Source organism: Microtus pennsylvanicus, chromosome 2 (genome assembly GCF_037038515.1).
Source record: "Microtus pennsylvanicus isolate mMicPen1 chromosome 2, mMicPen1.hap1, whole genome shotgun sequence".
In the NCBI taxonomy this organism is placed as follows: domain Eukaryota; kingdom Metazoa; phylum Chordata; class Mammalia; order Rodentia; family Cricetidae; genus Microtus; species Microtus pennsylvanicus.
The window spans coordinates 114585147-114729325 of NC_134580.1; the positions used below are offsets into that span (position 1 = coordinate 114585147).

General features: G+C 40.7%; 1 protein-coding gene across 2 annotated transcripts; it reads left to right on the forward strand.

Moving 5' to 3' along the window:
- Window positions 1-24290: 24290 nt before the first annotated feature.
- Window positions 24291-99605, forward strand: Snap25 (synaptosome associated protein 25). Of its 2 annotated transcripts, none has more exons than XM_075962297.1 (8): window positions 24291-24874; window positions 71034-71169; window positions 73158-73199; window positions 79474-79522; window positions 86419-86536; window positions 90129-90254; window positions 93694-93838; window positions 98285-99605. In XM_075962297.1, exons 2-8 carry the CDS (start codon window positions 71098-71100, stop codon window positions 98351-98353), a joined length of 621 nt encoding a protein of 206 aa, XP_075818412.1. In that variant the 5' UTR covers window positions 24291-24874; window positions 71034-71097; the 3' UTR covers window positions 98354-99605. The 2 variants fall into 2 exon arrangements, with proteins under 2 accessions (XP_075818412.1, XP_075818413.1); XM_075962298.1 differs by lacking the exon at window positions 86419-86536 and adding an exon at window positions 86120-86237 and having other exon boundaries at window positions 24738-24874.
- Window positions 99606-144179: the final 44574 nt, after the last annotated feature.

Below are 144179 nucleotides of genomic sequence, written 5' to 3' on the forward strand. Positions count from 1 at the left end.
TCTCTCTCTCTCTCTCTGACTTACTAAATTGATGATATTTTCTGAGGTTTCTTATCTGTATATGTCATTATTAATGGAGGCAAAACCAAAAAACTATTTGGTATTTGCCATCTTCTTGAGCATCAGGAGGTAGACCTCCTGTGTTCTTTGCTCTAAATAGTGTCTGGGGTTATTTCTTCCTTGAAAAGAAGATTTGTCAAGATTAACCTATCTTGTCTGAAAGCTTTTGGTGCTCTAGGTCCATGCCTCAAAGAAGCTCCAGCTTCTAATTCCTGGGCCCTGAGCATTCCGGGGTTTGATTTGAAGGGATGTTGGGTGTCTGGAGAGATGGTTGGGACGTTGAGCACATAAACTGCATATGCAGAGGATTTGAGTCTATTCCCAGCATCAGGTGCCCAACATCTGCCTGTAACTCCAGGGTATCTGATGCCTCTGACCTCCAAGGGCACTGGCACTCATGGGTTCACACACATACACATGTACATAATTAAAAATAATAAAAAAATATTTTGAAAGATGTTAGGGAAATGATGTTTCCCTTTGAAAACTGACCCCCTAGTATTAGAAAAATAAAATAGAGTTGCCCACTGGAAAACAAACGTCCTTTATTTCAATGTCAGAATCATTGAATGGGGTTGTGAGCCATGGGATGAAACCATCTTCAGCCAGGAAATAAAAGTCTATTGCAAAGCCAGAAGTAGTAATATTCTGAGCCAGGGGGTGGGTCCTGGAGCCAAATGCAGCAGCCCCAAGTGATACGCATGGCAATGCTTAGTGTGACCAGTGACCTCCATCCCTGGAAAGAACACAGATTGGCAGGGAATAAAACTGTCTGTGTCTGGTCCGTATCCAGGGTGGTGCTTGGGAGCAGTGAGCTGTGCGTGTCACATTTGTTCTGTCAGGTCTCCTGAACTATTTCTGTGTCTCCGCTTTGTATTTATAGCTGCTGTGCTCTTACGTGAAAAGAACAAGCAGATGACATCTGAACAAAATTATAATCTTGGAGCTGGAAAGATAACTCACCTGTTCAAAAGCACTTGAAGCCACTGTAGAAGACAGAGTTAGTTTCCAGCACCGGGTCAGATGACTCACAATTATAGTAACTACAAGTCCAGGGACTTCAATGCCCTCTTCTGGCCTCCAGAGGCACCTGCATACATGTGCATGCAGCACACACACACAGATCCAATGATTAAATTTTATACTATGTTTCCTATATTTTGAAATTTCTCTCAAAGTACAGAGAACTTCATGCAATGACAAGGCTAACACTTATTAATTATATCCCATTAATTAAACAACTAACATATTATAGAACAGGGCTGAATCTCCATTCTGTTTCTCTCTCTCTCTCTCTCTCTCTCTCTCTCTCTCTCTCTCTCTCAGCCAAACATCCCTTAGTCAAGATGTTTATATTTTCACCACCCACATAGAAAATAGATAGAGTTGTTTTTCTATATAGATGAATATTAGCAGACTGAATATGATATTTTGTCATTTCTTTTTACCCTCTGCATTTCTTTTTATCTGTTTTGGTTTGCATGGCTTTACCCTTTCACATAGCATTCCCTCATATAAGTCTACTTATCTTTCCACATATATGGATATTTGGGTTATTTTCTGAGCTGCTGCAACATAATCAGTACTTCAGTTTGTGTGTGACTTCATTTGTATTTTAATGACCATGCCTAATGCCAGCTTTCTCTTGTTTTAATATTTGTTTCATATAACAAATTCCTTTCTAATTTTCTCATTTCTCACCATCCTTGATCTTTTTACATTAAATGCATCTATGGATAGATTTGCTTGCTTCTTGGTTTGTTTTCCGTATGGGTTTGAGCGCAGGGCCATGCCATGATGGGTACATGCTCTATGGGTCATATCCCTAATCACAATTTTAATTAATATGATTGCCCTACGACTTGTATAATGTAACTGTATTTATTGTAATTACTTTCATATTTGTATTTATCCCTGCATCTTATTATTTATATTTCTTCTGGGAAACTTTTCTTTGTTTTGCCTTTCTGCTCCTGAACACGAGATTCATTTCCTTCCGAGTTTCTCCACTGGTTCAAATGTCACATTTGTTTCCAGTATGTTGTAGTTTCTCCTTCCATTTATTTTTATGTGTTTTTTTTATGTGTATGAATATTTTTCTGTGATTCTCTGCATGTCTGTGAACCACATGGATGCAGTGCCCACAGAGACCGGAAGAGGGTGTCAGATCCCTAGGAACTGAAGTTACAGGTGGTTGTGAGATGCCATATGGGTACTGGGATCAAGTGCTCTTCATCACTGAGCCATCTCTCTGGCCGCTAGTTTTGTGCTTTCCCTTAAAGATTGAAGCATGTCATTTAGAAGGCACGTGTGTATCTGCATCTTACTCTAGTACACGACTTTGAAATATATTAACTCTGACCTTCTCTGTTCCTCATTAATATAGTCAGACATTCTCTGTGATTTCTATGCATGAGGCTGGGGAGATTGCATGAATCAATTCAGTCTCTAGTTTTAAGTCCTATAACTGAACTTCCAGGGAACAACTGAACTTCCAGGGAAAAAGTATTTGAAAATCTTTGGGTGGATATGCACCAAAATACAGGAAATACATATCTGAGATTAGTTTGATTAAAATTTATTTCTAAAGCATCTTTTTTTGCTCTATTTTTTGACATTTTTTCTCCATGATCAAACAAAGAACTATGGAAAGATAGACATTTTTTATAAGAAAAATTCAAAGTAACTCTAATTACTCTTTGGTTTTCATCTTGCTCTGTATTTTTCATTTATACTCATGACAGGGTATCATTTTAAATTCATCAATTAAAAGTTACTCAGTTGTTAACCATATATCAGTTATCAAGTAGCATAGCAATTCTACACAAGAAAGGGTCCCCAAACCCCATATAAATATATTAGTTGTTGGGTGCTTGTATATATGTTTTGGTTGATTTGGATATGTATAGTCCATGCATTGATAGCAAAGACAGAAAAATGGTCTCAAAGATATCCTTGTCCTACTCCCTGGAATCTGTGACTGTATTTCCTTGCATGGTGAGCTTTGCTTGTGTGATACATCTAAGGGTCTCTAGAGATGAAGGTACTCTTTGATTACTGAGGTTGGCCTGTTCAAATCACAAGCTTCTTTAAAAGTTTAATGAAAGATTATATGGGAAATAAAGAGGTTATGATACTGACTTTGAAGACAGGAAAAGAAGAAGTTAAAGGCCAAATAATATAAAGGCTTATAAAAGCCAGAAAATATAAAGAACCAGATTCTTCTGTTTAGCATCTAGAAGGAATGTTTAACTCTTCGGGCCCAGTTTAGACTTCTGGTTTCCACATCCATAAATATGAATTTTGCATTGTTTTAGGCACTAAGATTTTGACGATATGCTGCAGAGAGAGTTCAAATTTAATGTACTAGACATGTGCAGCTGCCCGCCGATCTAGGATGATCAAGTGGGGATGACTAGGGATTCAGCTCTCCTCCACTCTGTTCTTAAGCCTGGATGTGCTCTTGTGGCGATGGCTCACAAGGCATTGTGGGAAATACACTTAAACGTCCTCCTTTCAGTTTCATAATATTCATGGAAGCAAGTCACATGGCCAGCCCCAGATCCGAGAAGTGTGCAAGTTGATTCTGCCCTTGATTTTACCTCATTGGAAAGAGAAATTATAAGGCCACACGACAAATGGCACAGATACAGGAATGGGCAAAAATGTTAGAATTCTCCATTACAACCACCTTATTGAAGTGGTTTCTAGCAGATTGAGCTTCCTCAATCTCTTTTTGATTAACTCACTCTTACTTTTATGAATGATGAATTGTTTCTGTTTCAAATGTTATCTCAAGATTGTATCTCTTACTTTTCAGTATCTCTTATGCGTGATCTTCCCTTCTAATGTGGGATAGAGCACAGAGAGGAGTTTGCATTCTTTGCTTTGCATTTTTCTGTTAGCTCCCAATAACTTTAAGTTCAGATAGTCCTCTACACACCTGTCAAAATTTCTAACGTTCTACATTTATTACTGAATTTCTTATGCAATGCAATATATAGTCTGCTCTTGATGTCGTTCTCTCTGGAACTTAGTGGTAAATTTCTCCCTTGGGACATGGTACTGAGTCCCATTCAACCTGAATAACCCTCCTTGTACCCATCTACTACTGAATTACTACACATTTCCCATGGAGGAGTCCCTTGATAGAGTCACGAGTTGGCTTTCTCAACGTTTCTACTTGCCTTCTATTCTGGAGATCCTGGATTCTCTATAAAGCAAAGAGTAATGGAAAATATTCTTGCAGCTCAGCTACACTGTGACATGTGTCCACTTACCTTCTACTTCAGTCTCTCTTTGTTGGCATAGGACCTTTCTGATATAACCATTCTGGTGAAAGCGATAAAGTTCTAAAGAGAGACACGGGTGCTTTTCCGTTTGGCTACCAGACTGCTGAAACAAAAGACCCCAAAATATTGAAGTTTCTCCTGGAACCCCATGCTGGGGGAAGGAAAAGGCTGAAACCTGATGCCATTCGGGGAGGAACTTGTCTCCCAGAAGCGATTTCACAGAGTTCTGACGGTTTGTCAGACCATCTTTCAGGAAAGACTAGATCCTAGACAACAAGGGACAGAGGGCAGGAGGGGTCACATCTTGACCTAGGTTACTTAGTCATACATACTTCTTGCCCTCAATTTAACCAGGTCTGTCTTTGAACCCTGAAGACAGGCTTGGGGTTCATGGCACCTCTTTATTCTTCTAAAAAAAATATGGCCACATTGAATAAGTCTCCTTCCTCTGCTTTTCATTACAGCTTGTCTCTTTTTAAATTGCTATTGTAAGGACAGGTGGCTGAGCGTCACTTTTTGGAAATAAGCAAAGCCCAAGTTTGAGTCTCAAAGCTCTGATAACACTAATAACACTGAAGAGTTTCTAGTATCTACTGGTGAGAATAGGGAAGCTTATTTTCTTGCTTTGCCATTTCTCCAGAACTGTGTGATTTTTCTCCCTTTCTATTGTATTATCTTGGATGCTTTGGACTGTAGGAACAGAAACCCTGGCACAAGCAGACTAAGCAAGAAAGAGCAATATTAAATCACAAAATACAGAGGCTGGCATTGGGCCTGGCTGACTCAAGGGCTCGGCAATGTCAGGGAGAGCCATTTTTTTTTCTGTTGCTTCACTCTGAAAACCACACTGCTGGCTTCATTCCAGAGCTGGTTTCCCTCATGGTCAGAAGCCCAATGTAAATAACACTGCTTCCCCTATCATCAAGAAAGCAGATAAAGCTCTCCCCATGACCTTGTATTCCAAGGCTTTTCCTTTCATCTTAGTTGAGTCAACTGAGAACAAATAAGAGTCAACAGAGGAATCATAAGTGCTGATTGCTACCAGCTGCCGAATAGAGGGTTGAAATCATCTCACTAGTTTAGACTAAGTCCTGCCCTGTAACTAAAAGTAAGTTCCATTTCTCTACTTTCTTGGATCATGAAAGGAAGATGGATGCCTGGGAGGTACTAAGAGGTAGACAGCTAAGGAAGCTTGCTCGATGGTGTTCTCTAAGCCATGTTTCTCAAAGTTTGCTGTGTTTACCAGAGAGAACCATATCTGACCCATTCACCTTCAGTTTCCCCTCCTCCTTTCTCTTTAGGTGTAGGGAACTCAATGCTCCTTTGGCTCTTGGACTATTCTTTCTCTGGTTTGTGAATTCCTGGATTCAGAATGCATATGTTGCTTTGACTACATAAAGGAAGGCTTAACCTTTTCAAATCTGGTTTTCCTCATCAATAAAAACTTGCTTTCTAAACTTTTGTATTACTTGACTCAAACCCCTTCGTAATTGATCATCACTCTGTAGAGAAAGTTCCCAGCATCCTTTGGAAGGCACACACACTGGAATCCAATGAGTAGAGCTAGGAAGCAGTAAGGCAAACAGGTGTGTGGAGAATTCAGAGTATATTGGAAGATACAGAAAAAAAACAAACAAAGGAGCCAAATTCTGCCTGCCAGATTTTCCCTCCAGGCATAAAGAATTAGAATCAAACTTTGATAAGAACAACTCTATCCATAGGCCAAGCCAGAGGTCTCCCCTCCTTAATCTCCACCTCATCTTATTTTCCTCCTTCTTAATAATTATGATAAATTAGCACTATATATTTGTAATTATATCCATGCATCTGTTTACTACTTTTATGTTTTCTGCATTATAATTTAAGATCTATGAGAGCAGATACTTCAAATATGTGATTCATTATTTAACCCTAACATCTAGCAAAGAATTAGGCACAAATAGGCCTTAAATAGTTACTAGATGGATGAAAAAAATTAATGAATGAATTTCTCTTTTTAAACCCTTACATAGGTAGATGAACAAGTTTGGATCCATTCTATGAGGTCGTTCTCAGAACAATGCTACTTCCTCTCACCAGATGAGAATGATGATAATATTCCACTATAGATACACGGAGTGACTCTCACAAGGACACATAGCGAGTATGAAATATACAGTTCAAACTCAGGCCATCTGTCTCAAGTTCCTTGCTTTGGACATTTTAACCAATGTTTTAAAGTTCTCAAAGTTGTGAATCACTTCAATAAGCAGAGATTTGATAAAAAAGAAAACTCTCTCCAGTAAACAAAAAGAGAGCAAGCAATGTTAGAGGGTGAGAAGCAATAGGGATCATTTAGGAGACCATCCAGTGGGATGTTCTGGAAGCACTTCCAGGTACCTAGCCTTCTAAAGTGCTTAGAGATGTGAGCCTTCCCATCATGCCAGACTTTCCTGGTCTTGTTCTCCTTGCACTAATACGGGCTCTAGCAATGCCCAGACATTCTCTTTGTAAGAGAGTCTGGTTGGAGGTCACAGTACTGGAATCACAAGGTAAGGGTGATTGGATTTAGCTTCTGCATTCCTGGAATGTTCCCAGAGCCTGAGTTACGTGGGAGCAAGGCCAGCAGCAGAGCTTGGGGATTCTCCTGCTGCAGTAAAAGGAAAAATCCAAGGCCCTGCCGGCCTGCTCTGCTCTGAACTCAGGGATTGGAGAGCAGGTGCAGAAGCCTGGGGATCTGACCAAAAACTGGAGTGGGGCTGACAGGAAGACAAGTGAAGCTGGTGATTTCTTCCCTCTGAAAATCCAAACCCTCAATCTCCAGGGCCCTGAGGCAGCTGTGATACTCCTACAGCTCTACAGTCCAAGCCTGCCTGAAAACATCGCCCCATATGAAGTGGGGCCAGCATGATCTCAGAACAACCAGTTTGGGGGCTGAATGCCCCAGTCTCTGTTCTCACTCATTTCTGACAAAAGCTTTACCAGGAAAGCTGGGATCTGCATTTGTCTCCTAAGACTTCAGTAGCAAGGAACTACAGAAGAGGTGGCTTAAAGCCATGGAGGTCTCTTGTTTCAGTTCTGGAGGTTAGGAGGATGAGATGTGTATGTTGGCAGGATATGAGTCCCTCTGTCTGTGAGTGGTATTTTTCCTTGTCAGTCCCTAGTTCCTGGTGATGTCTGTCCATCCTTGACATTCATGGGATTGTGCTACCTCTTACTAACTTTTGCCTAAGTCATCACCAAGCCTTTTCCTCTTGGCCGACATGAGCATAAGGGAATTTCTCTTTTTATAAGTACACAAAGCGTTTAGGTTCCTACACTAATGACCTCATCTTAACATGATCATATCTGCAAAGATCCTATTTCCAAATGAAGACATATTTATAAGTAATGGGGGTTAGGGCTTCCATGCATCTTTAGAGGTGTATAAAGGAATACATAAGATAGCATGTCTATTGTTTGAAGGAAGAAAGTGATGTTTAGAGAAAGCAAAAGGGTACTGTAACATCAGTATGGTGGAATAGTTGTCATGGTGGCTCCCATTGTTTCATGTCTGTCCATAGCTACCCTTTGGAAGGGCCTTCTACTCTCTTCTGGTCTTTTCTCTGCATGTGCATGTTTCATTTGTGTTCATTGCACATTATTAGCCAGAATAATGATATCAACAGTCTTAGCTATCATTTTCTGACAGTTCAGAAGGCCTCTTCATCCCTGTGCTATCCTTTCTTAATCAGAAGAACACCCCACTGATAATGAGTCCCACCTGCTTCTGGTTTTGAAAGATGAAATTGGAAAGTCTAATGGAGAAATGCTAAGCAAAAATGATAATAATGTAAAACCAAGAAAAAAACTCAAGAAACACCAGTGGTTAGGGAATCAATAGATAAAAAAGAACCGGAAAGTGCTGTGAAAACTGTCTAGTCTAAAGTCTAATCCAAGGACATAATGGAAGTATTTTACATCTTGTATATGGGTGATGGGCCTAGACATTAAATTCATTCACATAAAATATGACTCTGTTTTAAAAACAGGGTGAAATAAAACAATGGTAAAATGATCCTTGTTCCTTTTAGCCTTTGTTGATAGTGTGGCAGGAGGACTTAAAACTGCATGACTAGCTCGCCTTGCATTTCTATTGAACAGTATTAGAGAACAGCAAACCATTGATTAGTCTGAGTTTTCTCCCCAGACTGACTGATGAGTTTGGCCTTGTACAGACATTTCATGAGCTAATAGCGTATTCTAAGCTAGGGATAAAGGGACAGTTGAATCAAAGGTGAGCAAATGTGTAAATGAGACAATTACAAATAGTCCTTCTGATAGAAGGAAAGAAGAAATAAATAAGAGAATAATGGTCCAGTGAAAAGTGTGACATCTTCAGGCAGAAAAGCAGGCAGAGCAGGTCTCTAAAACAAGAGGATGAACACTGACATTAAGACTAGGCTAGTATCCTGCTATATTATTGAAAGTGTTTATGAGTAGTAGAAGCTCCTTGGTCAGTAGCCTTCCTTTACACAGATGACAAATGGACTGAGAAAGAAATCAAAGAAACATCACCGATCACAATAGCCACAAAGAACAGAAAATATCTCGGAGTAACTCTAACCAAGCAAGTGGAAGACCTGTATAACAAGAACTTTAAATCTTTGAAGAAAGAAATTGAGGAGGATGCCAGAAAATAAAAATATTTCCTGTTCTCTTGGGTAGGTAAAATTAATATCGCAAAAAATGGCAATCTTATCAAAAACAATCTACAGATTCAATGCAATGCCCAGCAAAATTATTCACAGACCTCAAAAGATCAGTAGTCAACTTCATATGGAAGGGCAAAAAAAGCCAGGCTAGCCAAAACAATCCTGTATAATAAAGAAAATTCCAGAGGCATCACATTCTCTGACTTCAAACTCCTTCTTCAAGACCTAGCAATACCACTTTTGGATATATATCCAAAGGGTGCTCAATCATACCACAAGAACATATGTTCAACTATGTTCATAGCAGCATTGTTTGTCATAGCCAGAGCATGGAAACAACCTAAATGCCCCTCGACTGAAGAATGGATAAGGAAAATATGGTACATTTACACAATGGAGTACTATCCAGCAGAAAAAATAATGACATCTTGAAATTTGAGGCAAATGCATGGATCTAGAAAAACATCATATTGAGTGAGGTAACTCAGACCCAGAAAGACAAACATCATATGTACTTACTCATAAGTGGCTTTTAGACAGAAAGCAAAGAAAGCCTACAATTCACAATCCCAAGAGAACTTAGACAGTAATGAGGACACTAAGAGAGACATAGATGTACCTAATCTACATGTGAAGTAGAAAAAGACAAGATCTCCTGAGTAAATTGTGAACATGGGGACCATGGTGGAAGGTAGAAGAAAAGGGGAGAGGAAAGTAGGGGAGCAGAGAAAAAAATAGATAGTTCAATAAAATCAACTTTAAAAAGTTAAAAAAAAAGACTAGGAAAGTAGAGGTGAATTATAATAGCAAACATACAGATGAGAGGAATATTGTTAAACTGTTACAGTTAAAGACACATGTCTATGTGCTGAATTGTGCTAGGCTTATGATGTACTTAGTCTGTCCACAGAGCCTGTGATCCTGAACCTTTGTATGTGATGCTACTTTCTCTTCATAAAATATTGTTGGCAATTACTACCTCCCTCTTGACTGATAAGAGGATGTATCCCAGTACATTACTGATGAGTACATTTTCTAGTTAGACTGCTGAGGGCGGGAATCCAGGAAAAGAGCCACAGATGTCACACGTGGCATATTGGGCAGAAGATGGGAAGCATCTTCTCCCAAACTTACCATCTTGACTGCCTATAACAAAAAACAATTATGGAGGCTGGAGAGATGGCTCAATAGATGCTTCATTGTTCTAGAAGACCCAAGTTTGGTTCCCAGAATCCATATCAGATGGTTCACAACCACTTTGAATTCCAGCTCCAGGGAAATCTGACACCTTGGGCTTCTGTGGGCACCTGCCTTTGCATGCAAATAACCACAAACAGACACATACTTAAAAATAAGTTAAAAATTTCTTTAAAAATTAAAAATAATCAATTTATGAGATTATAGAGAATGATAAGTGGAGTAAGAAAACAGTTGGATATTTCCTAAAAGAGAGTTGGATAAATGCATCTATCTAAAATGATGGCTTAGTAGGGCCAGGCGAACAAGTTTGAGGAATACAAATATCTTCTTTGGAAAAGAATGGCAGTTATGAGACAGGGAGAGTGAAGAGGGGTATTCTTGAGATAACTATAGCCTGGAAAAGAGGCTATAGATCTTACCATCACCCTAAAAGAAACACAGCCATAAGCAGTACCTAGCTACTAAAGCCATACATTTTCACATACATTTGGTCTTCATATTAAATTAAGTACCTTCAAAAGATGTTCAGTCTCTTTGCCTCTCTTCATCTTTAGTTTGTTCACCCAGCCCAAGGTGCCATCATCTTCTACTAGTGTGTCCTGACTTCTGTGATTGGACCCCATGTTCCAAAACCTTTCTCAGCCATCAGTTACCAATATCCTCAATTCCAGGGAAAGGCATTAATTAGCCCACACAGTCTCAATGAATAGAGCAATGGAGTGTCCGTGGGTTGACAGCCCTTTTTAACCTGCCACAAACTTACACAAGTTAACGCTCATTGTAAATCCTTCCTTTGGTTTCCCTTTGCTTCTCAGCACTGACCTTGACCACTATGAAGACATAAGTCTCCCTCAACTTTCCCTTCTGCAAAGTCAATGTTTGCATGTCTACTTCTGTGTCTCTTTCACCTACTTTTTAGGCTGGTGGCCTTCCACAAGTTGTTCAGTCTCACTGGGACTCAGTTTCCTCATCCAAATTAAATATTTTTTAACTCATCACTGAGTGCCTTATAATCCAGCATCTCTCTGAAATGTCAGCCGTGGAACATGCTCACAGACCACAGATATGCAATCAATATGTGATCATTTTAATTGCATTTGTTATTTGAGGGCTGCTTGCATCTGAATATTTTATAGAACATAATACAAGTCTCCTGAGGATTTGAGCGATCTTGTCCTTCCTCCTCCCAAACTTCTCTAAATTATCAAAATCAACTTTAGATGCTGTGATTGTTTCATAGCCAATTTCTTTTCTGCTTTTTTTTTTTTGACCCAGCTAATTTGTCTCATTCCTGTTTCCCTGAAGTCCATTTCAGATTTGGCCCTTGCTTTATTGCTACAAGGTCTTATGTTTCCGTTCCAATTTGTTTCTTCAGTTGTACCATTCCAGTGGGGCCTCTGTAAATTTTATTTTCATAAATTTATAATAAAAACCAGTTTATCTTATTTGAACTTTTGTTTCTTTGTATTGAAATTAAAAATCATTTTGCGGTAGATAACGAAATTACTTTTTCACACTGATGATTGATTTAAGTTGGAGCATGGGACAGAGGTCAAAGGTGATGCATTCTTCCCAGCCATTAAAAGCTTTTGGTATTCATTATGATTAATTTGCTTTAAAAAGAAGAAACTTATTTCATTTATTCCCAATTCTATTTTTATAAATTTTGAACATATATATGAACTTATATATATAAACATAATAAAAGCTTATTAAAAGGCATAATATCTTTTAATAAAAAAACTATTTTTCAGTAGCCCAGCAACTTAAAGCATGTTTTTTTATTTCAACACATCATATACACAGGAGAGTCAAAAAATAATAAGATTTGATGAATTTCCACAAACTTAGACTGTGTGACCAGCTAAAGAGTTAAAATTTTCTCTTTCTGAAGACTTACTTTTTATTGTTTTTTATTATTTATATGCATGTGCCTTGTCTGCATGAATGCATGCCACATGTGTGTAGGTAGGTGTACATGGAGATTGGAAGATTCCCTAGAGTAGGAGTTATAGGCACTTGTAAACCACCTTGGTGGTGGGAACCAAACTTCAATCATACAGAAGAGCAGGAAGTTCCTTCCCTTAACCATGAGCATCCTCTCCAGCCCCTGGAATTTTATCCTCTTGTTGTTTTCATATTGGACTCTTGAGAAATATCTACATAAATATAATTATTAGATAGATAAATAGACAGATAGATAGATAGATAGATAGATAGATAGATAGATAGATAGATATAATAGATAGATATATCCTAAGGCAGAAGTCATAAGAGAGTATGCTAACAAAGGCTCTGCTGATCTACATTTGGCCCAGAAAAGGATAAACCATCATTGTGTTAAGCCATTATGAATGTGAATGTGAGGAATGGAGAAAGCCCTGAGTGGATGTGTAAGGAGTGGATGAAGTCCTGGGTGAATGTGTAATATTGACATGTATACAGCCATGTCAAAGACACCAGTCCCTCAGACTTCCAGGAATTGACAGAGCCTTCTTCCAGGTAAGTAGAAGAGTCAGTGGTCAAGCCTTCCAGTGGGCTAAGTATCAGTGTTTACTACTGATCAACTGGGACCTGTAAAAACTAGCAGCTGTACTTCCTTGTCCAGGATGGCTGAAACCCAAGACTACTACCCTACAGAGACCTCTTACTAAGACTTCTTACTTAGGGATCTCTGTTTACGGCAGCCTTTCCTAGGTGCTTTCATTATTGTATAGCAGCCTGTTTATTCTGTCGCCTCTACCAACTTATGTGGCCAATTTTATGAGGAAATTATGACTCAGACAAGGGACATAACCTTGTCACATCATCTAAAACTGGGCTTAAAAATTATAAAAGAAATAAGTGCATGCCTTCCATTCTAATATCCTTTCCCTTTCCATTGCCAACTTCCATGTTAAATTTTAATCACATTATAGGTTGGTGAAAACTATTTTCTTTAAAAATCTTCACTACACAGTAAGAAAATAGTTATATCCATACAGATTTTCAGTAGAAATTTTTGTTTTTCCTTTTGGACTTAAATTTTTACTCCTCCTCCTCCTTCTCCTGCTGTACAAAACAAACACTGAGTCGCCCAGTTGCTGCATAGTGGGTAGCGCTATGTTGCATAAGTACTGTTCCATTCGAGTGAGCACAGCCCACCGACCCCAGCTTTTCTGTTACGTGTTTGGTGAATCTGCCCTTTCTTCATTCCCTTGTCACCCCAGTTAGATTTCTACAATCAAGCCATGCAGGATGTGAAGAGCTTTGTTAGTAATTCAGATCAATATACCATCTACTTCCAGATCTTCTGGATTTCCAAGTTAAAAAAAAAAGTGGGCTCTGAAACTATCATTTCCACAAATATGAAATAAAATAAAATAAAAAATAATAATAAAATAAAATAAAAAAGTCTGTGTACTCAGGTAAAGCCGTCAAAGTGGGGAATCAGGTTTGACAAAGGGAATTCTATGCATGATTTCCTGCAGATTAAAACATAAAAAAAACAAGACAAAACAGAAAGCTACGACCTCACATTTTAGCACAAACAACATGGAGGCCATATCTAAGACCTTCTTTATGCTTCAGACATTCTCCTCCATAGTTGAACAATAAATAAATTAAAGTACAGATATACAGTCTATGTATACCTACGATGCTTTTCCAACAAGAGTCTTAAAATTGCCAAGAGAATTATTTTTCGTCAAGGACAAATAAACTACTGAGATTAACCTCAGTTTGCTGAGTTTGCTATACTTGAGTTTTAACTACAGGGGACTCAAGGCATCTGGTTCTGGGGAAAGACAGAGAAAAGAAACAAAAGAATAAAGGATGAAAAATGGGAGAGAGGAGGAAAAGACAGGCAAGAGAGCAAGAAAAAGACACACATGGGAAGATGGATTGGTTCTAGAAAAAAAAGAAATCCACAAATTTAAGTCAAAAAGGAAAAACAAAAATTTCTGCTGAAAATCTGTATGGATATAAGTGTTTTCTTATTGTGTAGTGAAGATTCTTAAAGAAAATAGTTTTCACAAATGTATAATGTGATTAAGATTTAACTTGGAAGTTAGTAATGAAAAGGGGAAGGATATTAGAATGGAAGACATGCATTTATGTCTTTTATAATTTTTAACCCCAGTTTTAGATGATGTGACAAAGTTATATCCCTTGTCTGAGTTATAATTTCCTCATCTAAATTAGAGAGTAGTAAAATTGGCCACATGAGTTGGTAGAGACGACAGAATAAACAGGTTGCTATAGAGATTTTTAAATCACCTCCAGCCAACAAATCTTCTAGCTGTATAGTGCCTTGGTAATGTAGGACTGCCAGTCAACTTAGAACTCAATAGATCACAAGCTACAGTTGGCCTGACTCAGCAACCTATGTGTGGACTGTTAGTCAAGGTGACGTGGCTTCAGCAGAGTCCACTCATGCAACTGAAGTTACCCATAAGCTCTTTATTCTATGAGCAGAGAGCAATGAGCAAGCAGCAGGAAGTGGCGTCATCTCTGCCTGCTTTAGTAAATAGAATGAGGCTTGTGAGCTGGGTATCTGACCTTACAGAACCTGATGCCAGGACATTTCTTCAGTCCAATGCCTTAAACTCTTACAGTCCTGAAGTAGCAAGGTGATTTTAGCAGAAAAGTTGCTTCCTACTGCCATACCACCAGAGAAAGGCATATAGATGCTTCTAACTTTCTACCAGTTAGTGACAAGGGAGGGCGATGAAGATGAAGCACTCATCAGAGGAAAGGACAATTTCACTAGCCACTCCAGCCCATCCTCAGATGGAGGGAAGCAAGGCCCTTGGCATCACCACCAGCATCACCTGGAGCTCTTTCAGAGGTAGGGGTTCTTGGCTTCCACCCCAAACTCACTAAATCAGGATCTGCAAAACATTCCTTCAGCAGAAATTACAAGCAAACCAGACCACTGAGGAAGCAAACACAGTCAGATTCACTGCACTGAATGAGTCAACATGACACGAGCTAATTCATCTCAGTGAAGCAATCCAGCTTTGTTTGAAGTTGAGGCCAGAAGCCAGACTTTCTAATTATATTACCTGATGTCTCCATTTTATGCCTAAGATATTATGGTCTTAATTTCTATACTTTACTAGCAAAATATTCCCTCTTGCCACAACATGTCACAAGCTTGCTGACTTCTCATAGTCCTTTGCTCAGCTGCCAGCCCCTCTTCTCTTCCCTGTCACCTAAGATATAGTAATTCTCCAGCTTTTAACTTATAATTTTACTTCACAGCATGCTCACAAACCTCATAGGCAGGAAATCTATGGATGATACCTTAACAGCCACAGTGTTATGAACATACTATGGATCTAGAGTGCTGAAATCTATCTAGAGGCTCGTTAGTCGGTTTGGACTGGAAGTATGAGCCTGTTCCAAATCCAGACTCTCCTGCCCCACCATAGCCCTTATGATTAGGCAGAAGGCGCATCTTATCAAGATCCCTAGATAACTCATGTACGCACATGGGAAATGACTCTAAAATATGTACCGTGTGTGGGGAAAACTGTTGCCTAGACTTAGAAGGATAAGCAGTAGGGTTCTTTTGCCTCTGTTCCCTAGCTTGCAAAAGACTGGCCTATTTTGGAGTTTTAATTGAGCAAAGGCTTTCTAGGACACCCAGAATTTCAGATGCCGAGTCCAAATAAACTACAACCCAAACATAAACAGATTAAGAGGGAACAAAAGTAAAAGGGTGACTCTACCAGAAAGAAATTGGGTTGACCTTGTGGGTGGAAAGGAAGATAATCTACTGACAATGCTTTGTCTCCCAAATTAAAAATAAAATGCTGTGTGTCTATCACAAAGAGCTAGGACTGCAGAGACAGGCAGTGAGCTCTAGGTACACAGAGAAACCGTCTCTAAAATATAAGGTAGTGACTGATGAAGATATCCCGTGTCAACCTCCAGCTTTCACACATGTGAGGAATGTCCCCATGCACAAGGTTTAAGGACTGGGCAAGTATGAGAAGGCCAACCTTATTCCACAGTTTTGAAAAGTACCCTAATTACACAAGAGAAGTCACTAAGTCTTTACTATAACTAACTTGATATCCTATTCTTAGTAAAGGAAACACATCAGTCTAGATCTCCAGGGCTTTAAAGGGAAACAAAGATTGTGTAGATGGAAAGTCCAAGAAAGAAGGAAGCAAGGTGACTCCTGCCCACTCTCTGCCATTTACCAAGCATCTCAAAATCATAGATATACCAGGAAATTAGCGTTTAATGGTCAGCATTCAAGACCCACTTCGTCATAACAAAATTGTGATTTCTGAAAATAGTTCCCAAACCACATGTGCCATTTAATTGTAGCAAAGTAATTTCTGAAGCCATTCTTAGTATACAAGATGGCATTAAAGCCATCCACATTCCCATGTGCCAATCAGCACATGTTTCCCTTTGTTATGCAGACACCACCATTCAATTGCTGCCCTCCAGATCCCTCAAGAGGTTGGGTCACACAGTATTTGTACTCTTGTCACTGGCTTGATACGCCTCGCAGTATATCCTCAAGCTTCTTCCTTGTCCATGTGTTAGAATATTCTTTCTTTGTAGGGCTGAAAGCCATACATTATATTTTTGGGCTACATTTTGTGTCTACACTTGTCTATCAATGGGCTCTGGGTTGTTTCTGTCTTTTGTGACTGTTGTTATGTACACAGACATCACTTCTTTATGAATTTTTGGTCTGTGTTTATACTCAAAAGTAGAATCACAGGATCTCTTGGCAATTTCTTTTCTTCTGCTTTTTTAGTTTTCTTTTCTTTTTTGAAATCCCTTTTAAAAAAATTAGTATTGCTTTCCATGGTGATATTTTCCACTATCTCCAATAGTGCACAGGGGTTCTAGTATAAGCAAATCCTTTCCAATATGTGCTGTTTTTCTTTTTTGCTTTGTTTCGTTACTATTAGCCATTCACACAGAAGTCAGTTGGTAACCCACAGTTTAGTATGAAGTACCCTTTATCTCTTCTAGACAGAAATACTCAACAAGAAGCTAGAAGGATGACTCTGAAACTCATGAGGGTAAAGGAGTGTAAGCATATGAAAATAGATGTCTATATATAAAATGATGCTTAAACGCAAGGGCATGGGATGGAATTTTGAATACAACCTTCAGTACAAAAATGGGATACTGACTCTCCATGTACCAATGGTCAGTCCAGAACTCTGGAAGATGCATCAGTATTCTGCATTATCTGATATAAGATTTACGATAGGAAGTTTTCTGTACCAGTCCGTGCTCCACTGCCAATGAGCTGTGTAGTGTAAGATCTCTATATAGAAAAGGTATTGATTACTTGGAAATGTACCTCAAAGAACTTCCATTAGAATAAAATGGAGATTGTGTGCGCGATAGTGCTTTTGCTTGAATAAAACTGTAGAAATGGGCAAGTTAGGGTTTGGGGTTTTTTTTGTTGTTTTTTTGTTTTTGGTTGTTTCATTTGCTTGTTTGTTTATATGTTTTACTCTTTGGCTTAGTCTACAAGGCTTCTACGGGGGAAACTTAAAACAGGTACAATGGACATATATGGAGCTCCAGGGGGGCTTGCGTGGAACTCAGGGCGATGTCCAGATTAAACTGCAGGGAACCACTATTTTGCCATTTCAACCCATCTGCTGTGGAAATGGAGAGGCCAACAAAGAAGGAAGAAAAAATACACCCAATAAAGAGAACTCCGAAAAATGGAGGGAGGAGTACCGCGTTAGATGAACCCATAGTCAGTAAAATGGAAAGTGTACTGGAAATGGCCCGAAGGTTGTAAATGCACGCTCTGTGACATGAGAATGGGGTGCTTAGCTAAAGCCGGCCAGCAGACAGAACATCACTGTTGGATCAGTGGAATGGAACCGATGTGCTGATTCCATTCTCAGCTGTATCCTGAATCATTCACTCCAACCTGTACACGTCTGATCTCCACCCCAATTCCTAGCACTCAACATCGATGCTTATATAAGAACTATTCTGCCCTTCCCAAAACTGCTAGTGATGTTGTTTTGCTATGAGTTCTGGATAACTTTGTTAACTTACTTTGAATACTGTTTGCTTTCATTCTTAGTAAACTCACTGGGAATCAATCTTGGAGTCTCCTCCTCCATTACGCTTTGTGTCGTTGGTAGCAGGGATGAAGGCACAGTTCCACTTGTTGCTCTCAGCAGCATGGAAATTTCCTTTAGTCTTTTAGAGTTCCCTGCTCAGATACAGCTGGATCCTTGCCTTCCACACTGAGAATTGCATCATGAGCCAGTATGAAGCAGAGCTGGTCATTCTTTAAATAGAAAGATACTCAGGGAAAGAACAAAGTCCACTAGAAAATATGGCTGTGAGGCTCTCTCTGAAGTGTAGACTTCAAGCATGTTGGTTAAGAGAAAGAGATTTTTCAGGGAAAGAATAATACATACAAAGGTGTAGGTGTGGGCTTCTTGGGGGGATTTGAAACTGTTTTAGCAGTAGACATATATGCCACTTTTGGTACCTCTCCATCTAGAGCTCAAAGGACAGCTAAGAAAACATTTTGTTCCTTTTATTTCTCTTTTTAATGGGTGAGATTATAGGGGATATCCGTAAATTCCTTTGATAGAATTATAATCTAGTTTTTTTTTTTTTAAAAAAAAAGCAAACCAGAAGCCACTAGGATTACACAGGTGGTTTAGGACATGTTCTTTACTATATATTTAGCTTTGGTGGGAGTCCAAGAAAACTGTAGATCTGTGTCTAAGAAAGGAGACTGCCTTAAGCAAATGCTGTTAATTGTGTTGGAATTCTTGATTCTAGACTAACAGAAGGTTCTAATTCAATCAGACATTGAGCAGTGGGCTTCTCTCCAATGTTCCCATAATTTCTTCCTTTCCATCCTGCCTCACTTTGGACTTTTCTTCTTTAAATATGTTCCTTCTATTTACTTGACATGAACAACCCTTCCTTTGTAAGTGCCCCAATCAAATTTGTTATTTATCCAACCAAACCAATGGGTCATAGATTCATGTCCTCTAATGTCATTCATGAAAAAAGGCATACACAAATATATTGATGCAGAGAGATCTAATGTCATTAATGAAAAAAGGCATGCACAAATATATTGGTGCAGAGAGATCAGCTGTGGGAGAAATGAGTTTAAGGGACTTGAAGAGTAGCAGCAACAGACAGTGATTATGAGCTTTGATCCTTGAGTTCAAATTCCAGCTGTGCACATATTAGCCATGCCTCTGGTCAGATTATTTACTCTGTCTAACTCTCATCTGTCTCCTTTAGTTTACCTCCGCTTCAATGTACTCCAATACCAAGCACAATGATAAGTATTAGACTTTGACTAATTGAATGGACTAATAGAGATGAATAAGCCTAGGCCTAGGGCAAATAAGTGACAAATATCTAGCTGTTATCTAATGAAGCATAAACCTCCATATTAAAGCAAGGTTTCATGTCATTTCTCAGAGACTTGAGGTTTCATTGAAATGATAGATATTTAATCAATAATTCACAAAATGAGACATGATTCTATATGCCTCATCATTCCTTTGAGACTAGTGCACCAATCAGATAACTGAGGTAGAGAGAGGGAACAGACATGATTCTTGAAAGACTTCATGAAGGGCGATGATGACAATTTTTCAATTAGTCTCTTTGAAGTGGCTACCATTTCTTCCCTCCATCCTTCATTGTCACAAAGCTCTTCTCTATCTGGCCACCACCATGCTCAGCCCTGGAGATGCTTTAGAATGTGACCAGGTATGAAAATGAATATCACAAGTTATATTGCTATCACAAGTTTTTTCTTATTTACGGAACCCTAATTTAAAAGTCTAGGGGGAATCTCAAAATGGGATCAGGAGAGAAGAGATCTTAAGGGAGATGGGGAACAGGTGATAAGGTAATGGAACACATGTAATAGGAAAGAGAAACTAACTAGGGAAAGGAAAGTAAACAGCTAGGATAAAGCGAGAGGATCCTAGAGAACACTGTGGAAGGGAAGATGGACGAATGCAAAGTATAATTGCATGTATAGATGAATGTGATCTGGTGAAACCTATTACTCTGTATACCAACTTAAAAAAAAATTAAGTCTAAGCCGGGCGCTGGTGGCGCACGCCTTTAATCCCAGCATTCAGGAGGCAGAGGCAGGCAGATCTCTGTGAGTTCGAGGCCAGCCTGGTCTACAAAGGGAATTCCAGGACAGGCTCCAAAGCTACGGAGAAACCCTGTCTCGAAAAACCAAAAAAAGAAAAAAGAAAACAAAATTAAGTCTATAATTTTGGTGTATAAAGAATAGGAGTGTGGAGGCTTCCAGCCCCCAGTTGTGGGCAATCTTCTTCCATTACGCAATTCTTAGTAAAGAAGAAAGTATTGCTAAAAATTGTAGGTGTATAATCTTATTTTTTCTTGGCATACTAAACCAGAAAGAACTAATATTCCTGGATCTCTGACAAGATAGGTCCCTGTTTCAGATGCTTTGTGGAACAAAGGTAGCTTCCGAATTTAGACTTGTAGCATTTTATTTTTTCCAAGAGCAACTGTGTATGGGAATTGAGTTTGGGGTGGGGGCAGCTACAAGAACAGGTTAGACAAGTCATGTGGAAAGAAAACCAAGGAAGCAGAAGAGCTCATCTATTAAATATGTGCTCTTTTGCCCAAGCCTTGTGTCCTTCCAAGATTTTGATGAATCATTAGGAAGTGCCAAGTTTATCCCAAAGGAAGACATTGGCAAAAAGCATTTCTAAGCTGGGTACTTCTAAAATACTTCGGAGTTGATTTTGGAAAACTCTTACAAAATGTTACAAAACTTACATAGTATCAAGCTCCCTTCTGCACATATTAAGGCAAACTCCATTGACAGCCTTGATCAGGGAAACGTCAGCTTCTAGTAAATGATGGAGATGCAGAAACTCATTACTACTCAGAATAAGTGACGGATGAGTGCTCAGATGAGAGCTAAATAAGACATTTGTACCAGCCCCTCTAAGGCTCAGGGAACATTGGGGAAATAGAGGCGGTAGAATGAGAAAAGCCAGAAGATAAGGAGAAGGATCATAAAACAGCATCTGCTGCGTAAGAAACCAGCATGAGAGTCATGAACTCAGGTATCATTTGGCACCTGCCCTAGGTCTGCGAAAGAAGGAGCCTGTCAATTGTCAGGTATGCATGGAAGAGGAACTCTGGGGCCCTATTGCTCACTTCTGAGTTTGCTTCTGCCAGTTTCAGGGAATGGAGAGATCATCGCCTTCAGCTGTATACCCGCCGATGACCTTACCAAGCTACAATGAACACTTCCAACTCAAGGGTTAAACAGATAACCCCTAGTGAAACTAAATGGGCCACAAAGCAAAACCTGTAGTTGTAAACCTAGGGAAGAGTAGGAGGCATACGGGAGAAGGAGGGATTATAAAAATGATGGGGAAAACATAAGAGAGAATAATCAGAATACGATACATGCATGTATGAAATTGTCAAACAAGAAACATAATTCATAGAAACCTTTAAAAATGAAATTGTAGTTGTTGAGCCAGCTATGGATCTTTGAAGTTTTTAGTTTGTTTTCTGTATTTATTCATTTACTTACATTTTGGAGTTTTGAAGCAAGGTCTCACTATAAAGCCCAGGCTAGCTTCAAACTTCCTGTATAGCCCAGGCTGGGCCTTGAGCTCACAGTGAAGCCCCTGCCTTAGCCTTCCACTTGGCTACAAATCTTGAACTTTCATAATATTCCAAGCGTAGTCATTGTGGATTAGAATGCTCTGGGGTATGTCTATCAGAGAGCTTTGAGAGGCTGCATTAGCATAGCATAAATGTCCCTTCCAACACAGCAGCGAGTTCCTCAAGTGTAGTCACTTACTATACATACTAGTTCTTTGTAGAGAGGACTCAGAAACAGCTGAATCATTTTGGAGCAAAATGTTCTTCACCTTACTACTCTGTATGTGTCAGACCCTTGTAAACCCGAGTCACTGTCAAGCCTCACCATGGGAGTTTTTGTTTGTGTTACTTTATTTTAATGAAACAATGGAAACAGTCCCGGGGGAAATCTCACTATGATATTCAAATTATACTAAGGACTATCTTGTCATACATGGCAAACTTTTATTTATCCAGTGTCTCTCAGATTAGACCTTTGTGCTCCCCAAGCACGGGGAAATGCTCAAACAGCATCATTTTCTAAAGAAGCATACAGATATGAGCAATGCTGTCACCTCATTCTGCAGGGCCGGAGATATTTTCTCTGATGCCCTGAGTCAGTCTGACTTTTTCCTACTCTGTACTTTTTGAAGATGTCAGTGTGAGGAATCTTCAGTTGAAAATTCAGAACACCAACCAGTTCCCTTTGGTGACTGCCACATCATTTTTGCCTGCAGAATGAGGCTCCGTCAATGACGTAGTTACTTTTTTTTTTAACTTGGAAAATCCCCCGCCTCCACTCTTACACAAACTTTCTGCCTGAATGATTTCTAGTCAGAGGGCAATACCCATATTTTTTTTCCTCTTCATTGCAAGGTGGTTTGATATTTTTCTGACATGCTGCCTTTTTTTCCAAGTCATATCCTAACTGAAAAAAAATTACATTCTTAAGCTAGCTTTATAATGAAAGTAAGAGCTGAATGGCAACTGAGTGAACACCACGCATGTTTTTTTTCTTTATCATATAGAAATTATAAATGTTGAATGAATAATTAAGTAAGCAAACTGCAGCAGCAATATTTCAGGAATCTGGACTTAATAGAAATTTAAACGCCATCATCATCGCAAACATTACCATTTCAAAATATCCTTTGGAACGGGCTATCTTTAAGAAAAGGAAAATTATGCTTCTTTTTGGCGCAATCCCTTTACAAATCTTCTCCCTCCTCCCTCAGCTCTCCCCTTTCTCAACCCGCAATCGCCTACAATTAAAAGCTTTGTTACTTAAAGCTTTAAAGCCCGCAAGCTACGGTGTGCGCGAGCGTGCGCGCGTACTCGCGCATTTGTGTGTGTACGTGTTGTGCGCGCCTGTGTCGTGTTGTCGAGAGCGGGGCGTTTGTGCGTTGTTTTTCAGACTTAGACCCAGTTTTAAACGCCACCTACCTCCGCTTCTTCCCCCCCCCCCCAACACCTCCGCCTCCCTGCTCTCCCTCCCCGCCCCCGCCCCCACCCCCGCCCGCCCCCGCCTGCCTCCGGCAAGAGACAAGGATTTTCCATCGCCCAAGAGGCCATCAAGTTTTAAGATTGCAAGGCACGACTTCTAATCTCATCCTCCGCGGAAAAGTACAAACAGTTCCTCAGCCGAGGTCCCCCACCTCCCACGCGCTCCCCAGCTCTCCCTCCCCGCCTAGAACCCCGACAGCCTCCCCAACACCTGTGAATCATCCAGAAGCTGAACCACCGAACTATTTGCATACCGCCGCCCGCCCTCCCCAGCTCCTGACGCACAGCAAGCGAAAACAGGATTATGTTGTATGGTTATTACTTCTAATCTCTCATCTGACCAGCAGAAGTAGGCATCCTTGCTCATACCCGGCCCTGAGCTTCGGAGGATAGGGTCAGCCACTGCGAGTGCCGGGGTTTGCATAATGAGTGACCCTCCCAAATTCCGTCCAGTCCTAGTCACTTTCCCTCCGGATGTCTGGACATGCATGCACAGTCCTCTGGAGGTGTTCTAAGAAACCCGAACATCACACAGGCCCTGACTGCAAATCCAACCGGAAACAGCGTCATCTATTACCCCCTGGGCAAACAACTCTCAACTCCAAGCTCTGAGCCTGGCAAACCCAAGCTGGTAGGGGTTAACTAGCTTCCCTATCCTTTTCCCAGCTCAAGTGCTACCTTGGTGATAATTGCTCTGACGCACTTTAAAACAAAGTGGGAGCCTTTCCCCAACTGACCATGATTAAAGGAGAACTCCAAACCTGCAATGCTGCTTTGCTACAATAGTCACTCATTAAAATAGCAACCCCTGTAACCGTAACCTGATCTCATTAGAAGCTGGTGACGGCCGAGGCGGTGGGGGGCGGGGGGCGGGATGAGATGCTTCTTCGGACCGACCTCTTTGGAGAAAATAGATCTTAACAGCAATCTTCCCCAACCACTAACATCAACAGCCCTCTACTCCTGCCTTCCTCTCTTCTCTCTCTCTCAACCAAGATAAGTCAGCAGAGGAACGTTTTACATGTAAATATGTATGTATTTACATTATAATTGTGTATACATCCATATATTCACATATGCATACACACATAAGCAAAGGTATATATAGGCCATCGGGAAAACAGTCAAAAGAGATATGTGTTTTCCCAAGACCGTGCTAAAATGGAGTCAAAAGAATCGGGCCATTTAGATGTTTATAAAAAATTGAAATAAAAAGGTTTACTGCAAAACGTTCAGGGAGCTGAGTCAAGCACTCTGCACCTCCCGGCTCCTCCCCTACCGCCCCCAGCCACCTTCCTCCCTCCGCCCTCCCCCAACACACTTCCTCCCCGCCCCTCGAGGAGCCGGCTATTAAAAGCTGCTGACGTCAAAGGAACGGCCATCTTTGATGAGGGCAGAGCTCACGTTGCATTGAAGACGAAACCTCGGGGAGGTCAGGAGCTGTCTTTCCTTCCCTCCCTGCCCGGTGGCTCCTTCACTCTTGTGACCTGCAGGGATCGGCGGACAGCATCTTCTGGAGAAGCCAAGGTAAAGAGCCCCCTCTCTGGATCGTGGTCCCGGCCCTGGATGGCCGCATAAACAGAAGGGACCGCAGCTGGCAGTCCAAGTGAGCCTGGACAAATACAAGTGTTGGTGCGCTTAGGGTGCGGTATTCCCTGTGTGCAAGTCTGCCTAGACTCTTGCCTGGAGCTACATAAAAGTATTTTCGAGGTTAGCTATTTGGAGAGGGAATGGATGGGGACACTGCAGATGGAGCGGTGGGAAGAAACAGCGAGGATGCGTGCAGAATAATAACTTACTCTTTTGAAACAGCCGTGGGACCCTCTTCCATCTTGCGATGCAGTTTGGGGATATGTTTAGGTTATTAGGGTTGTGGGTTTCTTTCCTTTTTTTCTGTAAAACAAAAAGCAAAAGCAAAACACGATCTTGTCGTTCGTTTTAACTGTTGTCCTTAGGGCACTGCTACCCAAGGGAGATAGAAAGCAGGGTGTGGGAGCTGAGAAGGCGAGAGGAGAAAGGGGGAGTTCCCGCCCTGGGCAAGCTGAGCTGCGGCGGCGACAGCAGCCTCCGTGCCCCGCAGACTTGATTTATGCCGCCTGCCCCATGTCAGCTACAAGCGGGCGGGTGGTGATGAGTGGGAGAGCTCCGCGGAGGGTTGGCCCGGTGGGCTCGCCTGGAGGACTGCGGTGGCCTGAGCTCAGCACCCTGGACAGGAGTGCCCAAAGCCCGCGTTGGCGCCCTGACCTTTCAGCACCGCGGACAGCGATCAGGCTGCAGCGCCGCATTACCTGCTGCAGAGATGCTTGGCCAGGGCTGGAGGCCAAATTTTCTCTTGGAGATCCTGGTCTTATAGAAACTCTTAGCAGAGCTGGCATACTAGATTAAAAGGAAGATAGAAAAATAAATCCTGTCAACAGGGATTTATTTACAGAAAATTGCCTGCCTGCTCTCCTCCTCACCTCCCACGTAGCTTCAGGAAATAATAGACTACTTGTAGAAATCTTCTGTATCTCTCCCTGTGCCTTGTTCTAGACAGAAAATAAACACAGCTCTAAAAACGGTCACTTATCCTCAATATGACATGAAAATTGTTAAATTTTTGTTTTTAACACAGGGTAGGTATGTCTGTTGATGTTAGGTAGGCTGAAGTGGTCATATATGAAAATGCTAGTACGATCTGTTTATAGGACAGTTCCCTCCCTATATTTTTGATTTTAAAAATGTGGATCATCTGAACTAAGTAGAATCAATTTTAGGGATGAATCCCTCTTATTTCTCCATTTATTCTCGAAACTAGGTATAAACATGCATACACAGCCAAAAGAAATTTTCATCTCTTTGGGCATGGTTTGGAGTTTGTATGTTTCCTATGAGTACTGGTTATGGCAGATTGATTGCTTTAGATTTTGACATTAAGTGTGGTCATCCTTGGGAAAACCCAACCATGTCCTTCAGGGTTATTCAGGTGAAAGAACCATGGTGCGAGGCTGAATCTGACCTCAAGATTCCCTGCAATTTCTATTATGGCACTGCAGGATTTTGCTGAGGTCATGATAACTATTTTCTTCTCTGAAATAAAGAGACTCTGCATGAGCAAAACATCATTATAAGGATAAATATCTATTTGATTTAGATTTTCATAATTATCATGAAAGTGTCAGGACTAAAATTATAAGCTTTCTGCAGTTAGTAAACAAGAGTGATAGCTTCATCTGTAAGGATATATAGATACAGATATATATATATGTATGTATGTATGTGTATATATATATATATATATATATATATATATATATATATGATCCAATGCATTAAAGAAATGCTGGTACAAACCCTTTTTAAGACCCGTCTCCCAAAGGTTTTGAATTATGTTTATTTAGTCATAACTCCCATCATCTGTGTTAGAGATACTAAAATCCCTTGTTTATGTAAAAGGTTCACTTTATCCCCAGCTGGTTATTTCTGGGTTACTTTTCCTTTTCATGAAAAGCCGTGTGCTTCCATGTATGTATATGCTGATTATATTACTGTATGTAGATGTAAATTGCTTCAGTGGAAATTTATTCAAGATTATGGAGCTGCATGGGAGTTTATAACTCGGAAATCTTCAGATATAATAAAAAAAAAACTATGTTTTATTGGTGGAAGGTGGAAGCAAAAATACCGACAAGAGTCTATTTAAATGCTCTAACATTATAGCGCACATCCAGACAGTCCTGCGTAGCTGCGTCAAATGAAAAGCCTAATGTTTCCTGAATTGTGTGCTTGAACATTAGTAATCACTGCTTGGTTTATTTGCTAGGGGGAGATGAGGAAAGGGGTACAGGACTGCGGTAAAGCTGCCAAAGGGTGCAGAGCTGGGAGAAGGAGGTAATGTGGACGATTGCACAGCTAAATATAGACCAGCTAGCTGAGAAAATAAAGGAAAATGTAACTGGGACAAAGATTTAATGTTTATTTCATTGTCAATCTTCAGCAGGAAAATAATAAGTTTTTTTCCCTCATTTTAAGTTTGAATTTTGAAAATCCAAGACAATGTGGTGAAAGAGGCAGGAGCAGAGGGGTGTGAGGACGAGCCAGGAGACAATCACGCAACCCTGTGATGGTACCTGCTTGTTTGTTTATTGTTTTCTACATTTAGGCATTCCCAACACAAAATAATTTACAACTTCTGTAATCCCTTCATGGTAAAAGCTCCCAGGAACTGACAATTTTACTTTTTAAAATATGGACAGTTTCAAGGCAGACTGCCCTTTAATTTGTTAAACGATGTTCCTAAACTCTGAATGTTAACCCTAGAGTCAAGGTTATCACTTAACAATTGATTGATCCTCTGGTGACTCCTAGCAACCTTGTAGCAGATGGCCTTCAGGAGAGCATGTTGGCTTTGACCATTAGTAGAAATAAAAACAATTTAATCAAGAAATTGAAAGAGGAAGCAAAAGAATATTGTGATTTTTTTAAATGATGCACTATCAATACACAATGCTTCTTATACTATGAGATTGCTTTACAGCTTTAGAAAGGTAGGAAAATTCATGGGTTTTGGCCTCAGCACTAGATACATTTCTGCAATGTCATCCCTTGCCAGCAGGCATCAACCAAATAGGAAGATATTGATCAATCAGGAAGCAGCAGATACATAAATGAACCCCATGTGGGGTATAAAATTTCATGGTTATATGGTTTTTGACCTCAGTAAGTTTAGCATCTAACCATCTTAATAGAAATAGAAAGTAATAAAACATCACATAATACCAGAATGAAAAAGCAGTAAAACATCAGGGAAAATTATGAGACTGTAAGTAATTCATTTCTCAGTAAATAAGACCAATAGTAAGGAATACAGTTTCAGAGGAAGGCAAAATGAAAGCGGACATAGGACTTGAGCTGGCTTTGAAAGGTTAAATAGAAATTAGAACGATCGGCTAAGTAAACAACTTCAAGTTATGTAAGCGAAGCTATCTTTGCTCAGGGAACCCTGAAAATGTCTGTCCAGTTGAACGTAGCAGAAAGCTTCTGCAGAAGAATTTTCTAGAATAGAATTAGAGCCTTCCATGGAAGGCTTAGAATGCCAAGTTTAGGATTAGATATTATACTCTAAAGTTGATTTCTGAGCAGAAACTGATATAAATAACAAAGCAACCAGGTCTTCGCTAACATCCAGGGACTGCTGTTGACAGAGTGGTTTAATCCATACAAGTAAAGGGAAATGTTAGTTCATCAAGGGCAATTCATTTAAAAAAAAATACAACTTCATTTCCCATCACTCTTTAGGATATGTATACCTACATGGACATGTAGCCCCTCGCCAGAAGGAAATTGTAGTTTCCATTTTTCTAGAGCAAATTATTTGAGATGAGCTCATGCCAAGGAAATTAAAAGGTCAGGAACCAGGTGATCCGAGGTCCTAGAATGCATATTTGAATAATAAACACGGTATAGAAACCTCTCTCCCTTCCTCTGAGTTTTCCAAATTGGCAGATGCACTGAATGAGGGGCAGGGAGGGGAAAATTCTTTACATGTTTCATGCTGCGTGACAAATAGGACCAGTGTCAAAACCTAGGGTCCAGGGGAGCTGGGATGAGCTGCAGTGGAGGACAGAACAGGTTTCTTTTCCTGCTAAGCTGCTGATTCTTGTTGGCTCCCGATATCCCAGAGCTAGGTTGAAGTCTGAACTACATGCATTCCCTTTTTTAACCTTGTAGTTACCACTCTCAAGATGGAACCTCAAAATTCCAGATACTGACAGAAACAGTAAACCAAAAAAGCCAATACGTCATCACTGCAGAGGAAGAAACGGCAGTTAAAGATTTTGTTACTTTCCTTCTGACTATGAAGCGTGAGGAAATTTCCCTTTTTTTGCTATTTACAAAAACATTAGTAGGAAAAAATGTGATGTTTTGACCTTTAGGATCACTACCCAGGGGAAATTGGGGCCGTGGTGGCATTTAAGCTTTAGGAGGAAGTTGTCAACCTGGTTCCAGAGAACCTTTCTCAGGTAAGAGGAAAGGAAGAATGAATCACAGTGTCAAGGAAGCAGGTGAGTGGAGAAACTGGCTCAAGGAAATTAATCTTATGAAGGAAAAGAGGTTTCCGAATTGCCGTTGTTGGTATTGCTGTGTTTTCTAATTATCTTTAGTGAGATTGCCGCATTTCTAACTGTGAACAAGTTCAAGTGGATTCTCATTTTAAATGAAGTATGCAAACTACAGTCAGATGTGTCAGATGTAACACTAAATAGCATTTATTGAGTCGTGAATTTGATTTGAAAGGACAGACGTACGAAGGCAGTGACTAATCCAAAGCACTTTGGGGGGTGGGGAGGCCTGAGTCACCTCTGCTGCTAATTTGTCAAGTGCTGGTAACAACTTTGTAACCAAGTTACTCATATCATTTTGATTTTGTAGGTGAGGGTGTTGAGGTAGAGCCAAGACTAACCAAATGATGCATCAGAGAGCAGAACCAGGAATATATGTAGTAGCTTGACTGCGGAGTCCAGGCTGTAAGCTAATAAACTATGTTATTTCTTGTATCGTCTATTTTCCTACTGGTCAAGTGAATCACAGTGAATATGCATTAATAGATAGATAGATAGATAGATAGATAGATAGATAGATAGATAGATAGATAGATAGATAGATAGATAGATGATAGATAGAGAGAGAAATTGATTGATTATTTGATTGATATATTGATTGACTGATTGATTGTGTGCTAGGGATTGAACCCAGAGAATTGAGCATGCTACGCAAGCACCTAATCCCTACATTACACTGCAGACCTCTGCACATAATTTTTTTCCCCATCTTTTCCTCCTCATTTGCGTAGCAAGGCATTCCTGTGGGTATGCTGGTTGGGAGCCAGGAGCCCCACTGCTATGCTGAAGCAAGTGTTTATAATTTCCTGTTTCAGAATCAGTCTTTTAAAAACTCTCCCGAGCACTATAAAATTTCATCTCCTCACCCACAGGCTGTGTTGGTCAGTATAGCTGCCATTCTGATGCAGCTGAAACCCCCCAGCAACGTGTGTGGGTTTCAGAAGAAAGACTTTCAGCTCGCAGCCATGCTTTGGTCACCAACCTGCCTGCTCAGATCATATGATTCATGCATGCCCGGTATCATATCCCTTTCTTCGTTCCCTGTTATTCCCCCACCGAAACATTATTTGATATCATCTTTCTAGTCAGTCAAGGAATCCTGACTTTTGCCTCACAGTTCTGATCTACATCGTCGCTGCTTTGAGTGTCAGCCCTTTTTCTTAGATTTGTAAGCATCTGGCACATATTATATCCTACAGTCTTCCCAGGCTTTTTTAATTCCTTTTTAAAATAAATTACTTTAAAATTTTTCATTTCAAGATTCCATTTTGTTCAACTCCTGTGTCTTACTTAAGGCAGTTTATTGGCTGTCAATTTCTAACTTTTGCTTTTCATATGCCACTTAGACGAGAGAAGGGATTCCTGTGTAGAGTCTCTGAGCTGCTAAGTATTTTTAAAGTAATATTTCTGTATTAACTGAATCATATAATACCTATGTCCAGTACAAAAACTGGTCACACAGGTCTGAGGGTATAGTTCAGAAGTTAAGCACTTGCTTGACATTTGTGAGGTCCCGGGTTCTAGCCCCATCACACAGAAATTCACATATCTCAGCAAAGAATTCTTGATCAACTGCAGTGTTGCTCTCTCCAGGTAAAGTGTTACAAGGCAAGAAGAGATCAAACAGATTGCTTGCTTTTTTGTTTATTGCTGATTCACAAACATTAACTTTATCGGCAATTAACCTGCTTTAAACAAATCTGCATCCCAGAAGAGATGGCGCAGGGGAATACTGCTTAACTATTAGTGTCTCTCCTTTTCATTCAGTCTAGAGAAAGGGAATTTCGATGCCTCCTTGGGGTTGATGCTAAATGACTGCTCAACTAAATTTACGGCTTGCTGTTTGATCAACAAGAAAGGTATATTTGTCCCTTTTGCCGTTGTTCTTTCGTCCTGGTGATCCCAGGGTAGAGGGGTCTGTATATCTGCTGACTCACTTCTTGCCTTCCAAGGTGGTCGGTCCATTTTTGTACTTGAAGGGTAAGGCGATTTTCTTCCAAAGTGACATGGTCCACACTGACCAGCTGGCCTCAGCTTCCCTTTCACTTCTTTTTTATTCATATGACACTAGTTCTAGATTTTTGAACTTGGAAGACAAGGTTCCACTGTCTGCAGACTTGAGTTGGTGGTTTCTGCCTTATATTGGGCAGCTCTGGAGGAAATGAAAGTCTCTCTGATGCCTCCCTGAGGCCAGAGTTCAGTACTGCACCCCTGCCTCCTTTCTGTTTTAGAGAATGCTCTCAGATGAGCCTGTCTGCCCTCCGACAAGCATGGCTGAATTCCCTTTTTATGGAGAGTGTGGGGCTAAGCCATTCATCTTCTTTATTTATATTTCTCTGTTGCACAGCCTTAGAAAATATGACTGAGAGATACAAAAGAGTGAATTTCTTAAATTCCCGTGCAGTTATTAGAGGTTGCTCTAATGGCTAGCCATAGATAAATCACACTGTGACTTTTTTATTGATAGCTGGAAAGCAGAGGGAGATAAATACCAGAAAGCCTGCTGGGAAGAACACCACTAAACTGGGTTCATATGAGGTAGTCCATCGAACTTTTTTTTTATTTTAATGAGAAAGTCCATTAAAATTTCTTTGTGAGAAGATTTTTACTAGAAATCAAAATCATATTCCTGGTTCATGTTTGAGAAATTCCTGAACATGATAGGCATTTCTAACTTGACTGTCCATGCGTTCCCCAAACATCATCAGCGGTTACTATGGCACTTTTGTTCATTTACTCGGCAATATTTTCTGAACAAGCTGCCGTTTACCCAGAAAACTCTGTTCTGGTGCTGTAGCTACAGCAGTAAATAAGTATGTTTCTGCTCTCAGTTTGACATGCTGAGGATACCCTATTCAGACAGTAGTATTTTAAGAGACATGTTTCAAATAGGAGCTTTTTAAAACACAACTTAGAAAAGAACTTGGGAGGCTATAAAGATGGCTCAGCTAATAAAGTGCTTGCATTGCAAGCACAAGGACCTAAATTCAGTCTCTGGAACCCATGTGAGAAACAAGAAATGATGGTGACACATGCTTGCAATTCCAGTGCTTGGACGACAGAGACAGGAGGGCTAGGCCTCACTGGCCAGCTAGTCTATCCTAATTGATGAACTCCAGGCCAATGAGAGACCCTGTCCCAAAGGAAGCAGATGGCATTCCTGAATTCCTGGCATTCCTATGCTTGTCCTCTGGCCTCCAGACATATAAGCACCCAAATGCATGAGCACCCATGCATGCCCAGGCACATGCGCATACGCACACACGTGCACACACATTCACACACACACATAAAAAATCAGCATATGAAATTAACCTGATAGTAGGTTTCTTGTACCCACCTACAGCAAGATTACTATATCATGAATGAATATATTAAGAAACATCCTTGGTCACCTAGACTAAACAAACAAGTAAGATATGACTTAGTGCAAATTTGTCTTCATTTACTTGACAATCACTAGATGATATATATCCCTTAAATATAGTTTTGTATTTCAGCATCTGTCTTCATAGGGTTATCTCCCTGTCTAAACCACTTCTTACCAATGGAGAAAGAACAAGGCATCAAAAAACATGACACCAGAGGGCCAGAAAACTTAGCCTCCTATCTGAACTTCATGCGACAATGCAAAAACAAGGTGGCCAGGAGAGAAAATGCAATATTTTTGTACTTTGGTGCCCTGTAAGCTCTCCACTATGGGCCATCACTCAGGGATTCAGAAAGGTTAGCTCCCCAGTCCCTACTTTTAGAATTTGACTTCTATTTATTATTTAACATTGGTCTTACCTCCCTTGAAGGTTTATGGCATGGCTTTATAATTACCTACCTATGTATTTCTTCCTTAGTAGAAATGGAAGCCCCAGCGATCAGAGACTAACGCTCTTGATTCCTTAGTGCCCTGTATGCACCAGGTATACAGGAATGAGTGAGTGGCTGGGGATATTCCCGTTTCTTTTCAGAGAAGTGAATTCCACCCATTTAAGTAGTTCTGCCTTTTATTGACCAAACATTTCAATCAGGAAAATTGCAATAATTGTTCCATAGCCCTGTAGGTAGATTCATCCTAAATATTGGAATAAAATTGTATATGAAAGCAGTGCCTTGGCTCAACCCCACTGGCTACCAAACTACAGCAAACAATTAATATTCTGCTATGCTGTTTCATCATCTGTGAGCCAAGGGTTAAAACTATACTGGAGAACAGAGAATTCTCAAGAAAAGTAATACTAAAAGCAGAATTATATTGAGATTTAAAGCCATTAGCTAAGAGTGATTTAAGTCACTTTCCTATAATGAAATCATTTAGCACACAAAATGCATACATTTAAAGCTCTCTATCATTTATTAGTATCAAATGGTATTTTTAATCATTGCCTATACATACACTGAGTCATTAATTTGTGCCTTTGGCCAGCCCTTGTCTTCAGAACCACATACCGCTTTATTAGGATGGGCATGCAATGTACGTGCTGTCCATATTGACTTGGCTCTCCGTTAAATGTCCTCTGCCAGCAGCCAGCATCTTCTTTCTTAAAAGAGGAAAATCTAGAGTTTAGCATGCTAAAAATTTATCAGCCTAATTTATCGTAGGAAACCCAATGTATGTACCCAACTGAACGGCTATTCCTCCATACTTTCTCATGAACTAAAAACTCATAGACAGTAGCTCTGTACTCGATATTCTGCAGAATATATAAACAATGACACTCAATGATCACAAAGACAAAAACAAATAATTGACTAAATGTCTGATAGATGCTATACTCAACCCTTGGCTTAGGTTAATTCACATAATCTCTCTGGAAACATCTGGAGTTCTTGTCTTTCTGAATGTAAAGTCCACATTTTACATTTTCCCCTCTCCCCATGAGTTTTTCACATTTACACATAATCCACTGAGACCCTTCTACACAGTGGTTCTCATCTTTCCCAATGCTGTGACTCTTTAAGAGAAACATTTATGTTGTGGTGACCCCCAACAAGCTGGGCAGTGATGGCACAAGCTTTTAATCCTAGCGCTCAGGAGGCAGAGGCAGGCAGATCTCTGTGAGTCTGAGGCCAATGTGGTCTACAAGAGCTAGTTCCAGGGGCTGCAGACCAGCTGGACCACTTGAGCTCTGTGACCTTGAACAACTCACCTGAACTGAACTGAACTGAGCCTTGGTGTTCACACATGTTAAAAGAAAGTGAGGGCTGCTACGAATGCCAAGTGGCCCTAAGGATCTCCTGCTGTGAGTACAGTTACCTCTAGCATGCTGAAAGAGAAAAGCAGATTCCTGGGTTCCGTTAGCCAATGAAGCCACAGTATATTTCTGGAGTTCTTGATTGCAGGTTATTTGAAGAGGATACGCCTCTTTTCTTCTTTATTGTGTTGTCTGTTTAAAGAACCAACAGGCCATGAAATCACGCTGCTTTTTAGCTTTAGCAGCATGCATGATAAATTGGGAAGATGGATCAGGAGTATTTGATGTTTTATTTAGGGGAAGGTTTTTAAATGCCTTTGATAGTGTTTCTACTTTGGGAAGGGCCTCGTGATTCTTAGAATGTTATTTTGATACCCAAAGAGGCTCAGTTTTCACTTAACTAAACACTATCCCACTCTTGACTTATGCATTTTAAGGTCCCTTGAGGAGGAAAAAATAAAATACAAAAAAGATTGGTTTTCTGTGTAAAAGAAATGTACTGAAAGCTGCTCAGTGAACAGTTACCCAAACCACATCTGTTGGTAGTGTTTTGCACTCAGCTTTCTATTGAGAGGTATGGGATGGCTTTAGGTTTCTCATGTGTGTGTGTGTGTGTGTGTGTTTGTATGTGCATAGAATATACAAGCAAAGACATGTAAATACAGGGTCTTTCTTTAGCTTAACTTGGTACTCGATTCTTACATGTATTCAAAACATTTAGCTTCATCTATAAGCTAATAAACATAAAATGGACATAGGCAAGTCTTATGAACAGCATACTGTCCCAAGGTTGCCTGCACAGCAAGATCCCTGTTAAACATGGAGGCAGTTTCCCAAGATATTGTATGCAGCAATGAACTCAGTCTGCTTTGGGGGAAAGTTCTGCAGATCTAAGCCTAGAAGGCAAATGATCATGCAGAGAAAAAGTTCTGAAGCCCCATATTCTGTCCACATTACTACTGGGTGAGAGTTGTCATAGTCCTATCTGTTGTAGTTAGTTTTATATTTAATCTCTATAGCAACATACTGAGTGGTAGATTCTATTTTCCACACTTACATAGGAGAGTGTTTGGTCAAGATATTTTAAGGATCCTAAGGTGTTAATTGCCACTCTCCTCTGCATGAATGGCCTTATACCAAGATAAGGGGTAGTGACTAAAATGCCTGGCATTTTGTTCGAGGGGGGAGGTAGAGAGTGGTTATAGCCAAAATCAGGTTACCAGACTTCATCCTCTTTTCCAGTATTAGAACCTGTGAGAACAGAGGGCTGCAAAAATATGTATAGTCAGACGGAGAAACTAGGACCCCTTAGGTCTGACCCTTCAGAGGAGCAGAACCTGCCTCAATGAGCTTACAATCTTGAGACACAGAAAACTCAGCTTGGCTGGGGACATGCATGCCAATCTTAGAGAAGAAATCTAGTAGAAGACTGTGTTATGATGCTCTCTGCCTGTTTCCTATCTCACAGAGCACTACAAGGGGGGTGGAAGGGGCAAATAAAGGGTGTAGGGACTGTTGAAGGCCATTTTCTCAAGATCAGTCATGTGAAAAAGTGGAGATTCCTATTTCATGAGACAAGATGAGAATTGATGAGCCCTTCTTAGGAAGAAAACCATTTCTTCCAGTTTCTGCTTCTGACTTAGTACTAAAGATGCTGTGGTCAGGCAGAATGGGTTTAAAGGATAAGTCAGATAGGTATCTGGCTACAGGATGAGGACAAGGGTCAAAGGTGTGTGTTGGGGAGGGGAGGGGGTCAATGGACAATTGTTTCTTGTAACAATGGCTCTATCTAGTATTCTAGAATCCTTTTCTTGAAGTTAGCCAAAATTTAGTATCTCAGGAGTCCTGTTTCTCCACCTACAGTCTTACTTGCAGTCTTTGTAGGATACAAGAAAGCCAAGATGCCCCACGTACAACAGCTAAAACAATGCCTGCCCATCCCTGCCCCTGTTGCCTCCACAAGAAATGGCCTGATCCCACTTAGGATCTACAAGTTTTTGTTTTCTACCCTGGGCCAGAACATCAATGGCCTTTATAGAAGGGATCCTCATACCTCATATTTCTCTTCTTTCTTTTGTTTTTTTGGCCTTCTCTTGTTTAGACTCATAGACTTAAAGATGTGGCACAGACCTATAAGACTGTATTTTTAGAAGGAAGAAATCCCGTGGCCCAGACATAACTCCTCACCATGGTGGCTAGCAAGTGCTGAAGCCAGTGCCGCCACTGGCTAAACCTCAGTGCCTCTTTACTCCTGGCAACACTACCCCATCTCTTCCAGATTTTCAGTCTTGGCTTTGTTCTTTCTTCTGATGAGAATCTCCCTACCTGTTCTTACTTCAGAGGTCTTTGGTCTCAGATAATGAACAACCTCAAACTGGATAGAAAAATCTGCTATGGTTTGAACTATAAAACAAAGATTCATGAATAGTTGTGTTTTTTTTAATTAAATGGCCATTTGAGTGTTGCATATGGTTTCTTTTTAAAAACAGCTGTGAATTGTCTTTGATAAAAAAGATTTATTACTTTAAATTTTTAAGTTAATATTGAACAGTCAAATCACAAAAAAGAGAAGATAATTCAAAGAACCAAATGAGCATTTAAACTCTCCCAAATAAATAATCTCTTCTCCCACCTCCTTCTGTGTCCTACCTGCTTTTTCTCTAACTCTCCCCAACTGTCTCTACTGCTTTCTGTACATTTAATACAATTTCTGTACATTAATGCATAATGCAAGCATGGCATGATTAAGTACTCCCTGTGGACCTACTATGGACAGGGGATTGCCATTGTTGTTTGGACTCTATGTTCCAGATTCCTGTGATTGACCCGACTTGGACCAGGTGTCCAATCAAATGGGAAGGTATGTAGTGTCATGGAAATCTATTACAAGCTAGAGCTACACAGATTAATTGAGGGATGGAGCCAGTTTCAAGTCAAACTCCATGGAGTTGGTGGGTGAGGTTGCTCAAACCTGTATCCCCAGTGCCCAGAAGAATTCTATTTCAGTGATAAATAATAAAATCCCATATTTTGTAAAGCACAGACACATATATGCCACCCCCCCCCAAAATATTATATTGGGTATAACATCTTCTGCTTTAGAGGAAAAAAATCGTGTTAGGAAACTTAATAAAATCAGAAACAAGCACCATTTACATCCTCTTGAATTCATACTTTCATGGTTCTATAGTACAATACTTCCTTATAAAATTTATTGAATAATTGTTGCTCCTTCGATACGTTTCAGGCACAGTTCCAAGCAATGGGAATAAACAGAGAACACAGCACTGTGATAAAAGCTACTTTCCAGTAGAGAACAATTGACAATGTTGTGAACAAAATAATACAGGACAGGGGATAGTCTAATAGCACCACAAGGTATCACGGTGGTTTAGGAAGAGTAAAGACAGGATTCTCTGAGAGGTGACACTTGACACTTAAGCAAAGACAAAATCATCTCAAAGCTCAATGATGAAGCAGTCACACTGACATCTGATTCCATCACTGACCACCAGCAAAACCAAACTAGACTGTGATCTCAACAATATAGGTTCATCTTCCTATTGTCATCTCATCTTTCTCCGAGATTCCAAGACCAATGATACCTACTGTTACAGACACAGAAAGAAAATAATAAAATTCTCTATGTCCCATAGTAGCAGGGGACAGAGATAATCTGGGCCTTGGTCCCAGTCTTTCTTCCTCAGGCTCATTTTTTTTTTTTTTTGGTTTTTAGAGACAGGGTTTCTCTGTGGTTTTGGAGCCTGTCCTGGAACTAGCTCTTGTAAACCAGGCTGGTCTCGAACTCACAGAGATCCACCTGTCTCTGCCTCCCGAGTGCTGGGATTAAAGGCGTGCGCCACCACAGCCCGGCTTCTCAGGCTCATTTTGTTTCTTGCCATGACTATACTGTGGACCCAGAAATACTGACAGATGAGTTGGGACAAGCATGCCCTCTGTAAGCTGAAGTACTCTGATTAATACAAAACCTAAAAGCTTTGCACTGAAGATGGAATTACGTGGCAAGTTTCCTGTTCAGCCTAAGCTTCACACTTAGAATTCTTCCTATATTCATTAATACACGGGCATCAGAAAGGCATACCTGGTACAGTGGGAAAAGATGCTGCTCTGTGCCCCAATCAGCCATCATATTTAGCTATGTCAAAATTTCCTTAGGCACAAAAGGGGAGGGAAAGAGGTAACTTCTGTCTCTGCAACCACTAATCATAACTTGTTTCTCAGTCACCAAAGGGGACCAAGGTAAAGTTGAGTCATCTTTGGCCCAATGGGAAGGTAAACATTAAGAAGTAGCATTTAATTGGATGATGGAATACAGGAATGTACACCGATCAGAAAAGAGAAAAAGAACTGAGTCTAAATGTGTACTTGGAGTACCACATGGTACCACTGCATCCACAAGCTGAGCTTCAAGTTCATGGCCTCATTTCACTTGTTCTCATCTCCTTTTGCTCAGATACTCTAGGAATCTAGTCTGTCTTCCTTCCTTTCTTCTTTCCTTCCTTCCCTCCTCCCTCCTTCCCTCCCTCCCTTTGACATCTTTCCTTCCTTCTTTCTGTCCTTCCTTTTTTAACTTAACACTAGTCTCATTCTTTTTTAAATTAACAATTGACTCATTTTTTATGTATTATTATTATTATTATTATTTTGGTTTTTCGAGACAGGGTTTCTCTGTAGTTTTGGTGCCGGTCCCGGAACTAGCTCTTGTAGACCAGGCTGGCCTCGAACTCACAGAGATCCGCCTGCCTCTGCCTCCCGAGTGCTGGGATTAAAGGCGTGCGCCACCACCGCCTGGCTCAATTTTTTATGTATTATTAAAATGGAAGTTAGCTCTTTACCTCAAGACTTGAGATTCACAAGAGGTAGACCTTTCATGCTCCCAATTGGTATCCTCCCAATTGACTAAAAACTCTGACCCCATAAATCAGAGCTGGCCTCTTGGTGAAATGGATAAGGCTCCTTTTGAATCATTGCTGACATCCTTCTTTTGGATTTGACTGGGTGGTGATGCAAATGAACTACATCCTCTATGAGCAGACTTGCATGGAGCATTCCTATCCATCCTGAGACCATACACCTGCTACTCAGTTACATAAGCCAGAGAATTTAGCCAAAGATCATTCCTGCTGCCACCACAGGCTTCCCAATGCCTTTCCAGTCAAAATTGGAGCCCTACATGAAAGAACTGGATGCCTTCGTCCGAAAAGGGCATCTGTAGCATGAACCTTGTCTTTCCAAGGAAGCTGAACCATCACAGACCCAAATACTATGTAAATTCTGGAGAAAAAAAAAAGAGGAAGATGATTTTTTTTCCCTCAGAACATTGAACACTAAGGATAAGTATGACTCTCTGGTTTTGAACTAAAAAATAAATGCAAACACTTTATTGTTTTGTGATATTTCTCTATTTGATGAAATTTTTCTTAGACTAATCTTAGTAAAGGCAAATGTAGTTGAAACTTTTTCTCTGTCTCTCCAGACTTGTTTCACGTTCAATCAAGAACACCCTGGTTTCTCCTTTAATTATCAGAACCACTTACAATGCTAGAAACAATTCTTAGCCAGCCTTCTTCCCAGGCAGCACCAGCAAAGGGAACCCAAGGGAGGAGGCACCCGAAAATAACCCTGAAGGCTTTGCCACTATGCTGGCGCATCATGGAAAACAAGCCAGGCAACTGACTGGAAGCCCTTAGAGCCTTCTCCTTTGTCAGTCTATAGAGGACCAAGGAGCAGCTGGTTCACAGGCCACCCGACCAGGCATATTCCAAGAGTGCTCTGATTTCAGGCTGCATGATTTTTAGACCTCAGTTCTGACATCAGACGGTAGACCCCTGAAGATCAACCCCTGGGTAGATGGCCTGACTACTTTTTCAGGTCCTGTACCTGTCCAAAGTCAAAACATAAAGTCTTCTCAATTATTTAGTTAGGCTGCTGTTTTACCCTGGGTCCATTCAGAAGCAGAGCCTGCTCGAAGACTGTGAATAGCTGCAATTAATCAGGACAGTGGTCTTAGGAAGTGCTGGCAGGTGAGGAAGGGATTTAGACTAGACTTTGAAGGAAGTCATGGAGAGGTCACTAATGAGCAGGGTGACCCTTGCTGAGGCCCATTCTAGCGGAAGCCCCCTCTGGGGAGAGTATACGATATGTGCAAATCCCTTACCTGAAGAGCAGGAAAGCGGGAGTCCTGTGCAGCAACCATGGCTACTGGCTGCTCCCTGGGGCATTTGGGCCCCTAGTGCATGTCATGTATTCAGCATCTATGCACTGATTGAGGGGAGGTTAAATAAGTTGCCATATGTCCCTAACCTTTAAAATGACAAGGCTGAGATTCCTTGTAAGAACTGCCTCTAAGACCCAGCTCCAACCACTGTAAGCGCCCCCCTTCCCTATTCCCACATCCCAGTTAGATGTGGATTCTAGTCTCCTGCTGATTTGAGTCACAGCTCAACCTTGCTTACCCCTGTCACCACCACCATATGTCCTGACTCTTTCCTCCCCTTTCCCTTCTTTATTCCTTTCTCTCTTGTTGAGTTGACACCAAGGAATTAACTCCTGTCTCTTGGGTATGCCAAGCTTTCTCCAGCGCTGGCTTATCCCTCTCCTTCTCCAGACTCTCTTACCTGAGGCACTGTATCCACTACCTTCAAGCTGACAACATTGAATTTCTGAGTTCTTAGACACTCTCAAACACCCGCTTCTCCCACCCACCCCCACTCACATCTGTGTTTCCTCTGCTGGCAAAGCTATTTTTTTTTTAAATATCAAGCCAATATGTAAGATTAGTGTCGCTGGTATTGAGGGATGGTATGGGGCACAGGGAGAGAATAATTATCTCTAGTCTGACAACAAAGAGTGATAAAGAAAGAGAGACATTGCCCTCAGGGTCCTGAAGAGGACACTAGCTACCAGCCAAGACTGTTTTTCCCAGGGGCTAAAACTACAAAGAGGATGGGCAGGCATGCAGGATGCTGGAGGGCTCTGTTGTACATCCCATCCCATGTAGCCAGCACTAGCATCAGGGAGTGACTGAGGGACTCTACCCTTTGCAGGTCCCAAACTGAAAATAAAGTCAGTACTCAAAGCACTAAGTGGTAGAGCACTTCGGAAGCACACATAAAACACTGGCTTCATCCCTAGCACAACAAAATTAAGAAAAGAAAAATTTAAGCAAGTGGGATAGAAGTCATTGATGGAAAATACATTGGTATAGATCAAAGAGTGTCAAATATATCATTTAAAGGACAAAAAAATCTGCAGTGTTTTAACAGAAAGTGAATATTAGAGATCTCTTCAGACTTTCTTTAAAATCCCACCTTACATACCTCTCCGGGGAATTTTTGAAACTTCTCAGAATGTCATGACTCTTCTGTGGCCTCAGGGATAAGTTGAGCACATGTGGCTTAATGATGGGAACAGGTTCTGAAAAAATATCGGGTGTTCTCCATTGTGAATCTCATAGACTGTGCCTGCTCACTTAGATGGAGCTTAGTCACTCTATGCGGGTTCTTTATGTAACCGAGAGACTTGATATACGTGAAATAGATAGGACAACTTCTGGGGACAACAGGGACTTTTATTATTACATAAGTGGTTGGTTCTGTATGGTGGTAAGGACTGATCCCCAAGGCTTCATGAATGCTAGGTAGGTATTGTAACACTGGGCCATTCCCATGCTCCAGAATATTGTTTTAGTCAACATTTTTCATAAATGGCAGCATACTCTAAAGTAGTGACATAAAGTATAACACAGTGAATAATATATATATATAAAATATATATAGTATAACAAACAGCACAGTCTTTATTATTTATAGTATATACTATGTATAGTACAGACTATTTAATAGTATACAGAAATATATGCATTGGCCTCTTCTATCGCTGGAAGGCCAGTAGCTTTGTTTACATCATGGATGCCCCAAACATTACCAGGTGAGTACTCGCATTAGTATGGATACATCATTCAGTGTTAATTCCTCAGCTCATTATAATGAATGTGAACCCAGTGATATATGTGGTTTGTTGCTGGTGAAAACATCACCCCTCTGCATGATCACATGAGAAATTCACAAACACGTAAATGACATTTCAAGTATTGGAAGTATTCTGGAGAAAATCCAAGTAAGAACAGAATATTTGAAAGGACACTGTTCCTAGGCAAGAGTGGGATTTCACATCGGTAGTTTGATTTTGGAACATAACTGAATCTTGCTAGGCCCAAATATGCACACTTTTTTTCCTAGTGGTTTATTTTTTTATTTTTGGAGATCAAGTCTTTCTATATTGCCCAGGCAGTTCTCACACCAGTGGGGCTCAGGCAGTCCACCTGAGCCTCCTTGTCTTCTGGAAGTTTTACAAACAGATGCTTCCATGCCTGGCATTATCCACTTTTTGAAAATACAAACTGGACTTAATTTGGTGGCTGCAGACACTGGTACAAGCATTAGAGAATTCCTTTAAAAGCAAATGGTGATTTTTCAATTGTTGCCAGACTCTAAGCTAAGCGCACTAAGTATACAATTGTTCCCATACTCACCCAGGTCAGGCACAGTGGAAACTCAAATTTCCATTTAGAGACAGAAAAGGTGATACTCTGAGGAGCCCTGAGGAATTTATCAGAGATCTGATTTCCTTTCCCTCAGAGGTCCTGTAGCGCGGGTTCCTAGACAGTGCATGCTGCTACCTTAGAGCAGCCTCTGTGCACGTGGCCCAGTGAGAGGCCCCCAAAGCCTTTCCAGCGGCCAGGCTCCTCAACTGCGGGATTTTGATGTTTGCAGGCCAGCTCCACCTGACCGCCAGAGCTGGGGCCTGCAGCTGTTTTTCTGACTTTGATTGCTCAATCTGCAATCATGATCCCAGGGCTAGCTAGGCCTACGGAGTCCTAGAAGAGCAGGCAGGGGGGCTCTGGAGCAGTCCTCCTCCTGTGTTTGCTATTAGCAACCCGGGGAGTGATGCCAGCGGCCTCAGTGCTCAGTGGAGCCAGCAATCGCAGCGGGGTGGTCTGGGGGCCCTGGCAGTGAGCTAGAGAAACATCTCTGTGAAGCTGTTGCTGGAGAAACAGGAATGCCCAGCCACCACGCTAAACCTCAAGGAGGACCAAGCCTGGGGTCTTGGGATGTGGCCTCTCTCAGGGGAAACCCAGTGCCGACTACCAGGTTTCTCAGTGTGGGCATTCTGGACAACAATGCTGTTGTTCTTCTTTCCTCAAGACAGCCTAGCTTTGGGCTAGGATCAGGACACGCCTCAATGGGGTAGGCTAGCAGGGCAGGTGCAATTGCGGGTGGGGGGCTCAACATCTATTAATTCTGTGATTTATGGGCATTCTAGCAGAGTCCCCTGAGCCTCGCTGTGTTCAACACTAGATCTCCTTCCTCACAGAGAGCTTTAAAACCCACAGCTCTGAAATCCCTACTGCCTCCTATTGGCCACACATTTATCCAGCAGTCATCACGTGCCAACTGCTTCACCAGGCAGCAGGCAAACAAATGAACATAACAGGCGAGAGCTCTTCGTACAGTCATATTGTAAAGACAAGAGATAGACATCAAACAGACAGAGGAACAAGAAAAATAACAGACAGAGACAGGGACTGTGTTGGAAGTTAAAGCAAGGTGAGGAGATAGCACTTGTGCTGGGGAAGATCTTTCTGCAGAGATGTTTAAGTTGATGACAGATGCTGAGAAGGGATTGGACACGAAAAGATTGGGAGAGCATTTCGGTTGATGTGAAGCCACAGGCTGGACCAAGTCTGATGTGTTGGAAGAACGTCAGTTGATCAATGCTGTTGGAAAGAACTCTTAGAAAAGAAGCAGATGAGCCAGGGTGTGTGAGCCTCGTGAGAAGTCTGACTTTGGATGAAGACACCAGAAGGTCAAAGAATTTGAAGACGTCTTAGATTCTGATGTATCTTTTTACAAGAACACTCGGGAATGGAGTGGAACAAAAGTGAAAACAAACCTACTGGGAGACAAGTGCAGGACCAGTTGTGCCTGTGGGTGAGAAAACAGGCACAGAAAGGAGGGCAGCAAGACTTACTGAGAGTTTCCTGCGGGACAGAACTGGGCAGCAGGGAAAGCGCCATCAGTCCAGGCCACTAGAGAACCCTATCTATCCTTGCTCCGTCACACCCAGTGAAGAACGGAAGCTGAGTCTACCTCCTAAAAATGGCAGCATTTTGTGTATTTGAGTTCAAGTGAAACTCACAGGAACGCGAGGACACAGGATGGAACTGGGAACAGTCAAGTGTGGATATGGTGTCAGCTGGAAGATACTGTGCACCTGATCCCCCACCTGGAATAAGAATTGCCTCTAGTCCTGCTTTGAAGAAGGGGCGGTGGCTTTGGTAGATTTATGTTAATCAGTCTTTGCAGACTGTGCAGACTCCCAGGCATCTTCAGGGGAGGGTGCTCCTGTCAGCCACAGGCAGGGCTCTGCAGAGTCACGAGGGTAAACTCCGAGCTACGGCAAGTGCAGCATCTGGGAAACAGATGCACCTGCCGGTAAAGATTAGCAAGAACACAGTTACGACACCTGCACCATAATGGTTGTAACCTTACAGGGAGGGTGCGGAGGGGCTTGTGGGCTAAGAAATACAAGGAAGCATAAGGCTGAAATTTCTAAATAAGTAGGCTAGCACAGACAGACTGGGACAGGAGAAGCCTCTCACTGCCCACAAACTCTCTTCAAACTCCTTAAACAGTCAACCTCCAATACACACTCAGGTTATAGGTCTTCCATTTGCCTTACTCTTGTCTCCAGTGGTTTTATCTGAATATCCATTTATACAATATACAAAACGATGAAGATTCGGTATCTGTTCATGCAAACAAAAAAAAAATATGAGAATAAATGTAGTTCACTAACAAGGAGTGGTAGGCATTTGCAAGGCCTAATGAGGTTGGTGATGTCCTGCCACTGTGTACCTTCTTCCAATGTAGATCCATGGCTTTTGAAATAATAATACAGGCAATAAGGCCTTTCTTAATCTGACCGTGTCTATCAGCTAACTTGTCCTACATGCTGTAACTTACATTGGGAGGAGAGATAACATAGATATGTGAATATCTGTTTTCCAATGGGTGGTCTTAGGTGACCTCTGATAAAGGGTCATTCAACTCTCAGAGGTGTTGTGACCCACAGGTTGAGAACTGCTACTCTAAACCAATCAAATTATAATTTCTGGAGTGGTTTTAAACTATTTTGTGGTAGTGTAATTTTAGATTTGCACAAAGGTTAAAAAGACGGTATGGTCTGGTCTGGTCAGAGGAACCTAATCAAAGAAAACACCCATAACTATATGCAATGCAAGGCAAAGAGCCGTTGTGGGAGAAGAGGACGGGAACCTCAGGGAACACTGTTAAGGAAACTCTGGCCGAATGATAGTGATCTTTCACAGAGGAGGCTCTTGCCATCTCCATTCCTAACAGCACCAAGAACTCAAGTAGGCTTCTGATTTTAGGGAGACCAGAAGGGTAAAACTTTCCACTCAAGAATAGAAATGGGTGGCCTGATCTTCATAGTGAATTCCAGAACAGCCAAGGGCTATGCAGAGAGACCCTCTCTCAACAAAGCAAAACAAAGACAGAAGCAGTCACCTGCATGAAGAAATCTAGGCCACTCAAAACATATTCTCAGGCTGGTGAAATGGTTCAGCAGATAAAGGGGCTTGCAGAAAAGCCTTATGACCTGAGTTCAATTCCCAGGACTCACATGGTAGAAGAAGAAAACCAGCTCCCACATTCTTTGACTTGCATGTAAAGGACCCTGAGTTCAAGCTCTAGCACCGCAAAAGAATTACTAGTAATAAATAATTAGATACCCACCCCATCTGCATGTTTATGACTTGTCTTGCACCTTTAGCAAGACCAACCTAGCCTTGTTCATTTTTGGTTCTTGGCAACACAGAAAGTTTCTGATCCTGAGAACTTAGATGAGCTGCGGACTGTGTCTTGGTAAATAAATGTTCACTTGAGTCTCAATGTTTACCAAGATACTGTTTGCAGGTTTCTCAGCAGTACATTTCTGTCTTCACCCCAGCCACATCTCCAGATCCAGAGTATGGCATTGAATTCATCAGGTGTCCTGATGCCAAAACTGCCAGTCAGCTTTCACACACCCTGGCTGTTCCCACCGAACTGTTGCTGCTCAATGCATGTTACACATGAATTAGTAACTAAGTAGACTTATGACCCAGTATTATAGATTGGTTATTTATCACTGCATCCATATTTGGTACCCAAAGAGACCACATAAATCATGCTTTGTTTTTTTCCCTTCTCCCAACTTGTTCCCATCTAAGCTCATGTTTCTGCTAGGTGTGTTACACATGCCTGTAATCTCAGGCTCAAGAGCTAAGGCAAAAAGATCATCCGAGACCAACTTCGGCTGCATAAGACTGGTTTCAAAGGAAGAAATCATCTTCCCATTTATAATATTAGAATGGAATAAAATATGCTAAGTTTCTTTTAAATTAAAATTGCAAGCTTGTCTTTACCAAACCTGACACTTCAGAGCTCTGTGCCCTTCAGTCCAGGTGGCTGAGTGTCTGATAACACAGGCAATATCCAGAGAAGCTCATTGGAATTCCTTCTATGCCCTAATAAGATGACTTCACTCAGGCTGGGGGCTGATGGGTAAACTTGGAATTCTAATGAATCCACTCTGGACAGATACCTCTAAGCTATTTCTGAGCTGCCACATTTTGAGCAGAATCTCACCCTGGATTTCCTGGTTTACAGCAATACAGAATAGTGAGTATGTATATTCTGTGCACATCTATGGTGGTTTGAATAAGAATGGCTCCCACAGGCTCCTATGTTTGGATACTTGGTCCCCAATTGGTGGAACTATTTGGGAAGGATTAGGAGGTGTGGCCTTGTTGGAGAAGGTGTGTCAGTTGAGGCAGTCCTTGAGGTTTCAAAAGACTCATGTCATGCCCAGCATTCCTCTCTGTCTCCTACTTATGGATCAAGATGTGAACTCTCAGCTATTCCTGTTGTCATGTCTTTGCTCCACCATCATGAACCCTAACCCTTGGAACCATAGTCCCAATTAACTGCTTTCTTTCTTGGTCTTGGTGTTTTGTCACAGCTGTAGAAAAGGAACTTAACCAACATCTGTCCATGTATGTGGGGGAGGAGAGTATAAGATAAGAACCAAGGGATAAAAAAAATGAAAGAGAAGGTTTTCCCCTTGCCCTTGAATATAGGCTGAGTACATGAGCCCAGCAGATTTTGACAGAGGAGAAGAGAGGTGAGTACTTTGACAGTAGCAGGTGAGGGAGGCCTTTGCTATATTCCATGCACGGTCTTCACCAGTGCCCCTGCCTTCATGTATGATGCTCTCACAACCTGAGGAACTCGGCATACTTGCTGAGGAATCTCACCCCACCCCCAGATGAGTCTCCTACACTTCCTACCAAATTGCCAGTTTCTCACTTGAAGTTTTGGACTTGAAGTCCAAAAAGACTACATGAGCTTAGCATGGCCCCCTGATTGATGAAGAGGGGATAGAAGAGAGAATAAATAAATCAAGGCCTCATCACTAGTATTGATTCTACTATAATAATAGGAATAATTGCCAGTCCCTGGGGATTGCACTCTAGCTAGGGCTCATGATATTCAGTCAGTCCTAATATTTGTTGACCATCTACTATGTTCCCAACCCTATTGACGGAATGTGTTCTGGGCGTAACCGAGGGGGAAGTTACTCAACCTCCTGCTCCTCATCTCCTTTCTATGTGTAAATGGGGTGATAATAGGGACCTTCTTAGTTGCATGGCATGCAGCAAAGCCTGCATAGTTCACTCCGCTGCTTCTGGGCTCAGAAGTTGGTCTTGGACCACTTACTAAGACCCAAATAACTCCAACTTTAGAAACAAATAGGCAATTGCTCATGAAGAGGCAAGAATCCCACATCCCCCTCAGGTGTTGGGAGAGCTCCAGGGATGCCCTTTCTGCCCAGCATTCTCATTAAATGATGGCCATAGGCAGAGTAGTAAAGAGATTTCCTCTTGGCAGCAGCATCTGGTCTAGCTCCACAGGGTTTGTATGCTGGGATGGTGGGTGTAATCTGAAAAAATGTGATGGAAAAAAATTCAATTTCACCAATTCCCTTCTTCCTGCCCTAGCCCCCAACTTCAGTTTTTCCTCACAGACCATGATGGGCATTTACTGGAAAGAAATCTCACCTCGAGGAGAATGACAGGCTAAGAATAGAATCGCTGGTTGTTTCTCAGATACCGTATGAAAAATTCAGATTAAGTGGAGCTTCCTTTGTTCCCTTGTCCTATTTTCTTTTATTGAGGATCCAAAGGCAGCGCCATCCATCTCCAATGTGCCTTCCGAGCGTGCTTTGTTTCTGCTCCACTTCCTGCCTGCCGCTCCCTCATAGTGATAGTCGCGGTCTGTAAAACTAATGTAAGAGAATGAAAAGGAATGAGACGGCCAAGTCTGGAGGGCAGAATCGGGAGAGAAGACAATGACACCGTAGCACACTGAGTTATTCTCAGTATATCAGTTAGCTTTGGCTGGGTAACAAATGACCCCGAAACTTAGTGAGGTCAAAAGCAATCCATTTATATAGCTCACTGTTGTATAGATCTGCTATTTGGACTGAGTTCATCTCAACTCATTATAAAGTTAGTTAGCAAGATCATTTGGCAGCTAGATGGTCTAGAGTGTCCTTCACCATGATTTTTAGAGTCTACCTCATCATTCACTAGACTAGCTAAGTTCTCACATGGTCAGACTACATGGATCCAGAAAGGGATGGAGAACCCCCTCATTCCAGTCAAGAGTCATTTCCACGGGTTGCTTTTCCTAATTGTCCTAGTCTACTTCCTATTGCTCTGATAAACATCATGACCCATTTCCAACTTGGGAAGGAAAGGGTTTATTTAATCTTGCAGTTTACAGCCCATTCTGAAGTCAGGGCAGAACTCAAGACAGGAACCTGGAGGTGGGAACTGAAGCAGAGGCCAGGGAGCAGTCTGCTTGCTGGCTTGTTTCTTATGGCTGGTTCAACCTGGTTTCTTATATAGCCCAGAACCACCAGCCCTAGACTGGCATTGCCCCCAGTGGGCTGGGCCCTCCAACACATCAATCATTTGTCCAAAAAAAAAAAAAATCCCTCACATGCTTACCTACAAGTCATTACAATGGAAGTGTTTTCCCAAATGAGTTTCATTCTTTCCAGGTATCTAGCTGCTATCAATTTGGGGAAGAAAACAAACAAACACAGGTTTGGCAGAATCCCTTGTATGCTTTGTATGACTCTTTAACGCCCAGTTTGCTGGAGCCCAGCCCAACAGGATAAGTGGCTGGTAGAGCTAAGTCCTCAGAATCTGCATTTTTAGCATGCTCCCAGGAAATGCTGATACTGCAGGACCATGCCCCTCACAGTGAGGCACTCTGGAGGAGAGCAGCGGCGGCAGCGTGGAGGAGAGCGTTCGTTGTTCTGCTCCAAGAGAAGGAAATGCAAGTTCAAGTTCAGGAAAGAGGTCATGGATGCACAATTGGTCAACTCTGTGCCCCCCCCCCACTTTCTAGTACAATTTCTAGTTATTGTACAATTTCTAGTACAATAACGGGGAACCATTAGCACAGACCATTTTCACCTTGCACCCGAGTCCACGTCTGGCTTACAGTGAAGCCACAAGGCTCAGAGAAGTGGTTCAGTTCTTCAGTCCAGCCTCTTTAAGAGCTAAGCATGTCTACACTGCAAATGTGGCGGCTACAGCCATTCTTTGCCCCATTCATTCATTTCCTTCCCTGGCTGTGAAGCCCCTATGGAACAAGGTGCTATGAGCTCAGCCAGCAGACTCCACAATTCAAGTTGTGTTTCTCACTGGAGGAATAACAGTTCTCATCAAGTGAGGTTCGGGCAGAAAGAAAGGCACAGGTACATCACATTTTGCGGCTACAGCCCATCACCCTCTCCAAGGGCCTCCGTGCTCATTTTAAACGACAAAGAGCCTCATATTGCTTTTGTTGGATTTCTTAGGAGGAGTAAAAGAGCATCTGCAAATGTCAATGCATTTCTGGCTCTCCTGAAATGAAATGGAGCGTTCCCGGCCATGCAGCCTAGCCTGGGGTTTCCCAGGTGCCTGTGCTTGTTCAGAGTGTGGTCTGCGGACCAGCAGCACTGTGGGAAAACTTCATGAGAATGCTAATCACAACCCCCGCCACAGAGCAACTGGCCTGGGCCACTGTAGATAGAATGCAGGAATCTACATTATATATTAGCAGTGCTATCCGGCAGTTGTGTTGCACGCCTTCAATTCCAGGACCTGTGAGGCAGAGACAGGAGGATCTCTGAGCTCTAGGTCAGCCTGGTCTACAGAGTGAGTCCCAAGGCAGTCGGGGCTACACAAAGAAACCCTGTCTTGTAAAACCAAAAATTAAAAGAAGAGGTGGGAGGAGGAGACAAAGAAGTATGAAGACAAAAGTGCAGCCAATTTATCCTAAGACCTTCGTGGGCTTTTATTTGATACAGCTGGGTAGAACCTTATTCTCTAAAGTACGGTGAGTGTGCTAAGGGGAAATTGGCTTCCAGGCAGCGAAGGGCTCAGGAAACATGGAAAAGAGAGTGGGAAGCAGGTTTCAGCATTACTCTCCTTAAAACAGAGATAGCCTCCTCATCCTGCCAGTAAAAACATTAGTATCTCTTGTCTCCGTTCCCAACCCCCTTCTTTCTTAAAGTCAGATAAACAACTTCATTTTGGCTGGGGATATGGGATTTTAGCAAGAATGGCTTTGCTTCAATTTGACCCATGGGCATAACACAAGGCTCAGTTTAAACCAACGGTCTCTCACATCTTTTGTGGCAAAAGTGGGAGGTCTCTCATCTCTTCCTCACAGCTGTGCACCATACTTTTCATGTCCCAGGCTCCTGGACTAACCTGCTTTCCTCTCAGGACCAGTCACAGTGTGCAGGGGGATGCAGAGAACCAAAAGGCAAATGTAGAAAAAAAGCACACACACTGAATGGCTGAGAGCCACAGAAGATTCCAGAAGAGACCTGAGCCCAGGTCAGCAGCCTCCTCCAGGAGATGCTGTTTGAAGGGCGGGAGAAAGGGTAATATAATGGACGTTTGGAGGATTTCAGCAAAAACAAGCAGGCAGTCATTCATATTGGGTTTGTTCCTAAAGGAACAGGGATTAACAAGCATGAGTTCTGATCCCTTGGAAATGTCAAGCAAACCTGACGCTGCTTCCAAAAAGGAACACAAATCCACTTGAAGGAAGGTGTGCCATCCTGTGTTTAAAGCAGCTAACCTTTCTTGCATGGGCTTTGTCTTTCTGTTGTGTTATTCATGAACTCTCTCATTTCCACCACATCTCCCAAGGTTCTAGCTCAATGCACCGCAGAATCAGGAAAGCCTGTTTGCCCCAAATAGATTCCTCTTCAAGGTGAACTCATGGAAATTTTAGATATTTGTGCAGCTACAGAAGAGGAAATCTTAAGTCGGGGAAGCTTAAATGACCAAGAACCTTGGGAGGCTTGAGGCCCATATTCTGTGCACACTGCTGCTTGCCGGGTGCATCTACTGGCACATGAAAAGGAAAGATTAATAGCGAGATTCCTAAGTCTTCATTTTTATAGGTCCTGAATAACCTTCTACAATCGGCTAGAACTCTACCATCTTTTAGTGGAGACTGAAATACCTGCTATTTGTTCTCCAGAAGATTTGGGGGGATATTTTCTGTTTATGCACACCAAGGGCCCACACACAATTTGATGGTGGCAATTAATAATTTTCTTTTTTTTTTAATTGTATAAAAATTTATACAATTCCCAGATCCACCTCACCTCCCTACCTGCCCAACTTTATGTTCTTTCTCTCACTTTCAAAAAACAAAACAAAAAAAAACCAGACCTCCCCAAAAAAACTCACAAAGATGAAAATAAAAAAACAAAACAAAACATGAATGCAATATAAAATACCAGGAAAAGAAAGCAAATGAAACAAAGAGTTCACAAAAATACCACTGAATCCCTTTTATATTGGCAAACTGCTCCTGTCCTGCCGCGGAGCCTGTCCTGAAATGCGGCTGATATACCCAGTGAGAGAATGTACCCACTGGAGAAAACTCATTTCCCCATCACCAGCAGTATCAGTTGCAAATAGTTTCTTCTTTATGGGTGGGGTCCCGTGTCACCATTACTGCATCAGTCTATCTTGCTGCAGGTCATTGTTATAGGCAGCAGCATTTGCAGTTGGGTGATATCGATGACAGCATTTCCCCTCTGGAAGTATACAGAGTACTTTCCAGAACACTAGTAACTGAGTTGGGCATCAGCTTGACTTCTCCATGTTTAATGACATAAGTGTTATCTTCAGCCATAGGATCTTACCATCCAGTTGTGGAATGCAACCAAGAGCCTATGATTTGTGGAGGTTTCTATGGGGCCTCTTTGGCCCAGGACATTTTTGCCAATAAGATGTGACCCATTCTTGTAACTGGAGGCTGTACTTGGTGGCATAAAATGTCTAACTGGGGCATTGTACCTTTATTTAGATTATCTTCATATCTGTATATATATGTATATATATATATATATATTATAAAATTTCTATAGTAATAGATTCTTCCCATGTGGTTTTTCAAATGGTTTTAGTGTTAGTTTTCCCTCTCCATATTTCCTCCTTTACCTGTTGCTCCGAATCCTTTCCTATTTAATCCTCCTAGTCTAGTTTGCCCTTTGTCTCTCTATAACTCTATTTCCCCTTCCTTGAGAGATGCTGTCCCCCCCCTCCAATCTTCAACTACATACTTGTGGCACAGATATGGAAAGTTTAAAAACTAACATCCACATGTAAAAGAAAACATGCAATATTTTTCTTTTCGGGTGTGGGTTACCTCACTTCAGATGACTTTTGGGGGGTAGCTCCATACATTCATCTGCAAATGCCATAATTTTGTTTTTATTAACAGCTGGATAATAATAAATGATGTAATTGGTTCGCATTTTCATCATCTGTTTATTTATGAATGGACATCTAGACTGCTTCCAATCTCTCTGCAGTAAGATGTAGAACCCTTTGAATTATACAAAAAGTTATGCAGCTGGATTTTGAGGAAGACCAACTCTCAGCTTCCTGAGAAAACCACACACTGATATCCATAGTGGCTGTACCAGTTTGCACTCCCATCAGCAATGAATAAGTGCGCCCCTTTCCCCACATGCTCACCAGCATGCACTATCATTTGTTTTATTGATTTTGGCCACTATTACAGGCTTAAGATGAAATCTCAAAGTAGTTTTGATTTGCATTTCCCTAGTGGCTAAAGATGTTGAACATGTCTTTAAATGTTTCCCGGTCTGTTGTGTTTCATCTTTCAAGCTCTCTGCTTAGATCCATACCCCATTTTTAATTGGGTCATTGGTTTGCAATGAATGATTTTTAAAGAATTAGCACATGGCTCTTTTCTGACTAGGTAGTGAGTTTATGCCAAAGATTATTTTACATTCCCGGAATGTCTGAGGAATAATAATTTATAGTCAGTAAGGAGAGGAAAATTGAAATAAGTTTGTTAAGAGGACTTTCAAGCAGATTAATGTGCTTTGAGAATATATTTCCTGCTGGAAAGAAATCATCTGAATCTTTAATGGGTCAAAATTACTTGTTCAGTCCTTTGTAAACTAACATCTGCCTTTACACTCCAGTCTCTAATTCAGAGTCAGGAAGAGTTAAAACATTTTGGGAATGATAGATACATTTATTTTCTTGTGTCAAAGGTTTCACGGCAATTTTTAAAATTTTTACATTAAATATATGTTGATTGTATACTACCTATACTACAATAAAGCTGTTAAAAGAAAGAAAATAGTAAGTCTAGGAATGAAGTCACATACCTGTAACCCTAGCACTTGGAAGGCTGGAGACAGGAAGACCTGGAGTTCCAGAGCAGCCTCGGCTACATGGTAAGCCTTGACTCACAATTAAATAGAAAGTCAAAAAAAAGTTTATGCCCTTAGAAAATTAGGCAGTCTTTGATTAACTTTGAACAAGTAAAAGGTATAAATACTCCAGTAAGGTGAAAATAAATGCTCTTCTGTTTTGTATATCTAAATTTTACATAATGCTTTTAACATTAATCTAAGTAAGCAAACAGACTCTTTCAAGTCAGATCCTAACTGTGCCGCTTACTACCTTTATGATCCAGAACTATATATTTAAACCCTCTTAGTCTTGATTCCCTACATATAAAATGAGGACAATAAAGACAATAGTATAATTCTCATTTAAACTAAAAAGATCAATGAGAAATAATGGCCTGACATTCTCCAGTATTTTCTACTCAGAGTCTTTAAGTCACATCGAAGGATCTCTCTCCCCCTAAGCATAGGGACAACCCAGAGATTAGTTTAAGTTAGGAAAAGAGAAAGACCTGGGAGTTTGCTTGCTGGCATTTGCTAAATCAGAAGTCTAAAGGGGGCTTTTGACCAGTGTGATGACCCTGACCCTCAACCCTCCAGCTTTTCACAAACCTGGCTGTCTTCACAGACACACAGGAGGAGGAAAGCTCTTCAGAGTCAGAGCGAAAAGGTCTGTAACCTGCTCACCTTGCCACACTTCTAGTTCATATTACACCTCACACACTTATTCTTCGCAAGAGCAAAGGCTATGATCAAAACAAAGACTGGATGGGCAAAGTGAGTGTGTCAGAGTAAGGTCTTCCTGGCTCTCGGAATCACAGTGTAGGGACATACCCACATCTTCTCCTGGGCCCTCCACCTGCTCAGAACTATAGTCTATGATTCTCTGAGGACAATGTGTTATCACATACAAGGATCCAAAGAGTGTTTTCTTTTTTATTATTATTAAAGTTTTTCACTTATTTCCAAATAGTGTTTTCTAAGCCCTGGGTGCTCATTCCTCTTCTTAACAGGACCTTTGAAAGTTAACAATGTGATTTTTATGTGATGGAGACACTTCTAGGTGCCAGGAACCATTCCAGAAGTGTCTGGGGACACTAATGCAAGCTATCTAACAGCTGTATATGCAGAATAAGGACATTTGAAAACAGTCTGCTCTACATAGTATGTGTACTCTGGGCCTAGGGAAAAGTTCTTGGTGCCGGCAGAGAAGTTACTCTGGCAGTTTCAGGGTGAGCTGGCCAGGCCTTCCATCCTGCTGCCTGGCAGGGATCCCTGAACAGGATGTGCCATCATGTTCCCACAGAGCCACAGATGGCTTGAACCTGTTTTGGAGATGTCTCCTCCCTACAGCCTGAACTGTAAGAGTCCCTGGAGCGTTCCTATTCCAAGTACTGTTGGTCCCTCATGAGATACCCTTGGATCCCCTGCCAGCTTCTTTCATAAATTCTGTGTGTTTTGCTGCTGGAGATAACTGAGACTTTCTCTATACAGGGGGCTGCTTGGTCCAGAGGACAGAAATGCCTGGGTGCTCATGCCTAAATGGCTTTAGCTAATGACTGACACGGAGATAGAGAAGGTTGTTGATGGAGGTTCCGCTGAAATAATTACTCAGAAACTATAATTTTTAAAACACTGCTTGGCCAATAGCTTAGGCGTATTGCTAGCTAGCTCTTATATATTAAATTAACCCATTTCCTGGGATTTTGATCCTACTGCACGTACTGGCTTTGTGGGAGCCTAGGCAGTTTGGATGCTCACCTTACTAGACCTGGATGGAGGTGGGGGGTCCTTGGACTTCCCACTAGGCAGGGAACCCTGATTGCTCTTCGGGCTGACGAGGAGGGGTACTTGATCAGGGGAGGGGGAGGGAAATGGGAGGCGGTGGCGGGGAGGAAGCAGAAATCTTTAATAAATAAATAAACCCATTTTCATTCATCTGTGTATCACCATGAGGTCGTGGCCTACCCACAAAGTTTTGAGGGGTTCTTATGGAGGTATCTGGCTCCTGTAATGGCTACATGGCTTCTCTCTGAGTCCACCTTCTTTCTACCAGCATTCAGTTTAGTTTTCCTGCCTAGCTCTACTCTGCCCTATCACAGGCCAAAGTCGCTTCTTTATTCATAAACCAATAAAAGCAACAGAAGCTCAGTTTCCTGGTCTTCTGATCAACATCCTCTAAGTTGTGTGTAAGGCCTCACAACTCCCACCAAGTTAAGACCAGTGCAGGAAATCTACTTTGCTCATCCTCTTCCTTTCTCTTAACTTCCTTCCTCACTTGATTTCCTGGTCTGCCTGAGAGAACCCTTTCAGTAAGTCATTTGCCCACAGGCTCTTGGCTAAAGGTTGGCTGTTGGGAGAGGCCTACTATCTCTCAAACTCCCAGAAGAGAAGTGTCTCTCTGCAGACAGCTTGCTGAGTCCTGAAAGGGGGGGAGGAGTCATAATTTAAAATTCTAGACAAATGGGCCTTGTCTTAATCAATTTGCCCACTCCAAGTCATTTATTCATGAACACTTTGGAGACTAAAAGACAAAACAGCATTGGGTCATACAGTCCATTAAAAATTCAGAATTCTCCAAGAAAACATCCGTTACCATAACAAGGCAGAATGCTGGAGTAAGACCTGCCTCCCCTCAGGTCTGGGAGGTGCTCTGTAATGTGCTGGGAAGTGCCACAGCTTGGAGAACTTCTCCAACATGGATGTAGCTTTTTCTGTGTGCCTCAGAGACCTCAGGGGAAGGTGCCTAGCTTCCATCTCCTGTTCAGCTAGCACAAAAGGGCTAAAGCTTCATATCAGACTTATGGCCTTCTAAACAAAAGCATCTGCCACCCAATGCCCCTAAAACTGAAGGGATCCTTCCCTGAAGGCATGAAGGCAGCTCAGGGACCAGCTTTAGGAAAACCTAAAAGGTTGCCTATTGGTGTCTGACAAATCTCAAGTCCAAGGGGGCTCTCAGTGAGTTAATGGCCATAATCCACAACCAGTCAGTTTTCTAAAAGCCTCATTGGTTTCACATGGGTAGGAAAAAAAAAGCACTTGGAAGTTAGATTGACTTATCAAGTAATATTTGTTTACCTAGCCACATCCTCAACTCTCTCATTCTCCATTATGCCTATCCTTCAAAGGAACAGAGCTGTGGGGTAGGACTTCCCTGAAGTCCGTACGTGAGGCTTGGTCTCTGACCATAGGAGAAGCACAGTGAAGGGGTCTCAGACTCAAAGCAAAACTAAGAGTGATAATGTTAAGGAGAAATACTTTATTAATAATAATAATATTATTATTATTAGTTTCTCATGACAGCATTTCTCTGTGAAGCCCCGGCTGTCCTGGAACTGGATCTGCAGACCACATTAGATCCACCTCCCCTGTCTCTGCCTCCCAGGTGCTGTGATTAAAGGCGTGTGCGCCACCACACCCAACTTACTTATTTTAAGCAATGATTTAAACCTTTCCTGGATTGGGTGATTCATATGGGTTAGAAGGGAAAGGCTTGATTCCTGTACTCATTGAAATTCTTTTGTTTTCTTGAATAAAATTAAAAAAGGTTCACCTCCTTTTCCATATACTTTGACCTTGACAATTTTACATTTGTGTGTGATGTGTGTGTGTGTGTGTGTGTGTGTGTATGTGTGTGTGTATGTGCATGTGCGTGTGCGCGCGCGCTCGTTTGTGTGTGTGTGTGTGTTCAAAGCTTGGAATAGGACGGATGAGGTGACTCAATTAGCAAAGATTCTGTTGACCTGAATTCAGCCCTGGAACCCACATGGTAAAAGAAAAACTGACTCCTACAAGTTGTTCCCCACACATAGAAACAGACATACCAAAAACATTTTTTTAAAAAAAATTTCAAGCACAGAATGAGATTTTTTAAAATACGTTTAAAAAATACGTTTTTTAAAAGGTGATAAGAATTAAATATATACCTAACAACAATACATAAAAATAGATAGGTCCAACTAAATCGAGAATTAGTGATAATAGCTTTGGCATTTCCTTTCCACAGAAGCAAATGCTGGGATGTAAACAATGTTATGGAGGCAGTGCTTAAAGTGGAGCAGATGGATTGAGGCAGGCTGTAAAACCACAAGCTGCTTGTGGGCAGATTAAGGGCGTCTCAGGGAGGATGAGCTTTGGGTTGTTTTCAACACTCAAGTGCTCTATAAATGAGTCTGAGTTAAAACTAGAGAGAGGTGTTTCTAAGAAGCAGCAGTTGTTAACATCTAGATAGGAACATAACTTGATATTTTTAATTTAAGCTTCACTGAGCAGATCTTGGTCTATTCAAAGCGCAAAGTCCAGTTTTTTAACTAACGTGTTCTTTTTTAAACTCCTAGCTTTTGGTATTCATAAGAAGAAAAGGTCTTATTGACAAGGAACTATTGAGAAAAATAGCAAGTCAGACTCTAGGCTTTTTCCATTTATACAAAAGGATACGTTTACCAGGGTTAAAAAAAAACAAGTACCACTGGGACGGAGGAATGACAAAAAATAAGTTTTAAATTCTTCTTCTGATATGAAATATTTCAAAAATCAAATGTAGAGAAATCACAAGTTTAAAACAGAGCATGTATAAGCCTCTGTGAAAAGCAATGTTAGCAAAGCTTCAGAGGTCCTTAAACACTCATCTTCCTTGGCCTGTGAGTCCGCTCCAATGGACAAGGGAATTATAGAAGATGTGCTGAAGTTCCCGTGGACGTATATTGTGGCAGTCTAGTTTATCATTACAAGAAAGAAAAGGAGCAGGGGTGCCAGACAGACAGGTGAACAAAACACTAAACACCCAGTAATAGAAACACCAAATAAATCATAAATTTATATGATGGGACACAGGTCAGTTTAAAGTGGCATTTAATTAATATTTAATGCTAAATTTCATAATAGGATTAGTAATTAAAGAAAAACTTGGTAATATGCGTTTGGTCCTAATTTTAAAAGAAGTTAATGCCCCACCACACACCACACCACACACACACACAGAGAGAGAGAGAGAGAGAGAGAGAGAGAGAGAGAGAGAGAGAGAGAGAGAGAGAGAGAGAGAGAGATGTATTTCATCTTCCTGGTGATCTTTCATGCAAATTGCTCCCTGGGATCTTTTCCCAGGGGTTCTTGAATTGTCCCGGGGTGGGTGTGGCCTGGCAGTGGACTTTATTAAAGCTCCTCAGGAGGTTTTTAATGTGTCTTCTTGAGTTTGAGAACCTTAAATATAACATTAAAAGAAATACTGTTCTTACTCAGTTTCCTCAGAGACACCAAGGATAGCCATTAAGTTTTCGAAACAAGCATGTTACTTGACAGCCACTGTCAGGTATAACCACATGGTACGCAAGGTAAAACTGTCTTGCTTGCATCTTTAAGAAAAATTGCATAAAACCTTAGAACTAAAGCCAAATAACAGAAGCATGTATGTCTATCTTTCCACTTGTCAGACTGATGCAATATCGAATAGACTCACTGATTACCTAATTCCCTTTCTTTAACTCACGATACAGTAAAAGAATAAATTTTAATCACTGCCATGCTCCATGAGACCCTAGTGTGTTGATGTGAAATTAGTGTGTGATGCATGTGTTTGCAGCTTCTCTATAGTGATCCACAGAGTGACGAGCTGTCACCTCGCTGCCCTACCGAGTCTGTGACTGTACTCTTATCCCAGCATTATACACAGGTCATCTTTAGAGCGGTTATGCCATCTTGTTGGTTTTCCTCACTAGAGAGCTGGATTAATCTCTGACACAACCTTTCTTTACTCTCCTGAGAATCGTGTGTTCAACTTCTGAACCTAATGCTTTTGAAACTATCCAAGGTCAAATGTGGATTTGGAGATAGAAAAAAAAAACTCATCCTGACAGGAGATTCTGGCAAAATCATCTCAAATTGAAAGCTTCCCTCTTTAAAGGAAATGCTCCATGTGACTTACAGAAATGTTCCAGCCTTTGCCCACAAGGTCTAATCTAAAGTGCTTTTCAAACCCTCTCCACGTTAAGGACAACGAGTGACAAACTGTGTAACCGGAGAAGTCAAATTTGCACACTGAAGCAGTTGCAATCACACCAGTGACTTATCTCAAGCGAACGGAGATTGGGGTAAATCTAATTTGATAAATTGGCCTTCTGCCCCCCATCGACTCACACAATCACTTCAGGGGCACTTTATCATCATTTGGAGCCCTTCTGCTGTTAGCAGAGTCTCCAGACTCTTTGGCTGGGACTCCTTTTATGTTCCCACTCTTTGTGTCAAACATTTAATGGTTTGAAGAAAGAAAAAAAACTAGAATATAAGCTAGTTGTTTTTTACAGCAACTCCGCGGTGGATTCCCCTGAGAGCCAATAACTTTGCAGTGAGTCAGTTCCCTTAACCGTGACAAGAGGGTGGTGGGCAGGGGCTCTGTATGGAGGGAGGCTGTGTGCAAAAATCTTCACTTCAGGGAGAGACATAGAGGAGACATTATTGCAAAGCCAAAAATGTGGGGGACATTTTCAGCGAAAGTAAAACATATAAATTTCCTTTATTGACTGAAACAATTTCTCTGAAAAATATCAATTAGGGGTGCCACTTTTGTTTCTGTCCCTGGCCCCAAATTTGTCAGCCCTGAAAAGAATGAGTAAGCAGAAAGAATTCAATCCCTCAAGCTCTAATCTCCATGTAGTTTTGTGGAAGAACTTGCTATCAAAGAACTGAATTTGTTCTAGCTAATGGGAGTGACATAAGAGCCCACACTTATGAAGGAATGTGGGATTATGGGATCACCATCAAGGGTGATGCTTTGACTTTCTTCATGGAGCCGAATACCCAGGTTAGAAGGGAATGTGACACAATATCATATACCATCCCATAAATAAATCATGTCCACTAAAATCAGCCAGTCTTTCTTTGAGTACTTCCAGCAATAAGGGTCTCACTTCTCCAACACACTGCTTCTTCTGAATGCTGGTGATTTTCTCCTTGGGCACTATTGCAAATTTTTATTCTACCATTCGGGTAATATTCCATTAATTATTACAGTACATGTAGCTAAAGCAGGCAAAGGTTATGGTCTCCTCCTTCATGACTTTGAATCTATAAATGATTTTATAGAGAAGAATATTATGTGTGGACTCTCGCTTTTATTCAAATATTTATTAAATAGCAGATCCAATCATAGTCTAAAACCCAATGAAACCCCACCATGTTAATTAGATTTCTGTTACTGTAACAAACACCAGAAACAAACAACTTACAAAAAGAGATGGTTGATTTTGACTTACTGTTTTTGAAAGTTCCATTGTAAGATGTCTCAATCCCTTCAATTCTGGGCCAGTAGTAGACAGGACATCATGGCAAGATGAGTATAGCAATAGGAAAGGCACTGAACACATCAGTCATTGTTTTCTGTCACATTCTGAAGATAACATCAGCGAGAGCAGACAGGTCCTTTCCTTCTGAGATTCCTCATATTTGCATTAAACAATGCCTTGAAGTTGGGCCCAAGACTGAGCATTAAAACAATCATGCTTTGGATGACCTGTAACTTCAACCAAATTCTTCCACCTCTCTGAACTTCCTTTCTTCCTATGGGTAGTGACCAGCTTATACCCTTCCAATGCTGGCCATTCTGTGACATTCTGCACGTGGAATCTTCAAATCCAAGGAAGTCCAACCCAGATTTACCATATTTCTTAACATGGCTAGAATGAAAATTTTCTTCTTCCCCATTTTTTTCCTGATGGGATGATTTATTGATACCGTTAAGTGCCTGGAATATGTAATAAAATACAGTTCATAAATAAAGGGAAGTTGTCTCTAGATTGAGTTCAATGGAAGCACTCTCCTCAACAAAGATTGATATGCCAGTGATATATTAAGGAAGTATTCTAGGAGTACACTTGGAGAAAGGAACAGGTAGCCAAACAAAGGAGTCATTGATACAAGCTGCAGTTCCAGCCCTGGTGCAGGCTGCAGGATTCTCTGGAATTCATGTTTTAAGGCTGGGCTTTTGTGTTATATATCCTGCCCCAGTTAATGACCTGGAAGTCCTCAGTGAATGAGATGATACAAAGCTGGGTAGTCTTTATAAAAAAGGGTCACAGGTGTAGCCACGGGAGGGTGATGGCAGAGGCAGCCACAGTGACCCAGTAGGGGAGCTGAACCCTGCACCAGACAACTTCCATAGCTGAAGCCAAAATCTGTGAGGCCGAATACATGGAACTTCATGTGGCAACAGAAATGATCTAGCTTGAAAGACCATGGGGATCCTTTCTCTTTAATCTTGGATGCAGTTCATTCATGACTCTTGAGTGGAATCCTTTTATTTAAGACTTAGCAAGACTTGTGGATTTATTTATTTATTTTATAGCAACATTCTACAAAATGTTGGTTTCCAAGAACCTACCTAATATTTAGAAAAGGAGCATTTTCAATGGCTTTTCACAGGCATGGCGGAGGACAGATACTTGGACCAAAATGCGTCTTGCTAGAGCATTCAGAGTCATCCCTAAGAGGCAGTGATGTGTCTCCAGCTGCATGCTGGATGTGGCTGTCCTCATGCTGGCCTCATGGCAGAAGTAGCTCAGTGAATGAACTGTGGTTTGTTTAAACTATGATCAGGATAAGTGAGACCGGGTTCAGTTCCGTCTGCCCCTTTCTCCTAGTCAAATTAGTCTGCCATGCTTTGGCTCGCAAGTAAACAATTCGGAGCCACTGCAGAATACAAACTATTGCACTAAATTCTCACTTAGCCACATTTGCAAAACAGACAAAGAAACATTGGCATTTTTGAAAAAGAGACATTTAGTCCTACTCAGTACTAGTTGTGGCTGACTGCCCTGTTGCAATTAAGGAATTCCAATGCTGATTGCATTTAAATGTAAGGCCACCCATACCCAGCACGCTTACAGAACAAACCCAAACCAAAGTTACCTGTCAGCTAGGCCCAAGACAGGGCTCATGAGAGATGCAGTCTTACCTTCTCAGAAGAAAGGAGAACAGAACTGTGTTTAGATCGGGTATACAGATGGAATCCAAATCCATGTATGTGATGGCATGTAGTAGGATAGTCTGGCAAATAAAGAAGCCAGGCTTGAATAGGAAGTAGGTCTCTGCGAATGTTCGGTGCCTGGGAGATTCTGAGGAAGCGGGGGGGGGGGGGTGGGGATGGGGGCATTTTATGAGATGGTTAAAGTATCTGTCACTTGAGATGGTTCTTCAGCCAGGCTCTTCTGTACTTGTGTGTTCATGGTAACAAAGCATGAATATACATCATCATATTGAAAAAAACGTTGAAAAATAAGGATGCCAGCACCTCAGATAACATGTAACAACATGCTGGAGAACCGCATGTTTCCTAGATCATTTTATCTCAGGGCTACCAGAATGTCCCATTGGATGCTTGCAGTTACCTTCAGCTACACACACATGCTACTACCATTAGCAGGTGATGGTGATGGGGGAGGGAAATTAGAAGAACTTATTGTTGTTGGAAGTGCAGATGCTAGCCCCACTTACACAGATTAATTTCTCTAATTGGTGTAACTGGAAATATGCAATTTAACAAGTTACTAGAAAAGGTTTTGAGGCCAGGAACTCTCAGACTGTGCTACTAAGGGTCCTGCCGTGAGCAGTTGTGACCTATCCTTTAGCCAGCTCCTGCACGTAAAATAGATGCATAGGGGTTAATAATTTATTCACGAGTCATGTATCCATCATATCTGAGATACAGCCTTTAGATTAAACTAAGAAATAAATTGATACCAGCAGGACCCACCAGAAAAAATAAATTAGAATTTTATTCATAAGAATGTTCAAAATCTATTTACAGAGACACAAATCTGGACACACATTAAAAATTTAAAATCTTAGTTACAGCAGATTTAAGAAATGCCTATTTTATTTTTATTTTTGAGACAAGGTCTTACTATGTAGCCTCGGATGACCTAAAACTTATTATGTAGATTAGGCTGACCTGGAATTCACAAAGATCCACCTGCCTCTGATTCCTAAGTTTGGGGATTAAAAGTGTGCACCCACATACCCAAGAGAAATGGCCATTAAGCATGAAATTGGTTTGGCTTTGTTCTGTAAGGTTGGTGGGTGAGCACGACCTTACATTTAAAGGTAACCAGCATTGACATGTACACAGAGAGTTGCCATATACTATTTGTCAAAAGTACTCTTTGCTCTGATTTTTGCTTTAGAGTTAAAACATAAGCTTCATGTAATCATTTTCACGTGACTAAAAAGATAATCAGCAGACCACCCCTAGCCTCCGGCATCAGAATGCGCTGCCTTTGCCCTCTATCTTTTGTGCAGAGGGACAGTGCCAGGCGTATTTCTTATTAACTATCTTGTTTTAGCTTTCCCAAGAAAAGCTTTTCTTGTGGAAACTAGGTAGTTTGGCCCCTCTCCGAACTCTAAGAATCCTTTCCCAAAGACTTTTAAGTCCACGTGAAGCAAATGATGCTAGAACTCTGGAGGCTATGAAAACTGAGCAACTCAAAAGAAGGATGGCCTGGTTTAGTCATTACATACTCCCCAATATGCCAGTGGAACTAAAAATAAGATGCTGTTCAGGCTTTAGTCTAAAGGAAAAATATCCATACCACTTGCTCTGAGAATAAACATGCTTTGAGAGTATCTATATTGAAACTGATCCATACTCCTGACCTACATCTGATGTGAGGGCCAGTCTTTCCTTCTAAGCCACAGTATGCTCTTCATATGTACATCACCATAAGGTTTGTGTAAGATTTAAATAGGCCGCAAGTACAGAGAACCCTCTGAGAGTGCTAGTCAGCATGATTAAAGTTCCTTTGTTCTTCCTCCTGCTTTCTCGTCATAAATGCACTGATTTTAGAAACAAGCCATCCTTACAAACGAGATCCTCCATTCAAGTAGTTAGCAGAGGCAGACATCAAATACATGTAGCTCTCTGTGATATTCAAATACTAGGCATTGATTTTTATAAATGTGTCGGTTTGTTTTATTAATGAAGAGGATACATAGAGAGAAAGAAACCACTTGCTGGCTCCTTACCCTGTCCTCAAGATGTTCTTTTCCCATGGCCTGATGTTCATAGCATGTTAGCCACACCTCTGTCCACCACACAGATCAAGCCACAGACCCCAATATTCACACTCAGCTCTTTCTCCCTGACCTAGCGTCTCTGAGAATAGACCCAGAGGTGGAAAGCAGTTTTATGCTATTGCAATTAACTAAGTCCTTCAACAGATGAGGAAGCTCTCCCCAGTTCATCTGCCTCTTGTCTTAGTGTACAGCCACTATGAGAAAGTCTCTGACACTATCAATTTAGAGAGAAGATTTTTTTGATCTTTAGTTTTGGAGATTTCTGCCCACAATTAATTGGTCCTGTTGGTTGGGGATATGGTGAAGCCTTATGTTGAGAGCACACAGCAGAAGCTTTTTTACCTCATAGAAGCTAGGAATCAAAAGGGGGAGGAGGTAAAGGAGGGAGGGAGGAAGAGAGAGAGAGAGAGAGAGAGAGAGAGAGAGAGTATTCTCTTTAAGTGCACATTCCCAATGACCTAACTTTCTTCCTATAGGTCCTACCTTTTAAATGGCCTACCAAATCCCACTTGTGCCAAGCTGAAGGTCAAACCCCTAACTCAAGAGTTTTGAGGAGCATTCAGGATGCCAACTGGCAGCCTCCCTCCCTTGTAATGAATTCCAGGCATGCTTGTCTGTGGTAACAAATGCAAATTTCCCCTGACACTAAAGAATAACTACAGCAGCTTGCTAGCTTTGCCCAATGTACCAAAGCAGTGGTAGGCGCTCAGATATGTCTGTTTCTGATATGGACAGCCCAGTACTGCTGCTGAGGTTGGGAGCCTTTGTCTGCAGCTGACCATGGAAATTAGAATCTTTATGAGGTTGTGAAGACACCCCATCACCTCACAATTAATTGCAAGGGCTAAATCTGATTTGCGATCCTGAAATTCTATAGGCATAGTCATTCAAAGGCAAATTCATTTTCATATTTTGTAGTTTTGCTCCATGCATCATTCTTCTTTTAGAGTGTGTTCCAAAGAAACACCATGGGGAGCTTCATCGAATGGATTTTGCAGGCAAAATTGAACAGAAAAACAAATAACCCTACTCGGTGCTCATCTGTAGAAAATACGCAATGCACTGGAGACTTTAAAAGCTGAGAATGAACGTTTAAGGATTTCTGGGTTTGTTTGTATGTTTATTTGCTTGGATCTACAAATTAATGTTTTTGCAGACCCAGCTAGAAAGTATGTTCAGCTTTGTAGACCCTTATGGCATTGAAGAAGCCACTAATGGTGAATCCAGGAATAGACAAAAATATGCTCAAATAAAACTTTATTTACAGACCCTGAGATTTGATAATAATAATTTTCATTTTATAATTATTTCATCTCAAATCTTTCAACCATGTAAGAATAGGGGTGGGGATTAGCCTAAGTCCAGTGCAAAAACAAACAGTAAGCTGGTTTTGGTCCAGAGGACTGTGAAGGAATGAGAATTCCTGGAAAGACGTGGTCTGCACAGGCTGATTAACTGATTAGACTATAAGGAATATGGAGATGTTGGAATGATGTATGTCCAGAGACTAATTAGATTTCTCTCAACTCTCTATATTCCTCTAAAGACTTGTTTATTATACACCTCCCTATCAGATATAACATCCTAATAAATAGTTAAAAAAAATAAACCTTTGGAATGTATTAGTTTAAGGAAACTCTATTCTCCACCAATCAGAACTAAGAATGGTATCAAATAACATCTGAGGCCTATACTTAAGATTCCTCCATCGGATGTAACCACATCTCTGATGTTTCCTCCAATAGAACTTAGCAATGCCTTGATATATAATTTTTTTTTGTTCCGTGACCAGTAAAAACTTTCTGAAACTACTTCCACATCTGAACTATGGATCTCACAGTAATCTAAGCCTGTGTCCTTGAGCCATGGTCACTCAAATTTAGGTTCAGAATCAATTGTCTCTTATTCTCTTTGGGGCAGGAGCTGTGTTGCTACAGAACCCTTGACTGATTTATTTGGGTTAGTGTCCCATTTGTGTTACTACAAAGCCATTTCCTGACTTTATCCAGTGACACTTACTGATGCTCTAGCAGGAAGTAGGCCAGATGAGGTCTGCAGAGCAGCAGTGTTCATACCTCCTGCGTGTTTGTAGAGACAAAAAATCAGGGACTGCATCTCAAACCCAGCAAACTGGAACCTCTGCAGTTTTAGTGACTCGACCATCATTTAAGAGCTTTCTGTGATGCTTACTTCTGCAGGAGTTACAGAAGCATTATCTAAAACTTGAAGCTGAAAAGGGCCGAGACTGCCACGATAATACAATCAATCCTTCATTCCAAAATCAGCTAATAGGAAGTGAACACCTAGTAAGGGCCAGATTTTGCATGGGTGATTAATGACTAGGGGGTATCTTACATCTGAGCTCCAGGGAAGAAGCCTTTTGAGAGGCAGTTTCTCTGTACCATCTTTTGCAATGTGAGATTTGTTCCTTTGGGCCACACCACCAGCTTAGGCAATGAATGTGCAGAAGTAACACTTGTTCTACACTACCTGGGTGATTTCATTTCATTATTAACATCCTCTCAGCCATTGAAATGGCTGCTAGTTACCATGATGCCTGTCTCCTAGAATGCAATCATGCATGGGCTTGGAGTTTGTAGGGACAATTTATCAAATGGTCGCGACAAACGTCCCAGCAAGCGGCCTGTTGTCTGGCTGTTCTCATGGTTCTCATCAGGAGGGCAGTCATTGCTTTCTCTGCTTTAAAATACTGTGTGTCTGAGATCTGTCACTCAACCATCCATCCATCCAAGACACAGATAATCATGCGTTTGAGAGTGAGACAAAGGTATGGGAACTCCTGGTGGGTGTGAGGGTGGGGAAGAGCATGAAAGCGAGGAATACAAGAGCATCTACCACATGGCTTCTCTGCCAGTCTGCCACCTGCCCATCAACCAGGCCCTGGCAGGTTGCTGGCAGCCTGGAGCCAGGAGCATACAGCTGTTCTTCTCCTGCTGAGAATAGCAACTTTGAGAGATCACCAAGGAAACACCGTAGACAGGAAGAGTGAGTGAGTGAGTGTGTGTGTATGTTTGTTTGTGTGTGTGTGTGTGTGTGTGTGTGTGTGTGTGTGTGTGTGTTGAGAGAGAGAGAGAGAGAGAGAGAGAGAGAGAGAGAGAGAGAGAGAGAGAGAACAAAAACTTACCCTTGATTAAGCCCAGAAGAGTGGGAAATGGCAGTTACTGTAGGGCTGAAAGCATGGGGACCCTGCTTTCTAATACACTGCCTAACTATGAGCAAAAGTCAGTAGCTAGTTGAAAGAGGAGATGACCCAAGAAAGAACAAACAGCACAACACAAAGACAACCCAGGTCAGGCGCGCCCTTGCTTGTTCCCTGGGGGCAATCCTGAGGGAGTTGCTGCTTAGAAACCAGCACCTCCACACTCAGCTGGTTTCCTTGGTTTCTGCCTCCACCAGCACTTAGCTCCTCGGCAGCATGCCTGATGCCAACGATCACTAAAGGAAGAAGAGGTAAAGGAGCCTAGATTATGACAAAGGGTTTAAGGATATTTTGCACAGACAGGCTGTCTGAATATTAAATCCCGGCATCCTTAGCAAACAAAGATGATCAGAATTTTCTATTATCAGCGTGCCTGTGATATAAAAGCTCAGAAATGAGCTCTAAGGAATAAAGCTCAGGAAGGGTGATGATCTTGCCCACAGTCACCCAACTTCTAGTTCACATTAACATCCTTCCTGTTTAAGGTCCCTCAATTAGAAGACTTTCTTCACGGGGCTGGTTAATGCAGGATGCTGATAATATGCACCGCTCCCGCACCCCAAAAGAATTCCATCTGAGCAGCTGGGAAAGTGGCTTGACAGTGGCATACAATTCAGTCACATAGCTCATGAGATGTGTGTTGGTAACCATGGAATCACAGGTGTGTCTGGTCAGCAGCCAGCTTTCTTCTCTTTGGAAGATTTGGAGGACCCAAGTTCCTGTTACCCTGTGGCTCAACATCCTCTGTTGTCCTGTTTTGCTGGCAGGAGAATAGTGGGAGTCAATATCAACTTCTGAATGCCCGCTGTCTGCCAGGGACACACGCCATCTCCCTTTAGGGACCATCTCAAGCTACATGGCCATCTCCTGGCGAATACTAGAAATGTAATTTCTAGCCTACCACCCATTCTTCAGAGACCATATTCTGCTCTGCAAGAGAAAAGGCAAATTCTATTGCATGCTGGATCATCTCAAATACAAGACACAAGCCCTGGCCGAACATCAAAGACTTGTCTCAAACTCTGCTTCAGGGGCCTTCTGGGGGCATTACTCCCTTAGAGAAACTAAGTATTCCTCACAGGCATGATGCCTGACTCCTATGCTCAGAATTCCTTCACTTTCTTCTTCCCAACTAGACTGTAGTTCTGTGGTGGTAAACTCATCATTCTTCTTCATCGATGTACCCCTGACACAATGATGCCAGGGATGTTTAATAAGTATTTGAGAATGGAGAACGATCGGAAGTAAAGAGAGAAGTGTGTTCTGGAAGAACCAGGTTCCTCCTTTCTATATTTGTTTCATATGAGTAGCCACGAAGTGGGCTGGTCACATTTGAAGGTTCTGGACACATTCCACTTTGGAATAAGGGCTGTTCACCTGTGCACAACCTTGGCAACCTCTAACGACAATGCTGGATGCCTCTAAATACAATGGGATGCTACACACAAGCAAATGGGGATGGTCTAGTAATTGTGCTATCATGTGGGTAAATTTCAAAAGAATTATACCCAGTGCAAAAGCCAGGCATTTCATTTATACGTACTCCTAAGAAATACCAACTATAATGACAAAAAGGAGGTCAACAGCTTCCTGGACACAGGAGGGTATAGAGAATAGCAGATAGAATAACAATAAAAAAAAATTGGAGGATAAATGCTCTGGTTCATTTTCTTTATCAGGGCAATGGGTTACCGAGTATATTGCATGTGACAAAACTTCTCAAACTATCTAATTTAAATATGTGGAGTTGATAGTTTATGAAATGTATCTCAGTAAAACTGTCAAAATATAACTGAATATATGTGGCCTTAAAAATTAGACCAACATTGGCCTGTATTGTCCACTCCATCATTCCCATGTCTTGTATAGTTTGCACCTTTAAGAATAATTTAGATGAAGTCATATATGTTCCTGTAAACCTGTAATATTGGAACACTTGGAGTCCGAAGCAGAGAAATAGTGATCCCAAGGCCAGCCTGGGCTACAATGCAAGACTATCACAAACATATGTAAACATGTGTCTGTTTCCATGATAGAGTTGATAAAAGATTCATTCCTGGTATTTATGGGAGAAATAACACAATTCTATTGATTCTTGCTGACTTTGGCTTCCAGTTCAGAAGTTATCTGAACCACGAGAACACTGTGACTTTTAGACTTCCCAGTGTGCACGCATTCATATGAGCTCTCATAGTTTCCAATCTGCTTCTGCTCAGGTTCTGCAGCCAAACCCATTGCTGACTTGCTGGCCCAGGCGCCCAGCAACCCCCAACCACTACCATGGCCGAAGATGCAGATATGCGCAATGAGCTGGAAGAGATGCAGAGGAGGGCTGACCAGCTGGCTGATGAGGTAAGGGGGAGAGACCTAGGAAGTAAGCCAAAAAACTGGAAGATGGGTGGTTTGAATTCAGATTCTGAGAAAAGACTTCTTCTAATGTCTCATTTAAAAAAAAAAACAACTTTCTTTTTCTCTAAGATGCCTGCAGGCTAGACAGCCCAAATACTCTGGACTCCTATGCACTTGAGAGGGCAGGATCCTCTAAAAGCTTTATCTTTGGATGTCTTGCAGTACGCTGTATGTAACTCAGCAATGAAGGTTAACAACACTTTAAGGGACTTTCCAGGAAGTTTGCTAAGCATGCCGGTTATTAAAATTGAAGTACATAATTTGAAAATTAAGTGAAATATATAACATATATATTAAAATCAATGTGCTTAAAATTCATTGCTTCTAGTTAGTTTAGCACATTTTTCTGATATCTGTGCCCTTGAGACATTTACATTTGCTGTTCGTAAGACACAGAAATCCCATAGAACACTGTTGGTGCACATTTCAAATATAGGGTCAATGTACCACGCTACACTCGGAAATAACATAGAAAGCAATCATTTAGAGCCACTCATTGACAAATACCACCAATCACGGCTTGCTCTATTGTTTTGATAATTATGTATAGTTAAGACGGAAGGGAAAATATTAATAATCTACATAAAACTTTTAAAGCATGCATGTCTGTAGCTATTACATTAAGAAGGCAATATACAAAGTTGGGGTGTAGGGATTTAAGGTTGGATCTGGGAGGAGCTGGGGGAAGGGTGGAGGAGGTGAAAATGACTAAAATACATCGTATGAAATTCTCAAATAATGAAAAGACTTTTTAGAATATAAAAAATTTGAGGAAGTCCTCCATTAATTGGAAACTTTTCCAACAAAAACATCACTTTCTTTACTCATAAGTTTCATTCTAATGTGAAGTCTTCGCTGCTTCATTTTCTTCTTATTCGTCAACATACGTGAAGTTATTCAGTTCCAGTGAGCGCATTGGAATTACACTAGCAATCTGATGAGCCATTGACAGACTGCACTAAAAACAGACAGGAGCTTTTTGTGAGAATCAACCTGCTACACAGAATTTATAACCATGCACGCTGTGTTGTATTATGTGTCACTTCTGTGCCCTTCCTGTTTCATATCAGTGCAATAAATGCGAAAATACATAAAGGTATCCATAGTTTTTCCAGAGAGTCAGTTGTTAAACATTTGGCAGCATGCTATTGCTAGTAGCCATTTTATTCAAAAAGGAGTCCACTTAAGTCCTTTGCAGCAAAAATCCACCTCCTTCAAGTTCCTGCAGAGACATGTCCAACATAAGTTTGTTACTTAAAAGCATGGTTTTGAGAAATCACCTTGGTTGTTGGATTGGAACTATGTTAAAGGAACTGAGAACAAAGTGGTGATGCTGTGCCTGAGGGACCAGCCGTGAAGCTCAGAGCTTTCTCCATTCTTTCTCTTATCTAAGAACGAAGGTAATTATAGCTGTCTCCAATGGGCAAGTCATTTCAAACTTGCTTGATTTTTTTTCACCCTAAGGCGACAGCTTAATTTGTATTGATAACAACTTCCAGTTGTGTTTCTAGGAGCTTTAAAGAACTTGTTACACTCATCTCTACTCATGAAATATTATGCCTGTGTTTAAAATTCACTCTTCCTAGTCCAGGGAGACCAAAGCAGTCCTTGGAGTAATGAGATGGTTTCCCATGCATTGGAGCATACAAAATTATTTTTTCAGATTACTTTGTCTTTGATATCAAGATCAGCCTCATATGGTTTTGGTTTAGTGAAGATAAGTTTTCCTATGATTGCTTCGGGAAATCTGATCATGTAGAAAGCCCAATAGGAAAGAGATTGAAGCTGGGAAGACATTTTGTGTTTTGGTTGCAAAGTTGAAGTCCCATGTGATAGGAACCTTTGCGTTTCTCACGTGAAGAAACTACTTCTGACTTTCCTGGTGCTCTATTACTTACTGCCTTAACAATGTTTATGTTTTTCTGTCTTAGTCCCTGGAAAGCACCCGTCGCATGCTGCAGCTGGTTGAAGAGGTAAGGCGTGGATTCTATTAATATAAACTAGGCCCCTGACGTGTTTATTCCTATCTCCTATTGCTTTTGCCTGAGACATGGCTCTCTTGCTTCCAATGCTAATGTAGCCTATCAGAAAGCCAGAAAATACTGGAAATGTTAACTAGTTATCAAGGTGACCTCCCCATCCTCCAGCCCAGGTATCCTCTACAGTCCATAGTATAGAGAAGCCTACCATTTCTAAGCTCCTGTTCCCAAAAATCATCAAAGGGGGGGAGGGGTTCCCAGTAAGCAGACAAGTGCTTAACCTATGAAGTAATTACTTACCTAAAATCTTCATTTGTAATGATTTTGTTGTAACAAATTACGCTAATCTAAAATTCTTTTCTAACTCCAACTATATTTATAACTTTGAAAAATATGTATTTATGCAGACATGTCATCTTTTGAAATTATTGTATTTAGTATCAGACACTAAAATTTATGAAAAAATAAGAAAAATCCTAAACAAAGAGAAAAACCTAGTCCAATTAAGTAAATATAAAAGTTCTTTTATATTACTGGCTCTGGATTGCACATCCATTTGTAAAGCATTTGTAATTCATGGTTTAATGAATCCCAAACTATTTTTAAATGGGTAAAATAGGGCAGATAGCAATAATGGAATCAAAAGAGCATTTGCAATAAAACCTACTCATTCCAATTTGATAGAACAGCAGTCAACCAGGATAAATGGATTAATTGAACTTGCCCGTTGGGAAGGATGGAGTAGAAAAAGAATGGCTTGAACTATATTTATCTTAACCTAATAAAACAAGCCTAATGGTCTTTATTCGGCAAGATGCTGCTTTAGCCACGGTTTGAATGTGACTGCTTATCAATGTATAAATTCATGTGTGATTATCTTTTCTAGAGATCTTGGGCTTTCTCTGGCAGAATGATTAAATGAGCCTATTCACCCACCCTATGCTACTATAAATTGCTTATGCAGTGACATGAAAGGGAAGGAGAAAAAAAAGATAAATTTTACAAAGGCTTAGAGAAAAGGCAGCTGCCTCTTACACCATGGAAGCAAATACTGTCATCCTTTATTTCTGATGCCGAAGCTTCTCACCTAGGAGTAAAGTGTGGCTAAAGGTTAAAGACAACAGGAAGTGTTGGGAGAAGTAATGATGTGTTCTCTGAATAAAATAAAAAAGATCTGTTATTTCAAAAATGACAAACTGAACTTGCAATGCAGCACACATTGGCCCCCAAAGAAAGGCCCCACAGGGCCTCAGCAGCATAGGAGAGCAGCCTGCTACTCTAAATGAAGGGAAATGTCTGTTTTGCTTTGTTCTAGGGACACTGCTCATGTAAAAATGCTTAAATGCCAAGAAGGAGGCAGATAACCTAAATCCGGGAGTGCTGGCCATTTGGCATTAATGTACCGTTATCCAATTTGTTGCAAGCAAAACACAAAAGTGGCAAGAGCTTGGAACATTCTTACATGAATTGAGATTAACATGAAGGGAGCGCACTAGTTAACAGTTATAAATTATTTTATTGTACTCTATAGTATTATCACAGTATACTTCATGACCTACAACGAGAGCCTCCAAACTCACTCATCACTTGCTTGTGTAAATACATAAGGTGCACATTTCTCAAGCTGTCTCCAATTTTCTCAGTTGTGCAATGCTGTAACATTGCCCAGACTTGGAAATTAGTAGAATAAGTGCAGTGGAATTCGCCCCATTAAACTGGCCCTTTGTCCTTCAGAGTCTTGCGAACCTGAACCCTTCACTCATGTATGTCTTCTAAAAATGAAAGTAGTATCAGCCTGTCTTGCAAAAATCTGAGTGCTCTAATTTATTCTAAGAATAAAAGCTCCATTGATTGAAGTAGGATTCTCAAATTATATGTTTTTGTTTCTCCTAAATTGTTTCTCGATCAAGCATGAAGTTGAATCTTAGATCAAGGAATGAAAGAGATGGGTGCAATCTCTTCTATTTAATAAGTAAGAGGAGGCTGTTAGACATTCCATCCTTAGGAAATTGTGAGCAAGGCATTATTAGAGCAGACTGGCTTGCTCTTACTTCCTCCTGGGCCATTGTCTATTTATAGTGAAACATTCCTCATGTCTAGGGTATTGGCTATTCAGATGATGTTCTGATTTTCAATCAAAAAGGGAATTCTCTTTAAAGAGAATCGGTATTAAATATTCATCAATGGCAGAAATTATTTGGAAGATATGGGCTTTGAAATGCCAGGATCTTATTCACAACCCCAAAGTCTGTCAGTGCTACATAATTTGAATTGAACCGAATTTTTATTGAATTCAATTTCAAAGACAGGAAAGGTTACTAGAATTGAGAAGTCTCCCAAAGGCAAATAGTCAACTTCCTATGAAAGCACAGCTTTATGCTATTTCTAATAAATGCCAGAGCATAAGAACAGAGGAGGCTGAGGACTAACTTTTAATAGAAGTCAACACCAACATCTCAGGGCTGATCTAAAGTTACTCAGAGGTCAATGGAGAAGAAAAACTGAATATTATAGACAGGTACAAACGGTTAGAGACTCGATGGCACTTGGTTCACAACCTGGAGTTGGGAACTTAAGTTGGGTGGATACTTTTCAACAAATGTTTATACAATACCTAACGTTGGAGTTAAGACAGAAATGCAAATTGATTTACTGCAGGGAAACCAACATGTGAACAGCTGTCCAAATTCAAGATCATATGTGCCTTGGGAGCAAAAAAAAAAGAGAGAGAGAGAGAGAGAGAAGGATTAAATCTAGAAGAAGAATCATTAAGGTGTTCTCCAGGGGAAAATATTTGAGAAGAAAAAGTCAATTCTGCTGATACTAAATGCAGATGTGAAGTCTGCATATCAGTGTCATGGGCTATGAAGCCTGAGCTAGAATAGACCAGACTACTTTAGGCAGGCATATTTGAAAGCACTACAGAGCCTTCCTGAAATAGTTACTGAAACACTAATATTTCATAAATGCCTCAGTGTCATATCTCTTTCTATACCAGCTTATCTTTCATAACGCTTTGGCAATAAAAAAGAGAGAACCTTGTAAAAACCACTGTTGTAGATGTGAGACTTTCGGATAAAAATGTTATCAAATCAAGTTGCCAGTTCTTTTTAATAAGCTGATGTGACGTCCTTCAGAGTTTAAGAAAATGTCTGGGTGTTCAGGCTTTAGGGAAGATGTCCTGGAATTTGGGAAAACCCCCCCAAAAGGACAGCAACAAAATATTCTATAAACACTGGCTTGGTTCGTTGACTAAATAAATTCATCAACATATTTTAAAAATAAAAATAGAAAAATAGATTTCACAAAAGAAAGAAATGAAAAGAGGCATTTCCAACTCCTTTTAGATGGTCTATTTCTCCAGCAAATTCAAACACAAATGAAGAATTGAGCTCAGGTAAAACTAGAGCCACTTCCTCTCACTCTCAATCTAGGCATTAAAGCTCACAACTCTTCCAGCAATTGGAAAGAGTATTCTTTCCAATTCTGCCTCCTTCACAGTATTTTCCCCATCCCTTCCCCCTCTATCTTTTAGATCTCATAAGCACAACCCAGCTATTTTAATAAATCCATTAGTAAAATGATGGAACCAAATTTAAGTTTAAACCTTTATTAAGAACCTACCATGTGCCAGCTACTGAGCTTAGAGCCAGCAGTATCACCATCATAATCAAATATATGTTAGCTAATTTAACTCTTATAGCCACATTTTACTAATACCTTGATTCCCCTCTTTAATTCAGAGGACTTTGAGACATTCCGTGGTTAAGTAAATTGCTTAAAATACATTGTAGGAAATGGTAGCTACGATATTCATGAGCATGAAACCCATTGCAGAGTATGGGTTTCTAAATATAGTACTTCAGTTTCATTCTGTCTTAAGTTTCTTTTTCTTTAAGATTTCCACATCAAGCGAAATGATCTTAGGGTAGTAGATCATCCTAAGCATGCTGAAATTCCCTTCAGATCAAATACGACATTGGAATGTATTCCTCCTTGAATCCCACTCAGACACCCATGAGCTGAACTGGTTTTGAGATAGATATACTGTATAGTGTAGATGGAAGTTTCTGTCCTGCCAGGTCCCACAACCCTTCAGTCCCAACAAAACACACAGAGGCCTATACTAATTATAAACTGGTTGGCCTATTAGCTCAAGCTTATTATTAACTAGCTCTTACAACTTAAATGAACCCAAAATTCTTATTTATGTTTAGCCATGTAGCTTGGTACCTTACTCAGTGAGGCATTCTCATCTTGCTTCCTCTCTATCTGGCTGGTGACTGCAGACTGAGCCTTTCCTCTTCCCAGAATTCTCCTTGTCTGGTTGCCCTCCCTATACTTCCTGCCTGGCTACTGGCCAATCGACATTTTATTGAATCAATACAAGTAACAAATCTCTACAGGGTACAAGAGCACAGCAGTGTACAGCTCATTTCATCCTTATTATTACAGTGGGAAGTAAGAGAGCTCTTACTGTTCCTGTCTGACCACAGGGTGGCTTGAGATATAGAACAGTTGAGATTGGAGCAGTAAGATGTCAAAGAGAGATCTAGAATTTAGAATCATTTACTGAATCCAGTCCTGTTGACCAAGTTGTTTCTCACATTGAGAAGCACCATTGAGAGACAAGCTATACATTTTTCTATCCCTTATCCTTAATGTCTAGGACAGAGTAGCTATCCAGTACACATTTATTGAATAAGTGAATGAAAAAAAGCACATAAATGAAATAATAATAGAGTATGGAAGAAAAGAGGATTAAAAAAGATAAATAAACCAACCTACTAACCACACCCTCTTACTTTGTATCATTGGCTCTACTCTCAGTGTGGGAAATGGTGAGACTGAAAGAATCAGCTAACCTTCCAGCACAGTCCAGCTTTCCTGACTCCCAGGCTTCCTGTTCTAACACTTCCTGTTTATGTTCTCCTCAACTGAGACAATGTCAAACACTCTTGCTCCTTCCAACTAGTTCAGTTCTAGTTTTGAAACACGCAGCACCTATTGGAAAAATGCAAAATTATACTTCTAGGGCATCATACAAACATAAGTGAGAGTCAAAATATATCATAGAATGCTATGACATACAAATAGATAAGAACTGGGCTGATAAAAAGTCAACAGCTTTTCTCCATCTCCCATCAACAACAGAATGGAACAGGATCTTCGAGCAGAAAATGTTCTCTAACATGCTTCTGCACTGTCAGATCCATTAGGCCTAAATAAGCTACTTGCTTTTCATTCTACTGTCTCATACTTAATGGCTAAGAAGTGCAAAAAGGGCTCATTAAAATGTGAGATGGAAGTCCACTCAAAATATACTAAAAGAAAGACTTCAAGATGCCTTTTGTGGTCCATAATCTTTCTGGTTAGTGTGTATCACCCTGTAGCATGCAATAGAGCAGGTTAGATTCCTAGACACGGAAACTCCCAAATCAAATAAGGCATTATGTTCACTTCTTCTTCTCCCATCCACTCCCATTCCCTTTGTCCCAATAACCTAGGTAGTCTTGGTTTGTGTGGGGCAAAAGCAGTGAGATGAAGTGTGTTTCTAGAGGTCGCTGTACAAACGTGTAGCAACCCAGGAGAGGAACAGTTTTTTCACACTGCATCATTGTACAGAACTGGGGATTTCAGAGAAAAATATTTTCTGATCTCACTGCATCTTCCAGATCTTGAAGAACTTCTCTCCATAGAGAAAAGTCAGAGAGTCCGTTTTCTTTTGAGCTGTGCTTCTCAGCCTCCGGAAAGCCATACTGTTCTATGATAAACCTAAGCACCAGGATTCCAACATCCATATGTATCTCCCATGGGGCATCCCTCCCCTGGCCATTAATGGGCACTTTTTGGTCAAACTTGCCAGAGGAAAAAAAAAATCAACCTAGAAGACTGTGAAAATGTTGCTTTCTGTGTTGTGAGAACTATAGATATTTAACTTTTCAGGTATAGAATTGTTAGATAGTATTAAGTACATGCATTCCAATATGTCCTCACTGTATTGAAGGACACAGGTCCACCCGATGGGGAAGGACTACTACCTGTCTCCACGTGGCCCTGAGAGTCACTGATGGATGAGGTTCACCCTTTACCCGATTCCTCTGTTCCCTACCTAGCCCCTTAATGCTCTCGTCATGTGTCTTCCCTTTGTTTCCCGTTGGTCCTTCTTCATTTTCCATATTGAGGAATAATTGTCTCCTTACTGATTTCTCTTTCTCTTTTCTCTCTCTAACTCCTTTTCAACTTTGCTACCATTATTGGAATGTAGAGTAAAGATGCTGGTATCAGGACTTTGGTTATGTTGGATGAACAAGGAGGTAAGTTCAGATTTCTTCAGTAAGAACAATTCTGCAACTGAATAAAGTTACAGATTTTAATTTTTGTGCACCCTCAATGGCCATCTGCATGTGTTACGTGTATATATAAGTGTAAGGGTTCTAGAAAGCTCGCCTTGCTAATTTTCTTTTTCTGTTGAATATATTAAATGTGGAGATGTCAAGACCTTCTTCATGACTGAATTAATGATACTGCTGTCTCTGCTATACACATCGAGATAAGAGATTTTAAAAGCAAAATCTATGTATGTCTCTTAAAAGACAATATTTTAGACAATGTTGAGAATTTGCCTATTCTTCTTACCACCAAGCTTTCCCAATTGGTTTCTTCCCACTAATGTCCAAGCTATGGGATATAGTATATGAGGTTATGCATTTCCTCTGACCATCCAAATTTAGTATCTGAAAGTTTTGGTTTTCAAATCATTACAGAGGTTTCCCCAGAATAACTGAAAATCATTTTCTCATGGGGTATTTAGAAAGTAGAAATTTTAACCAATCATAATATTTTATCTATTTTAAAAACATTTTTGGAAAGGCTAGGAGTAACAAAAGTCAGAGAGTCAGGATGTTAATAGATCATCTCTACACACTGAGGTAGAAACTATAAAGGTAATCCCATGTTTTAAATGGACTCAAAATGTCTAAAAATATGGTAATATAATGTACATAATTCTAACCACAAAAATTCCAGTTTGTGTTCTTATAACAATGAGATAATTGGACATTTTTATACTTTGCAAAGACATTAGAAAAACATTGCGACTGTGATTTTTTTTCCAGTGGCAAATATAAGAATGTAAAACTCATTCCAACAGGTCCGTAATAAACTCCAAGCACAAATGTCAAGCTGAGAGAAAAATTGCCATGCTGAGAGCCTGGCATAAAATACTTTTCCTAAAATATAGAGAGCCTATGCATATCATCAAAGGGAAAATAACAAGAAGAAAAATAGAAATAAGATATAAAACTTCACTTTGCAAGTAGACATGTAAAATATTGTCTCAAGCATCAGAGATAATGGCAGGCCAAGTTTTGGCAAATTGACCCAAAACATAAAAAATTGAAAATAGAAACACTTAATTTCCAATGGATGCTGTGGTCTGATACACATGTTATAAGGAACAATTTAATATTAATATCTTCAGTTTTGAAGTGCACCTATCCTTGACCAAAATATCCCATTCCTAAGACTTTTGCACTGTAGTTAAACACTAACAATTATGTAAAGAAAAATGAACATGCCTTACTTGTAGTTTTTTAAGACTAGGAATGATCTAAATATCTCTCTGTGGAAAGATCAACTAAGTCAGCTAGGGTATGCCTGTGAAGAGATGTTCTGCCCTCAACACAGTACATAAGTGTTTAATGATTTCTGGAGGGTTAAGGTTGGAGTAAGAAGAGAAGACAAAAAGCCATAGCATTTGAGGTGTCCTGAGAAGTAATTAGAAGCATTAGAGATTTATTTAGGGAATGCCTATGATGGATGGATATAGAAAGTATGGTTGTGATAGTAAGAGCCTTTGGAATGTGATATGGGTCTAACACCTAGAAAGGGAGCTGGAAAGAAAAGGAGGATAGAGTGGGAGGAACCCCAGACTAAAAAACTATTCCGAGAAGGTCTCAGCCAAGCTAATGGGGAACCCAGAAGCTAAGATTGCCACCCCTAAGTAGAGAAGAGAAGACCTTGTTGGGCAGAAATGCCACAAACCTGGCAGTCCCACTATACTTGGGTATTAACCTGTAACATCTCGAGAAAGCATGACCTTAGTATGAATGCTATGCAACCAATCAATGCAAAGCTACACTCTACTTCTCTGACAGGTTCCCTCCATTGCTTTTGTTTTTGTAATATTTAGTTGCATTAAACTCTTTTCAAAATATACATCAAATAATTGTAAAACTAGGGAACAAAAACAGTTATACACCAACCTCATCACTTTTCTTCCACTGTTCAAATTAGAGTTGGTTGAAATCTCTAAAATTAGGAATCCAGTTGAGTTCTGTTCTAAAGGTATTAAGGATTGCTCTAATTACTTTCTGGTTTCATCTGTGTCACAATGTCTCAGCTCTGAAATGTGGGGTGCAGCAAGCCATTGCATGAAAAGTAGTGGAACAAAGGTGCCCACATAGATAACCAGCTCTCTCCATTAGTAGTCAACAGTGTGGGGAAAGGAGCTTTACAGCAGAATAAAGACTTGGGATAATGTCTTCTTCCTTCTCTATAAAGTACTGAAAAAAAGACATGATATGAAAAACAATAGACGGAAACATGGAGCCCTAGAGAGAAAGGCTGAGGATGTAGCTCAGCTGTAGAGCTACAGTGAGGTCCTTGCTTAAAGCCCCAGCATCACAGATGAAGAGAGAGGAAGAAAGGTAGAACATGAACAGCCTTTTGCTTACCTGAATTGAAAATATCCTTGTACTTTGATAAAGAAAATCTAGAAGTACAGTGTGCAAAATCCCCATACATATGCAAAAATTTATAATTCTTAAATATGATAATTCCCATAAGCATCTAGCTATTATTACCTTAAAAAAAAGCAAAGAACAGATTCCCACTTCAGGATAGCGAACGTTTTCAGCTGAAACATTTTGCGGTCCTCCAGTAAGCATATTTCCCATGAGAGTTTGTGTTATAGCAGATGTGTGGCAAACAGATCATTCTGACAAAAAATAGATAATTAAAAACTACAGGTGTAAATCTTCAAAAGTGGGTGATCTGGGGCTTGTCTGACGGGGTACACATTCCATTTTTATTAGGAACTTAGGGCCTTTGCAAGTGACAGATGGGTGTGCCAACCACATCTTCCTTGCATCTTAATAAGCCAATTTATTTATTTAATTTAATAAACATTAAATTAATAATATTTAATTCTGTTTGTGCAATATGTACTTGCTTAGGTCAGTAACTGCTTTTTGATTTCTCTCCAACTTATGCTGTACTAATTTTGTCTATGCCTGACATCCAGAGTATTAACCATTTCTACCTCGCAGCTGCTCAAGGAACGGCAAGCAACAACCATCCTCCTGGAAACTATTGCACCTGCTGTGGAGGCAGGCCAGACCTCTGCAGGTTCTCCAACTGAACAGTTACCCTGGGAAGGTCTTTATAGGATTCTTGTTTTAGACCTAGCTATCAGGGGCACCAAGGAGCATCAGGCATGACAGACAACTCTGGAGGCATATAGAGCCCTGGGACTTTTGTTCCCCTAAAAATGATGTCTCTCAAGACATCATATAATATAAAGCCTGAATGGCTCTATATTAACTTGAGTACTCTTATCTTTCATTTCCATTTCTCTTCTTTCCTTTGTTAGTCTTTTCTGGGTTGTTTGTTTTGATGACTCAGTCCAGGATCTCTGAGAATGCACCTGTGATGAGCTCTAAATTAAATAGTAAAATCTCTGACCACTGCTGGCAGAAAAAAAAAGACAAAATGAAGGTCAATCTAGAAGGCCATCCAACTATCTTAAAGTTAATAGCACTACAAAACAGTGTTTGACAAAATACCCCACCCCTTCGCTAATTCACTCTCAACCTCAGTTCAGAATGACTCAGGTTGTTCATTGTGGTAGCCAATGTGGATATGTGGTTATTTCACTTTGTTTAAATGAATTTCATATCGTTCATCAGTATTAACGAAAATGGTAGTATCTTTTACTTGGATATTAGTATGAAGGTGTGCATACTAGGTAAAACACTTACTGTCTTTTACTTTAGGACCAGACTAAGTATTCTAGGGTCTTATATTCCTCTACTTAGATGATAGTAGAAGAAAAGATGTCTAAACAAATCCTCAGGAATCTATCTTCTACTGGTGAATCTATCGCAGAGATATCATGGCAGAAACATAATTGTTTCATTCTCTGCTAACAACATGCAGTATTGGCTATTAGAAGACTGGAAGATACTCATGACAAAAAAACAAAACTGTTCTCTTCTCAACCTCCAAGAATAAACACAAAGCTTAGGGAGAGAAAACATAGTCAACTCTGCACAATATACTATAAGACCCTCACAGATGCACTCTACACAGGAATGAAATGAAGACATGGATGCTCTCATGAACTTCCTGAAGAGTGCATCATGGGAATCATTCTAAGGCTACCAAGTCTTAATGCGTCAAACATGCCCACAAGCATTGGCAACTCAGCACAGTAAAGTTCATACTGTAGCTAGAATACCTGGACAAAATAGTTCTAGGCTTTTTGTTTTTTCAAATCAAATTCAACATCAGATTTTTCTCTTTCAGTCAAACATTTGCTAACAAAACTGCAAACCATGGCAGAATGCAGTTTTCAGAAGTTTGAATAAGGATGTGTTCATTTTTATCTTTCAATAACCTAACTCATAGGTCTAACCCTTCTGGTCAGTCCACATAAATACATTACCTCTTATTCTCTAGAGGCACCAGAAATAAGGCATCTGAAATCTTGGCAGAATGTCAGGATTTTTGCAGAAACAAAAAAAAAAGCATAAATTGTTTTCTAAGTTAAGAGAAATGAGTCAGGTGGTCCAGACATCTGAAGATGTACCCCTTCTGAATGTGTATTGCTGCCATCATTTGTGCCCTACAGGGAATTTGCCCTTTGATCTCAGGTACCCCCTTAAATCCACCCTAACACAGCGCTCTTCAAGCTACCAGCAATTCTTTTATTTGAACCAGCATCCTTATTCTATCTGTATGCATCATGGTCCTTCATTTAATGACGCATTGATAAAGGCATGAACCGTGTCAACCAAGACACATAGGAAACGAAGAACAATTTAAGTTTCATGAAAACACTGTGCCCTTTCCCTTATGCTTTAGTCCTCTCACTTGAGTATTAAATTTGATTCACAAACCGATTTATTATGTTCTTAAAAAGGAAACTGGAGTTAAGTCATTAGTTTAAAACAAATAATCAAGTTTGGCATCTGATCATGTGCTAAGGATGCTGGGCTACAGAGGGAGATCCTGTGTCAAAAAGGCAAATAAACAAACCAGGAAAGGAAGCAGGCAAGAGAAAGGGGCATTCTCTCAAATATGAGGAAGGAGGAAGGGAGAAAATTCTTGCATGTAAAGACTTCTGGGCCATCCCTGTCTCTGTGCTCTTGACAGGAGAACGGTACCACTGCCCCTCCACATTGACCAAACACTGTAGTGTTTCCATCAGCTTCTGCAAAACATAGTAGAGGTGGCAGAGACTTAATCAGTGACAATTTCTTCTTTTGCTTTAGTGAAGAGAGTCAAAAATAATCTTTCCGTACCCAGATTCATGCTGTCCCTACTTGAGTCCCCAGTGAGCATCGTTTAGGTCTCACAGTGACAATGTCCACATCATACACTTATGTGAAATGGTTTTTAGATGATTGTTTAGCCCCTTGGGCAAAAACTGTGCTCATGTGTTATACCCTAGGCATGCCGTTGCTTCTAGAGGCACAATCATCAATGCATGCATGAGAATATAGACAGAAAGAGGAGCAGGGTGTAACTGGGTGTTATAATTAGACAGCCAAGACATCATATTGCACTTCTCCTTTAATGGTCTTAAAAGCTACTTGACAAGTCCCCTTCATTAAACTTGCAGTTACCCTAATTTGGTGACACTTTTGAGAAATCAATCAATTTGGTTTATGTAACCCTGGCAACCTAGAACGGATTCATTTTTTATGAGTATCGAGCTGTGTTTCACATGCACTGGGGACAGCTTTCCTTGCAGCAATGACACAGTGCCATTCTGTGTGCCAATCCGTTGCCCCTCCTCCCAAGAGATGTACATTCTCCTTGTTCTCTGACCAGGTCAGTTGTTAGCAGGTCCACATCGTAGACACCAGGGAACCAGGGTAGAATGAAATGTCTTTCCCAGCTTTTGTAGCAAGTCACTGACAGGGTAAGAAATGAATTGAAATGTTTTGCTTACAGTATTGCTATGCTGATCTTGCCTTCTTTTCCAGCTCCTATGAATTAAATAAGGAAAACTAAGAACAGACCATTGGCCACCTTTGGCTAGACAGCTACCGCTGGGGAAAGAGCAGAAACATAACTATGTCTATTCCTGCTTACTGTTTTGTCGTTTGCCACAAAGAAGTAAACACGTTCTATTTTCTCTTTTTATCTGACTGGGGATACTTAAAAACCAAAAGATATGGATATTTTGAAATTGGAGCAGATAATCTTTCTCGAAGCATTGAATGGGAGCCCCTTAAACATAAATTAACACCTTGTTTTTCTTTCTCTTGGTTTTCACTGGTGTCTGAATCAATACACTGCTGTTTCCTTGGATACGCAAAATCAAACAGACCTTTTGATCCCATCCCATCATGTCTGAACTGCAAACTATTTTGAGCATCGTTCTTGTTCATTTCCTTCCACCCATGTCTACTTAGGGCAGCAGCAGCCGTCTACAGCAATGCATCCTCCTGGATAATGCATTGTAATCTCAATCTCTTTCTCTCTCCCTCTCTTTCTCTCTCTCTCTTTCTCCCTCTCCCTCTCTCTTTCTCTCTAATTCTGTTTCACATAGTCATTTCTCATGTTCTGTTGGAAACCCAAAAAAAATTCATTCCACACTATCATCCCTTTGTCCTAACCAGAACAACTCGATCGTGTCGAAGAAGGCATGAACCATATCAACCAAGACATGAAGGAGGCCGAGAAAAATTTAAAAGATTTAGGGAAATGCTGTGGCCTTTTCATATGTCCTTGTAACAAGTAGGTACTGGGTACCAGCTCTAATCTGTGGCGTCCAGTTTTCTTTCTTTCTTTCTTTTCTTTTCTTTTTTTGGTTTTTCTTTTTTAATGTCAAAGTGAATGTCTGAAGTTTTGTCTTTTTTTTCTTTGTCCTTTTCCATCTGCTTCATTCTGTGGGGATAAAATACTTGTGTTTAATCAGAACAACTGGAACGCATTGAGGAAGGGATGGACCAAATCAATAAGGACATGAAAGAAGCAGAAAAGAATTTGACGGACCTAGGAAAATTCTGCGGGCTTTGTGTGTGTCCCTGTAACAAGTAGGTGCTGCCTGCCTGCCTGAAGCTTTGGTTTTCCCAAGGCTCATCTCCAAGCCTTGACTAGCTCATTCCTGCAGGCTCATAGGCAGGATGAGCATGTGGCATGCAGAACAGATCAATACCGTCTCCAATGCATTCATCTCATAGCATAGATAATACTAGTGGGAGTTACTGTTGATGCATTAAAAATCAGGCATACTACAGTGGAAGCCTCACTATCAGCAATTTTTATTGATGAACATTTCAACATTTTTCAGAAAGTGTACTTTGAGACAGAGGCACTCAGGGCACATTGTTTTCCTCAGTCCCAAGAATGAAAACTATAGATTTAGAAAAGACTTGGGGTAAGTGTGGAGAGTTAGAAATGCATGTACCAAGGTTTGATTTTCTTTTCTTTCTCAGAAGTAAAAGAGACAGGCTAATTTGACCCAAGTAAGCCTCTGCAAATCAAAGTGTCTGGCAGATTCCCTCCTGACTGCCCACACAGCCCCTGCATTTGGTCATGAGGTGCTATAGCCTCACCCGGTGCAAAGGCATCCTCCTGAGTGAGATGCAGTAGTGCCCGTCCCAAATTGGACCCAGCTCCTCCAACTCTTCCTCTTGGAAGATCTGCCTGTACACTGGCTGAAATGTTGAAATGTGTAGATTTTGCATGCACGACATCACAAAACATTTAACTGTTCTCAAGGTTCTGCAACGCTTTTTTGGAATGTAGCAGAAATGTGACATGTGGTTATAAAGGTTTGCAACAGAAAGAACCCAAAACTCAAGGGTTCTAGAAGATAGTTTCATTTGGCTAGCAGTGGGGGGAAAATGCATGAGTGGATTGCCCAACATGCATTTGGAAAATTAAACTCGTTACCTGATCTCCCTCTCCCCTCCCCCTTTCCCTCTTAAAAGAAGCCTTTTACCTCAAAGCTCTCCTGACCCTGGCTTTTAGAAATAGAAATTGATGTCATTTTTGAGCAGATTATATGACCATTCACATCCTTTAAACTTTGAGGCTGATTTGAAATATCCCACTTCCTGCTTAGGAGGGGAGGGGCTCACTTTACCAATAAATAAAAAACATTTTTTTTTAAAAAAATGAATGACTAAAAGAATTCTCTACAGTAAAGCCTGGCTAACTGGAATCCAGCTCACAGGAACCCTCAGCTGCCCAACACTTTTGCTTCTTTTCTGATTTTAGCCAAAGAAAAGTGGTACAGGAGTAGTGGGAGGGAGCAGGGAGCAGTCAGCCCAGATTCAAAATGTTTTGTTTTCTGGGGCATCTAGCTCATTTGCAGTGTCTCACGTAGTCTCTATTCCACAATCCCTAACTATGAGGAAATTCATAAGTGACAAATTAGACCTGATTTTAAAAGGTCATCAGACACATCAATATAAGCCATAACTGTGGGAAGATTAGATTGTGCCCATACCCAAAGACTCCTAAAGAGAGAATTAGCTCAAGAACTTAAGAAAGATATTTACCAATTACCTTTAATACAAAATTTCCCCCCCCCCAGAGTCTACTGTTCACTAGTAAAGCCATAGAATTCTCCAAAGTGACTTATGAGCAAGCATTCCAGTTAGTCAAGATTTGACTGTAAACCCTTTTCAGAGCCAACTTACCCCATATTTGGAGTGAATTTCAACAGACATACCCCCACCCCCTTCATTGTGTGTGAAGAAAGGGGGGAGGTAGGGCTCCTTGAGGAAACTCCTCATGTTCTGAAGAAACATGACCCCATACTAAATCCATATATAAGTGGTCCTTAATACCTTAATTCTAAAGAGACCCTATTTGAGCTTCAAAGCTTGAGTGAAGTGTTCCCTAATGTGTGTAAATAATGCTTTAAAAACCATGTGTCACAACGCAGTGGCTGGTGGTGCCCTGGACTCTCTGGGGGCTTTGCCCTGTCTCGGCATGTTTCGAAGGACTATGGTAGATGTACGGCCGTAATGTGAGTCTGTGCAGCGTTGTTGGTGCAGTGGTTTGCCTTCTCTTTGGAAACGCATATTTCCCTTTCCTTTGACCTTGCCAAAGATGGTATAGCAGACATTTTACATAGCAGAAAGCATCACAAAGTCCAAACAGCTTCTTGCAACCCAAAAGGGAGCCAATGGGGAGGTGGGCTGGAGAGACAAACTCTTGTCACTATATTGAAACTTTGTTTGGTGACCTTGTACCATTCACGGAGTGGGCCCATGGCCCTTTGGTGCAGTTAAGTTGTGACAGTAAATTGTGGGAGCTGCTGAAATTGCATTGGTGCATTTCCCAGTTTGTCACCATGGTTTCCTGGTCCTCCATCCACAAGGATTAAAGCCAATTTAAGAAATGGCTTTGGCCCTCTAGTGAGAGAAAGAAGGGGAAAAAAGAATTAAATCTTGGTGCCTTAGAATGAAAACTGTGAAATGGGACCAAAGGATGTATGTTGTTCTTGGACTCAACAGCATGTGGTTTCTACTATGCAAAGAACCTAGAAACATCTTTGATTGCCTTAAATTACAACACACCCACCAAAATATGCTCTATATGTTTCTATTGGGCACAATAGGTATGCCTGGATTTTAAGTTTTGTTCCAAGGCAGGTCAGAGAAATGTAGCCCATGGAGATCACACTAGTTCCAAACCACTTTCCCCGGTCATAACCCAGGATAGTTTAAAGTAGGAATCTGTACGTACACTACCCTGCCCTTTGGCCCAACCAAGAAGCTAACGAACTGCGTTTCAAATCGTCATGAAGGCTATTACTGTCCTGCTAGTGCCTATTTCGAGAATGGTCAACTTCTGGAGTAGTTTGGCTTAAATGAGAATGCTTCACTTTCTACTCATGCCTGTAGCTGGTGCATGAAGAAGACACAGGGTGGGCTGGGGGTTCCTTTTCGGTGCTAGATGGCTTGTTCTCTCTTCTATTTTCCTGCATTCATTTCACTATGCTTCTTTTACTTTTTGTCTCTGTGGACAAAGGTTTGTACATCAACCCTGGATGTATGGTGACTGTTTGGAAGTACCGATATATTATCAAATTCGAAGCACTATAGAGGCAGCCCAAAGACCATCACCCTTGGCCAACCACCAATCCTTTGTGTCTTTCATGAAGCGTTGGAAATGTAGTTCACACATTCGTTGGGGGAAAATATATCAAGCAGAGATCGTTGCATGATAATGTGTTAAAAACTTGGTCAAGTATGTTTTTCTTCATGATTCTGTGTTACTGTGGTGTAATGAACACCCTCTACTTGGCAGTCTTGTTTTGTGTCTGTCTGCCAGTATGTTTTTCTGTGTTTTGTGTCTCAAATTATAACCATGTCACTGAAATAGAACTGAATGTTCTCCAGCTATCTTAAGCCTTATCCAATTAAACTATAAAACAAACCAAAGATAAGTTTTGACCACTGAAATTGGCTCAACTGAAAATAAAATACTGAATAGCTGAGGCGTGGTGGTGGCCAACTGTTTGGGTCCAGATTATGATATATCGGTATTCTCTAATGCCTCAATTTAAAACTCATTTGCTTGGTTCGGTTCTTTGCTTAAAGAATTGGTAATTTCTGTGAGCTTGCTGCTCCACCCTGTGCTTTGTCACTCACCCAATTTTTTGCATAGGCTTAAATCCAGTGATGCTTATAAAAAAGCCTGGGGCAATAATCAGGATGGAGTAGTGGCCAGCCAGCCTGCCCGTGTGGTGGATGAACGGGAGCAGATGGCCATCAGTGGTGGCTTCATCCGCAGGTGAGTTTCCTTCATTTCTCTCTGGATGGATAACCAGCACTGAACTATTTTACCTTCTTCCACACAGAATTTTTGGGCTCCCTCGCGGGGCTAGGACTAGATTTGTGATACCCTCACTGATTTCCCTAGTTTTGGGTTGGGTTATCACTCAAGGCACATCCATCCACCTCCATGAGGTCTTCCAACAAAGAGCTTGGATTTCTTCATGGTGATTGTAGTGTGTCAAGAAGACAAGATCCAAGGCACAATGTCCTTCCGAATTATGGTTTGGGTGCTAGCCAAAGCAAATCCCATGACCACATCCAGAATCAGAGTGGTTGTGGAAAGGCACTGGATGACATGGGTTTATTTTAGGCAAGCTGATTAAAGAGACTGTTACAGAGGCATGTTAACAGCGTGTGTGATGCAGCATTTATAGCCTAGTAGTAACAGGAAACTGTTACCATTCAGTCCTCAAGAGATAAGAGCAAGAGCTATTACCAGAACCCAAAAATTATGACTACAAAAAAACACTATAGTAGTGAAAGGTAGTCATAGCCAGAGTTGGCTAGAATGAGAAAGGTAAGGAAATTCCCCAAGCCTTGCTTCTCTTATCCTCCAGTCTCCCTCAGTCCAAAGCCCATTGGAAGTCAGAGAAAACAAAAATATCAGCTTCACAGGGCACAGAACACAGAAAGTCAAAGAACTGATCTGAGTGAAAAAAAAGTGTGTGTGAGAGAGAGAGAGAAAATTAGATGTACATTAGCCACTTCTTTTGAGATCTAGAAGCAAACACCAATTTGAGTATCTTTTTAGTATCTATTTAAACTTAAATACCTATTTTTAAAATTTCAAGTTACATATATCAGCCAATACCTCAGCTCTGAGGAAACAACCAAGCAGAAAACCAGCCAAATATTTTCAATGAAAAGGAAAAGGTCATAGAACTTATATTTTGGGGGTTCCCAACCCCAGTTTATTCCATACTATCAACCCTTTGTCTTAACCCAAACAGCTTAATTTTGTCAAAGAAAGCATAAACTATAACAATTAAGACATATTTAGATGACTACATACATAGGCCAGCGACTCTCAATCTGTGGATAGCAACTCCTTAGGCAAACCTCTGTCTCCAAAAGTATTTACACTATGAATCATAACAGTAGCAAAATTAGAGTTATGAAGTAGCAACAAAAAGAGTTCTATGGTTGGGGTTGCTATAACATGAGGAACTGTATTAAAATGTCACAGCATTAGGAAGGCTGAGAATCACTGGTGTAGACTCAACATAGGTAAGAGTATGTATATGTCCTCATAACTGTCTACCCCCAAGTCATTGTAGCTGTTGACCAGCAAATACTTCCGTGATTGAAATGTGATTCATAAGGTGTAGGGCCTCGATTCGCACCTGTAGCCCTAGAGATTCCAAGTCCAGTTCTGCCTCTAAATGATTTTGAAGTCAGTCGCTATATTAGTATCAACTAGAGGAATGCAGAAGAAAGAAATGGAGAAAGGGAAGGAGGAGCAATGGAGGGACTAGTGCCTGTAGCGAGTACACAGCAACTGAATCCACATGGCTTAACACTGACATAAGCAAGCGCCTATGATCTGTAAAGCTCGGGGGATTTTGCTGTGCATTGGGACCGGAAATGATTACACACAGGAATTTGTTCATTGTTGATGACCATTCAAATGAAATGTAAATGGTAGGAGGTGCTTTTTTAACTTTTTTAAATGTTCTCTGGCTCGTGCTAATATATATTTTAGTGAAGCCATGCATAATCCCAGCATTCAAGAGGTCCGGGGGCTCAAATCCAGTTTGGGCTATATATTGAAACAAGGCTTCAAGCAATACAAATTGAACAAAAGAAAAAATAGGCCAGTGCACTCTGGGAGTTGCCATGTGGAAAGGCGTTTACCCCTCCAGTTTTTAGCTCATTCCTGTAACTAGTAGGAGGATTCTGTAATTAGTGCCTTCTATTTGCAGTGAGATGCCTGCTGTTGGCAATAGAGTACCTTCTTAACCTTCAAGTTGGCCTGTGGAAAGGTGGTCAAATGCTTTGTGAACCAGCTCCTGCCCTTCCTTTCCCACCCCTTCAACGGAAGCCAGCAGATACACATTTCTCTGCTCTGAAAGCACCTGTTCCAATGCCCCTATCCAACCTATGACCTCATATACGCGCATATTAAGAATCATCTGAAAACCAGTTCTCTTTGAATCTTCCGGGAGTTCCCAGGATCAGGAGCAGACAGGTTAACCATGATGTTCACACTAATGTATGTCCCAAGGCAACAAAGTGATCAAATACTGTGGTTCTATACATCACTTTCTTTTTTCCATTTACAAGTTGAATCTTGGAGATTTATGTTTCAAAAACAACAAAACATAATCTCTACATAATTCTGCCTCTATCCTCTGACCTGGAGTCCCTCAGAATAAATGATTTTATCTTCACAAAAATAAAATTAAGGTATGGGGCGGCTCAGAAATGGCTCAGTGGATAAAACCTTTGTCACTCAAGTAAGTTAAGATGCCCAGAAGCCATGTGAGAACCAGATGTTAGTGCACATCTATTCTTCTAGTGTACCTGTGCTGACATGGGAAGTGAGCTGGAGAAATCCCGAAAGCTCATACATGGCATACATGGTGATGAGCAAGATGCTCTAGTAGACATGCTAGAAGAGGCTGTCCTCTGAATTTTACATGGGTACCATGGCACATACCAGGTCTCACACATGAACACACACATACACATCTCTCTCTCTTTCTCTCTCTATTTCTTTCTCTCCCTCTCATACACACACACACACAACATAAACACACATTAAAAATAAGCAAAATAGGCTGGGTGATTGTAGGTCATGCTTTTAATCCCAGCACTCAGAAGGAAGAGCCAGGCAGGTCTCTGAGTTTGAGACCAGCCTGGCCTACAGAGAAAGTTCTAGGAAAAACAGCCCGGGATGCACAGAGAAACCCTGTCTGGAAAAATAAAAGTAAGTAAGTAAGTAAGTAAATAAATAAATATGAAACACTAAACATGGAAGAATGAGGAAATGATGTAGTTTCAGAAATCATAAAATTAAATAGATATATTTAATTTAGTGCCTTCTTTAAAACTATGAAGTCAAAGCAAGTGTAGAGGTGCATACCTACAAGATTAATACTAGGAAGAATGAGGAGGATGAATCAAGATCTCCACCTGTCTTAGCTTCATAGCCAAATGTTATCAGAGAAAGATAGAGAGAATTCAAGGCTACCAAATATATTTTTGCATATTTATGCAAAATATGCTCAAAACACAGATTTGAAAATTACATTTGATGTTAAGGCATGTTGGTATATTGAATAAGAATAAGATACCTCTTTAGAGGTAACTGCAGACTTTCCACATGCTCTATTCCTTAATACCAACTTTCTTCTCACTCTCTGTCTTTCAAACTTGCTCTTTTTGGCTCCCAGGGTAACAAATGATGCCCGGGAAAATGAAATGGATGAGAACCTGGAGCAGGTGAGCGGCATCATTGGCAATCTTCGTCATATGGCCCTAGACATGGGCAATGAGATCGATACCCAGAATCGCCAGATCGACAGGATCATGGAGAAGGTGAGCCCACAGCTATCAGGTGGTAACTACCAGTTACCACTAGGACGGGGATCTCCAGGTGCACTGGTTGCTGGATATTTTGCCCTGAATATTTCAAGGCAAAAACATGGGATTCAGCAACAGAACTAGAATGAAGATTAGAATATAGTTTGGATTTTGATTTATTGCAGTGCTGGGGATTGAGTACAGGGTCTTGGGTGTGCTAAAATAGTCCTCTCGAGCATACAATTAGTTGCAGTCAAGGTTTATCTAAATCTCTCCCATGTCAAGCATATGCTAGGCACCTAGAACACATGAAAATGAGACAAATCATATTCCCACTGCCAAGTCTAAACCAGAAAACTGCTCACCATAGAAATCAGACATTAATTCTCTTTCCTTGCATTCTCCTCATCCCCAATAGTAGCACGGTGAATATTAATTATAATCTTTAAAACTGCCCAAATACCAAAAGGGGAAGATGGGTGCTTTAAGTGTTTAATAATGATTTTATGGGTGTCATTTCTATCCAGCTACTCTTAAGTTGTGTGTTTATTCTTTGTGAGACCCTGAAGTTCTTAATATGAGATCTTGAACCTCTTTATATTATTTTTTTCATTGCCAGGAGCAAAGTGGCTTAATTTTTAGATCTTTTAACTCACAAAGCTAAGTAGTGGTTTCTTGGTCCCCAAGCACCCTTCCATACCTTGGAGGGATGAATAGACAATATTGCTTCATATATGCCCCAGATAAGCAATATCTGAGCACCAAACACGACCTAATCAGTAATGAGCCTCACAAATGTCAGAGCTGGCTGGCAAAATATTTGTGCTTTGCTTTTGTCGGCAAGTTACAACGTGCTTGCCATGGCTAAGCAGCTTTAGCTACGATAAAGCTTTTAATGCAGTGAGAGCCAATGGATTTTAGAATCGTATTGAAAAGTTCAAGAAATGCTGGAGCCCATGCAGCCTGACCAAAGCCATTATAGCCCCAAAGGAAAAATGAACAAAGAAATAATTGCTGAGCTGTTTTCCAGAAGGAAAACAATCTGAGAAAACAAGAAGTGCTTGTTGTTTATCTGTGGACCAGAGTGACTCAGAAGCAAGCAACAAAGAAAGCAGGCTTCCAGAGAAAAGAGTTTTACTCAGATAATGGGGTCAACCTTTGAGTTACTGAAAGTTGAAAGAGAGAAATATTTATTGCTCCGGGAAAAGCAGCAGAGTCCATCTTCTGCTCCCTCTGCAGGTGTAACTCTCTAGTATGGCGAGGACTTTCTGTATGAAGCCGGGCACTGCAAATGAAAAATAGCTTCTCTGGTTTGCATCAACCCTAGACCGCTGAGTCAATGAGTTAAAGAGAAAGGGGCATAATTCCTTTTAGTAATTAGTTTGATCAATATTTGAAATAGAAATTCTTCCTTTTTTCCCCCCATAATTACAGTCTGGACACCATTAAAACAGAGCCCATCCCATTATGTTACTGTTCTGCACCGTCATTAATACATTTTCCCCTTCTCAAGGAATCTCGAGTCTCTGCTAACTATATTCAAAAGGTTCTGCATGTATAGGATTGAGTTAAAAACCACACAGTATGCAAAGCGAAGAGAAATTTCCTTTCTCCTAACCCCATCAATGATCTCCACCCCATTTCCAGCATCACTATCTTTTCCTGTCAGCATTTGGGCCAAGAGTGATGTCTGGGGAGTTCCAAATAATAAGAGTTTTCAGATATTCTTGGGGATTTTTAAGAAATTGCTTCATGTTCTTGCTGATGGGTGCTTATATATACAGTCTTCCAAAGTTACAAACACCCAGTTGTTCCAGAAAACTAGAAACTAGAAGTAAGTTTCTAGCCCAAGCTTTCTGCAACCTGGTGCTAAGGGAATAATGGAGATGTTCCAACTTCAAGGTAAAGCCCTTGGAAGTAGATGTGTGAGGTGCAGGCTGGGCAGCCCTTGACGTCTTCTGTCAGTGGGAAACACAGCACCAGAGAACTAAGGCGGTTACTTCTAAAAGAGATTTACTGTTCACCAGCTCTGTAACCTGAAAGACTAGAGAACAGTTTCACCCTGGAATGTGAATTATCGGGTGTAAATAGTAAGCACACAGTTCTAGACGGCTGATCTGGGCCAGTACACCGCCCGCCATGAAGTTGAGGACTCAGTATGATGGACTCCTTCTAACAATGTCTGGGTTCCCTGGTAAATACTGTGGCCTTTTTTATAAAGGGGAAATCATGTAGCACATATTGAAAATGTTAGCAAGCTTAGGATCCTCTAAAATCAAACATGAAAACTGGGGTGGGGTATCCTCCATTTAAAAAAAAAAAATCCTCAAGCACATAAGTACAGTGAACGTAGAAGCATTTTCCAAAGGACATATCTGAACAGAGATTCCATTGTTTTTGTTGTTATTGTTTTTGGGGGTTTTGTTCTTGTTTGTTTTGATTTTGTTTTCATAAACAAAACGGTGTACCCGCGCAAAATAAATGCAATGCAGATATCAAAGAATATTTACCACTTTAATGATAAACTTACAGAACCAAAGTTCCAGCGTAGTACAGGTAGGGAGGAAAAAGGGAGCAAGCCGCCTCTCCGTGCACCATTTATTGGCAGGCATTCGCCTGAGGCAAACCCCGCCCTCTAAAGGGGGCTGTCTTAACCCTACAAAACGGTCTCCATTTACCTTCAGAAAGGACATTTCTTTTAAAATGGATTATGTTCTCACTTTAGCTTTTCTGTCTTCAGTCTAGAAACAACACAAATCAATCTAATGGAGCATTTCAAATTAGTCTAAGCTAGTAATTTTCCTTTGCACCAACATATGATTATTCCTGACACCGTTTGTAGGTACAGAAGAAGGATTTGAAAACTAAATAAAATTGAAGAGATTATCCATTTTCCAAATGAGGCTCCTGGGAATCTGATATAGGTGTCTATAGTTCAGAATAATCAGGACAAATCAGTGTTCTCTCTTAGGATGTAAATACTCATCTTGAAGCCAACTCCTGATTAACCAAACAGATGGCAGAGAACCCTAGCCAGATAATTCAGTTGTGAATAATCTGGAAATATGTTCAGCTTTCCAACTCTCTGTTTGAATATGGATGACTCCAGTATCCTAGGAATTTACAATTTTAAATTGAATGTAAAAGACCCTACGTAGTAGAGATTGGAAAGTGGAGAAGTAGGTGCAGAGCCTGTGGTCAGTGAGTGATAAAGCTCATCAGAAAACTAACTCCGGTGTCCCTGGACCACCTGGTGGCTTTCTCCTTTGCGAGACTATGGAGTTACAAACAACATGACCACCTGTGACAGGAAAGAACACAGCCTCTACTCGCTGACTTACCTTTCTCCATGGTTATGGGAACAGCTAATGTCCTAGGGTTTAATGGTCTAACCTTGTAGCATTCCTGTGAATAGGTTAATCCCCAGGCTGAAGGAAGCATGGTACAAAATTATGGCAATTTTGCTTTTGTTAAACATAAACTGGTTACCAAACTCATGGAAGTGAGCCTTCAAAAGGGGCCCTTGAACATTGCTGTCTTTGATGACAACACTCTCTTATGTAGGGCTGCCCCAACAAGAATGCCAAAGGAATATTGAATCGATTTGCTTAAATTATATTTTTTACAAAAGGAAAATGGGATTAAAGGCCAGTAAATAACCAGAACATGCCAAATTTCAACTCAATAACAATAACCGTAAGATATGATACAATAAGTATTTAATCTTAGGGCTAACATTTTTAAGGTCCATTATACATTATATATGTATGCTCAATTAATACATCACAGAAAACTTCTGTAGTGGAGTAAGTAAGAGTGTGGTTTCTGAATCCAGGTTGCTTACATTTTGGCTTTCCCTAAATTACTAAGACTCTAGACAATATTTCTATCTGCTTTGCTTCTTTACTTGGAAAAAGCAGCAAATAATCATATGCACCCAATGGCTAATGTCATCCAGGTTTAACGAGTAAAACGCTGTTGAGGCCACGCTCATTAGCACTATTCTTTACCATGCCCTTCTTGTAAACAAGAAAGTTGAGACCTAAGATGCGATTGGCACAGACAGACTCTGCTGGATAAGTAGGCCAAGAAGGATCTAACGAAGGGTGGCAGTTCAGTTCAGTTGAACAGACAGGACTGCTTCCACAGAAGTCATTGAGTGTTGAGTACCTTTCCCGCGTAGAAAGATAAATAATATAACCCTGTCCTCAAAAAGCAGATGCTATTCAGTGAGGGAAGTGGTCAGAAATGCAAGTCAAGTTTCCACCTGATCTTGTCCACTTAAGGCCATAGCAATGATCTCAGCAGGGTGGGAGAAGTGGGGGAGGAGAGGTAAGAAAAAGGTGATGGTTCTGAATGGGGAAGTTTTAAGGTTGTTTCACAAAACAAGAATTTGAGTGGACTCAGGCAGTGAACGGGACTTCCTAAGGAGTAATCTAAAACTTCTCTCCTCTTTTCTAGGCTGATTCCAACAAAACCAGAATCGATGAAGCCAACCAACGCGCAACAAAGATGCTCGGAAGTGGTTAAATTTGCCCTCCTCCTGTGCTCTCCTCCAAATGCTGTTGGACAGGAGAGCCCCTTCATGCTTTTCTCATGGTATTACCTAGTAGGTCTTGCACACACATACACACATACACACACACATACACTCACACACATACACACACGCACACACAATCGCCCCATTGTAAGTGTCCTGTGTGGTCTGTCAGCTTCCCAATGATGCTACGTGTCTTTTGTTCTCTCTGGCTCTCTTTCGTTCCAAAGGTTGTACATAGTAGTCATCTGATGGCTCTGATTCCCAACCTAAGATGTCTTGGGTCTCATTTTTTTTCTTTTCTCAGTGGCGTTTGCTGAATGACAACAATTTAGGAATGCTCGATGTGCTGTTGATTCTCTCAATACACAGTATTGTTCTCGTAAAACTGTGACATTCCACAGAGCTCCTGCCACAGTCCTTTCTTCGGGTGTCAGGCTCTGAATCTCTCCAAATGTGCTGTCTTTGGTTCCTCATGGCTGCTATCTGTCCTTATGATTTCATGATTAGACAATGTGAAATTACATAACAGGCATTGCACTAAAAGTGATGTGATTTATGCATTTATGCATGAGAACTAAATAGATTTTTAGATTCCTACTTAAACAAAAACTTTCCATGACAGTAGCATACTGACAAGAAAACACACACAACAGCAACAATAACAAAGCAACAACGCATGCTCAGTATCAGGATACTGTCAAGATTAAGTCATACCAGCAAAACCTGCAGCTGTGTCACGTTTTTCCTGTCAACATACAGACTTACTGGTCATAATCATCCCCTTTTTCTTTTTTTTAAAACAACAACAAACATGGATTTGAGACACCATTTAATCATTTCTAGCTAAATATGTTTGGCTTAAACTATGTGAAATGGATGTAATATAGGGTTTGTTTGCTGCTTTTGAAAGCTATGTTTTGGAGACAACACTCTCGCCGTGGAAGGTGTGAAGATGTGGATCTTCGAAGTCTGCCTCTTGTTGATTACTATTTCCCTGTGGTTTGTCATCAGTACAACTCTTTGTTGCTTAATCTAGAGCTATGCACACCAAATTGCTGAGATGTTTAGTAGCTGATAAAGAAACCTTTAAAAAAATATATAAATGAATGAAATATAGATAAACTGTGAGATAAATATCATTACAGCATGTATATTAAATCCCTCCTGTCTCCTCTGTTGGTTTGTGAAGTGATTGACATTTTGTAGCTAGTTTAAAATTATTAAAAATTATAGACCCCAGCCATCGGCTCCTGTCTGATATTACACTCATCCTGGAAGATGAAATCTACATATTCTGTCCAGTTGGTCCTAAGAAGCCGGCTGTATTATCAAGGACAATGAGTATAGAACCAAAGACGTTCCATTTCAACACAATTCCAATGACGAAGCCCAACTTGCTTTCGTTCTTAAAACCTGTTCTAGATATATGTGAGATACTACATCTATTTACATGTTCTTCAGATAGTCGGCACCTCGGTTATATCTCCTCTGGCCTGTTATGGCTAATTGTGGCTTTGGACACTTGTAGACACGTTCTTATGGGAGATGCTGTCCTTAATTCTCTTATAACTACTCATTTGCCACTATTGTGGTTTCTGACACCACCACCTCCGCTACACCCCCTTCTCACCGAACACTCTTTTTCCTTTTCCTACTCCCTGTATCACTTCATTATCTTAACTGGTATGTCTATCCTCACCAACTTCATCATCACCTTTATAATATATAATAAATTATATACATATGTGTATATATATATACACACACACACACTATAATCCCCTCCATTAGCTCTGACCCTGTCACCACAATAGCCACCACCACCTGCATCACTAGACTGTCTTTCCACCGTCTCCTATCATTTTCTCCACCATCACTTCTCTCTGTAACCCATAGGAGTCATGCAAGTGTATTTATCCGGGTTGTTGTTGGTGGGTGGGTAATCTATGTTATTCAGGAGTCTCCTCAGGCATTTGATGAGGGCAGGATAGAAGCATTTGCAGCATTTTAGCCTCCTCCAAAGGAGCAACAGCAAGAGCACATCTTTTTCTTAAGCTCATGGTAGTGGAGAGGGTGCTAAAAGACAGAAGAGGTGATTATATACTGCATATGTCAGAACTGACAGGGGAGGTCAATATTCAGGCTGTGCAGAATGTGCCAAGCGCCATCTGTCCTCAGCCAAAATGAGTGGGTTTTCACAGGAAAGATGAGTGCAGGCGGTTTGCTTTCAGATGCTCTGGGTAGCATATTTGCTTTGACAATCGCATTCGTCCAGGCTTGGTCTTCTTGTAGTTATCTACTTCTGGCTAATGGAGGACGGATGTCCCAGGGATGACTCTTTACAGATAATATAGCAACCCAATAAATGTATTAGTAATATCACAGCAGAACTCTGAAAAGGCTAGCTCTCTTTCCTCCATTCAGGCACTGGCAAGAGACCCTCTTACACAAACTCAGAGGTTGCCCCTGTATCCTCTTGGCAGGAGGTGTTCTTCTTGACTAAATGGTTGTGAGTTACAATGAGGGAGTGAAGGACTGAACCCAAATCCTCTGGAAGAGCAGCCCATGCTCTTAACCACCGGGATATCTCTCCATCCACCTGTTCTCCCTCTTTCATATCCTATAAAATACATATTCTCTGAGCATCAACCAGCAGGAGCCAGTGGTTAATCACGTGGTAAGTCACCTGATGCCAATCACTTGCTTAATGACTGCCCTCCCTCCTCTTCTCCTGCCTGTTTTCATTGCTATTATCTCTATTTTAGGCCTAAAATAGGTTTTAACTAGCTTTCCCCGATTTTGTGTCCCTATCTCATTAACAAGTTAACACTTGTGCCGACAGTAGAGGAAGAGAAGATAATGCATACATATTCTCTGTCCATTAGACAGGGGACAGGCTCTGTGCTTAGGGCTTTGTCTCTTCTATGTTGACTCATTAAACTGTCTTAAAACTGCAAACTTGGTATTGCTAGTCCCCTTTTGCTAATGAAAACATTAACTTTACTTGAACAAGACGTCTCATCTAGTACATGATAAGGTGTGATTCAAACACATGACTCTAGGAGTGTTTGGAAATACATTCCAGGGTTGTGCCTTTGTCACTTCAGCAAGCCAGGAAATTCCAAGAGACACTGGACTCCTCGAGCAGCAAGAAAGACAGAATGATGGATTCTCAGGAGATCCCTGAAAACCTCCCTTTCATTCACATGCTGTAAAAATCACTAAGCTTTAGTATGGTCTGGGTCCTGTTGCAAATATTGTGAATATAACAGTAAGGGAAACATGCATTTAGGAAAAATTATTTATTCATCCAAAGTAGTTCTATACCTTCAGATAGACACTGTAAGAAAGGATGGGGTGGGTTGGATAAATAGACGGCTCCATTCCCCTGTGATGGGTTCTATGCTGCCTCCCAGAATTCCTCAACTGGATCAATCTCTAATTGTTCATGTGGTAGATTACATGATATTGATCTCTTCCTTTATTGGCTGCTGTTTCTTCATCTCCTTTCTACAACCCCACTCAAATAAACTGCCTGCCTTATACCTATCTGGGGCATCCCAGTCAAGGGAAATTCCAACTAAGACAACCCCTTTCTGCAATGTGTACCTCTCCCATGCATTTCCCTAGACCCTACTTTGGGGAAATGTGCTATCTTCCACCTACTTCATTTTCTGAGTGCATCCCTCTTCTGTGAAATGTACCCATGGCACTGAAACCCTGGCTTTCCTCAGTGGAGAGCAAGACACCACGTGTCAACTTGTAAGATTGCTGAAATACATTGCATTCTTGAGGGAACTCCAGCCTTACATATCTCCACCTGCGTGCGTCACTATTTTCCCACAAACAAACAAATGAAAATTGTTTTGCAGAAGATATTGTGTTCCCTACTACCCAGTAGTAGGTTGTGAATGAAATACATAAAACTTCTCTAAGCCCATTCTCATGTGTTTAAGTGATATAACTACAATAAATAATATCCTTCCCCCCTATTTCATGGGGTAGGTAGGAAGATTTAAAGGTATAAGAACCATGAAAATGCCTTGTAAAGCTATGTGCCACCAGGTAGACACAGCGACACTCCTGCATATTCTGTTGCTATACAATCAAGGACATCGGGGGTAAAACCAGGTCTTTCTGGTCACTTCTAATCAGAGAACCTACTCGTCATTGATATGGGCATATGATGTTTGCCCAAGATTTCATTTAGCTGTAGATGAGTTAGTTTTATATCTAAGATGTTCCATGGCCTTATCAGGTCCACCAGAACAGCCCATGGATTTCCACTATCCTAATGGCTAGTCAGTACACTACATTTTCACCAGCAAAGCTTAGTCAGTCTCTGACTTTCACCCAAATACCATTAAAGTAAAATACTGCTTTTTCCATCATTCATGGCCAAAAACCAGGAGCAATTTATTATGCTGCTGTGAGACACAAATGGTGCCACACCATATAGTTGTTTCCAAATACAGCCTAGAATCCTTTCTTTTGCCAATACTATAAGTGATACAGGAAACCTGTTCTGAGGCAACATGATCTGAGAAATATAGCAGCGGCTAAGAATTCTTAGCAATTGCTATATAACAAATGGTACCTTAAAAATGTGAAATAATTTACTTAGCTCTCAGTTCTTTGGTGTGGTACTTGGGTTATGCCTGGCAGAGAGTTCCAATCTTAACTGGTCTGTGATTGTGCCAACTGTGGACCCACTGGGCAGCAGTTGGCCATCTATTGCTGAGGCTTCCTCTGGTTCTATATGGCCTTTTTTTCTACAAGCCATGTAGAGTTTGTTGAGATCCTCTTGAGACCTAGACTTCTTACTTCCAGCACATCATACCGGCCAACGTCACTCTCATACCAGTCCACACTCAAGAGATGAGAAAATAGATTCAGCCTCTTGGGAATGCCTCCCAAAAGTTGTGTGTGCTGTGTGTTGAATTGAAAGGCTACCTTCACAATCACTCTGACATCCTCAGAGTTATGAAGTGTTTTTCCTCTCCCCGTGTCCTTAGAGTCTAGTAAAAAGAAAGGTTACCACTCGGGAGGCAGAGGTAGGCGGATCTCTGTGAGTTCGAGACCAGCCTGGTCTACAGAGCTAGTTCCAGAACAGGCTCCAAAGCCACAGAGAAACCCTGTCTCGAAAAACCAAAAAAAAAAAGAAAAAAAAAAAGAAAGGTTACAGGTGAGTCGTCTTTATCTTAGAGCACAACCCTGAGGACATTCTCCAAGGCAACCCAAGCAGGATTTGAAGATCAGAAGTAGGGTGCTAGTAGAGCTGGAGGTGGTGCTGACAGATTGTGCCAGCCTGTTGATGAAACTGACCTTAATCCTGAAATGTCAAAACTAATCCCACTTCTCCAAAGCAGGAGGACTGCAGTCACTACCCTTAACCCCGAAATACCCACAGCTTGGAAGAAAGTATTTTAAAACCCACAATGGGATTGGATCCTCAGCCAGCATCTGATAAATACCCCTTGTCTGAAACTTCTGTGCCTTCCTTCCCCATCTTTTATTTGTTGCTATTCGTGCAGATTTACACTAGATTTTAATTTTTTTTTTGTGGGAGTCTTTATTTTGCCTTTCTTACCAACCTTTTATGTTCAAAAATATACTGTTCTCTTTGCTAACGGGGCAAACAAGACTGATTAGTCAAGAATGAAAAAGAAATTATGTGTGTCAGAGACAGCTTAAGTATACACAAGATGTTTCCTGGGTGTCTGGAGGCGTGGGGTGTAGGAGGTGACTGCTGTCTTGCATGGCATCAGCTTGCTTCTTAAAGGACTGGCTTGCCTCTTAAAGGAACCATGACAATTGCCAGTTTAGAAAGGATGAAGCAAGTGTCCATGGCGTATAATTTTAAACTACAAGAGGCTGTGGAGATAGAAAACCCTAGAGACCTTAATGTGTGCACTCGTTTGTTATTAAAGGCAAAACTTCAAACGAGGTCAAATACATTTTCCAAGAAGTTTCAGATTTTATACCTGCACCAAATTTCTCTCTCTCTCTCTCTCTCTCTCTCTCTCTCTCTCTCTCTCTCTCTCTCTCTCTTCTTTTCTTTTAATGACCATAGCCTACTTGAAATTGTACTCTCTAAACTTTTGTTTAAGCACCTCAAGTGTAAGTAGTCTGCTCTGCCCTTAGACTAATCAGCAGTTCTTAGGTGGATATACCTTATCCTACTGTCTTAGCCTCATTTTATTCCAGAGCAATGATTAAAAACCAAGACAAAACTTTGGAGTGCCTTAAAGGTGCTTTTCCTAAGTTAGAGAATGGCATTCCTCCAAAAATGAAGACTCAATGAAGAAGTGCATCTGGGAGTGTGGATCCAGAGGGCGAGACAGAGGGATGGGGGAGAAAAAAGATGTCTCGGAAAGTGGTGCTGAAAGTGCATTATGCGGCTGAACCAGTGTCGTCAGGGACCTGGGTATTTGAGCCTAAGGGAAAGCATAGAAGCAGGTGGAATGCAGATCAAGGCTATTTCCCTAGGGAAAGACAGGGAGGTGCACTTGCTTTGGCCATGGATTGTCATGGGTGGGATTGATACCCTCTGCCTGTGGTGCACATTTGAAATCCCAAAGGGGTTCTGTATGAATAGGACCAACAAGATGGCGAGGTTCAGGTACAGCAGGTCATTTTACTCTTCTGCAAGACTGATGAGGGCTTCTTGAAACTGACTGTCAGCCCTATGGCTGATATAGAAATTAGAACAAGAGAGTTGATATGAAGATACATATAAGGAACATTGGCTGTGAGAGAAATATGAAGGAACAATTAAGGCAGCAAGGTCCCCCAGATGTTGTTAGTGGATTAAGATATGGATGATCACAGAAAAGCAGAAGGAGAGGCATTTGTGTTTTGCTTGAATTATGAAAGTTCAAAAAGCTAGGGAACATATATAAAGTAGAAGACAAGGAAGGGATAGACAAAGGCCCAGGTCAAATAATCGTGATAGGAGATAGCACATGGGGACTGGGCACATGGAGGAAAATGCAAAGTCAAAGCGAGAGCATAGTCAAGAAATAAAAGAGGGCTGGTAGATTCATTACCTGGCACAGGTAGGCAGGACAGGCAATTGTTTATAAAACAGACATGTGGGGCTTTTTTTTTAACTTAGCAGGCAAACACATTCTGAACATGCATTATTAAGAAATGCTCTCCTGAGCATGCTCAGTCTATATTCCTAATTCATAATAAAAATGGTAGGCACGTTTGGGAGCCTATACAGGTCAAAGGCATGGAGCATATGGTTGAAAGGTCAGAATGGTTGACTTGAATCATAAAGCTTTGACTGAAAAAGAAGAAGAGAAAGGAAAGGATACTTAGAAGGTGTGTTGTAGCACACAGCATAGACAAAACTGACCCAACTAGTTGAGAAAGCCCAAGAAAGAAGGCTGGGGGTGGAGCTCGGTGGCAGCATGCATAGGGTCCTGTGTTCATCCTTAACACTATCAGAATGTTTTTAAAGCATTGGTAGAGTTATACAAGAGAGACATATGAAAAGGGACTTTTACATAACAATAGAGAAGGATTGGAAGACAGGAACTGCTTTGCAACTCAGCTTATCATTATGACTACTAGCCTATTTCTAGTTTGTCTTCCCAAAATAAACTGTTCCTTTGTCCATTCTCTTCCTTCCTTTTGCTCTGAGTCATCACCAAGGTGACCTTGACTATAGTCTTGTACCACATTGCTCTTATCTTGAGTCTCTCTGTTATGACATTTCTTCAAAATAAATAGCTCTCAAATTACATATGCATCTTCCTCTAACCAAAATATCTCACTTGTTCACATTCTTACAACTCCACACTTGCCCTTCAAATGTACGCAGTAGTCTAGTTCTCAAAAAGTCCAATTGCCCGACCCACCAAGAGCACCAGGGCAAGACACTAGCCCCTCTTATAAAAGATCATCTTCAATTTCTGAACTCAGACATGGAGTGAAAAACCTGAACTCTAAATCAATAGTTCTCTGTCTGGTCCCTTTTGTGCCAGGGTTCTGGAGAACACCAGGAACATCACGGACGATTGATGTTAAAAATATATGGACTGCTAGAGTGTGGTAGTACATGGCTGCTATCTTAGTAGTCCAGAGACTGAGAAGGAAAATGGGAAATTCAAGGACTGTGTAGGTTATACCTTTCTCAAAAGAATGAAGCATATTGAAGCTCTGATGTCCAGCAGAAGCAGTATATATTGGCACAGTCACTTCAGTAAACTAGCAAGATCCAGTAAAGCTAAACGTGTCCATACACTGTGATTCGGCAGTGTCATTTGCAGGGACCTAACTACTAGAAATACATACTTTTATTCATCAAGAGACATATATTAGAATAGCCATCAAAAAAATGTTCATAGCAGAGTCTGTGGAGATGGCACAATGAGTAAGAGTATTTGCTGAGCAAACACAAAAACCTGAGTCCAAATCCCCAGCACCCATACAAAAGCCAGGCAAAGACTCTCATGCCTTTAACCTCAGTGCTGAGGGTTAGATGCAAGTGGATCCTGGGATCTTGCTGGTTAGTCACCTAGCTGAAATGTAGCTTCAGGTTCAGTGAGAGATCTTGTCTCAAAGGAATAAGCAGGACACCTGACATCCTTCTCTGACCTCACCCAGACACACACATATATCATACACACAAATAATGTGTTCATCACAATAGCCAAAGTAAAACTCCAGTGCTCATGAGCAAGAGAATGAGAAACAAATTGCAGCTGATTAAACATGGAACACAAACAGCAATGAGAGTGAGTAAACTCCCAGCATGCTGAAGCAGCATGCATAACTATTGCCAGCATGGTATAGAATAGAAGAAGACAAATACAGGAGAACATAGTGCTCGACTTTCAAAAACAGAATAAACAAACCCATGGTATTGGAAGTCAAAACAGTGGTTTGTCTTTGGGGATGGTTAGTGACCAAAGAATGTTAGACGAAAGGTTCTAGGATGCTGATCCTATCCTGTTGCCATGAGTCCCAGGTGCACAAGGGTATTCAGTGAGGGACATCTTGATTATTCTCACCTTTCTGTCTGGATGTGCTACTTCAATCATAAGCTTATTAAATAGTTATAAGAGTGATAACAAAGTACAATCCGAAATATCGTCAGGCTTTGTCATTCCAAATACAAGGGACCCGTTCTCTGCCACCTTTTCCTTTCCGTTCATACACACACACACACAAATATTCCACAAGGGGTGTTCCATTTCAAAGTGGAAACTGTCCATTGGGGTGAAACAGCGTCACAGTCTGCAATTGTTCAGTTCAAAGTATTTCCGTTTCCCATTTCTCTAGTTTTAAAACCTCTCTCTAAACTATCTTCTTGACATGGCTGAGTAATATGAAGAGCATTTAACAGCAGGAGCTATTTGTGAAGGTGTGTGTCCAAGTTCCCTGAGGTATCCACCATGGTAGAAGCTCCTTCTTATCCCTTGCCCCAGAGCAGCAAGGTAGAGAGAAAGTCCTATGAACTGAAAGCTGGGAAAGGTGGTTATACTCACAGAGAGGACCACCTGCACCAGCCTGGAACACAACCTTGAGACGGAAAAAAAATGCAGCAAAAACAGGGTAGAGAAGGAGCTCTAGCATCTCTCCTTCCCACTGATGATCTCGGACCTTTCTGATGGCTCTCACCTATGGAATGCACCAGACGTTGGAGAAAGGAAGTTCATGATAATGTTTACCAAGGCTGGCACTGCCAACCCAGAACAAGGTGAAGAAGGGTTGAATGTATGTCTGAAGCAGTGAAACGTAGCACCTCACATGCTCCCTCCACATTAGGCATCTTTCTCTGTCCACACTGACTACTGAGGCTCCCGTAACTGTAAGAAAGAAAAACACAAGAGAGTCCTCAGCCAAAGAGGAATTGGAATTAGAGGCTTAAGGCAATGAAAGGTTCTCCTCTTTCCTGTGTTCATTATGGACTATATGACAGCCCCACTCCTGATTTATAATCACATTGTGTTCACTCCTCCACAGTGCTTCTTGCAGGGAACCAACTGTCTTCCCTACTCTACCTTTCACATCAGCTATTTGGGTTCTGCTCTCAGTCTCAAGACATTTTCTAGTTAAATTTTCTATGGAAATAAAAAACTCACAGTTTCATCAAATACCCACAGCAAGCTGAGCAGTCTATGTTTGCCCTATCCGCCCTCTGTCATGTATTCGCCTTTGGTCCGATGAACTATTGCCAAAGACCAAGGTCACATGACACATGATATGGTCACCCGAGCAACAGAATATGTGTTCAAGAAGGTAGGTACACCTGGATATTTTTATTTTAATTTGGAATTTCTCATAGCAGAGCCTGAAATTTGGATGTAGATTTGGTACGTTTCTTGGGAGGGAACTCCAAAAGTTAAAAGGGAAAAAGCAGTAGAAGGCAAGATAAGTATTGTCACCATTCTAGGTAATGGAGCTTAGACACCCCCCCCCCCAACTGCTGACACATTAGCAGATTGTCCTAAAAATTGTTCACCTGGGAAATGGTAGGCAAGAACATTTATTCATCAGCTCCCATATCCCTGGCTACGTAAAAGGTTGGCCAAGACTATTAATTCCCCTACACTGCCAAGCATGTATGCCCAAAGCTAAACAAGCACCTTTCCCTGCCCATGGCATTGGAGAAGCCCCAAGACAGAGAAGAAGCCCAAGGCACCCAATACCAGCAAGTTTCTGCTAGCTTGAAGTAAGTTAGCAACTGCTAAGAACTGCCTACCTACCCACAGCTCAAGTCAGACCTAAGGCCAAGAGACCTTGGATAGTTCTACACAGAGCTTTTCCTGGCAACCAAGTTCAGGCACTCCCTTTTAAAGGTGGAACCTGGACTTGGCGTGTAGGTCAATAGGCTAATGCTTGCCCATCATGCATAGGGCTTTGGATTTGATTCCTAACACCACAAAATAAATAAATAAATAAATAAATAAATAAATAAATAAATAAATAAATAAATAAACACAACGTAAATCCCAATTCTCATTCCTCTAAGTGTGGTGTGGCCTTGGTGTCAAACTTCCAATTATTGCCTCTTCTTGTTGAATTGTCATTTTTTAAAATCCACTGTCTTTCATTCCTCCTGACCTGGGTGAAAATCCTTGGAACTGATGTAGCCGTTGAGTAGAAAGTGAACAAACAAAAAATGTTAAATCTCTTTGGGATATTTGATGTGATTAACCCCTAACTTCAAAGTATTTCCTGTCTTGTGAGAGTTGTCTTCTCTCTGACTGCTCCATCTCAGTCGTTGGGTTCTCTTTGTTTACTCCTCATTTAGCTGTTGGTATGCCCCTAAATAACTAAATTCAGGCAGCTTCTCTAATGCAGTGCATATAAACCCAAGCTTCGGGTATTTCAGCTACTGCTTTTACACAGAAGAATCCTAAAACTAGGCATGCAGGGTAGGTTTTCCTTCTGAAGGCAAACCACACCTCTGCCTGCCCACTACAATTCTTCCAGATCACCCGCTGGCACTTGGAAGTCATCGAGCCCCACAGTGAAGTGCTCATCACCGCCCCCTTGCAAACTTCTCAGCCTTGGGACAGAAGCCAGATACCACCTCCTCATTCCATCAGCCTCTGAGTCTTGTCAGCACCATCCCTGAATATCTCTCCTCTGCTTCCTCCTCTCTCCTTGGCCATATCTGGAAGGCTACAGACTCAGGACAAGCTTCCTCAGTTCTTCCCTGATCCAGTCCAAGTCTCCTCACAGTCCCAGATTAAGCATAAAACCTTAACCTGCTCACGAAATGTTTCCGCAGTCCTTCAAAGGTTTTCTTCAAGATAAAGTACAAACTTCGATGAAGCAGACTCAGTCCTTGATAAAATGGTTGGTGACTAGGCCTGAATTAGCTTGTTTTCTGGTTTTGATTTTTTTCATAGTACTGTGGAAAAATATCTAACAAAGGCAACGGAAGGAAGGAAGGAAGGAAGGAAGGAAGGAAGGAAGGAAGGAAGGAAGGAAGGAAGGTTGGTTAGGTGTATTTGGTCTGCCATTTGAGGGTCCAGTCTATCACGGGAGAAAAGATGTGGTGCTGAGATTGTCTCTAGCTATGACAGCAGGTGCTGAGACAATAGGTCACATTGTGTATAAAGTCAGGAACAAGGGAAGTGAATGCTGCTGGTTTGCTGGTCCACTGCTTTCTCCTTTACATTTTCTAATTCTTAGAAAATTTTATACAATGCATTTTGATCACACCCAAGCCCTTCCCCCAAATCCTCCACCTCCCAAGCTACGACATAAAATGATGCCACTCAAATTCAGAGTGAGTCTGGGTCTTCAAATAAACCTCTCTGCAGACATCTGCACAAATACATTGAGAGGTGTGTCTCCTAAGTAATTAAACCCTACCAAGTTCATCATCAAAAGTAGGCAACATAGATCCACCTCCATCAACTCGATACCCAAACATACTACTTCTAAATCATAACATTCCACCTCTGCTCCCCAATGTCTCATGTTTACTTCATGACACAAAATTTATTTATCACATCTCTAAAGATGCTAAAGTCATAACAGCTCAATGCTACTTAAAAGTCCAAAGTCTTGTGTGAAACTCAAGATAACCTATGGTAAACTCCTATAAAATCAAATTTCAGGTTCCGTATTTCCAAGACAAACTAGTACAAAGTAAACATCTCCATTCCAAAATGGAGGAACAGAGGCATGACAAGGAACACTCAAACTAAAGAAAGACAAATTCAGGAGGACAAACATCAAATCTTACAGCTCCATGTCCAGTATCTAGAGCTGGTGATAGAATTGAACAAACCTAATAGCCTGAAGCAGCTCCACCCCTCTAACTTTGCCACTAATAGCACATGAGACCTCTCTTGGCCTAGCTCCAGCCCTTGACAGCAGTTTTTCTTGGGGGATATCCAACAGTGCTGGCATCTCCAGTACCTTCAAGTCCCATTGCAAGGCTTTGCCTCTCTGATTCATGCAACGGGCTCTCTGGGCCCTCTTGCAGGGAATCAGACTCCACATATTTCCTGATCTCAGTGATTTTCTGGACTCTTGATGCAAGCCTACATGACCCCAGAACCCTTGCATTTCACACACCTACAAACCCAAACTCTGGACAGAGCTGCCATTTTCTGCTTCTGGTTTGAGATGTTACCTGGTGTCCTTGGGCCACAGTTGCAGCAATAACTGAGTATCTTCAAGGCTGACCCTAGGGAAACATTTCTCTAGGCAGACATTTTGTAGGGGGAAACCACTGAATTTAGACTTTTTCCTTTGAAACGAATATGTATTTTTATAAGTTAGTGCAAAACCACTCACTTCAAGACTGAGAAGTAAAAGACAGAAAGGAAAAAAACTAGGGTCCCATATTCCTGTTTATGAGACCGTGGAACATGATCTATCCCTGGTACATGAGTTGACTTTTTGGAGCCCATCCCATATGGTGAGATGCCTTGCTCAGCCTCCATGCAGGGGGGAGGGGCTTGGTTCTGCCTCAACTGCCTGTGCCAGGCTCCAGTGACTCCCCATAGAAGGCCTTACCCTTTCAGAAGAGTATATAAGGGATGGGTTGGGAGCAGGTGGGGGAGAAAGGAAGGAGATGAGGGAGGAGAAACTGTGGTTGGTATGTAAAATGAATAATTTTTTTAAAAAAAAATCCAAACTATAGCAATAATTAATTCCATCATTTTGTGAATAAATGACTTAACTCTCTCCTAAAACTCAGGTTTTATAATTAAAATATTACTGTTGCTTCAAAAAGAGTACAAAATGTACCATTTTGCCACATTTTGGAATCCCTCTACTTGGGATTTAAAAGAGAGAAAACAACAGCAATCATCTACCTTCCTTAAGTCTAAAAAGAAACAATAAGAATTTAGAGAAGAATCTAAAATTTGACTGTATATTTGGTCCAGGAATTATGTGCTGAGATGCTTATTTGCAGGGGAAGAACTGACTGAGGATGCTTTAAAACCATCTCTTTGACTGGAACCCAATCCCTCATAGTCAAATTCGATGCTCAGCTGCCTCCTCCTCAGGGGGAATAGATGACTGAAATACTAGCATGACCCCAATATATGAAAATGTCACCTGGTTTGTACTCTAAAGTTTGGCCTTGAGGCGTTAACAGCCTATAGCCCAACCGCGGTCTAGGCCAGGGGCAATAATGAGAAACATCATGTGCTACCTAAAAATAACGAGAAAGGAGAACAGAGCTTGAGGGTGTGAGTCACTGTTGTTTGCGAGGCAGGAAAAGGAGAGCTGAGGAAAAGGGGGATATAAAAAGAGCCAGGGTGGAAATAAACACTACTTCTGTGGATAAGAAGCTACAGGCATCACCCCAGGCCTCAGGCCTCTGGAATCTCCAGAGCTGAGGGAAAGGGGTGATAGACAGTGGGAAACCCTGCACTCACCTGACTCACCCAAGGAATTGTGTTGCCCACGGGGACCTAGGTCAATGATATGATGCCTTGTGATAGACACTGGCCACCGATCCACAGCATCGACCTCCCTTTTAGGTCAGGAGACAGTCACTCAGTCACCATTTTTACCAGGTACTATGGCACACAACTCTCTGAACATGGCGAACAATGAGGGCTGATGAGAAGCCAAGGACAATGGCACGGAGTTTTGATCCTACTTCATGTTCTGGCTTTGTGGGAGCCTAGCCAGTTTGGATGTTCACCTTCCTAGACATGGACTGAGGGGGGGAGGACCTTGGACTTTCCACAGGGCAGGGAACCCTGACTGCTCTTTGGACTGGAGAGGGAGGGGGAGAGGAGTGGGGGGAGTGGGAGAAGGGTGGGAGGAGGGGGAGGGAAATGGGAGGCTGGGAGGAGGCGGAAACTTTTTTTTTCTTTTTCTCAATAAAAAATTAAAAAATAAAAATAAAGAAGGCCCCCAGGAACCTAAAATTTTGAAAGGAGATTGATCTAGAAGTGGTCATATATAAAAGAATGCATGATAAACACATCTATGACAATAACAGAGCACTTAGTTCAAGGATTTAAGGGAGACAAAGGTCAGCTCTCTTCAAACTGGGACCTAGAGGGGGTAGGAGGAGAAATCTCAGCAGCTCCCGGTAAGAGGTGACATGTAAGCCACAAACATAGTAGTCATCTTGACAGTGTCCTGGGGATTTGGTAAGTTAGCCAGACAGCGCAACCATGTGAGTTTCCTACTACTGTGTGATACATTACTAACTAGGTGCCTTACAGCCACAAACAGGTAGTCTTTCAATGTTCTAGAACCTAGAACTGTGAAGCATGGATACTGGTAAACCACACTCATGAAGGAAGCTTCCTGAGCTGCTTCCAACTTTTGACAGCTGTTAGAATCCTAAGGTTTGTGGACACATCTCTTTAAGCCTACCTAACTCTTCATATCGTCTTCTCTGCATGTCAGATTCCCTGTTGATGATTTACAGAGACCTTTATGACCACATGATAGGATCTTATTTAGGGCCCACATAAATTATCCCAGACAATCCCTCCATCTCAAGATAGTAATGACATCTTCAAAGACCCTCTTTTCCTATAATGTAACAGGTGCCAGTGGTTAGCTCTGGTGCCTTCAAGCAGTCCTTCCCCACCAGCAATAAGTACCTGAGACTTGAGTGGACATTTCAGTGCTCCCCAAAATTAAGAAGAGGAGAGAAGTAAGGTAAGCAAATATCAGAGGATGAAATAGATTACAGACCAGGGACAAGAGAATTTGGGCTTGCACGGGAAAGCATGCTTGAAGGTTTCAAGTATGAGTGAGGCAGCCAGATTTTCTTTCCTGGTAGTCATCCTAAGTTTAAATAAAGTAGGGTAAGAGATGGCCAGACTGAGGCAAAGCACTAAATCTTACAGCAATTGCCCTTATATGGTCAAAGAGGGAAAGTACAGGTCAGCAAGAGGAGGTTTGAACACAGGATCCCTGAGTTCTAAGAGAAAGTGATTTATACACACACCAATGGGGGAAGATTTTAACAACAAAACTGATATTCAATGAAGAAACCAAAAGCCTCATGTCTCCGCTAAGCACAGCATTTATTTCCCCATACCCCCACATGGTGTGACTTGTTCTTTCCAAAGTGCTTTTCTCTACAGCTAGCATTCAGTTGCATCTCAACACAGGCTGACAGCTCACATGCTTCTGAGTTTATGTGGGCTCCAGCGTTTACAAAGCACTGTACATACTCCAAGCATGGTTGACAGACTGGTAGCATCTTGCCATCTGAGAACTGAACTAGAAATGCTGAATCCCAGGTGTGCTGAAGATCCGCTAAGTGAGAATGTCTGGCCTGACATCAGCAATCTGTGCTTTAACAAAATCTCAGGGTTATTCCATGAATATGAGTATTTGAGAAACACTGGTGCATATCACCTCCTTATTGAGATTTGGATTGATTGAAGAGATGAGAGCCAACATAAAATTACAGGCAGAAGATGCAAAAGCAACTGGAACCAAGCACTCATATACTTATGGACACATGTACATGTGTGTGTGTGTGTTTGTGCGCGCACACACACGTGCACATGCATGCTTACCCACAAACATGTCTCTGGCCTGTTTGCATGCTATAAAAGCACAAAGTTAGGCCTCTGCTGAGACTCTGACACCTACTTCAACACTAGCTAACTTGAACAAACTATCTCCTTCAGCCTCTGTTTCTTCAATAAAATGGAATCAACACCAGTACTAGTTAACACTAACTTTATAAATAATAAATCCACTCACTGGAAGTCTATGCAGTCTCACAGATAGGTAGATTTAAATCTGAAGTCCTTCTGCTAAGCATCCTTTAATTTAAACATTCTGTTCCTTGCTGCAATTTGTCTAGAAGTTGGGGAGATGTTGGTCCCTTCTTATCTCAAATAAAGATAAAAATTGTGTCAAGGGCCCACCTAGGAATGTAGGGAGAAGTAGAAAAACTAATGTTTATCCTAAAGAGTACATCAGGATTTGATTACGGATTAAAATATTAAGTGTTAGCCTGGGAGACAGTTAACTGTTGTGTTAAGCTGTCCTCTCCTGAGATGCATGAGCTAACCCAGCTGTGTTCCAGGTGTCTCCTGTTCTCAGGTAGGAAAGCCTGGAACTTGTTCTTATCAACAGCAGACATATACACCCCACAGGCAATGAACACTCCTTCCTACTCTCTGGTTCAGTTGTGTCTACTGACCTCACATGGCAAACCACACGAAAAGGTTTCTGTCCTGCCAAGTCCTGCAGCAGTGCAGTTCCAAAGGAACACACAGAGGCTTACATTAATTATAAACTGGCTAGCCTTTTAGCACAGGCTTCTTATTAACTAATTCTTACATCTTAAATTAGCCCATAATTCTTGTCTGTGTTAGCCATATAGCTTGGTACCTTTATCAGTGAGTTCTCATCTTGCTTCCTCTGTGTCTGGGTGACAACTGTAGACTGAGACTTTCCTCTTCCCAGAATTCTCCTGTTCTGGTCCCCCACCTATACTTCCTGCCTGGCTACTGGCCAATCAGCATTTTATTACAAGTGACAAATATTTACAGGGTACAATACCATTATCCCACAGCAAAGAAGGACCAAAGTACAAAAAGACAGGCTTTCCCAAAGGTCGAAAGCGCCTCAGTAAAATCCAAGGACCTGATGAGAGTACAACAGAGGCCCATTAATCTACGAATGTTAAAAATAAGAGCCTATTACTGTCAACTAAGGAAGTCAAGTATTGAAATGATGAATCAATACTAGATGGTGCAATATTTTAGAGTCTAGGGTATGGAAAATGAAAGCTCTTCTGCTTTCTCGCCAGTTTTAAGATGAAATCAGTTTTAGGACAACATGAGATAGACAACAATAATTTCATTGTCTGTTAGTTCCTCTCCAGTGCAATTATAGGAACATCCAGGTAACTAGTTACATGGTTTCTGAGCATACTGCCTTCCGAAGAACAGAGGGTTCTTTAAAGAAGCAAACTGTCAATAGTCATATAAACCATCCAGCCACTACCATCTCCACTCTGGGGCGTGGATTTCTTTTTTGTATCATAATATAAATTTTAATTCCTTGATGGTACCAATATAACTTTAATCTTATTTAGGGCAAAGCACAAGCATCTTCATAATTTCTAAAAAGGTAAATAGCAAAGGAACAGGGTGTTTGAAGAAGTGGGGCTTTCCTTCAGCTGTTGCCTGGTTCTTTCCAGCACGGGACTCTGGGGGCTGTCTCTGGGATGATGCAGGAAGACTGCTTACTCAGTCACGGCAGATAAAAGTCATGGTCAGGCAATAGCATTCGCTTCCTTCAAGGAAGAAACCCTATGTCCAAGTAACGTCCAAGCACTGAGAAATGTAATTTCCTAAGGGTCTCTAACTTAACTCAAGCAGTGTGTCCTCCTCCATGTAATCTTAGAGCTGTTATGGGGGTGGTGCAGACAGCTGGACACCCTGCCTGTGCTTGGCGAATCGTGCAAATGGAAAGGTACCATCTGTGCCACTACCGCTGCCGATAGAAAGTAGCAGAGCAGAGCTGTGAGCTTCCAAATGTTCCATCTGGGTAGAACTGAATTCCTCCTTAAAATAAAAGAGGAAAAACATGTTTGACATATACCCTTCAGTGTGATCATCTCCACAGCCCCTTCTTGCGTGTTACAGTACTCTCCCCAAGGGAAGTATGGGAATATGGCATGAATACCACAAGCTAGGAGCAAAGGTCAGGGAGAGTTAACGTTTTCATTGGTCTAGCTGACTTATTCTTAATTTTCTAGTGAATTGAAGAGAAATTCTGTAAAAAAAAAAAAACAAAACAAAACAGTTTTATATACAAAATTCTGTCTCACTCATCTGAGAAAAAAAAATCTTCCGATTAGATCATTAAATACTAAATAGACAGGCAGAAAGGGAATGACTTTCATTCCCACACTCAGAAAACATGAATTCGCAAGAATAGTCTGGTGCCTGTATTTCTAAGCTATAAAGACGTGAAATTAATCTTATTTACTATAAACTATTTTGGTCCTAAAGAAAATTCTAAGTATAATAACAAGGGCAATTAGAATCACGACTTGAATTCAGAGTGGCTTGATTCTAAAGCATTAAAAGAATAAGAGGAAACAAGAATACTCATGGAGGATGCTAACATGCCTCTCTCGGAGTACAATTAGGGACTTGAGACCTCTTGCTAACTTACCATGGCAACCTTATTACTTAATTTCTCAAGTGTTTGAAACTTTGCCATTCCATTCCTTTATGGGAGCCTTTCAACTCTTCCCCTGGATCCAGCTCACACTGTTTCCTTCATTTCATACCTCAAAGCACATGCCATGAGCTCACGTACCCAGACTAAGAATTACAGCAAAAACTTGGGAGAATTGACTACACTCTTAGCAACTCACTTAGATCTATTATTTCTAGATAATAAAAACCAAGAACCCAAAGGGTCAGTGTGAAATTCAAAAGCAACACTTCATCCCCTGCACTATTCAATTTTAATAATAGTTGCTATATATACATACTTATACTCTGCTGGGAATTTCAAGGCATATAAAGACCAAAGAAAAATGCTCTTTTTCAATACTGAAAAGTTCACAATGGAGGGAGAATAAAATCCAAGTAACTGTAAAGTAGTTCTAACAGTGTTCACCAAATCAACAGCACCAGCCCCTCCTGGGACCTTATCAATCAGAATCAGCAACAGCTCTGAGCAGGGCCAGAACTCTGTGCTTATTTGCTTGTTGGTTGATACAATTCTTCCAGGTGATTTTGATACTCCATGTCTTAGGGTTTCTAGTGCTGTGAAGAGACACCATAACCCAGCACACTTATATAGGAAAACATTTCATTGTGGTGGCTTACAGTTAAGAGGTTCAGCCCTTTATCATCATGGTGGGAATCAAAGCAACATGCAGGCAGACACGATGCTGGAGAAGGGACTGAGGGTTCTTTGATATTGACATACAAGCAACAGGAAGTGGTCTGAGACACTGGGTGTATATTGAGCATAGGAGACCTCCAAGCCCACCCCCACAGTGACACATTTCCTCCAAGAAGGCCACACCTACGCCAACAAAGTCATATCTCCTAATAATGCTTATGAGAGCATTATAGGCTTATGAGAGTCAATTACATTCAAACTACCACATTCCCCAAGGTTTGGAATCAACATTACAAAGGGATATAACAAAAAGAGGAAAAAACTAAAAGGAAAATAACTATTTTTAGGTAGGGGCTCATGATCTATTCCCCATTCCATGTGCTGACTGAAAAAAGGGCTTCCTGGTTTGCCAGTATGTACATGAAACTTTGGAATGGTAACGAAGATGCTGAAATGCAGGGAGTAGATGGAGTATGAAGGTATTCCAAGTGAGTTAAATGTGAGTTAAGTCACATATTTAAATATATATGTATATATATAATGAATTCTTAAGACTTTCATACATACATAATGTATCTGATCATCTCAATTCCTCCCCCAACTCTTCCAAATCTACCATACACCTCCTAATTTTGTGTCCTCTCTCCTTGTTTTGGGGTTTTGCTGTTGTTGCTGTTTTGATTGTTCCATATAACCCATTGAATACAATCTGTGCTTTCCCTATCCTCCAGAGCGTGAGACCATTCAGTGGGATGTAGCTGATATTCAGTGTTGCCACTGATGATCCAGCCATCAAATAGCTGGACATAAGGCAAATGATGCATGCTGAGAGAAGAAATATTCTTTTTTTTTTTTTTGATTTTTTGAGACAGGGTTTCTCCGTAGCTTTTGGTTCCTGTCCTGGAACTAGCTCTTGTAGACCAGGCTGGCGTTGAACTCACAGAGATCCACCTGCCTCTGCCTCCCAAGTGCTGGGATTAAAGGAGTGTGCCACCACCGTCCAGCTAAGAAGTATTCTTAAAATAATTGGAAGTCTGTGAAAAACAGTCTTAGCAATGACAGAAAGAGCTTACAAGGTGCACCCAAAAGGAGACAGAAAAAAAAAACCTTCCAGAATCATACCTGCGAAAGGCAAGACAATACAAAGCTTTAAAGTGGAAGGCGTGCTAAACAAGATATGTCTAATTGCACAATTTGTTGGCACTCAAAAGTATTTATTGTATTAGTCAAGACCTTGGTGACCTTCCAAAGAAGACATCGTTTATGTGTTCTGTGACCAGATCTTATGGATAAGAGAATGTGAGATGAATATTATGGAACAATCACTTCTCTTCTGTGAACTTTGGCCATGCAGGGGAAGCAGGAAATGGTGGTAGTGACTGAGTTCAGTACATTCACATAATGTTTTCATAAATGAGAAAAGCTGAATACAATTCCCACTTATGACATTAGGTCTCCCCAGAGACTGGATTTCAGTGCTTGAATGCATGCGATGGATAACAAAGCAAGCACTTCGTGGTCGGCAGCCCCAGCCCTATTCCCCCAGAAAAGGCAAAGCAAGCATTGGCTGACAGTCCATAGGGACTGATACTCCATCTTTAAAGGCACTCTGATAAGCTAAATTAATTTGTTTCTGGCTTTTCTTCCAAAAACTGGATGGCTGCTCCTCTTGTTCTGGCTTGGGATCTTGAAGAAAAAAATCATATTGCAGAATTAAAGATGTTACATTCACCTACAGCAGCCCCCTAAGGGCAAAAGGCTCCCTGGGTGCTTTGCAAGGTTGCAGAATCTGAAAGCAGAGGGTTGCAGCCCCGTTTCAGCAAAAACAAGTGTCAGATGACAGCACTTTAATTTTGCAGCTGACTGAGGTTTTGCTGTAGTTCTGGCAGGGACAAGAACTGTGTCTGCATCGTTCCTTTATGACGCCATTTTCTCCCCTCAAGATATGAAGTCCCAGAGGAATTATTACTCCCAATGAGTGCCTAGTACGTTGTTTTTTTTTTTTTTTGCTGTGTTCAGCATGCGTGACTTGATTTTTAAGGCTATTAAAAATAAAGATAATTTGTTGGACCAGTTCTCTCAGTACCATTTATTCTTTCCTCCCTAATTTTCTACTCCCAATGGCCTTTATATTTCAAAATTAAGAGAAAAAATAATTGAACCACAGCACGCCTTTTCATTTTTAATTTTTAACCTGATTCTAGTGAGCCATGGCAACATAGAAGCTTAAATCTGCAGAGACACTCCAAATCTTCTGGCTTTGAAATAGCAGCCCATCTTTTAGGAGTTTAGCTACTCTGATGCATATTTTTATGCAATGTATGCTTGTTGAAATAAAGTGCATTTTATTTTTACCTTTTCCCCCCTTCTGGAAAATAGAAAGCTTGAGGGATATGAACTTTCTACATCCTAGGAAATAAATTTGAATATTTAAATGGTGTAGGGTAAGTACTAAGTTACTTATTTTCTATCTGCATTGATTATTGATTAGAACTGACCCTGCTTTAGCAAGTAGGGATATTTAGATTATAGAGCTGCCTCTCTTGAGCCTACCTTTTAGTATATAAAATTGAGTATATCTTTCTTTTTATTTTTAAATTTGTGTGTATTGTTAACAACAACACTGGGGGAGAATAGGACCACTACCACAGTTGAAAGCCAAATTTGAAGCAACCTTTAATTAAATACTGACCAGGTTAGTGGACTCTGGTCAGGTCCATTCCAGGGTTCCTAGGAAATAGCCTTGAGTCACACTTTGCAGAGGCTTAAAAGGGCAGTTCCAAGAGGCCATCGTATTATCGCATTTCCCCTGGGGTCCAATCAGGGGCAAACATATATCCTGACCCATTTCCTGCCTATGTAACTCCCCTCCCACTTACATCCAATCAGAGTTAAGTGTCCGTCCTGACATATTTCCTGCCTACGCATTTCCCACCCACATGATCAAGCACATCCAGTACAGGTGGAGATGGGTCAAACCAACTTGTTGAGGAAAGTGAAACATAAATAGCTCCCAGCATTTAACTTTGGTTCTCTCTCTCTCTCTCTCTCTCTCTCTCTCTCTCTCTCTCTCTCTCTCTCTGTGTGTGTGTGTGTGTGTGTGCGTGCGTGCGTGTGTGTGTGTGTGTGTGTGTGTGTGTGTGAATCATAAGCATTACCTCTCTCCCACCACCATGTAGGTCCTAGAGATCTAGAGTCCAGGTCATCAGGTTTGGTGGCAAATGCCACCTGCTAAGCCCAGATTGGTGTTTGTCTGAAGAGTTTCAGACCGGAAGTGTCTCAGATTTAATTTATTTGGTGAAGGAGGAATTTTGGAATAATTATGATGTTACTGAGATAGTTTGACAATGGGATACAAGTGTAAACAGTAAGTTTCTGTTTCATAGACAGCTTACACAGACTAAAAGAGATTTGTAGCACAAGATTCTCTGAGTGTACCTGTTTTGAGTGTGTCTTGTCCCCAGAGATCATGGATAGAACCACATGGAATCACGTTGGTACTCGAAGGGTCTCACAGTTTATACATTTCAGATTTTAAGTGTCTGAATGATGGTTTCCCAGCATGCACCAGTGCTGTAATTTCTGACTTCATTGGGAATCCCCCAGAAGCAACCATGAACTGAGCTTTTAAGTAGACATAGCTTATTTGGAAAGTGATTCCATAAGCTATTGAGAGAACAGAGAAATGAGCTAGGGTGGGAAGAGAGCTGATAAAGTCTGTCTCAAGAAGACATTGCTCCCCTGCTGATTGGCCTTAGTTGAAACCTCTTGGGAAGACCATGCAAAAAGATGCTCTTCTTGAGGAGCACAAAAGCTCCCACAATTGTCAGTCAGTTCAGTCCCTAGTTGAATCTCTGGCCAGAGATGTCAAATATTTTCAGTGTTATCTGTAGATTCGATGCAATTACAAGGAAACTCCCAGTAACTCTTTTGGAGATGCCGATGGACCTGCTTTAGGGTGAATAGAGGAAAGATCTGCAACACCTAACAGAATACTGAATAGAGAACTGAGTCTGAGGACTTAAACTGCCCAATTTCAATATTTAATATAATGCTGCAATGACCAAAAGAAATTAGTATGTGAAAAAAAACAGAGACATAGATCAGTGGGAAAAAGTCAAAAGTCCATACACAGACTGACAAACACACTACCAAGTTATCTGTCACAAAAGTTCAAAGACAACAGGGCAAGGCTGGGCTTTCAAACATATCATGCTAGGCCCTCTTTACAGATCTTGCTCCTTTTGTAAAAGGTGACTAAAAAATAAATAATAATCCTAAACACTTAAAATGTAGAACAATTTAAAGTGCCAGAAATTGTTAAAATTGGGGAGTGAGAAAAATCCAGATAAGAATTTTAAAGCTGTGTGACTCAATAAAAACAGCAGTAAGATTATGATCTTTATTTGAAGATTTTTTTTAATTGTTTGAGAGTTTTGTATATTATATAGACAATGGATTTGTTCTCACTCTCTTAATGCTAAAAGAGATATAATCTTCTGAGAGCCTGGCAAGGTCAGAAATAGACTTATTTTTATTTGAAGAAAATAATTGTGGCATTTCTTGTATAACTGAATTCATGAACTCATACTCTAAGTGGACTGAATATTTGTGCAACCTTCAAATTTAGATATTGAAATCCTAACTCATAGTAGGTTGGAATTAGTAGGCGAGGCCTATGAGAAATAATTAGGTTATGATGTGGGTGGGACCATAAATAAGCGAAGACTTGGGGAAAAGGCCAGGATGTAGGCCTTAGCAGCATACAGCCTATGCCAGCTCCTTACATTCCTCGCCTCCAGAATTGTAGGAAATAGAGTTTCCTGTTTAATTTTAGATCAAGTGAACTAAGATAGACTGACTATTAAACATGAATAACATATTTTTATATATCTTAGAGATCTTTTGCTTATATATTATGGTTTCTGATTTTATTCATACGGGTTTTTCTGTATGTGCAAATCTTGGTGCCTGTATGTGTTTCTTGTGTATTTTTTTTGCTCCCTCTTTCCTGGTTTTTTTTTCCTATTCTGGTTTGTTTGTTATATTTTATTTTATTTCTATTTTTACTATTTAATATAATTTTATTATTATTTTAACAATTTTATTATTGTATTTTATTATTATATTTAATTATTATTTGTACTCTAATGAGAGAGAGAGAAAGAAAGGGTATGGACTTTGGGTGGGGAAGTAAGGAGGATCTAGAAGACATTTGAAAAAGAAAATTACACTCGGAATACACTGTATGAAAAACATTTTCAATTAAAAAAAAGAAAACAATTGTAAGGGTTTCTGCCATAAACACTTACAGGTGGTTAACTTTGAGTAATGAAATCATAGATCATTTTAATTTTTCTTTATATGTACTTTTGAATTCCTATACACTGGGCATGTTTTACTCACATAAAAAGTGTGGGCAGAAAGACTGAGTCTCATTGGGAAGAGGTTACTAAGTTTTAGAGTAAGGCAGTCATGACTCTGAATAACCGGCTCTTTATCCACTGTGGGTGTTAAGTAGGCTATATACACTTCTGAGGCTCATAACCTCATTAGTGAATGGTAATGATATCTACTTTGTAGAGATATCACAAAGATTATAATTGATATATACAGAATATAAAATTCTTTCCTTAGATGGGTTTGTTGGCACATGCCTTTAATCCCGGCACTCGGGAGACAGAGGCAGGTGGATCTCTGTGAGTTCAAAGACAAGCCTGGTCTACAGATTGAGTTCCAGGACAGCTGGGACGACACAGGAAAACCCTGTCTTAAAAGTTAATTAATTAATGCTTCAGTTTACAGTTGTGTACAAATACGTACGGTTATTGCATACAATGTGTGCATGTGTTGGGTAGGGATTGAACTCAGAGCCTCGTGTACACTAGGCAGGTGCTGCACCACCGAGCTACACCCCAGTCTCTTGATTCTCAGGCACTGGAAAATCATGGATTTTATGTTCTACGAGTTATCTTTCTATGAAGATATAAAAAAGCACACAAATGTGTTATCACATATCTTAGCAATAGCATGCCTAGAATGTCCAGACCTTGGGGATGTCCCCACAGCAGCGTCAAAAAGATCAAGCAAGCAAACAAACAAAAACCCCACAAAACATATGGATGACTGTGGTATTTTTATACAAATATTTAGGTCAACTATGGTTACCTAGATACAAAGGAAACTATTATCAAGGAAGGATGTGCCTAGAATTTTTCTTTAAAGACAAAAATAAAATCATTGCTTTCTTTAATATTGTTCCAATATGCCAATTCTGAAACTACAGAAGGTTTGCCCTAAAACAACTTTTTTTCACTAAATTTTTTTTGTAGGGATCCATAGGGCAGGGAATCAATTAGAGTGCCTAGCTGCTTTCCTGGGCAGACAGTTCAGAGATTCTTTAATCCCTGGGGGCTTGTTATTCTTCTTGTAAAGTGAAGAAGACATTGCTTGTTAAGTGGCAATGGGAGTCTCTGCAAAATTCATAAATTAAAGTCTTGACACTCAGGACTTGAGCACGTGACTTTATTTGGATTCTAGGTTTGAAGAGATAGGTTTGTCTTAGGGTTGTTGATGTTATGAACACCATGACCAAAGCAACTTGATGCGGAAGGGGTAATTTGATTTATATTTCTATCACTCTTTTTCATCAGATGAAGTCCGGACAGGAATTCAAGCAGGACAGAAACGTGGAGGTAAAAGCTGATGCAGAGGCCATTGGAGAGGTTCTGCTTATTGGCTTGCTTTCATGACTTATTCAGCCTGCTTTCTTAGAGAACCTAGGACCACCAACACAAGAAGGGCACCACTCACAATGGTCTGGGCCCACCCCCATCAATCTCTAATCAAGTAAATACCCTGCCGCCAGATCTTATGAAGACATTTTCTCAATTTAGGTTACATGCTTTCAAATAATGCTAGCTTGTGTCAAGTTGACATAAAACTAGCCATAAAAACTAATTTGCTAAGGAAGCCCTGATTCAATATAACTGGTAGCCTTATTTATAGAAGGTGTTAGGACACAGACCCACAAAGGGAGAAGACTAACAGTTACAAGCCAGAAATGGGGCCTCAAAGGAAGACAACGTTGTCAATTTGTTGACTCAGACTTCTAGCCTCAGCAGTGATTCCATATAGAAGTCTTGAGAGGAGCCTTGATGAGAGTGAGTCAAAACATGGAACTGCATTCGTGCAAGCACGGAAAAAAATCATCAAACTACAGAACATGGTTATAGCAATTTCTTCTTCTTCTCCTTTTATCCTTCTCCTTCTTTTCTTCGAAAACACAGTCGGGCAGAGCCTGACTATGTAGCCTAGACTGATGTGGAACTCACAATCCTCCTGCCCCAGCATCTTTAGTGTTGTGATTACACCATGTGCTATCATACTCAGCTATATGGCTGCTAGTATTTCAAGGTATATAGTAAAGACATGCAATTGTTTGGTTTTGGATAAAATAAAACATGAAAGAAGATAACTGATTACAAGTGTTTGCTGAAATTCTTAGTGGAAGGAAGACTTGAAGAAACTGAGACGATGGAATTAAAATTCATGCAAACAAAAAGAAAAGATGGGGTGAGGAAGGAGATGAGCTACCCCATTGCAGACACTGAGAAAATTAAGGAGCAAGAAAAGATCCTGAAACCATTGTTAGAAGTAGAATTGGGGAGGGAGTTAATAAGAAGACGGATCATAGGAAGCAAGCTGGGTGGAACGGAGAATGGTGTCTACTCCTACTTCCATGAAACCCAATCATGTCATCTTTTGTGCACCAGCCTCCATGGTTTTGGTTCATGGCATTTTTTCCTGACATTCTGAAATGTTGAAAAGGTTGTAAAATTTTAAAAAGGAACATACAACAGTTCAGTCCATTTAGTAATTTTCTCTCAACATTGTCCACAATGTGGAATACAGAGTAATAAGCTTTAAGGATGGTGACTAAGCAAAGGGTCTTTTAAAGCAGACTCTTGCTTCCATTTAATCTCCCTGGCTCTAAAACAGCCCATCTGTTGTTCTATTTTGATTGTTTTTGGCAAACAGACGCCGGAGGAGAACACTGTCGCCTTTTCTGTTTTATGTAACCTCAGAGATACAATCAGAATGTTAGCTGGGTTTTTTCCTTCGGTAGAAAAAAGAAAATTGCAAAGGACTTAAAACACCAAAAAAGTATTGGCTCTTTTCAGTAAAACACCAAACATTGTCTGACACAATCTTTCAGGATATATGAACTTATGGGGTCATAACCTTTTGTTCTATTTGAGCCCTTTAGGCAATCTGTAAACAGCTGAAAATACAAAAATGATTCAAAACGATGCAGCTATCACTATTAAGACCAGAGCACTTTCAGCTCTTCAAGGGGCCACTGTTTCCTCAGCAGGCACTAGTCTTTGCCCTTGCCTTTTAACCCTTGCCAACCTCTGATCTACTCTCAGCCTTGTGGTCTGCCTACTATGGACAGTCTGAATGGAGCTTCTACTGAACATAAAAAATGTAACTTACTCTCAGAACTTGGAATCACAGGAGATGGTGGGAGAATGGCAGATCTGAACTGGCCTCTCCATACCTCATACAGAAGTCTCAGCTGTGTCTCCAACAAATCCAAAGCCACCTCGCTATGATCTGCATGACATTTTTATCTCTGACAATCATTTGGACTTTTAAGTATTACACAGAAGATAAAAAAATACAAGTGGTAGTTTTCAGCTTGGAACTATAGCAACAACTACTTTAATGTGAAAGAAAATCCACCTCACTTTGCCATTGCCTGCTGTTTGGCAGGAACTCAACTGTTGTTCAAAGCTTTAGCCTCAGCTGGTTGTGGCAGAACACACCTGTATTCTTACCAGTCAGGGGTAGAAGCAAGAGGACCTCAGGTTCATGACCAGTCTAGGTTATATAGCCAGAGTGTGTCTCCAAAGAAGAACAGCTAAGTACACACACACACAAAAGAACTGTTAAGTGAGCATTTTTCCTTTTCTTTTCATAAAATTGAAGGGCAAGAACATGGGATCCAATTTGGTAAGCATATTTCATTTTTGTTTTCTCTGCATGTGTGTTTCTGTGTGTTTCATATATGTGTATTGCATGTTTTTGAATGCATGTGGGTATATGGGTATGATAATTCATGTGGAGGCATAGTCTCTCAATCAAACCTATAGGTAGCCTTGTTAGCCAATATGTCTTGGGACCCCACCCCTCTCCCTCTCTCCCTGTGGAGATTGAAATTACAAAAAAGCCAACACATCCACTCTTTTATATAGGTTTCTGGTATTCTGAACTGCACTCAACCTGTACGACAAGCATTCTATCAAATAAGTCATCTCCTCAGCACCTAGGAAAGTCTTAACTGATAATACTTAAAGAATAATTTTCAAAATGTTTAAAATCAATAATTTTAAAATAAATTCAAGATGAGTAGAAAACAAGTTTTTATTAAAGTCATTAACAGGTAGATATTCTTTTGTAGCCAACAAAGTTAATTACACAGTCAAGTTAGGATTAGAAGGTATTGTCTGTCTATAAACTTAGGGAACTGAGAACCCCAAACCTATAGAAAATCCAGGTGTTGTGGTATACACATCTAATCTCAACACTGGGAGACTGAGACAGGAAAATCATGAGTTTGAACTGTTTGGGTCACATAGCAAGTTCAAAGCCAGCCTCAGGTATTTAGGAAAATTCCACTTCAAAAAAGGAAGAAGAGGAGAATGAGGTATAGAAGAAGATAAAAAGGGAGAAACAGGAAGATAAGAAAGGAGAAGAGGGGTGTTAGGGAAAAAAATAAAGAACCACAATGGATTGTGGGTCATCTTAAAAAATATTTTATCATTCATCCTTTGAAATTTTTATATATACATACACTGTACTTGGACCATGTTCACCCCCCAATTCATCCCCTTCAACTTCTCCCAAATGTCCCACTCCATGACCTTCATATCCTTCACAACGTTATAACCTTTTTTTATCAATAACTCATTGAGTTGAACTATTAGTGACAATATGTATATAGATTTGGGGGCCATCCACTGAAGCATGGTTAGCCCACCAAGGATCACAACTGAGTCTCACTAGGCCAGGCCTAGTGGGGCATGCCTTTAATCCCAGCATTTGAGAGGAAAATGCAGGTAGAGCTCTGAGTTCGAGGCTAACCTAGTCTATAAACCAAGATTGCCAGAACACAGAGAAATCCTGTCTTGAAACGACACCTACCAAAAGGAAAACTGACTCTCCTCCCCTAGTCGTCATCAACTGTCAATAACACCTGGCTCATGTGCCCCTACTTACTCTATGTTGTAATGTTGTCTGCCTTGACTTGATACGGAATTATCTTACCAACTGGCGTTTCCATAAGTATTTTCATGTAGCCTAAATTTGACTAACTCGTCCACTATTCCATCTTTTCTCCAATTCACCTCATTCCCAATTAACCCTTTAAGCTATTTCCCTTGTTTTAAAAGGGAAGAAAGAGACTAGTTTATTATAAAAAAACAACTTTCACCACTGAGAATATTCCAAACTTTGTGCCAGGAACTACAGACAGAAACCAAATACGTTGATGTGGAATGTTCTTTTATATATGTATTGCTTTTTGGGGGTGATGAATAAAGCTGTTTTGACCAATGGCTTAGCAGAGTAAAGTCAGGTAGGAAATCCAAACAGAGGTATAGAGAGAGAATAGGCAGAGTCAAACAGACACTAGCCAGTTGCCAAGGAAATAAGATATGTAGAAAATGAAGTAATGCCACGGCCACATGACAATACATAGACTAATAGAAATGGGTTAATTTAAGATGTAAAATCTAGCTAGAAATACGCCTGAGCCATGACAAAACTGTTGTAATTAATATAATTTCTGTGTGATTTTTTTGGGTCTGGGTGGCTGGGAAATCAAAGTGCAGACTCTGATTGCAATATGTTCTAAAAAATTATCCAGTGTTGTGATGTATAGAGATACTCATTGATTGCTACAAACATTGTTCTCAAATTGGAGAAGCTCTTCTACGTATTTTCATTCCTCTACCCACCCCCAAAAGGTTCTGTTAGTTTTTCTCTTTATTTAAAAGGTTAATATGGAGTTAGACATCACAGTGCACCTACATAATCTTAGCAAGGGGAGGCTGAGGCAGGAAGATTGAGAGGTTGAGGTCAGCTGAAGATATACAATAAGATTCCGTCTCTATTTTTTAAAGGGGGGGGAGCTGTAAAAACATTTAGTATCATAAAGAGTTAGAAGTAAAGCAGCAGCAGATCAATTTAATTTTCCTTGACAAATGCACAAAGTGCTTCTATTTTACAGAGGCTTGAAATACAAAATACACGCAGTCATGCCTTAGAGAGTCTGAAATTGAATCACTGGACTAAATAAAGTGAGGTTATATCTAGGTAGTCCATCAACAGTTCCTGCTCTCAAGGCAATAAAATTCTAGGCAGAGATATGACATTAACATGACACTCACCAGAAAGAAAGTTAAATAAATGTTCAAAAGAGCAAGCCAAGACATATTGTGATGAAGTGCCTGAGAAAGTTAACAAGGGAACTTAATAAATAATGAATTCCAGTAAACAATAACCCCAGCTTTAGATATTTAAGTAAATGTTTGCAGGGAAGTTTCACTACCACCATTGAAACCCTACAATTTAAACCTTTCTTGGGAGGATAGGACAGTGAAACCAATAGACAGACAGTAACCCAGGCCTGGAGGTGAGGTCTAAAGTGTTTTCCAAGAGCAATTCATCTTTGCTATAGGGTTGTAAGACAGCAGCACAATCAAGTCTATACGGGTCTTGTGTTAGACGGTGTTCTATTCAGTAGTAACAAGCTGTGGAGACCTATTAAAGAGTGTATTGCATTAAAGAAAGGAAAGATTCCAAAGTCAGCATACAAAGGTGATATGTGAAGTCAAACTAAGGAGGGTAGATTCAGGCCATCAAAACCTTTTTTAGAAATAGGTAAAAAAGAAAGAGGAAAGAATGAAAATTATACACATTCTTGAAATCACAAAAGTGAAGACGGCCAAGAATATAGTTGAAATGGAAACCAACTGGGCTCTGAGTCAAACACAAGCTAACTACACACACCTTCACTTGGCCTTTCTTGGTAAGAACATGCCTTGCCATGCTGCTAATACGTAAAAAAATTCAGATCCAAGTAAAGAGTCATTAGAGGGGGAGCTAGGGGTGTTACAGCAGACACCCTGAGGACCGCAAATGATGAGGGAAACACTACTAAGTTCTTAATAAAATGGCTAAGTCAAACTTCCTGTTTGACAGTTCAGTTCAGTTCTGGGCTCAAGTGATATTTCTGTCTCTGGTTGTCGTTAGTAAATTAACTAGTGACTTCTCCACAAGGGCATGAGCCATCTCCTTCCTATGGGCATCACGATGTAAAAGGAGCCTCAGGGCAGGAAAATCAGGCCTTGCCACTGAGAAAGCTGAAGGATGCAGAAGGCTGGTCTAGGATCTCAAGCACTGATAGTGGCTTGTGCACCTCACCCGCACTCAAAAAGTTTAGGTCTGGCTAGGCATAGTAGAGTGAGAATACCTCAAATCCAAAATTCATTGCTTAATTTCATTTGACCTTTACACCCCAACAGATTTTTTTAAAAGACTCATTGTTATTGTTCTACATTTGAGAAAACAGATCAAGACTTGACTTTGTGTGTGTGTGTTGGCACTGAGACATAATCTCTTGGTTATCTTCAAACTTACAGTCCTCCTGCCTCTTCCCACCCTGTGATTATAACCTTGGACCACTACATGGGGGTTAAGATTGAATAATTTTAATACCATTAACTCTTCTAAGTGTTCTAAGTGAGTGAGCAATGCCATGAGCTCTTTTTGAACTAATGTTTCTCTGTCTAGTTCATTAATGGTTTGTTCACACAATACACTTGCCAAATCTTCTCTCTCTATTTAATATGTCTAGGGCTTGAACAAAAAAGGACAACTTATTTTTTTTTAGAAATAGCGCCATATTGTTAAGGCCCTTAAGTAATATTTCATTTTGTTTTGATGGATCTACAGTTTATTTATTACTTCTAATTAAATAAGACATAACTCCTGTGGGACAAGGGAAAGTCTCCATCAATAATAACAGATTTTATTGGGAGAAAGTCCTTAGAGAGATACAAAGTTATGAAACTACTGTGTGAAAGATCAGATTTTAGAACATTCTGGAAAACTGGTCAAAAGGTTTACATAATAAAGAAAGAGGAAACATAGCTATGCATAGGTGGTACCAGTGGCAGTGGGGTGTGAACTGAAGTTTGTGCTCCACTGCTGCTTGCAGCAGCTAGGGGGTCTTTCAGAGACCCCTTCTCAGATCCAGCTAGGTTTTCTGACTGTGTTGCAGAGAAGAATGTCAGAAAAAAAAACTATCATGAAGCAGACTTGGAGTTCATTACAAAGGGGCTTTAACATAGATTTAAAAATGGTGGTGACTTGAGAGGTGCCCAGGGAAAGGATAGTATACAACCTTAGCATGAATGTGGGCTTTTCAAAAGAATTGCGTTTAAGAGTGTACGGGAAAAATCCACAAATGCAGCAATGGCGTAGGAAAAGTTCTTATCTATCTAAAGGTCAAAATTTTTCTAAGGGGAAAAAAGGAAACACAGACACTCTGTGACAATAACTTGCTCTTTACTCCATCTTGAAAATTTCTCTCTGAAAAAAAAATCTCTCTTCACAGCTTCCTGAGTGTTTCTTCATATCTCTCCCATTGCCATACAAGTTGGAAGTTTAGCTGGGAGGGGTCTTGCCCGGGGGCACCTTATTTTTCCAATGAAGAACAAGCAGCCTATCTCTTTGCCAAAATATCACAAAGTGGTCTTTAGCCCAGTTACTAAAATTTTCCTTTCCAAAGCCTTTTGAAACAGACTTTCCATGTTATTCTCAACACAATTCTTTCAGAATCCTACTTGAATATCTCTTTAAGCTCTGTTTACAGCATTCAACTTCTTTTTTAGTTCAAAGTTCCAAAGCTCCCTACATTCCTCCGAAACCAACATGGCTAAGTTCTTCATGGCAACAATCGCATATCTTTTGGTACCAATTTCTGTATGCCTCTTCTTTGTTGCTGTGATGAACAGTGTGACAAAAAGCAACTCGTGGGGAAAAAACAGCTTATTTTGGCTAATGATTCTCGAGAGAGGGAGTCTATAACGGCATGGGTGGCATTAGGCAGCCACTAGAAGACCAGGAAGCAGAAAGATCACATAATCACTCATAAATATGAAGTGAACTGAAAATCAGATGAGGCTATGACCTCTCAAAGCCCACCCCCAACTCACGAAAAGGAATCTGTTTTTAATAACACCATTCTACAGAAAGGGATGCCTGCACAGAGAAGAGTAAAAGCTGGCTGGTGTGATCATTTGGTATAAGAGAGTATTTTTTAAAGTTCCTAATCTTGGGAAATTCCTGTTCTCTTTCCCCCACAGGCTAGTGCTTTAGAGACTCACCGTCATGATGTTTCTCTAGCATAGCCCTTTCCCAAATTCTCAGGCCTTACAGCTTGATCTAAAGAATACTCTGAGGTTTGAGACAGCCTCTCTTCCTGCTTGTCATGTAGCAGACTGCCTGCAATTTTCAACTCTAAGTTCTGAGACAAGCAGGTGCTAGCTACCAGCCAGGGGAAAGAGAACCTAGAGCCTCTTGCTTATCAGTGACTCTTTGGTGAGCTTTATGAACACCCCATATAGAATAGACTAACAATTCGTTTCTTACACAGTCCTTCCTCCAGCAAGGACTTCCTCCAGCAAGGCTCTACTTCCTAAAGGATCCAAAACTGGACCACGTGTTCAAATCCCTGTGACTATTGGGGACATTTCTTATTCAAACCACCACAGCCATCATTCCTGGCTTCTTAGGAGGCATCTGTAGATTTTCAAGATAGGTCTCACTATATAGTCAAGACTGGCTGCAATTTCCTGATGCTCCTGTCTTTACGTTTTACTAAATAAAATTTATTCTTTAGAAACCCAGATTGACCTAGGGGAACTGTGAGTTTGGGCCATCCTAGAGTACAAAGCAAGAACCTATCTCAAACCCCACCAATTTCCCCTGAAATTAATATAAAATTAATTATATTAATTTTACAAAGCATAGAAATGTTTAATTAAATCATCTATTTGTCTGGTAGGTTATCACAATAAGACTACATGTCCATGCAGCTCTTTTAGAGTAATGTAGAAGTAAAGTTATTTAAGTTCTGTAAAGATGTTTCTCTTTTGATATTAGTGTAACTCAGACTATGAATTGTTAGAAATAGGAATGAACAATGGCCTCAAATCATACACATAGATTCATAATGAAGAGATTGCTTCATGGAAAGAAGAAGATAACTTTGCATTAAACTATGTATTACTCAATTTTTTCACAGCTGTGACCAAATAATTAAACAAAAATTATTTAAGGGAGGAAGGATTTGTTTTGGCTGACAGAGAAACACAGGACACAGGTCCTCATGACAGGGAAGGCACAGCAACATGAGTATAAAGTAAATGAACATATGACACCCAGTCAGGAAACAGATTGGACAGGAAGCAAGACCAGGCTACAAAAATGTCAAGGTTCACCCCCGTGACCCACCTTTCCAAGAAAGGCTCCACTTTCTAAAGATATCATAACATTCAAAACCAGCACCACCAACTAGGGACAAAGTGTTTGAATACATGGACCCAGGGGGAACATTTCACAAATAGCTCAGTGGTTCGGTGTCAAGCTCTAGCCATTTAGTTGTTAAAACATTAAGTTTATTTTATGCTTCCCTTGATGTCATTTTTCTACTTCTGAAATCTATTGTAATCACTTCATTATCTTCAGTTATATCTGTTCTGCCAAATTATGCTCCAAAGGCAACCTAGAAAATACAGATACAAAAATAAAGCTTATGATTTTAGTGAAAACAGGTTGTTGGTGGGCAGTGAGGTGACTGGGAAATAAGTAGGTGATCTCTCTGCAAATTTTATGTGCGGAGAAAGTTCTATAAACGTAAGTATTTATACATTGACACCTTTGCTCATAAGAAGGCTGATAATAGCTCTATAGGGGTTTTGCAGAAACAGTAATTAACAGACTTGGCATTTTCAGTCTCCACAGATGTCTTATTACAGATGTCCTGATTTTAGGCAAACCTAAATATAGTTTCTAATTTTTTCGTACGAAGTGTGTATTCTATTTAATGAATTCAAGTTAGAACCTATGTTTGGTATATCAGGATTTTAAAAATTCAGGCCTAAGTCCATTAAGTCAAGAGATATGTGGATGGAAAAAAAATAAAAAGGAAGGACAATGTAGAGGGAAGTCCTGCAGTTGTTCAGTCACAAACAAACACACAGAGGCTTATATTAATTATAAACTGTTTGCTCTATTGCTCAGGTTTATTATTAACTAACTCTTATAACTTAAATTAACCCATAATTCTTATCTATGTTTAACCACATCACTTTGTACCTTTGCTCAGTAAGGCATTCTCATCTTGCTTCCTCTGGGTCTGGCTGGTAACCACATCTCTGCCTTTTCTCTTCCCAGAATTCTCCTAGTCTGGTTGCCCTGCCTATACTTCCTGCCTGGCTACTGGCCAATCAGCATTTTATTAAACCAATACAAGTGACAAATCTTTACGGTATACAAGGGCATTACCCCACAGTAAGACATGCGTACTCCTTGGTATGGTGGAGGAAAAGGTTGATTCTAGATAAAGGGGAGAGCATAGTCAGAGGCAGAGACATCCAGCAGAGTGCAGAATGGACAAGACCTTGAGCCAAGCCATGTGAGGAAAAGAGGGAAGGAAAAGGCAAGAACCTAGAGAATATAGGATAGACAAAACAGGCCAGGTACCAAAATGACTAGATTATATAGGCAAGGGAAGGTAGGGGAAGGGCAATCCAGCTCCTGGGCTGGAGAAGTAGGGTACAGGGTAGGCCATCCATACCCTTAAATGGTAGGGACTGAGAGATGCTGGGAGAACCTGACTGCCAGGTAGCTTTGATGTGTTAAATAGGCAACTCAGCCATTTCTCCTGGGTTTGAGACCTAACAGTATGTCCCTTTCTACTTATTCTTTCCCCGTTACCTAATCACTAATGTGGAATCCGCAGCATAGGTGTGATGCAGTGAAGGGCATACATAAGAGTATTTATAAATCTCTAGACGGCTTTTAGAGTGGCAAAATTAGGACGGAAAGCAAAATAAAAAAAAAAAAAAACCTTCCGTGCTACTTCTAGAATTCTGTTTCGTATAAAGCAAATCTTTTAGAATAGTCTAGAAATATGGCTGATTTTTTTTAACCTGGTAACAGATGAAGTGAAATAAACACATATTTCTCAGATAATGTCTTTATTCAGAGAATAAGAAGGTTTTTTTAGAAAAACAGAATACTACTGCTGAGTAAGACGCGAATGTTGAGAGCAATGTGTGAGTTACTGTGGAGCAAAGCCTTCTAGCACTTGTCAGAACAGTTCTGCGTCCTCGCGGCATCTGTAAAACATTTAGAGGATTTCTGCTTTAAGAACTGCTACACTTTGCAAACGGTGTCAGCACTTTGGCAGACAATAGGAACTGCTGAGACTGCTAAGGGTAAACTCAAGACTGGCCAGTGCCTAGGCCAAGTGATAGCGAAGTAACCAAAGACCTTTGAAAACATGCTAAGTTAGATTTATGAAAGTAAAGGGAAAAGGCGAGATAGGTAAGGATAAAATATTCGGCAAGCTCCAAAAGAATAGCCATTCCTTATCCTGCAACAAAGCTCAGGGGTAATAAACAAAGCAAGCTTCAGTTTTGCCAGGTTAACTCATACCTACAGTCACTAAAGACTAAGGCTACAAGCTTTGCCAAAAGCAAAAGTAAGGAAATGGACTTTATCCAGCCTATTGAAATAGAACACTGCAGTGTCTGCCTAGATTTTCAGAGGGAAATGTAGACAAGAGAAAGGTGGGATAATATACAGTCAAGATTTTGCAATCAGGACAAATATCTATTTGCTGATCGGGAAGTGTCTCTCTGTAGACATAACTAAAGTCAAGAGTACAGATAGCTCTAATCTCAGACAATCGATCATGAGACATAGGAAAGGAGTGTGGAGGTGATACTTCTGTGGACTGTATGTTCTTAGACTTGTCACATGCACACCAGGAAGCAATCCTTAAGACTGATAGAATTCCTGGACAGATAGGACAGACAGTCTTACCTAAGCTATAGGGCACAGAGGAGTTATTTGCTGTTCACTGTTTCGTGAACACAAAATATCTATAGGATTTCTTAACTGTGATAGTTTCTGACAGCATGCAACTCAAGTTGGTTAACCTTAGGGATCACTTGCTGATATACCCACACTCAACTCTCCGATTTCTGAAGAGCAGAACCAGTTTTCATTGGTCACATTCTACCTTGTCTAATCCTTGATGAACAAGATGTCTACCAAAACTGTAAAATCCAGATGCCCAATGTTGCTTACCATTTTAAAAAGCCAAAATAGTTGTGGTAAATTGAATGAGAAGTGTGCTCCATAGGCTTGAGTATTTGAATACTTGGTCTTCATTGATTGGCAATGTTTGGGGAGTTGGAGCAGCCTTGATAGAGGAAGAACATCACTGGGGGTAGTCTAGAGAGTTCATAGATTCACCCCATTTCCAGTTCACTCTTTTTGCTTGAACATGTGATTATAGCTGTGACATTTCAGCATGCAGCTGTCTTGTCCCTACCACCATTACAAACACCCCTCTGGAATCCTAAGCCCAAATAAACTCTTGTTTCTATAAGCTGTATTGGTCATGGCATTTTATCAAAGCAACCTAACTAATACAGAAATTGATAGCAAGAGATGTAAGTAGTCACTTATGCTAAGGACCATTTCAGCACACTGAAACTAAGATATTCTCTGTCATTCCCTGATATCAGAAGCAATAGGCAACATATAAATCTCTCAAAGGTACTAAATCAAGATCTTGAAGGTCCCTCTACCTCTATCCTTATACAGACAAGTAGTTTTCAATAACCTGGTGTTAAAAATAGACATATGTCTATGTCTGTGTCTGTATACCCACTTTCTTTAGATCATCTCTGACTATAAAATAAGTCAGGTAAAGGGTTAGATTCTGTGGTCTTAAAAAAAACCAGAATGATTTATTTCTAAAAGTAGGAGACCTTCCAGGAACACTAGTGCCATCTTGAGGCAGGTTAGAATACAGACAATCTCAATGATCCTAGACAATTTCTTTTTTTACATAATTTCCTCCCTACCTCCAACTACTTTCATGTACCCCTCATCCACTTCCTTTTAAATTCATGGTTTCTTTTTCTTTCATTATTATTGTTGCATATGTTAACATATACCTAAAATTGTATTGTGATGAATTGTAACACATTAATATAATAAATAAATAGATAAATACAATAGCCGACTCTATTTAATGTTGTTTGTATGTCTATATTTTAGGTATTGGATAACCAGTTAGGAGGCTCATCCCTGGGGAAGACTAATTCTCCTTCTCTTAGCAGTCATTAGTTGCCTGTAGCTCTTCATTTAGGGGTGGGGCCACATGAGATTTCCTCCAACTACACTGGCATGTCAACTGGTATATGTCATTTTTCAGATCCTGTTTAGGCAGCCATATTTTTGAGATTTCATGGGTGTTTTTTGATTGAAAATGAAACCCCAGCCCTCTAACACCCCTATATCCAAGGACTCTGGGATGATTGATTGAAAGCGTCAACCCAGTCCTTGGCATCCATCTTATGGGCCCCAATAGAGCGCCAATGGAGAAGAACGCTCCATTTCCAGCACCCTCCCCCTGGAACTTGCCTTGGCCCAGACTCCACCTCCAGAAAGGCCGCCAAGTGCTGACTGCTACCCAGGGAGGGTACCCAGGCTATTTAGGTTTGCACTGGAAAAAGAAGCACATGGTCATGGGTTTTGCATGGTCTCTCCCTCTCTGTCTTTCCCCGTCCATCCTCCTGACTGCCCAGAAGTGCTGCATTTATTAAATGTGGGCATTTTTGATTTGGTCTAATCTGGCCTAATTTTTGTGTCAGCAGGGAGGCTCATCTTAGAGATTATTTCTAACAGGTGTGACTCTCATGTCATGTCTAGAAGGCAAATCTCAGAGCCTATTTTTTGGTTTTGAAATCTTTCTACCCCCATTAATACAATGCTCCCTGAGCCTTCAGTATAGGATTATATGTATATTTATTTATGAATATATGTTTATGAAGTGGGGTTGTGTGCCTCATGGTCAGTGGTTTTAGACACTTTGACCAGTTGTGATTTTCTGGAATGGTCTCTGTCTGCAACAAAGAGAAGCTTCTTGTATGAGAGATGAGAGGGACATTTATCTGTGTGTATGTAAGGATTAATATTTAAAATACATGTAAGGGGCTGGAGAGATGGCTCAGTGGTTAAGAGCATTGCTTGCTCTTCCAAAGGTCATGAGTTCAATTCCCGGCAACCACATGGTGGCTCACAACCATCTGTAATGAGGTCTGGTGCCCTCTTCTAGCCTGTGGACACACACACAGACAGAATATTATATACATAATAAATACATATTTAAAAAAACAAACTTTAAAATACATGTAAGAATTACACTGGTTTGAATACAGTAGTTGGTTCTCCCGTAAGATCCATGACATCACTAGTCACTAGTCACAAAAAGTTGACTAGGTTTACAGTTCCCCTCTGTTGAGTGGGCCTTGAGTCCAGTGAGACAGTTGTTGTTTGCCTCCAAGATATAAGAGCCACTATGGCACTGTTAGGAACAACTAGAGAATGTGCAGAATGTGGGAAACTTGGAAGTACTCAGCCCTAAGTGGATTATCTTCATGAAAGCCCTTCCATCAAGGCTCAGGGATCTATGTGGATGAAGAAATGGAAAGATTATAAGAGCTGGACATGGTGGATGACTCCAAGGAAACTGTCTTCCTGATACAACAGAAATTATACACATATGAAATCAGAGAGACTGTGGAAGCATATAGAAGGCCTGCATAGGTTCAAGACTGATGGAGATCCACCACTGAGAGGGAGAAGTGAACATGAGGTCACCTGCAATTAAAGCCACTAGCAAAAGAGGAAAAAAAAAGATCAGTTTTCTCCAATGGAGCGTTACTAGATATATCAACCACACTCCAGAGAAGGCCCCATGCCCAGAAGTAGTCAGTTAACACAAAAGGAACTCAGTGGTATTTTCGTGGACTTCTTGTTTCATTTTGCTTTGTTCTGGCATTTGTGTGTGTGTGTGTGTGTGTGTGTGTGTGTGTGTGTGTGTTATTGGTTTCTTACTTGTGTTTACTTTCATTTTTGTGTTTTTGTGTATTTTTAATGTTTTTCTTTTGTATTTTTGTTTTACCATTTGTTTCTGTTTTTTTATATTTTTTTGAAAGAAGCAAGAAAGAACATAAAGTTGGGCAGGTAGGGAGGTGTAAAGAATCCATTAGAAACTGGGGGGGGCATGATCAAATATGTTGTATGAAAAAAAATTAATTAAAAGAAGTCAGAGACATAGATGGAACTACAAAGAGATGCCCCGACTGTTTTAATGTGTCAGAGACTACTTCTCCTTTGGCAGAAGAGGCTGCCAAAATAATTCTGGAGCAGTCACTGGGGGTTTAATCCCCATCTTGTATGAGAGATGAGAGGGACATTTATCTGTGTTAGATAAATTGGGTTAGGCTAATACAGAAATCAAATAACATTTCTGGATAGCAGAGGAATGAATGACTTGATAGCAGGCTACTCCCCTGGACAAGCTTCAGGTTGCCACAAAAAGTTATAATGCTTTAATCTTGTCCCCTTTGTACCTTTAGACCAAGAAGTTGAATATTCTTGTGAATGGAAACTGGAAAGAAAGCTTTCGTCTGAGAAATTAACACCTAAATAGAAGGGATACTACACTACTATGTAGTGTCATTTAACACTATCCTTGGGGAGGTATGAACAAATGTCTACTCACCCCAGATAGGGAACTGATAATAAGCCAAAGTAATGATACTAAAAAATCCATCTTGGTAAACCAATGAGTTTACTGGGGCTGCTTTTAGGAGTATGGATAAAGGGTTAGTAGGGAACATGGTTGATGCAAAGGCATCTGTATCAACAGAAGTCCATCCCAGAATGGGTGAGGACACAAGGAAGCTGGAATCCTGAAGCCCTCTATACAAAAGGTACTCAGGTCAAAATGCAGGATGGAAATTTTCCTTTCCTTAGCGATCCTTACTATGGAGAAGAGAAGAGCTCGTGAATCTGGGAAGTTTTGGGGACTTCCTAAACTTGTTAATTGTTTACTTCCTGAGTCTGAATGAATTTCCTCCAGGATGGAGTTTTTCAACGCAGTGGAAATCACTGTTCAGCACCTGGCCACTCCACCACAGCCTTAAAATTTACAAGGACAGATAATTGGATTTGTATCTCTTGGGTCAAGCCTGTCTCTCTTGGAGTCTCCTATGTCAGAAAAGTCCAGTACAGAAAAAAAGCAGTTCCAGATTTCCAAACTCCTCTTCCGAAGATACCACAACCACACAGATGAGTAACAACTGATCAGAGACTTAGAGACAGACACGAGGGTGAGTCTGGATCATACTTTTTCTGAGAATACTCCTTGGTAACTGGAGAAGAGCTTGGTTTCTTCTAGGGTGACTCATTCTTACACACGCAAGAGCTAACCTTAGCTGAACTTTCCTCCAACATCATAAATCCCTAAAAAATCTTTCATTTGGCTCTTTTATCACTTAACCTATTATTTCTATACTCCCCCATGTTACAACTGTTTAAAAAACCCAATCCTTATGGCTTAGTGTTTCAAATCATTTCTCTTGTAAATCTCACCCTTTCCTTCCTGGGTGTCTCCACCTGAGGCTGGGGTTATACACAATCACCACCAGCTGAAATGGTCTTCAAAAAACACCAACTTAAATACAAACCTGCAGGGCCAGTTTGCCCAGTCCTCTTCTAATTGGTACCTATTGGCTCAGAAATAAAATTTAAGTGTATACATAAAGAAGTGGGGTGCTAGACCACGAGTGGGAAATTTATGTTTATTTTTGCCCGTATATTTTCCTGTGAGAAATTCCATAGCTGCTCATTATTCAGGTGTGACTAACCTTAAAGATATCCATAACAATTGTATTCAAAACTACCTTTATGCCCTGTTGCCTTTTACATCTACGTCCTCTAATTTTATGAATGGTCTAATTTACTTTTCCTGGACAACACTGACCTCCAGGTGAACTCAAGCCCCCTTACCTACAAAAGTCCACTAAAGGGAGTTGTTTTCCTCCTACTAGTTTTGTCTCTTCACAGCTCGCATGAAATCCACAAAAATTCTAAAATAGATATTTTTTGTATTTGTAAAGACAAGGTAACAAACCTGATCACCAAACTAAAAGATTTCCACCTTTGAGAGAAGCCCATTTAGTGGTTCAGGATTAACTTTACAAGGTAAGCCTTGGGATTACAACCCTGTCATCTACTGAGATCCAGATTTAGGAATTTATCAGTGTGCTTGGCTTTATGCTGACCTCAGACTTTTGCTCTTTATTTTTATCTATAAGCAAAACTACAAGATTCTTAAGGACCCTGGTGGATTTGAGGGTGAAAGGCCTATATAATAATACCTGTCTTCTGGAGAAGAATTTGATATTTCAGATAAGGGATGCTAGACATCTCCACTGTCAGGGAAAATGCTATCTTATTTTTTCTATATATAAAAATGTCAGATTTGCAAGTAAGCATCTTTGATGGTGCCACTCGATAAAGTGGATTATTTGGGACTGGTAGTCTAGCCGGGGAGGAAGCTCACTGGGAATCTAACAGTAGCAATCAACAGAGACAGCTAAGGCTGTAAGGGAACCAGCATAGAGCCTTTTCCAAACTCCAACTCAATTATGGCATTTCAATTGAACCAGCCAAATCAATTAGGAAATAATCCTTCAAAACAGAAGGACCGTATTTATTATGCAACAAGGAGGAACCTACATATAATTTAAGGAAAAAAATCTGCTTCTATGTTGGAATGGGGAAAAGTCCAAAAAATGTCCAAATTTGCCTTCAGAGAGCTAAAAGGACAACAAGCTTGGGCAACACCCTCTGGACACTATGTTGGAAACCATGGATCTTGGTACTTTTTCCTCTGTTGATACCTTTTCTATTCTCAGTTCTTCTTGACTTCAGCCTCCCTCTGGATAAGCATATAAAGTTCATTTCTTCCAGGATTCAACAACTTTAAATGGAATAGCCACAGAGACCCAGAGATATGGAGGACTCGACTGGATTAACCATATCAGTGTAGTACCTTTTAGGTCCCCTGGCAAGGGAACTTCAGAGGTACATAATTCTTCTCTACCAGAGTCATTTTGAAAAACAACTTCCTTGTAAGAAGATCAACTTCAGCCTGCATTTGGCACAAGGACAATGAGGGCAAGTTGTAGTAATAGGGGGAGCGGGGCTGGGTCCCCAAAACCCCAGCCGCCTGGCTCGGCTAGCCTATGCCCAGAAATAATTACACACATACTGTATTCTTTTAAACACTGCTTTGGCCCATTTCTAATCATCTGTGTAGCGCCCCTAGGTGCGCTTACCGGGAAGATTCTAGCCTAAGTCCATCCTGGGTCGGAGCTTCATAGCGTGCATCTTCCCTGGAGCAGGTAGCATGGCGTCTCTCTGAAGCGTCTGCTCCGGAGAGCAGAGCTGTGGAGTCTGACCTCACTTCCTCTTCCTCCCAGCGTTCTGTTCTGTTTACTCCACCCACCTAAGGGTGGGCCTATCCAATGGGCCTAGCAGTTTCTTTATTGCTTAGCCAATGAAATCAACAGATTGATATATGACACTCCCACATCAGCAAGTCTGTTTGGGATGTCCTTCTGTATATGTGTTGCATTTCTTGGTTGATGAATAAAGCTGTTTCAGCCAATGGCTTAGCAGAGTAAAGCAAGAAAGAAAATCTAAGCAGAGATATAGAGACAGAGTAGGCAGAGTCAAGGATATGCCACTTAGCTGCTGAAGGAGAAAGATGCTAGAATCTTACTAAGCCACAGCCTTGTGGCAATACATACATTAATAGAAATGTGTTGATTTTAGATGTTAGAGCTAGCTAGGAATATACCTGAGCCATATTGGTTGACTAACCAGTGTTGTAGTTAATATAGTTTCTGTGTGATTATTTGAGTCTGGGTAGTTGGGAAACTAAAGTGCTGTCTCTGTCTACAAGGCTACAGATGGAAGTTTCTGTCCTGCCTGGTCTCACAGCTGTTCATTACCAACAAAACATACAGAGGCTTATATTATTTATAAACTGGTTGGCATATTAGCTCAGGCTTATTATTCACTAGCTCTTGCAACTTAAATTCATCTCTAATTCTTGTCTATGTTTGCCACATGGCTTGGTATCCTTTATTAGTGAGGCATTCTATTGTGTTTCCTCTGCATCTGGCTGGTGACTACAGACTGAGCCTTCCCTCTTCCCAGAATTCTCCTAGTCTGATTACCTACCTATACTTCCTGCCTGGCTACTAGCCAACCAGTATTTTATTAAACCAATATGTGTGACAAATCTTTACAGTTTACAAAAGCATCTCCTGCAAGTCTGTCCTTGAAATAACCTGTTAGATACAATGAGGTATATACACTTTAAATTATGGAATGAATGGCTTGTACACTTACAATTATGGACTGAATAACCTGCATGTGTGCAGATTCTCCAGAGTTATAACAGCCCAAATGTTAATCAAGGGACGAACTCACCCAGTTTTTACCCCTGGGAATCAGCATCTCTCCCTGTTTAAAGTCTGGAGAAAGAATCTTCCAAGCAATGGGAGTTCTGGAAGCATCTTGCCAAGCATTCTATTCCCTCCCAGTATGCCCACCATTTCCTGATTTCTTCTCTAGATAAATGCTTTTCACTATCAGTTGTAGGCTCATATTTGCTCAATTCTTTGATAAAGTTACCTTGAACCTGTCACCCCAACTGATCCCGAAAGCTCTACAGTACTAATCTCTTGCTTTTTTTTTTTTTTGGCATCACACATT

What these genes read in the sequence shown, in the direction of transcription:
- Snap25 (XM_075962297.1), top strand. Translation starts at nt 71,098, where the DNA reads ATGGCCGAAGATGCAGATATGCGCAATGAGCTGGAAGAGATGCAGAGG. An exon ending in CTGACCAGCTGGCTGATGAG is followed by an intron (nt 71,170 to 73,157) that starts GTAAGGGGGAGA and finishes TTTCTGTCTTAG; the next exon opens with TCCCTGGAAAGCACCCGTCG. An exon ending in AGTGGTGGCTTCATCCGCAG is followed by an intron (nt 90,255 to 93,693) that starts GTGAGTTTCCTT and finishes TTTGGCTCCCAG; the next exon opens with GGTAACAAATGATGCCCGGG.